We start from the raw sequence: 121,896 nt of genomic DNA, 5'->3' as shown, positions 1-121,896 counted from the left end.
TCAGGATGTGTTAAAGTAATCTCTATGACACTGAAGACTTGGGCTCTTAACAGATACATCTTTGGTTGGAGACTTATAATGCCTGTCCAAAACTGTCCTCTGTTAGATAACTCAGTGTGACAGATTCCAATGTAATTGTTGTCACAGTGATGTGGCCACCCAGCTCCCCTCTTTACTTCATGGCTGCATTTGTGTCTATCTGCAGCAGACCTTTAAACACCTCTGTTCAGGTGCATTCAAAGACTTCTGTGGACTCAAAGATAATTTTCATTTTGTGTAGCTAAATTGTCTCTATTTCTTGGGTTATTTTTAAAAACCAATAGTAATTTACTTAGAAATCTATTCAGCAAGTTCTTTGATTTTTTTCTAGTTTTTTGGAAACAAAAACTGACAGCTATCTTTCTTCATTTCCTATTATTTACAGAAGCTTTGATATTTTCTCATGGTGAACATGTTTTACAGTGATTAGAATACTTTAGTGCAAAGGAAAGTAAAAAAACACTTAAGACACTTGATTTCCTCACTTTTCCCCATCTAAGTGAATGGGGCAGGCCTTATCATCCCACAACTGTGGAGCAAAGACAATGCCTTTATTTCAGTTGAGCAGAAATGATCTAACAGTATAAACTGAAATGGCTCCTGAATGTCAAACTTCATTCTCAGTAAAGCTTCCCAGATAAATTTTGTTAGAAATGTCTTGCTGCAAACATGATTTGAATATGAGAGTGAAAAATCCATGGTTCATAACTGGGACTAGCTGGCACTGATTTCTACAGAAGTCTGATCTTTACTGTGACTGCTACAGGAAAAAGATGAGTGCTTATGGGGATTGCAATGAAGTGGGGATCCTGTGCTGAGACACCCAATTAAACTCAGTCTTAAATCCTTCTGAGAGCTTGTTGGAGGACTCACTCCAATAATTCACCTATCTGTTGAATTAGGTTGTTGAAAGCCATTGACCAAAACCACAGTGATATATTTTCTGCTGGATAAATATCCACAATAATAAACACAGGCCTGAAATACTTTAGATGTTTGCCAGTTATATTCCAGGCTCTGCATACTGATAAATGTGTTTCATGAAAAATGTCATTAAAATAATCAAATTTTCACAGAGTCATTTTTCAGACTTGCTAGAAAGAATAATAAAATTGTTTTGCTAGAATTTTGAAAGAACACGCATAAAGTAAGGGTGTTTTATTTTTTCCCCTTTCCAGATACTGAAAAGAAAATATCACAAGAGCTGTCTGGCTATAAATATGCCATTGCATAAGCACATTAATATGATACAGTCACAGTATTTTGTTTGCTATTCCCAAGAGGCAAATTACACAGGGATAGGCTGCTAAAACTTTAGCAGCAGTAGCTGAGAAGACAAGAAGCACAAATGTCAAAACAGGAAAAATATACCAGACACAGTTCTATTTTTCAGAGTCAAATTCTTACTCATTTACATTATGAAAATGTGTAACACCATAAATATTCCCAAATCAATCAAGTAATTCCAAATTTATATCACTGTAAATGGCAGCACAATTTGACCTCCAGAAATTCTGTATTTTACTGAAGGGAAAGGATTAAGTATTTATTATAAGCCGTCTTCTGATGTTTATAATAAGACACAGTTTGTCATTGCTGCAAGATGAAACTACATACTTTTCAAAGCTCAGTTTATAGCTCTGTAAGGGAATGGGATTTTTAGAATGTTCTTTCTAGAATATGCAAAATCTGAACAATTCTCTTATAACTATCTGCTCTCTCTACAAGAATAATACCTTGAGGCAGTAAGGAAAACTGAACTTTATTAAAAATTTCATCAAAGTGATGAATAGTAGCCTTGGAGAAAAAAAAAAAAGAGGGGCTTAAGACACAGTATGGCACTGCATTATGCTTTAGAACCTACAACAATATAAACCTGTAAAGGGTTTTGACTTCATAAGTGCTGTACACTTAAATGCAAAGTCAAATGCTGCTGAATGTCTTTGGAAGTATGATCATATTTTGTTCTTCAAATAGCATTTCATGGAACAGATCTAAGCTTATACTCTTGTTACTCCATCTACTTTTTTTGAAATATGTGTGAAGTGGGGGAACATGGAGGAAAACAAAAACACAGGTTGAAATATTGATCACTGAAAGACCTGAGATACCTGAATCGAATAGCTTAAAAAAGACTTGAAATGGGATCTGTTACCTAATCCTGAGGCTAAGAAGTGGCTGTTAATAATAGTTAAAAATAATTCCATTACTTAATCCCCAACTGTGAAATGAACGGGTATTTCTAGTGGAGTTGTTAGGGAGTGTAACTGAACCTCACAAGGAACTTCTATACCCAAAAGCATTCTTGTTTGTGTCTAGTCCTTTGCCCAAAGGGCTTTTGCTGAGGAACAGGGATTGGCCTACATAAGTGAACAAATTTCAGCTGATTTTGCCATATTCATGGTAAGGAAATAATTCTCATTCTCCAGATCTGTTAATTTTGACACAACATCCTTCATGATTTCATTAAACATCCTTCATGATTTCATTAAAAATCCTCTAAGTAAATGTTATTTGAAATATTAGCCTTTCTACTGTAAACAGTGTAGAAAGTTTCTCCTCACAAAAAACTCTTCCTTTCTTAGACGACATCTTTCCATTCTTCATCAGCATGTAGATTTGACTGAGAAATTGTAATGCTAATTTTGTTCTTCATAATTATGACTATTAGGTTTTAAATAATTCATTTTTCCTCCCTGCTGGATTACATACTTCAAAAAGTAAGCCTTGCTAAAATTACATGCTCTTGGATCTGGGAGCTTACAGAACTTGTTCATAATGCATATGAGACTATGGTCCACTTTCTTGAGAACCATTTTTAAAGTATTCTGTAGAATACATTGCTGTGATTCAGACCCTTGAGGGAGCAATAGGCATAATTGGTTCCAGTTTCAGCTTTTCACTTGCATAATTTAACTGACTCCTTTGTCCCTCAAGTAAAATGAAGGTGCTCTTCAAGCTGGGCTGGGGTATAGCTCAGCACTGGAAGCAAGTGCTAGGAAACTAATGCAGTAGGATGCAAATGAAAATGATACAGAGGGACAGTGGCAGCTCACAAATGGCACAAAATGAGGTCCACACATCAGATTTTGACATACTATCCTGTGGCATAGCAGCCCTGAACTCCATAACCATCCCTAATGTACCTGTGGAGGATATATCCCAGGTTACACTCAAAATCATGCTTGTCTGCCTTTTTTTCAGAGATCCCCTAAATGTATTCCTTCAGCAGCCACAACAGCACGCTTCTGTACAAGATTTTATGTGTCTCAACACTGCCAGGAGTGCCTCATATTCGTGATTCACAGGCTCTCCATAAGTAGTTTGTGAAAGACCAAGTGAAGCGGAGCATGAGGACTGCAAATCACTCAGACATGTCAAGTGTCACACATTGCACTTGCTGCCAAATCACACTGGTAGCAGAGCCAGCCACGGACTGTCCTCTCTCACATCTCAACTGATGGGCATCATTGGTTACTCCTTCTGTCACAGTTCCCAAAGTTTGGCTTCTCATACAAGAGCAAGTCATACTTACGATTACTTTGGAAACTGCTGTTGTGGAACAATGGAAACACTGCCCAGTTTAACACATATATCATAATGAGATTTTGCAAGAATGTAATATAATTGTGTTCCCTAAAGAATGGAGCCTAGGTTCTCCTTGAGATATAGCTGCAGATCCATTCCTGGCTGTTTGTGAGAGACGAGAGGGTCTCCTTGATTACCTGTATATTTAATTATTGTTAACTCTTCATAGAAGTCACAGCAGCAAGGATTCAAAATATACATAAAGACATCTATTAACAGTGCTAATTAGTATTAAATATGATCATTAAAATTAACTAGTAATTTGTGATACGTTCTCACAAAATGTTCCTTGGTGCTCAAAATTTGCCTCTCATTTACTGTTTCATGCTTGTGTCAGAGCATGATGATACTGATTATTTTGGGCTACTTCAGTTACCTCATTCTGGATCTGCAGATCTTACACCCTCACACATCTTCAGTTCAAAGAGGGCAGTTTCTGTTTCTGCACACAGCCATTAAATAGGTTGTCATTTGCATCTCTTCTAAAGCCTACTTCCAGTGAAAGTCTGGGAACATTCATTATAAAAATGCAGACTGTGTTTCTCTTAAATCAATTAAAAGGCAAACATCATTATAGTCTCGGATAAACAGAATTTACACATCAGCTGGCTTCACAAAAGGCTCCTAATTTTTGTATTACTTTTGAAATTAACTCCTTGCATGCTCAAAGAATACGGAGACCCATTTATCTTCAAAAAGCACTTCTCTTTGATCTGAGCTTCTGTCATTCCACGAAGGTAGCTTCATGGATAAAAAAGATGATAGGTCTTAGTATGAAGCTCGCAAGTAATTTAGAAATCTAGCACTCAAAATGAAAAATGCAGAGAAATTATTCTGTAACATTCAGGAGTGGAGCAGCGCTCATAACACAGGTTTCTCATTTGCCCAGTGTGGGGAATCCTATCTGAACACCTCTGGAAGTGTCAGCTTCTCTCCAGCACAGCTCTCCCCAGGCCAGCTGGCTGCTGACCTTGTAGAATGCACTAGCTCAGCAGAGCTAGGGCTGATCTGCTCTAATTCCCTCTCTCTGGAGCTTTTCTTTCCCACCAGAGGGCATACACTGTGAGCACACAACTGCCTTCAGAGGAATTTAAAATATATATTGTGTACTAGATAAATGAACTGACTGAAATGCCAAGTTTTTGGACTCAATTCCATTCAATGGGGCTGTTAATTCATCCTGTTGCTCACTGGGTAAATTATTCCATTTGCTACAAAAGCAGTTGGTTTAGCATACTTTTGTGTGACTTTGCAGAGTGCTGGATGCGCAGCGCTTTTGAATAAGGCCATTCATTTATTAGCTACCGAGCTAACTGGTAGTACTGTGCTGGTATTCACCCACATCTCTGGATACCATGGAAATAGTTGCTCTCTGGGTTCTAGGCATGCCAAAAATTTTAATGTAAATAAGAGTCATTAAAACGATCTCAAAAAATGTGTCTACAGTGGTAATTTAGGTGAATTGTGTGTGACTAGGTGCAGGTATGAGAACGGCTGTAAGGAGGGGAGGCAGCAGCACAGCGGGCTGTCAGGTGGTAGGTGTCCTGAAGATAACTGAGGTCCGTAAAGCGGGTGGAATATGGCAATGGCACGTTTTCAAATTTCCCCGTATTGCAGCAATAGAAGCAGAGGAGAGAGAGGGGAGGAAGAGGAAGGAGAGACAAAGAAACTACGTTTCCCGGCGTGCCCCCGCAGCCTCGGGGCGGTGCGGGAGGAGGGAAGGGCAGGGAGCCGCTGTGGGATACGTAACATGGGCGCCTGAGGCCGGGCCGGAGGTCGGGCTGGGCTGGGCTGAGCGCGGGGCCGGGCGGGGGTGCGGGGCGAGGCCGGTCCGAGGTGCTGGGCGGGCTGTGCCGGCCCCGCCGGAGGGGAGGGCGCGGGGGCCGGGGCCGAGGCCGGGAACGGGGTTGGTGGAGCTGGGGCTGGGTACGGCCCGGCTCCTCCCGGCACCGCTCCCGTGCAGGCGGCTGCGGCGGGGCCGCTGAGCTGGGCTGAGCCGAGCCTGCCCCGCCGGACGCGGCCCGGCAGCCGAGCAGGAGGCGGTGAGGGGCCGGGGCCATGGCCGAGACTGGCTCTCTGCACGCCACCAGGTTCGAGGCGGCCGTGAAGGTGATCCAGAGCCTGCCCAAAAATGGTGAGTGCGGCGGGAGGGTCCGGCGGCAGCGGCGCCATCGGTACCGGGCGGGCTCCGGGAGCGGGCAGGGCCCGGCGGGGCTCGGCAGCGGGGCCGCCCCGGCAGCGGCTGGAGAACCGCTGGAAAGCTCGGCATTAGTGCTGCTCCCCGCCTGTCGGGGGAGCGCCGGCTCGGGGGCCTTCTGAGCCCTGCCAGGAGCTCCTCAGTCAGGCGCCTGGACCAGGGGATCTGTCAGCTTCCCGCGATTTCAGCCTCCCTGAAATCATGAAGTTGCTTTAACCAAACTCTTACCGTGAGTTCCCCTCTGCTGAAAGAGTTAACAAAATGGAAAAGAAAAAAACCCGAAAACCCAGAACTTATCTTTTTGATAAGAGTTGTGATAAATTTAAAAACATTTATTACATACATCATTAATTCTGGTGTAAAGCAAAATCGGATGTTTTTGAGGTTAATGTCACTGTAAACTTCTAATGATTAGAATCCCACCTCAAGCTACTTGATTTAATGGATTGGTTATGAATCTTCCCTACTAGCTGTTAGAGTTTTATATTTACATTTTTTACCTCTACAAAAATGTGTTCCACAAAGGAAGAAGAGAAAACCAAATCGGGGTACGGTGAAACTTTTACTGAAAGTGTTGTCAAATACCTAAGGTAAACAAAAAAAAAATGCAGAAGGCTGTGTTTTGGGTTAATTGTGTTTGTTTGGATTGGTTTTTTGTTGTTTTGTTTTGGGTTTTTTTTGGGGTTTTTTTTTTTTTTTTTTTTTTTTTGTTAGTTCTGGAGACTCGCAGTAAGTTACCATTTGTTAACAGTAAAGTGACTTGCACGATACTTTGTTTCCTTAGAGGTAAACCTGTCCCTTTAAACTGAGTGAAAGGACATAGGCTTGATGTTACTTATTACCTTTTTTTATTCTAATTGTGGAATTTGACCTTAGCGGTAGGAAAGGTTATAGTCCTTTAAACTCCATCTGAAACTTGCTGTTTGTACAGTAAATATTTTCAGTGGTGCTGGTTCTTGGTATCTGAGGTGAAGATGTTCTCTGTTGGCTTGTATTGTACTGCTGTAACAGGCTCCAGGCTGTTTTCTCACAGAACTATTAGGCTTGTAAAATACTCACTAATATTCTTGATGATAATTTAATTGTATTTTAAAATGTTTTCACTAGGTTCATTCCAGCCAACGAATGAAATGATGCTCAAGTTCTATAGCTTTTATAAGCAAGCAACCCAAGGACCTTGTAACATTCCTCGACCTGGATTTTGGGATCCAATTGGTAGATACAAATGGTAACTTTTCATGAGTTGTTGTTTTGGGGATTTTTTTTAATGTTTGGAGTGGAGATGTTTAGAAGACTAGCGCTTGGAGAAGGAAACTCTCTAAATGCTTTTTTAAATAAAAAGAACATTTACAACCTTTGATGCTTTAATTAGTTTTCTGTTGTATTCTGACTAACTCAGATAATTGATCACACCTCAGAGTTGCAGGTGGAAATGTACCCTTGGATTATGCAGATGGGCAGGTTTTTCTTGGGCAACCACCATCATGGTACCTCTGCAGTGTTTATCCCATGTTATAAAATGAAGTCTTAGGTGCTCTGAAGAAAAAGTGATGTGGAGGAGTGTCTGGAGCTCTTCCTTCTTGAGTTTTCTTGTGTGATGTGAGCCTGAAGTAAAGAAATGCGCACTGGCAACCACTAATGCAGCTTTGAGCTCTTGGTGGGGAGGTTGGGTTTATGTCTTTCTGGTTTGTCTGCTCAGTGGCAGGTCTTCCCACTATCTGTGTTTGCCTTGGTCTGGGAAGACTTCTGATTCACCAGATTGCCAAGTTCTCTTTGAAAAGCCAATGTGAACGCTTTGCTTACAATATTTTAATGATGATTTGTCCTGAAGACCAAATATTATTGCTGTCTTTGTGGTCATGGTATTCTTGGGAATCTGTGAAATTATTCCTAGGACTTCTTTTTTTCCTCCTTCCTTCTTCCTCATCCTCCCCAAGCAGGGGATAGACTAGGGCTGGGAGCTTTCATCCACCTGGCTGGTTGTAGCTGGAATGTGAGCCACCAACTTTGGTGGTTTTCTATGAGTGGGACAAATACTCTGAAATGTCAAATAATGTGCAAGACTGAGGAACTGTTTTATTGCACTCTGTGGTCTGAGAGATGCCTTGTGCAACACTTATAAATCTGGTTAGAGTTTTCTGTCTTGCAGAGTTGGAGAGGAGAAGATTTTATTTAGGTCATAAGTAGCTGCTGTGGTAACTATTTGCCTTCTAGACTGATGTGTCTTTCCCCAGTTGCTAAACTCAAAAAGGACAGATTTTTCTTGTAGCTTATTCTACCTCAGTAACAGCTGTTTGTAACTGCTGGCTGAGGTATCTGGGCCTGTTTGTTTTATACAGCAGATGATCTTAAACTCAACTTAGTCAGAAGGGTAGTGTGTGTGTCTTTTATCTGGGCTTATTTACAACTTACTGGGTACATAATCATAGGTAGTCAGTGAGGAACTCTTCAGTCCCCAGTCTGTTCAGTTTGTTGCTTCTTCTTCCACCCACTGTGTGATTATCCTAGCAAATTATATATTTGTACTTAAAAAATAATGTGAATCATGCTTGCATTTTACTTGTATCAGAGAAACTTTGGACATTATATAACTGACCTACTTAACGCCAAGTTGAAAAAATACAGTATGCCTTGAAGATACTGACAGTGTATGTGACTTTCTTTCCTAGGGATGCTTGGAGTGCCTTGGGAAACATGTCCAAAGAAGAAGCCATGATAGCCTATGTTGATGAAATGAAAAAGGTATGTTTACTAAGGAAGAGATTTTCTAGAAAAAATGTTCCAGAAATAGAGGAATGTGAGGGGAGTCTTTCTGACTACTGCTGCCAAAGCTCCAAATGAGTTATCCCCTGTGTGAACTGTTACATTTCAGTACTATGCTGTTTGACCTGTGGGGAAAAGAAAATTACAAAGTTCCTTCAAAACACAGAATTGGTGTTGTTTTCAGAGAAACATGAGATCTCTAGCTGATATGAAGCTTAAATGACAGAGCTAAAGAAAGTGAAATACTGAAATAAAGGTAAAGGGGACATTAAGGAAAAAAACTTGTACCACACTGCCTCAGTTCTTAGAGCTGAGAGAGGTAAGTGATCCTTATTCTAGAAAAGAGACTAAAACAACTTTCCAGGACTTTAGGAGAAAAGGTCTCACTCTCATGAGTGGAGACTTGAATATTATCCAATATGTAAACTTAATAATTTTCTATTTTTCAGGAAGAACTCAGCAACCTGAATTTTCTGCACTTGTTACAAAAATATTCCATGAATATTATAGTTGCAGTGAAACTATTAGCATTGAGTAATGTGCTCTGTTTTCAAATAGATGTGTAACTTGTAAGCAGTCACAGTTACCATATTAAGCGGGAATTACAGCATTAACCAAAGTAAACAGAGTTAAAAGTTTCATGTAATTTCTTAACTAACCCTTTTCACTGCAGTCTTTTCTCTGAAATTTTTCCAGTTTAAAGATGATTTGCTGTCAATCTGAACAAAAGTATAATTGTAATCTGTTATTATTATGAGGTTTGAGTCAAAGGGAAAAAGTTCTACTCCAAATACACTTGCTTTTTTCTGAGGCCACTATCTTGACATCAAACTCTGTGTCTATTTAATGGGTGATAAAACAAAAATTTTAACTAGGCAAGGAGCTGGAGTCTGATTTACTGCTCTTTTTCCTGTCTGTAGTTCTGGTAATTTAGTTCCTGCTGCTATTACTGTATCTGCTCTAAACTGGAAAATAAGTAGCTCCAGAAAACACAGAAGGCCAAATACTGTTTGATTAAAAATCCCACTAAATTTTAACAATTCCTTTGAATGTGTGCCACAAGGTTTAGTGCTTCATTTCAAGTCTTGAATTCAATATGTGTAATATTTCAGTAGATTACCTTATGGGTTTTTTTCAGTGCAGTAACTGGTTTGGTCAGGACACTAAAACCAAGTGAAACTGCAATGTTTGTTCTAAAAAAACTCTAGCAAGCCTCCTGTGAGGAAGTCTGCTTCCTTGACCCTAATGAACCACAAATATTCTGCTTCTGTGTGGATTATGTGTAGGGATTGGAGAGCAGATGACTTCCTGCCTTGCTCAGCTTTGATAGTGGGGAATCTGTTTACCCTGCTTGGGTGCTGTTTCAGCTCTCACATTTGCAATCCTAGCTTCAGTTTTCCCATCCCAATTGATTCTACTTGCAATGTCAATGGAAGTGCATTTCAGATGGATCCACTGGGTTGTTCTATCAGCACATACTGCACTAATCCTCATGGACTTACTGTGGGCAGTCTGCTGTTGTCTGAGGGGGCAAAAACCCACTTGTCTGCTGATATCCCAGGACTGTGTTTAAGGGTGTATAAGCCTGCCATATTCCCCCAGCCCTGGGGCATTCCCTGGCATTTGCACAGTGTGTTTGGGCTATGCATGCATCAGATGACCCTGTCACAAAATCCCAAATTTGTTTTGGGGTTTTTCCCTCCTTAATGTGGAAACCTTGAAAATCACAGTTGAGGAATGTGTCTGGGTGAGCTTTTGATATGCTAATGAGAGATTAACACAAATGTATTATTTTTAGTTAAAATAAACAAAATGCACCCGAGCTCAGACTCAAGGTTAGTTTGTTCAGGTAACATTTCTGAAATTTATTTTGCAATGCTGTTTAAACTAATTTGTTTACATTTCAGATATGTTGTTTTTTATGTATCACAAATAAGTGATATCTTAGCATGAAGTGTTAACACCATGTGGTGTTTCCAATTTAAAACATGAGTATATATGAATTGTGTGACCTCCAAGGAAAACAGTAAATCAGGATACATAATAACTTATTTTTCACTTTGAATTTTTGAGATTGCTTATTAAGCCTAGTAACTATAATAAACAAGCTGTTACTTTTGCTGGTGAAAGTATTTTCTCTTTTTGTGCTCACCTAAAAGCTAGCAGTTAGAAAAAATTCTAAGCGCTATAAGTAGCACAGAATATATTGAAGTCTGTTTAGAATACATGAAGGGCAGTAATGTGCAGACATGACAGAAATGCATGTATGAAACAGTATACAAAGTTGATTAGAGAAATAAATACATAACAAATATCAGCCTTATTCTATAAAAGGCTTCTTGTTTCTCTCAATGTTATTGAAATGAAAAAATCGGCAATCACAAAACTGTTCAATCTCTGTTTCATATCTGGCTCTGTGTATCTGAGTATTGCTCCCTAACAAAGACAGAATGAATTACATATACTGAGCAGATCAGAGAAGTGGCAGTGAAACTGCAGGTCGATGGAATTGTTGTCTCTTGGTATCCTTGACTGGTTTGCAAGTGTTGACTTGCTAGGTGTTAGCCTGCCTGGAGCTCCTGCTCTGTGCAATAATGCTGCAGCTTTTGCTCCTACTGCTTGCTGGTGTGCTTGGTGCCTTTGAGCAGCCTGTTCTGTGGCAGCATGTACCTTCATCTGTTGCTTGCTTGGTGCCCTTCAGGAGGAGGAGGTGCACTGTAGCTGTTAGTTTGCTTCAGCCTGTGTTTTTACCTATAGCTATTGCCACTTTTAAAATATGATAACTAAAAATGTAGAGGATGAAGGAGGAACAAAGCTATTGGCAAAAAGGTTGTTTGAAAGGACTTAAACTAGAACGGGACAGTAATACCATGTGCTTTAAAGATAGTATCCAACTATTGAACCTCTTCTGTTTAATTTATTTTAGATTTAAGATTTTGCATTCCTATTATATGATCAAAGATATTGTGTTTGTAACTTAAAATGAAGAAATGCTCCAAATGACTTCAAGAGCAGAACTTGGTTGTAGTTTGTTTTTCTTCTAAGTGGGTCTTTGTGCTGTTTCAGTTTTGCTTTATTGTGCCCATTTTTTTGTTTGGGCTTAGAAGGACCTAGTAGAGCACTTTTGATCTGCTCCTTACGTTCCATTGAGGGTGGCAGGGTTTGACAATACATATAATCCTCTAAGACAAAAAAATTATTTCCATTTTGTTTTTTCTGCAGAAATAATTGTCTATAAAATAATTATATTGGCTAGCAGCAGCCTGTTGAACTTTGAGATGGTTTAGTTCAAAATTGAAGAAATAATGGATTCCAAGGTCTACTAATAAATACTGTGTCAAGGCTGTGTTTTTTAGTGTTGGCAAATGCATTTGCTCTCTCATCTTGTCTTCACCTGAAAAAAGTTAATATAATTATAAGACTCTTATTGAATAACTTAGTTTTATGTTCTTTCCCAGTAATTAAAAAAAGTAAACAAAAATCAGAATAACTAGTTTAATGACTTAGTGAAATGTTACTGAGTTTTGCAATAACCAGCAGTTTTAAAATCAGTTGAAATGAATGAATGATTGAAATGCTGTTTCATAAGATGCTTCATGTCTTGTGCAGATTCTTGAGAGTATGCCAATGACGGACAAAGTTGAAGAGTTACTCCAAGTAATAGGCCCATTCTATGAAATAGTAGAAGATAAAAAGAACAGAGGATCTGACCTAACATCAGGTTCGGAGAAATAACTTTCTTTGTACTACTAATAATCATAACTCAGTGGTTTTGGGGGCTTGTTTTCTGTAAATGATTTGAAAGCTAAATGTTGCATCTCTTTGTTCATTCTCTTTACTATATGGCAGTTCGAATGGAGAAAGTCTCTAAGTATTTGGAAGGTAGGAATAATAAATTACGTGTAAATCCATCATTTCCATTATTTTGGTACTGTAGGAACTTCCTGCTAACACTTGTGACTTCTGGGCTTGCCACCTCATTAGGCTGGGTTTTGTTTTATTTTACTTTTGAGGTGATTAGGTCCAGGAAGCTGCACGTTTAGTCCTTGTTGACAGGCTTTTTGAGCTCCTGAAGGAAGGAGAGTATTTAAAACAAAACAACTCTCCCAAGCAAAACTAGTTGGTGCCTTTCCACTAAGAAAATGAACAACTAATGTGTATTGATACATTCTGATGTAGATGTGGATTGTCAAAATGAATACAGTTCTGGTAATCCAGCTCTGTCATCTAATCTAAAGTTTAAAAAAAATTGCCAATCAAATCTCATGCTTTTTAAATCATGGCTTCTCAAGTTTTCTGAGGCTCAAGTTCATTAAGGGAATATTTAAATATTTTAAATTACTGAATTAAATTACAGGTGGCAAACCTAGTGGTATCACAGCTGCATAAAAGTCAGTGTGTTGATTTTTATTTAGCATTACCATTGTGAGAATGTTTTGATCATACCAATTATTATGTTACAGGTAATGTGTTCATAAGGCTGTTGTGTAAGTCTTACAGTTGTTTAAATCTGGCTTAAAATGGCATTTAAAAACTGAAATGTAACAGGGCAAAACTTGAAACTGTTTTTAAAAACTAAATCCATTGCACATATAAATTGGTTAATGTCTTTAAGAAGCATGAGTCAACTGGTTAAATTGCCTTTTGTATGTGGTTTTTTTCCCCCCTACCTTAAAGGAATGTGGTTTTATTATCAAGCCTCAGAGAAACAGAAATATTTTTTCATTGTTTTGGGGGAAAAGTAGTGGTAGAAGTTTTTACATGGCCATTTTGAAAGTGGGTGTGACTTTTTTCTCAACTGAAGTTGTGTATACTTCATGTGTGGGATGCAATAGGTTTGCCTGACAGCTGGATTGATGGGTGGGTAAGAGTATCAGTAGATTCAGGTCAGTGATCTGTATAATAAGGATTTACTTGGACTTGGTGTCTGTGGCACAGTGCCAGAAGCCACTTCTTTAAAAAATGACACAGAGAATCATGGAAGTTGAACTGTACCTGCTTCCATAACAAATCTGGCATACTTGTTTTTTAAAGAGACAGTTTAAACATAAGACAGTGTAAGTTAAACAGAACAGCAGATTTCAGCTTTACCTTGTTCTGTAATAATTACCTTGTTAATTACCTTGTTCTGCAATAATTCTAGTGATATGTCATCATTCATGCCACTTACAGGTGCAACATCTGATTATGCCATGATAAATTAGGACAGATTTTCACAAAGTTCCTTGTATGTTACAACTTTACCATTGCATTTAAGGTTTTGAAGCCTTTTCTTTGGTGCTCTTACCACTTCCCTGATTAAAAGTGAAGCTGGAAATAATTATTGTTGTTTACAGTTCAGATACCAAAATATTCCATAGAAGTATAGAAGCATGATTACCTTCAGTCTTTCAGATACATAATAAAGAACACAACCAAAGGGCCCAAGTCTGTCAGAGATGGTGTAAACACTGGTGACAATACTGTTAAAAATTGACACATAGTTATGTTTTGACTGTGTCAGTTTATCCAGTCTTGTTTCTTTCCTCACCCCCAAACCCCTACAGTCTGTAAGTTCTGCTGTGAAAGGTATGCTTTGCAAGTGTCTTCTGAAATCTGGGACCCTCCTCTTGACTACCTTGCTGCATATTGTACCCCCATCTTCTGGTCCATTCTGTTTGGAGTTTGCCTTCCATTCTTCAGTAAAACTTTGATCTGTATGCAGATCATTACCTAATTATTTAGGAATTGTATGCCACTGCCTCAAAATCAACAGTTTCTTGAATTAGTGGAAGAGAATTGTCTGTAAGCTCAGTGTACATCAGTTATGGCTTGTGTATTGTCTCTAGCAGATTGGGCTCAACAGAAAAGTATAGCCTTTTATAATTGCATTTCTAGTTTTTGTGGGTCTTTGAAAATGATAAATATAAACCATTGAAATACTGCCTTTTTGAATCAATAGAGCCTGTGGGTCCTTAATAAAGAACACAGAAGTCTGACATGCCAGCATTGAAATCAATGACTTGTAACATCTACTAGAAAACGAGGATGAACTTATTGGATCCATGGGTTCCAAATACCCAGACTTGAATGTGTTGGTAAAGAAAGAAAAAATAAAGAATTCACTCCAATAGGCTGAGCAAATCTAAGAGTTATTTTGAAAGCATAAAAACTGGGTAGTGTTTGGAAAGGTCACCCTGCAGCTGTGTGAGAAGCTTGACTTCTCTGGAAAGCTGTGTCAGTAATGTCTTTCTGACGGGTATGAAGTGCTTCTTTACAGACAAAGTCATTGACAAATTATTTTTGGGTACATGATATACTGGACATCAAAGAAGAAAGTGGGCTCTTAGCTGACATAGCAGTGCAGAAGGGAAGAAGTAACTTGCAGCATTATAGAAAAGACTCTTGTTTGTAGCTGCTGGAAGAGTAGAGTGACACGTGAGGTGGATAGGTGCTTTAGAAGAGTAGCACTTTAACTTTTTTGCACTTGCTAGTAAATGCACAAGAAATCTGATGTCTAAGTCAATGTTAAAAAGGCAAAGAAGCTTCAAAACACCACTGCTCAGTAAATGTGAATTTTTTAGAATGGGCACTCAAGTTTCCTTGTTTTATAATTGTTGAAGAACCAAAGGTGGGCTAGGATTGACACCTAGTGATCTGATATGGGGTGGAAAATATTGAGTTTCAGAACCAATTGATCCTTCAGAATGCTTCCCTGAGAATGTTTGTGGATATTTTCTTTTTTCGGAATGAGAATAAATCCAAAAAGGGGACAAGGACATCCCTATCTGACAGGCTCCTACACTAAGTTAAGGTATCTGAACAACTAAGCAAAGTATCTGGAATTTGTTTACAAGTTGTTCAATAGAATTTTTCTGTATAATCTTTCTGCTTTGTGAAAAGGCATATTATCTGTTCTAAAATCCTGACAAATAGAGATGACCCTTTGCCTGCATACTGAGCAGTAGTGGTGTCAATAAACCTTTGTGAAAACTAAATGTTGCCTCCAGTAACAAGAAGTTAGGTGCTGCATAGGCTGTAGGAAGTTTCAACACAATTATAGTTTTATATCTTGGGTTCCTAAGAACTGCTTTTCTCCCAGCTGTGTTGCAGTGGCATCAGAGGAAGGTCTGCTGAAGCAAGGTGCTGTGCAGTGCTGCATATGCTGGTTTGGGGCAGTGCTGATGGCAGCACAGGCTGTGAAGGAGGAACCCATGCAGGGCACTGCTTGTGTGAATGGCAGAAGCTGGCCCAGCTCACAGGCAGACACTGCTGTTTAACAATTTGCTTGGTGTCTTCTTGCATTCGATAGGGGAGCTAGGTTTAAAAGACAATACTCACTAAGATCTGTGTGCTTTTAGAACAAGCAAACACATGTAAACATTTGTGTTTCAAAGGCAGTAGTTAGTACAGGATCAGCTTTGAAAAAAGTGAGCCTGTTCCTAATTACTATTTTCCAGGTAGAAATACTTTTCTTACGCTTAAAATACAATATATTTTCCAACTGTGTTTCTTTAGATTGCGTATGAGTAGTTTATCTGTTCAAATAGTTTTGTATACTCGGAGACCTTCTCAGGTTGTTTTCGGTGTCTTTGCTTTCTAGTGGGGCATTTGGTGGCTCTTTCTGCTTGTGTGTGAGCCTTTGCTCTGAAACACCCTCTGTTTGTTTCATAAGCTCACTTTTTCATGGCTCTTTGGCTTCAAAGATACTTGCTTAGCAGATTTCCTTCCCTTTCCTTCCACCTTTCTTCACTAGGATTTTTACGGAACTCAATGTCAGTGAATCTTCTTAGTCATTCATAAGAAGGGGAGAAAGAGCTAAAATCCATGTTGGTCTGAACTGCAGGGCTTTATTAGGTTCTGTTAGTGGCTGCACCACAATGAGGAGTTGCATTGAGGCAAGAGGAGCTGCTGGGTGTGTGGGCGAGTGAGGTTTTTAAAATCCCATCCTTTAAACTTTTCTCCCATTCTAGTTTCCAGTTATAAATTAACAGATATAATCAAGGTTACAAATGATATTCAGATAGGCTACTGTGAAACTTACTATACAAATACTTTTTGTTAAAATTTCAGTAGTTTAGCCTTCAGAAGTGTCTAGAACATTCTCTTCAGCATTTGCTGCAGGATGGGATTATTATAGAAGATTAAGGGCTGGGCCAGCAAGTGCCAGTCAGTGGAGAGTCTCAGTGAGATGTGGAATCAGTGACTCAACAAGCCATGGCTTGTCCTGTTGCAATCTGTACCTGCTTCGTGCTTTACACACCAAATCTCAGCCTCCTTTGTGAACTCGACTTCAAGCTGATGGCTTTATGTCAGTGCTGTCTAACAGTGCTGGAAATGAGGGCAGAGCATCAGTGTAGCTCTAAGCCTGAGTATTTCAACAGCTCCCCTCTCATACAGAGTGATCAGAAAATATATTGCCACAGGGTGAGCGGCAAAGTATCCAAATGGTAAAATGTAAGATTAAAAGTTGTTTCTTTGTAAGTGGAGGGAGCTATGAGACATTTTCTTCCATAGAAAGAAAAGGCTGGCTGTATTGTGATTCATGCTGGGTTGAGTCAACAGTAACAGTTTTGGTGCATAATTGGTTGTTGAACTTGGATTTTTTCCTTCCAGCCAGACAAGATTTCCCTACAAAATGGAAAGTAAATGTCAAAAGCTCTTCAGGTTTCATAATTTAGAAGATATATCCACTTGCCAGATAATTCTGGTGTCTTATATTTTAGCTGTCTTATTGTAAAGATCTTGTGATGAAAGAACTAGAATCTGTATTTCTTTCTGTTCTACAAAGACAAGCTATAAAGAAGCAGTGGATAGGTGTGTGTGAGGCTGGGGAAGGTCAGATATTGGTAGTCCTATCTTGATTGCTGTCAGAAAAGTACCCAGTGGACACAGTCTGGTGTTTTGTATTTAACTTTGTGTAGCAAAACTAATTAATTCTAGCCTTTAAGATGCATAGAAAAGCCATTTGTTTTACCTCTGAGGCTGTGTTTGACATGGGCTTTGTAAAAGGCAGTTCAGATGGTAGGCTTGGTGCAGATGGCAGGAGACTATGACCTTAATGTTATTTCATTTTTGTTTTTTTCTGGTACAGGGCAAAACAATTTTTGATTGCTACAATTCAAGGCTACAATGTGTGACTCAGCTATGTGGCCTTGTGTTGTTTCCAAGCATAATTCAGTTTTCTTTATAGGGTTCTGAGTTCACTGTGCTCACATTTTGTATTTTCTGGGACAAAACTCAAGAGTGAATAATGCTCCTTCCTAGCTGCCATGCAAAGTGAAAATTCCGAATGATGACTTTATCTCTTCTGCACAGAAAAGAGCTTAGCAAGTTTTGCTCCTCCCGGGGGGAAGTAGTACCAGGCTTGGGGACATCCTGGATCCTGGAATGATGTTACTGTGCTTCCAAGTTCCAACATCTAAGAAGCAGCTGTTCTTCATGCTCATTGTCACCCGTTGGCTGAGGTGCTGGCAGAGCTGGCAAAGCCTGGATCATTGGTCCTGCAGCACGTGCGCCGTGTAACCGAGCTGTGTGTGCCTGCTGGCCCTGGACATCTGGGGCCTTTGTGGAGCTTCCTGCCAGTGCTGGGAATGCCTGTGCAGCAGCTGCTCTTCTGCTGGGCTTCTCTCTGCCAGGAAATCCCAGGCACGATGTCTCTACTGCAGAAGGCTGAGGAGCGTCAGGGAGGAGGGAAATGTATCCAAGTCAACCCCAAAACTCGATATCCTTATTTATATGGCATATATTCTGAAAATCCTTGGGAAAAGGTACTGGCAATATGGGTGGAGATGAGAAACTCCTTAGATACTGAAAAGTGTAAAGGTCTGGGATGACTAGTTAGTAATCCTAAATACTGTACTTGCAAGTTAATATGAATGTCTGAGAAGTTGCTGTTTTCTGTGTTTATTCTTTTCCACAGACTATTGTTTTAATGTTTATTAATGGTAAATAAAAATGTGAGTATTGTTGATTAAATTTTTTTATTAAATACAGAGTCATCTCTTGGAGTGTAACAGCTTGAAAAGCACATAAGCAGAGAGAGAAATGCTGACAAAACAAGGCTATAGTCTTTTGGAGTATATTAAAAGAAAAGTAAAAATGAGGAGAGGCTTTTTCTGTTATAGTAAAGTTTAGGAAGACTAAACCACCAAAAAAAGGAAAACTATATAGAGGAAGATGTGGTGATGTCCCAATATCTGTGCTTAGGGTGTACATTCATCAGAGAACTTGCACCTAACGCACTTAAATTTAAAAGAAATAAACCCATGGTAGTTAAATTAATGATTTTTAGATTTTTCAGACTGTATTTCTGACAGACTCTTCTAAAATCTCTTCTTATTTGTGTTGGCTGCTTGTTTGAGTAGTGAAAAACAGATGTTGCAGAGCAGGCTGGGCCCTCAGATATTTTCTTTGTAAAGAAGAAAATATCTTTTTAATATAGTGATATAGATATCTTTTTATATAGTGTCCTATATTAAAAAGAATGCAAGGAAATGAGGGAATAGAAACTCTTGGTCTAGTTGAAGAGCTTATTGCTCCCAGATGCTTTTATGTACCACTCGTGTCTCCTGCAGACACCGCTCCGTGCAGTATTTGGTACATCAGTTTCAAAATGAGGTGGGGATTTGTGTAACCAAGTGTATTGGAAACGGCAGAACGTGGTTGCACAAACTTGGAATTGAAGTCGGGAGCCTACTTGGATCAGTAACAAGCATGAAACCTCAAGGGCTGAGGGCTAGAAAGTAATTACAGTTACCTGATAATGAAAACAACTTTGTACAGCATGTAGACTCCCTGAGAATTAACATAAACCCAGGTGTGCAGGGAGATCCCTACACAAAGTGATACAGGTGTAAGTCATGGAAATAATCTTCTAGTGGTTAAGATTTTGCTGCTGTTGAGCAGATGTTATGGTATTTCATGAAAACATGTAATTTTTATTAAACAGTGAGGGTGTACACAGCTAGCTAAATGTTTTATCACATCTTTCATGTGCTGTTGCAGGCTGGCTCCTGATCATTGGTATTTTCAAAGCATGTGAGAGGCTGTGGAACTTGTGTGAGGATAATACTGTGGTGTACTGGGCTAACCATCAGTACAGCTCCAGCAGTGCATGTTAATTTTGTAGAAGAATTACATGCCTGTTCATAAAACAGAAATACAAGGCGTTTGAGAAAAACCTGCTAGGCAAGGTTCTCTTTGTCAAATGACCTTCAAGCTGGGGCAGATATACAGAGGCATTTAAATTCTGAACTCCCATCTGGGTAACAAAAACAGCCTCAAAATACGTGAAGAGTTAAAAATCACATACTTACTTTTGAGAAACTTAGCCCCATTATACAGGTCATTGAGGGGAATTGTAGTGATGCTTTTAAAGAAATATATTTAGTAATGGCTTGTAGGAAATCCCTTAATAGGGCTGATACTAGAAAATAAATATCTGGTGAAAGCTTGTAGAGAAACTGCATGTTTGTTCTTCATAGCCTTTCCATCTTGCCTTTTTTTTTTTTTTTTTTTTTTTTTTTTTTTTTTTTTTTTTTTTTTCTTTTTTTTTTTTTTTCTTTTTTTTTTTTTTTTTTTTTTTTTTTTCTTTTTTTTTTTTTTTTTTTTTTTTGTCAAATCTTTCTTTCTATTTTAAGTTGTTACTGTTACACAGCTCCTACTATTTAGTATTAAAAACCCCAAACCCACAGCCCAGGCTTTTACTGAATAGAATTCCTTCTCTGGTTAAAAAAAAGTACAGCTTTGATTTAAAAAATTGTCACAAATATCACAGTTTGATGTTGTATGTAGTGAGATGAAAATAATAAACCAAGAGGAGTTCTACAGTATCTAAAGTAGGGCAACAGAAAAAGCTTCTAACATTTTGCATGCAGTTGAAGTGAGTGGATGAAATAAAGGGTTGAGGGGTGGCTGGGTGGGATTAGCACAAACCAAGTAAGGTTTTAAAAGCTTGCTTAACTTGTGAATGTACATTCCTCAGGGAACAGCCATTAATCTACTGGCAGGGGATGTAGAAGTCATTGCTAAGTTGGCTCTGCTTAGTCTGTAAACCTGTCACCCCCAGGATTAAACTGATGATTGACCATCGTGTCTGGTTCCTTAGCAGATACTCAGAGCAAAGAGAATGGCAGCCAGCTGTGGGTTTACCATGTAGTTAAAGCAATTGGGGATGGAGCTGATGAGGATAGCAGGGTATGGGTTCTGAGGGAAAGCACACAATTAGGCCTGGCATTTCAGGTGGCCAAACTCTGTACAGGGTTGTGTTGTTACAGTCTGCATCAAAGCAATGCCTCTTTATGGTCTTTGGGAGCACTGTTGCTAAGAATGACTTAGTGGAAGAAATATGATCCTGATGGATTTCAGTTATTCAGGTGTCCTGTGATGTGATACCATAAATCTGTAACTGTTGATACATTCTCTCAGTTCCTCCTCTTAATTTAAATGTATGTGATAGATCACTTAGAAGTTTCCCCAAATGAATAATCGCCTTACTGCAAGTAAGTGAAGAAAGAACATGCTTTAATGTTCAAAAACATTCCTTTTCAAAAGAAAATAAGTAAATCTTAGGAAAAGCCTTATGGTGTAGCTGGGGCTTTTTGCAGTATCTTTGTTAGGGTGAGGAGCTTTACAGTTTTAATTCCCCTTCACAGCTCAATGTTCCTCCTAGTCTTGTCTTTCCTGTTTACTCCCACAGCTGGGTAGGACACATGGATGATTGTGTCCCCACCCCCATGTTGTTAAAGGGAAGGGTGATGTGTGCCTTACAGTGCCAAGGGGGCTGTGTCTGTGCCTAATGCTCATGCTGTGAGGACATAACTGCTGCCTTATCCTTCTTATGCTGCTGCTTCTCAGAAAAACATCTTGAGAACTGGGATTCGCAATCATGAAACACACTTGTGAGAAAAAAAATGGGAATATGTTGGAATTTCTCTTTTGTGAAGCAAATTTCTGTGCAAATAAGTAGTGACCACCTATGAGGAGAAGATGAGCAGGTGCTTATATTCTTGTAGTGTACAAGATAGACAATTGCTTTTCCAATTCTCATTTTACAATAAAGTAGGGGTTTTTTAATCTTCAGATAAAGAGATGGATTAAATCAATCCAAAGCAGTCATGCAGGGTGCCCACAGAAACATTACCTTGCAATAAAACTAAGGTGAACTTAATATTTAACATAATCATTGTTACTATACAATAAGTTATTTTACCTTTTTTTCTCTTTTTAAAGTGCTGTGGATAAGCTTGGAAACTAGAGAAATGTGGGAAGGCTCTTCATTGGAAGGTTAAAGTAGAAAAAAGCTTTAGCTTTAAATTACCATGCAGCGGAGAAAGTAGTGAAGCTGGTTTGGCAACTCCAGTGTAATTTGATATTATTTTCCAGTTTAATGTTAAACCTAAATGTGAGAATAACTCTTTCAAGGTTCTGACAAGGGAATGTAAAAATTATGCAAATGGAATGCTGTGGTGACAATTAAAACAGTCAGATTTCAGCCTTGGAGACAACATGTAATCTGTGCAAGTGTCTCACAGAAAGTGTCCCCTCTTTGTACCTTTGTACTCTGTCCTAACATAGGAGGCTTAAACGATCATCAGGATGTATTTGACTATAACCTTTTCTACAGGAGATGGTAGAATTGTTCTTTATATACTTAATCTTTTTAATGAAGCTTTACTTTTCAATTTTTTGTACAGTTACAGTAAATTGTGATCCTTGGAGTGATCAAAGATGTGGAAAACAGGGATTTGGTAGTTACTTTGTCTATTTCAATATTTGTTTCTTTAAATATTTATGAAAAAATGCTCAATGTATATATTAATTTCATCAACATTTTCACTGAAATCAGGGAATTTATTTCCATGTGTCATTTGTTAGGTAAAGATCTGTATAAACGTGAGTCATCTCACCATATTTTACATCTGCCTAAATTACAGCAGATATGTGGAATATTGTGTTTACCTTGTCCAGAATTCTGTTGTTCACATAATTGAATATAATGTTTCAAGATTTGCTCTGAACTGTGGCAGGTTTGAAGCATTTCAGCCCAAAAGGGAAATTCTGCTAAAACAGTGATTTTTGGGTTTAAAAGAACATGGCCACATCAGTCCCAGCTGCAGCTGTAACCCAAGTACAGTAACAGGCTTGGTCTGAGACTCCTTCTGCAAGCGGCTGCAGTCGCTTCCCTGGAGGCTGCCCAGAGTCATTGAGAATATCTGCACCAGCAGTCAGGCAGTCAGGGATGGGCCACAAAAGAAAAACATTAAACCAATTAATAAAGAGCTTACAGAAATAAGTTGCCATTATTTGGTAGATCTTCTAATATGGACATACTTTTGTAGAACTGTGACTGATAGTTTTGAGGGTGGTAGTGGTGGTGTGTGTTGGTTTCCTTTAAAATGCATCTTCTTTTGTTTGCTTTTTTTCTTAGACCTTAGTAATGTTATGAATTCCACTCCAACTATAAAAGCTGTAAATGGAAAAGCTGAAAGCAGCGATAGTGGAGCAGAATCAGAAGAAGAAGGGCTTCATGAAGAGGAAGAAAAAGAAGTGCAGATAAATGGAAAAGGTAAGTTTTCTGGACCACTGTGTGTCCCAGAGTTGTTCTTAGCCACCTAAGTGGCAGAAAATGCCAAAGTATCATGAATGCTTTTTCAAGGGAATTAGATGGAAATATATGTGAATGCTATGTGAAAGGTATCTGTTTCAACGTAGGCTGTAAGACTTAGTACAAATTTGCAAGCTATGCCGTATGATTTTTGACTTGCCTAGCAAGTTCTGTCAAAAGGTTATCTAAATATCTATACCCTGCATTGTTTTGGGTTTTGTTGCCAGTGCTTTTTTGTAAGAGCTATGAATGGTTACATGGCCTTTAAGAGTAGAATTGAAAATTACTATTTTTTCTTCAGAGACAATAAAACAGAACTTTCACTGAGATTAATTTAGAGGGTCCATAAAGAACTGGATGCTGAAATAACAGCATTTAGTGAAAACCAAATGCAATGACATATTTAGAATTCTATACAGATGTACTCCAAGGACATTCAGATTATTATTTAGTTTAGGAGAAACACATACTTCAGATTTACTTACTTATGTTTTGAGTATTTGCTCTTTTTGCTTTTTACAAGAACAGAACAATCCACTCAAATGGGAATATAGGGGCATTTAGATGTTTTGTTCTGCAGATACATTACACATACAGTCCGTTAGTAAGGGAGCTGCTTGAAGAGATATGGTTGGAGCTATTAGGTACAGAGCTTTCTCTTTGCAAAGTTTTCTTTTCTTTTACAGATTATAAGAATGTGAAACCTGAATCAGCAGCTGCTAAGGATTTGGAAGGCATTGTTAGTAATGGATGTTACAAGGACAGCTTTATCCCAGATATGCAGAATGGCATCCAGACCAAATCTGCTTTGAATGGCTTGAGCCCAGAGGAAGAAACAAATAAAATGGAGCCAAGCCTAGAAATAGCTCAGAACGCTGCTCACCAAGGTATTGTCCTTCCAATACCATGTTTTCATTTGCACATGTTTTTCATGAAAAATATTCTTTTTATGGAAGCTTAATCCTGGGATTCAGAGACTAGCAACGGTGTCTTTCAGTTGCAGAAATCTGAAGACAGAATACTAAAACGAATTAATTAATTCCAGTTAAAAAGAAAGCTTTCTTTTAGTGTCTCTTACAGAAAGAGAGGGGAATTCAGAGACAGAGGGGCCTAAACCCACAGAAATAGAAGTGTTTTCTTGTAATGTCATTATGCTACCTATACAAATACTATTTGCCTTTGAAAGTGAATTTGTAGTAAAAGAAAAGTCACATATATCTGGTTTATCGTTCTGAAAAACTGAACATTTTATAAATGCCAGTTTGTTGAAACTGGGGTCTGAATATGTATTTTTAGTAATAACATAACTTTAGGCAAAACTGCTTTTTACTGAGCTTAGGAAGGAGAGGGTAATAAAAAAGGCAGAATTAAAATTTATAACACAGAAATGTCAATATGAAGTATAGTTTTCCCACTAGCAAAAGTTTTCTATAATTCCTAAATTAATATAACATCTTTATTCAGAATCCATGTTTAGGATGACAGTTATAGATAGAAGAATAATGGATTGATGCTCACCTACACATTTTAACTCATTGCTCTAGTCTTTGCCAGGGTTGGCTCAACTGGCTCACATTTACAAACCATGTGTGCTATCCCTTTTTCCCTGCAGGTGCAAGTGAAGAGAATACTGAAGAGATCTCAGCAGCTCAGCACTTAACCAGTGATTCAGACAGTGAAATTTATTGTGACTCTATGGAGCAGCTTGGACTAGAAGAGGTAGGGGTTTAGTATTCCTGGGTGTATTTTGAAGCTGGTATGCTGCTTATTTTTTAATAGGTTCCTCTCAATCAAGTGAATATGGACATGCAGAGGTGGATGACGTGGCTCATGCATGCTGCCCTTCTGTTTGAACTAGAAGGGTTTGTTCCTTTCATTGCTAGCATTTTACAACTTGGTTACTGCTTATCTAAAAGCCTTGAAGCCTTCAGAGAATTTATGTGAGGAGAAGGCTTCAAAAACTACAGTACAAAGAAACAATTGTCAAAAAGGAAAATCAGTATAAAGAAACTAAGGTCTGTGTCCACAAATTAATGTAAGGTCTCATAACATGTAAGGACCAGAATTCAGCTATTTTTAACAAATGGGGGAAGTATCTTTTTAACAATTCACTTGCCTTTTTTCTGGCCTGATGACTTCTGCATTTGTTTCTTAGAATAAATAAAGAATAAGTGTTAGCAGGTGCCCTGTAGGCCAGTGCCTGCAAGTGGCACTGGCCTACAGGTCTAAAGAAGTGGGGATTACAAGGATTTCTGTGTTCTCTTATACTCTCTTCAGTCATAATGTACACCTCTGACTTCCATATAAAACGTGAGCACCACCTGTGCTGCCATAGTTTTGACTGGATTTTTGCTCCGGCTGATTACTACTCATAACTGTAATATTTGTTGGCTTTCTGGCCTAGACCTTCTTCAGAGGCCCAGGTTAAGTGTGGGCTTTGTAGGTTGCACTCAGAAACCTCATTTCCTGATTCTGGAGAGAAATGTGTGAATGTGCCTGGGATCAGAAAGGCCAGAAGTGCTCAAATATTGCATCATTCTCTTGTCTGGCTCTTTCCTGAGTATGTAGGGAATTCATTTTAACAAATCAAAATTCTGCCCAGTAATAAAGCATGTTGGGAAATGTAATTTGATAGAAGTGCTGCAAGCTGCCTTATCTAGCTGATTTCCCAACCTTGTGTATTGTTCAAGCTTGTTTGAGATTCTTTAATTGAAGTGGGTGGGTAATTTGTCAGAGTTTCCCAACCTGCATGAGGAAAGTTCCAGTTTTCCACAGAGTAACTAATGTTCAGGTATATGTAAAGAAATACACAGGTAGAACTACAGGTCAATCAGTTCAAACTAGAAGAGGTTCACTTAAGAAATAAATACAGCTTAAATAAATACAGCTGTTTCTTGGAAAAGATGTAGCCAGCACTCTGCCCTTCAGTTCTGATGATCCAGAACTGCTATTTTATTTGGGCAGCAGTTTCCATTTCACTGCCCTTCCTTTTGGTAATTTTGACTTCTCCATGAAGTTCTTTTTTTGGCTGACTGCGATCCGCAGTCTGCTTCAGTGTATCCTTGTGCAAGGGCCTGTCCTTGCCCTGTGCCAAGGGCTGCTTGAACCACCCACCAAGACAGCCCCAGTGCAGAACCTGAACAGCACCCGTGTCATCCTTTTTTACTGTCTTCCTGCAGTAGCACCAGTTTTGAGTGAGAAGTTGATAGAATACTCTGCCTTTCCTTTGTTTGCTGTGAGGTGCAGCTGCAGCCAAGCTGTTTGGAGCAGGCTGCTGATAAGCTGTGTGCTCTCTTTGCTGCGTGTGCAAACACTGCCTGCCCAGGGCTGCTGACAGCATGGGCCTTGTGACCGTGCCTCCCAAATTCAAGGGAAGAGGCCATTTCACTGTTTAGGAAGCAAAGCCACTTTTACAGGGGAAAATTGAATCGTTTTAGACATTAATGTTCTATTTTAGTAATTACTGAGTATTAGTGTATGTTGGAAATGTCTAAAGAAATTCCTGTGGTATCACTGTTGTGAGATTTCCCTGAAATGCCTTCTCAATAGTAAGTATATTCTAGAGGAAAACAATTGCTCCCCTTAAAAGAAATCTTAATTCTGGGCAAAGCATTTTCTTAATGTGAAAGTAAAGATGATATTTTTCCTTTTTAATGTTTAACTGTCATATTTTACAGAATTTAATTACTTGCTAATGTTAATTTGTAGCCCTTGGAGATCATCACATCAGCTAAAGGATCTTTAAAGCATTCATCCCATTTCTTGGATGTAGATCACAGTCCTCTGTTAGAAAATATGGATTTGCCAAGGCACACTTGCATGACTTATGGGAATCTCCAACCTGGAAATACTGGAGAGGGAGTAGTTGAAGAACAAGGTGAAGTCAAATGTGGAGGAGAAGATGGCAAAGCCGGTAATGGGGGTCCTCACAAGGAGAAAAAAAGTGGAGAAAAAGCAGATTTCTACAGTGTCAGAAGAGGGAGAGGTACTGTGACCCTGCATTTGTGTACCCCACTCTCCTCACTGCCATAAATTACTGGTGTCTGAGACTTGTCAGCACTGTCCAGTGGGACAGTCATGTGTATAGTGCTTCTTCTCTCCACAATAAAAATAGATAACAAAATGCCTACTTTGTTATATATATATATATGTATATATATATAATAGTGGGTAACTTATACTCCAACTGCTGCTTCTGGCACTTGGATTTTTGGAAATGTAATCCTCAAAACCGGTCTGTGCCTAAGAGAAGTTTCTTTAGAAGTTACATACTTACTGTTAAAATACATATGCATTTATATCTCTCTGGTGGTTTGTTTGAAACCATGGAATGCCGTGGATACTAGTGACATATTGTTCTGTATGTAATTGGAATGTTAGCCACACCTTTGAGTGATTCTGATACTATCCATTATGATTCTTAAAACTTAATGGTTCTTAATCACATAATAGCCCAGATGTTCAGTTTATGTTGGACCTCTGCACTTTTGAATTCCAAAATACTCCTAATAGTGTCACCTGTGAGCAGCACCATATTCCAGTGGTATGATCTGTAAAGTCAAGGATAAAATCAGTTTTTCTTGTAAAACCAAAAAAAAGGCAGAAAATATTTTATTTATATATAGCATGCCTTTTTGTATAGCAACTATAAGTAATCAGATGGAAAAGTTAAAAAGAAAATCCAAATAAAACATTTATGTTGAAAACTATTATAAAAACCATACTATTTATGTTAACTATTTCCTCTTTTCTCTCTTGTTGTTTTATTGAAGTTTGCTACTTACAGGCTGAAACATGACAGGCTAGTTAGTGGTAGTTGTATCGAGTTTAAGGGAGTATTGTAAATTTCAAATAATTATCTTTTCTCCTCACTGTATTCCAGTGATCTTTTTTTCCAACTGGAGACTTTGCCAAACTTAAAACATACTAAGACAGATCTTATTTTTTACTAGGGCAGAATTTGCTGCCGACCTCTTTAGCTTTTTTTTGTAAATGTTCTTGCAGTTCTAGGAATTTGAAGGATACTGTCACACTAAGGCTGTAGGGAAACATCTCAGATGGCATTTCAGTGACCTTGCAGTGCTGCTGAACTGTCTGAATATAGCCTGTGATGAGGAGTACCACACTCCTGGGTGAAAACTGAGGGAGAAAACTGAACTTACGTTAAACATTTTCAGTAGAGCTGTAGCTCATTCTGTGTTTTGTGTTTCTGTTTTTCCTCCCTCCCAACAGGGCTCAGACTTCAGCCTTTAGGAGACGGTTCCCAGGGTGGGCAGATGGGCAGTGGCGGGGATGGCGAGCGCTGGGGCTCCGACAGAGGCCCCCAGGGCAGCCTCAATGAGCAGATTGCAGTGGTGCTGATGCGGCTGCAGGAGGACATGCAGAATGTCCTGCAGAGGCTGCATATGCTGGAGGCTGTTGCAGCATCACAGGTACTATTCTTTGGAGGTATTTGATCACCTTTTATTAAATGTCCTTGGATATTTTTGTGCTTTTTCATTAAAATTTTTGACAATATTTTCTTAAACTGTAAAGACATTTCAGTCATGTTTTGTAGTTGAGTCCAGCTTAAAATGTCCTATTAGTACCTACTCTTAGGAGTACAATTCATAACTCTGGTATATATAAGCAAAACCATGCATTTTTTACCTAGAAATTAACCATATGTTATTTCACTGATTTCTGACCAGACTGATCTTAGCCATAGTTATTGATACACATTACACGGGCTCTATATGGACACTCCCCAGTTAATGTTGTTAGTGCATGATCCCACAGAATTCAAAGCGTTTTCAAAGAAAGTGAGAAATTATCTTAGTCTCTCAGATGGTAAATGTTCACAGGCAGAACTTCAGATTCCATTTTTCAGATGGCAAAAGACTTGATTTGTAGTTTTCTTTTCTCATGAAGTAATCCAGCTTTATTGGAATTGTACACCATGTCCTCATCCAGTCAATAGAACTCTTAAGCAAGTGTAGATGTTATTGAGATGTTATTTTTTCTTTCTGTTTCAATAGAACATGTTGTGAATATAGTTGAACCAGCAACCTGAAAATGTTTGGTTTTGTTTGACTTGCTGATATATTTTGATCTGCATGAGAATGAGCAAGCTGTACAACCAATATCCTATGGGATGCACATACTCCAAATCTAAGGCAGCCACAGCAAAGGATTAAATTATAGTTTATTAAAACTATAATTTTGCTGCATCACAGATATTTAAAAATCTAATATTTGGTTAAATACAGATTGGCTTTCTATCTTTGCCTGAGCAATATAAGTAGTAAAGATTCTTCCCCAGCAGTTCATGCTGTGCTTGCTGTCCTTACGTAAGGAGAAACAGAGGCTTCTGTTTAATGTTTACATAAATTAAGAAAGACCTAGAAAACCGGCAGCTTTGCTTTTGTGGAAGCACCACAATAGTGTATGGTATCTTGAAAAGATTTGGATACTTCCATTTCAGGATTGCCTGGAAGACATGGAACAGAGTATTCTCTTTCCTTTATGGTGTTAGACATGCCTGTAGCTGTAGCCCAGGCAAACTAAAACAGTGCTTTTGACTTTAGTATAGACTGGTGTTGAGACATGCAAACAAGCAAATTAAGCTGCTGCGATTTCTGCTCTGGGCTGGAACTGGGACTAGACCAGAGCTGAGAAAGTTGCAATGACAAGTTGAGCAGGGGAGCCTTCAAAAACTGTAAAGAGGTCCAGTAAGTGACACTGCTTCATTTTCTAAGACACAGAGAAGTGATAAAATTACTATAAAGAGTAGTGGAAACATGAGAGGCAAGTTAGCAGCTATGTGGGATGACATGGGGGTGGTTCTGTGAATTAAACTGTCATATATACAGATTGCAAAGCCATCACAAGATGAAAAAACTCATGTTCTTGTTTTGTGAAGAAGAAAAATTTTAATTGCAGTTTCATTTTATACTTAAAAGTCTTTGTTTGTATTTAAAGGCAAAATCTGCAACACTACAGTCAAATTACCAGCCTGCCTCCTCTGTCAAGGTAAAATACTGTTTTTATGATGTGTAAAAAGTGTGAACTGTGAAAAAAGATTAATTTGAATATTTCATCTCTAGTTCTTGGGATGTGCTTTTTGTATTGTCTCTTCCTTGACTAGGAGATAAAAAATAATCAGTCTGAGGAAATTACTTTATAGATTAATCTTTTCTTACGGTCTTACTATTATTTTCTTTTGAAGTGATGAGAAGTATACAGGTGGTATTCAATATGTGCACACATATTGCTCACTGGAATTTTTATCTGTTTTTCTTAGAAACCATCATGGTGGCCCTTTGAAATTTCTCCTGGTGTTCTAGCTTTTGCTATTGTTTGGCCATTTATTGCCCAGTGGTTGGTACATGTGTATCACCAAAGAAAGCGAAGGTAAAGATGTGCATTCAATTGAACACATACACTGTGTTAAACCAGTAAGTAATATTATCATGTTATTTAGACAGGACAGAAAATTCTTTGCCTTGAATGTTTCTCAGTATGAGAAAGTATTGGTTAATTTGACTTTATATGTAGTATGCTTTCTATGTGGCTATTTATGTTAAATCTATGAAATTTGATGCAGGATAAATAATTTTGAGCATACACAAGTGGGTGAGGCTGGATAGCTTGGAAGCATCTCCATAACATTCTTTGATCCTCCCACTCCTCATATTTACTTGAGCCATTTCACTGCTTTTAGACTTCCTAGTCCCGTTCTGCCATGAGAACTTTTTTTCCTATCACGTCCTTTATAGATGTGCCTATAATTTCCTTTATAGAGTGCTATCTGTCACCTATATTTAACATTTACTAGCACCTTACTATGATATTTTTGTAACATCTACCTTGACTTCCTTCAGCTGAAGGGCAGTTGTACTCTGATTTTGCCTTTTCTCAACTCTCTAAGCATCAGATCAAGTGAGTGTTCTCTAGTTACTGTCTGCTTACTTCAGCCTCACACTTGGTTCTGTTAGCTTAGTATGCTCTTGGCTTTTACATCTTTTTCCTCTGTCAGACTGCAGAGAGTTTGCACGTGTGTGGATCTTAGGAGAATTAGCTGAATTTGCTTTAGCTTTTTAATGTTTGCTAGTTTTCATGGTACAGTTTTCTCTCCTGTGGTAAATCACAGAAACACAGGGTGGCTGAGGTTGAAGGAAGGCTCTGCAGGTTATCTGGTCCAACATCCTTGCTCAGCCAGGGACACTTCAAAGCTGGCTGCCCAGGACTGTGTACAGGGAGCTTTTGATTGTCTCCAAGGAGGGAAATTCCACCACCTCCCTGGGCAGCCTGTGCCAGTGTTTCCTCAGAAATGCTCCAGATCTTTGATCATCTTCGTGGCCCTTTGTTGGACTCTCTCCAGTTTGTCCGTGTCTCTCATGTAGCCTGAAGCAGAGCACTCCTGGCGTGGCCTCTCCAGTGCTGAACAGAGAGGAAGGATCACCTCCCTCACTCTAAAGGGATAATGCAGGAAGGGATAATGTTGCAAGGGAAGCTTGTAACACCACTGGCCTTTGTTGCAAGGGCACGTTGCTGGCTCATGTTCAACGTGGTGTCCACCAGGATGCCCAGATCCTTTTCTGCCAAGCTGCCTCCCAGCTGGCACATACTGATGCCTGGAGTAGTTTCTCCAGTGCTGGACTAAGCACTTCCCCCTGTTGTATTTCATAAGGTTCCTGTCAGCCCATTTTTCCAGCCGGCTGTAGTCCCTCTGGATGGCAGCACCACCCTCTGGCATATCAGCCACTCCCAGTTTTGTGAAATTTGCAGCTTTGGTGAGGGTGCGCTCTGCACTCTGCCTGTCATCCAGGCCATTGCTAAGGGTGTTAAACAGGATTGGCCTCAGTATTGACCCCTGGCATTCACCACTAATTACTGGCCTCCAAGTACACTCCTGTCAGTGATCATTGCTCTTTGGGCCCAGCCCATGGCTTTGTAAACAGTACAGCACCACAAAGGCTGCAAATCTGCCAGGGAGCTCCCCTGGCTCAGAGCTGTCAGCAGCAGCATCGGTGTTGCTGCACTGTCTGATGAAACCAGAGATTACAGTACTGAGGCTTTCAGGCAGTTATGCACATTTTGCTCATTCTTTGCACCAGCAAAGGGAAACTTCCCCTTGTCAGCAAGGACAAAGTTGGAGTGTTTTAAATCTATTTCTTTTAAGTATTTTACTTGAAGCTTCTATGAACTTCAGTGTTCTGCTAATTGCTCTTGCATGGCTGTGTTTTCTCCCTCACTGAACAGTGTGCTGTTCTTGAAAATCTTCTTTGATCATTTATTCTGACCTCTGTAGCACCCTCAATCCAACCACAGATTCAGACAGAAATCAGTTTTTAGAAAAGCACCCTTCCCAGCAATTTTTCTAGTATATTGTTCTAGTAATTCAGTGCTTTGATGAATGAACACATTCATTGCTTTTAGTTTGGATTTGACTAGCTTCAGTTTGCATCCATTGGATTTTCCTCTATCTTTATGCAGCTGACAAAGAGCCTGTAATGTGTTTTCCATGGTTACATTTTGCTATCACCAGGTCATCTCATAATCTCTTGCTTAAACAAAACAAATGGAGCAACTGGAATCTCATTTTAAAATTGTTTTCCAGTCTTAGAATGATTCTTGTGGTTCATTGTCAAATGCTTCAGTTTTTCAACATTCTTTTTGAGTTTTGGACACCAGGATTTGTACCAGTGGTAATACCAGTGTCAGTGTGAAACACAGAGATTGCATAGCCCCATGTTTTGTTTACTCCTTCATGTATTGTTTTGAGATGAACTTCAATAACAGAAACAACTCAAGAACTGTCTGTGCTCTTGAGCTTTTCTCTCTGTTTCTGAAGTCAGAATTTAAGGACTATGTGCTTCTGCAGCACATTTCTATCTGGAGTTCTATCTCCTTTAACAATGTGTAGGAAGCTGATCAAGTACACTCAGTGAGAAAACAGAATTACAAAATGAGTCCTTCTCTCCTGTCCCGTGGCCAATTTCAGCTTGTGCTCTTAGGCAAGGTGTGTGAGCTCTTAGGCAATAACTGTTCTCAGTGCCTGCATTGACCCTATCTGTGTACTTTTAGCTTTAAATTACGTGAAGTGTCCCTGCATCAGAAACCACAAGTCTCTGCTACCATGCAAAGTTCTTTTGTTCTGCAGCTGTGGAGCCTTGACTTCTAAACTCCTCTGCACAGTGCAGCAAATCCCTGTACCTGGTGGAGGGACAGCCTTCTGTAAGCAAGAGCTTTGTGTTTAGCTCTTGTCCCTGGGCAGGGGTAGCTCAGCTCCATCCCAGCACCTCTTAACCTGTCCCCTGTTCCTTTATGGGGAACTTAATGCTGAAAATCTGGGTACTTGTACTGGAGCCTTCACCAAGAAAGCTTGAAAACCTGAATCCTAACGTTTCTATCCTAAGATAGAAATATATTTTCATAATAGTAAAAGTTGTCTAGGTTCAGCTCATGATTTTAGAACCCTCTAATTTTAAGTTTTATGGAGTCATGGGGAAAACAGCTCTTAAGTGTTGCTCTGCTGAGCCAGCACACCACTGACCAAGGGTCAGGGATTCTTCTGTGGAATTCCATCTGCAGTTCCAAATCCTTTGTGAATTTTCTACTCCTTGGTGTAAGAGGGTAAATTTTCAGGTGTCTTGAAGCCCTGTTGTGTTTTATTGGAATGGAAACCTTTCACACGTAACCTTAATTGATTTGTTTGTTTAGACAAATGAAAAATCATCTCATATATGAAGGTACATTAAACTAATTTATTTGTTTTCTCTTCTAGAAAACTGAACTGAGAATTCATGACTGTTTAACGACTTCTAGGAGAAGATGGCCCTGGAAAGCAAAGGAAGTCTGAATTCTTATAGAATCTCAGAATTTGGGATGATCTTCCTTATGTTACAGTAATATTTTCTACTACCTTTGAGCTAAATGTTTAAGGACTAATATTATTGAAACTTGAATGATTCACAGCTCCTAGGTAACAAATAAATTGAATAATTCCATCCTCAACACCATATGAACAATAATTATTTTGGAATGTGCTTGTGGATGGGCCTTCAGTAATTACTGGCCTGCTGATGTCAGTTGATAAAGAGAATAACATCTCTGTAAAAGAATAAATGAAAAATATGTTAAACTGTCACTTTAACATTGAAATAATTTTACAATCTCAAGATCCCTGCCTGTTTTTCCACAGCATTACGTATTACCAGGTGAAAGCTCTAAAAAAGTATAAATTCAATACGTTGTAAGCTGTTGGAAAAATACAATAGAGCTCTGAGGAATTCAACTTGTTATTTTTGCTGCTAAACTAGTGTGGGGCAATTTCCATATAAATTGGTCAGAAATGAAGTTGAATCCTTCACTTATTCTGTAAAATTGTAAAGAAGATTTTGGAATTTGTATATATCCTGAAAGTTAGAGCCATTAATAACAGGGAGACTGTCAAATATGAGTTTGGAAACAGCATGTGGTACAAGGGATCCATGTAAAGAGGCTGCACCTTATCTTTTTAACTTTCATAACTGTTGTTGAGAACAGCTTATTTTAACTGAAATGCATAGTTTAGGCACGAGGTGCTTTAAAATGAAATGAAAACTAGCTCACTAAGTCTAGCTTTAAGCTTTTAAAAAGCTCAGTGCACTGTAAGTTTTCTGTTGGTAGTTAAATTAAAGTAAGATTTAATGTATTGTGGATTTTCCCCAAGTTACATCATGAAACATATCACTTCTGGTATGTCTTTCTTATCCTTCTACTTCTTCTCAGAAAAAAACCTTTTCAGCTAATTTTGGAGCTGATCTTTTTCTTTTCCCCACAGAATATTTATTAACCCATATACAGATAGAGGTACAACCTTGTGAAGTTTGTTTGACAAAAGCATGCTTTACACTTAATTTTAAAAGAAATTAATATATAAGTTGTATAAATATCTGGAAAATGCAAATGCACTAAAATTAGATTTGACAGAAAACTTACAGTTTGCTATGAAGAATTATAACACAACATAATCCATGGTCAAGCTCTAAATCTTCAAAAATTTCACCATTATTGATGTGCTTTCATTTTCCACCAGGACTACATCCTACAAATAATTTTTAAGGAAAGTTTTTTTGGTCCTTCCTGAAAATATTTTATAGTTTGGAAAACATTTTTCATATAAGCTATACTGTATAAAAATGTAATCACAGAATTTAATGTTGGTTTTACCAGAGAAATTTTAATCTTGTTTTTTAGTTATGTGAAAACTTTTTTAGTTACTTTTCCCCTCTTCTGATTTTCTTACTGTAAAGCTGAATTAAAAAAATAAAATGGCTGTAACCTCTTTGAAGACTGTTGTAAAAAGCAGATGGTTTCATGTGCCAGAGATGAGTTTTGGCATGAGATGTACTGAAAACTCAGGTTTGAACAAAGCTTATCCTGGAAGTTCTGCTGGGACCTGAAGCCATTGTGCCTGAGCTTAAAATTCCTAAAGTGACTGATTTCTCACTATAAGGGATAGAAATCATACAGGAAGGACACTCGAGCTTGAAGGTCACATGAATCCCCAGCCTCCTGAAGCAGCATGTCTTCTGCCAGGACAAACCACCCTGGAGTGCCTCCCACAGCTTGTGTCACCTGTAGGGCTCGAGCTCTTAGAGATGGGACAGACATTCCCAAAAGTACGTAATTGTTAACCTCTCCCTGAAATAAATGTAGGCTTTTACTATCCTTGTTATTTATTCATATTTCAATAAATCAATCCCTTAATATTTTGTATTTTATCTTGGACTTAATATTTCCTAAATGCTGTACACTAGATGCTGTGTTTACAAGAGCCTGCTGGCTGTATCATGGAGAATCAGTCACAACCTGAAAGTTGTAATACAAAACAACATCACTCGAGTAACAATTCACTTATAACTCACAACTGGGCCCATCTTAAACTCACCATAATTTGAACAGGTTCCTAGTTGGCAGGTATTTCAGCTTAAAGGTAAGGAAAACTGGTGGTTTTGGTTTTTTATCATTTGCCCAGGTGCAAAGAGACACAGCTTTGATGTGGAGGCAGTAGCATAAGCAGATGGCTGGAGCTCAGAGCTGGGATACACAGCTTCAGCCTGTGCTCTCTGCAGGAGGGCTGGGAGCCTAAAAAATTCTGCACAGCACTGGAAGGGCCAGACCCAGCCCCAAACTGCACTTGTGAAGCAAACATCAGTCTGGTTTCCTGCAGCAAACCAGGCTTCACCTGAAGCTTGCTCTGTATCAAAGCAGATTAGACACTCCATCCCCTCAGAGCTGCTCAGCTGAGAGCACAGAAGCAGAGCCAGATCTAAGTGTGTGCCTGCTCAGCAGAGAGCACAGAAGGTCTAAGTGTGTGCCTGCTCAGCTGAGAGCACAGAAGCAGAGCCAGGTCTAAGTGTGTGCCTGGTGCAGCTGTTCCATCCTCAGGGCTCTGCTGCTTCTGTGCTGGGGCTGTGGCAACACAGCAGGTGCTGAGGAGATGGAGCCACCATCCTTTCTTGACTCATGTGAGTTATGCAGAGGAGGAGACTCACACCCTGCAGGCGTTACCACTCAGGCCTCTGCTCTCCTGCCATTTCAGTACACAAATGTAGCTGCTACTAAAGCTTCCAGGCAGGGCCTAGCACGTTATGAGCAAACTGAAGGGCATACAGACCTGTACTGAAAGTAATAGATATTTCCTTACTTAAAATCACTGCCTTTGCTGAGGTAGTGGGAAGCACTCAGGGTTTGTGTAAAAATCCATCTGCCACACTCCCAGCAGAGGTAAAAGTAACACAGTAAAAGAAAAACAAGACACAGAAGCAGCAGCAGCACAACTGCACTATTTTATTTTATATATTTACACAAAAGTAAAGTGAATTTTTGAAGCATGAATTTTGAAGTAAGTGCAAAGTGAACTCTTGGAGAATGAAGTAGAGAGGAAAATCATGCATTTTATTGCCAGAGTAAGCATGTGGTAAACCTAATCATGCTGAAACTGGAATCTCTGAGCTCAACAACAAATGGCAGCACTTCAGCACCTTGGTCCCCAGACACTGCCCCATGTGTAGGTGTGCCGAACAGCACATAAGGGCTGGGAATAACCATCCAAAACTGCTGCTTCTGTGTAACCAAGTACAACACTGATCTTGCCAGTAGTTTTCAGATTTAATGGCTGATAAACTGTCTCCCAAGATAACCTGGAAGCTGCAGAGTTTATGGGTAGGTTGTGCACATGAAGTTTAGGCCTTCAGGGAGCACCATGTAACAGCTGCAGGACTTGCCAAGTGGTACTCTACAGCTTCAAAGGATCAGAAACTTTTGCCAGCCTACACTGTTATTTGTAGATCTTTACTAATAAGAACCACTAGATCTATTCCAGCTACTACATTATACCTTTTGAACTTTTACCTGTAGTATTTCAAGTCAAGCAACAAGTGGGATAAAACCAGTGGGATTGAGTTAACAAGGAATTCCATGTTGAACAATAAAGCTAGGATTCACCTTTTTACAAAAGATAAAAGCCCCACCAATCAAAACACCCCACAACATCACAAATCTCAACAATCAACGTCTGACATTTAACTCCATGTTTGCTATAACCTGGATAAATGCAAGATAATTAAGAGAACAGGATATTGCAATATTTTCAGGGCTAATTGTGTGAAATTTAAATTTTGGATAGCAGTGTAGTGATAACTTTATATTAAACATTCAGATTTGTCAATTGGCCAATTTACTGTTTTTGTATTAATCAATTGGTTTTGTATTAATTCTATGTTTTTGCATTAATCAACTGGTAGAAACATCACAATTTTCTTTTAGGATAAGATTTTTATAGAAGCTTTACAAGAAGCCCTTGTAGATAAGAACTATTTCAAGGGGTTAAAGAAGACTATACCAGTGCAACAAGTTTCTTCCACCTTGATGGGAATGTGTTATACTGACAAATGGGAACAGGTATAACCATTTGTAAAGCACTGAAGACACAGAGTTGTTGTGGTGTTCAGTTTCTTATTTCTTTGACATGTAATCATAGTTAATTCTTTTAAGATTTATTTTTTAAACTAGATTACTAGAAATGGAAGAATAAATTGCATAAAAACCCAGTGATTAAGGTACCCTCCTACCCCAGCTTATACATTCTAACACTACACAGGAAAACCACCGAAGAACTTCTCATCACTTTCAGAGAATGTTGTCTATGAATACTGCTTCAGTACTGCATTCATTTGCACCTTTTCCATCATGCAACAATTGCAGTGTGACTGAACAATTTAGAAGTTCTCTGAAACTGCAGTCCTTAGCAAAGGGAGTGAAATTCACTGTGTTTTACAACTTGCCAAGACTCTGTTTCACAAAATTGAGTTTTCACAACAAGAACTGGGATTAGTCATTCTGAGCTATTAAAAATCAGCTCTCTTTAGGTCTTTCTAGGAAACTTCCTTTTTCTTCACCATTCCCATTCCTTTCCCAGCAACCTGAGGGGACAGCAGAAAGCCTGGCAGACTCTGTTTGCTCAGAATTCCATCAATAAATATTGTCTTGTAGGAAGCAGGGTAATGAAGGGACAACTCACTACTGCTACAAAAAGAGTCAGTTCATGAAACCAAAAGGCACTTGGCAAAAATCACTGGCAAAATGCTTGGCTTCTGGCACATGGCCCTTGGCTGGTAACACCATCTAGCACAAATGATCTTTATCTAACATGTATTAACCTGAAAAATTAAAATCTTCTTTAAGTTAGAGATACATATACAAGAAAAATACCGAAGACTGTTTAAACAGAATTATCTACAAATAAATCTCTAAAACCTAGCAGACACAAGATTTGTATTGCATTTAAAGATAAATTTAAATATACTTCCCCCTAATTTAGGTTTATACAGAACATACACTTCTATTTTATATTCTAGTCAAAATCCAAGCTCTGGCTGTGAGTTTACAAAACAGTCTGTTAGCCTACAATATATTACAGCCTTTAATACTTGGCAGCTTCAGTATGAATTCTGCTTGCTAGAAAACAAAAAATCATCTGTCACTTGTCATCTGACACAAGGGAGCACACACACACACTGGGCATTTTCTACATAAAACCAGTAACTGCTAAAATGTGTGTTCAGTCCAGCTTCCTACAACTCAAGTGGCTACAACACAACAACTTAAGCAAAGCATTTATTCAACAGACTTGCCCCAAGTATCCTCTCCCTGCCCCATTTCTCTAGGACAGGATAGTCTCCTGCCAGTCTCATGTGTCACTTGTAGCCAAATTAACTTGGGATTAACTGTTGTATTTTCCCAGTCCTTCTAGGGAATAGGACAAACAGAAGACAAGACATTGCAATGCTGCATTAAGATTTCAATTTTCCATCTTGAATAGGAATGACCAGTTTTGCACAGTGGATATATATTCACACTGTTCAGACAGGACTGCTCCCAAACCAGCTTGCCACCACACTGAAACACCAATAGTTAAGTTATTAATTAGATACAATTCCAATTCCTTTATATCCTTTCTCTATTATGTTTAGCTGGGAAATAACACCACATTTTCTAACTGGAATAATTAATTACTATTAAAAAGCCCCATTATTGCCAAGAGTTATTAGGTCCAAGAAACACAATGCTCTGGCCTCTCAGTAAGGTGCAGGACATAACAAGTAGCACAAAGGCACTTGATACCAGTTTCATACAGTAGTTTCACTAAAGAATAAAAATAGGCTGGTAACTTGAAACACTAAATTCAGCGAGGAAACTTAGTCAAGACCAAACTAGGGTTACAAGACAACCTGTAAGTGTGCAAAACCATGGAGAATGTCCACTTCTCTTGATGCTATAAGCTAAATCCAGACACAGTCAGGTGCTGAGCATTGTTTCTAGCATCAAAGTAAGAGGTGTCAGTCTCATCATCAGGCTGAGGTATAAATGGCATCGTCTGGTTCTGGAGATTATCCCAGTCCACCCCATGAAAGAGGGGGTGATGCTTCAGTTCTGAAACAGAAGTTCACATCAGCATTAGAAACTTCCTTATGTCCAAGCCCCACAGTCACTTTGTTCCCTCATCTGTAACTGTCAGTAGATTTGCTCTATATTCCTTCTCTAGAAGTTCACAGAAGTGCAAATTGCAACTGGGCTTTGATTACCCCCAACTTTAGTAGGACCAAACTGTTGGCAGGACAAGTAGCTGTCACCCTCATCCAGGGAACCTGTTCCATACAGTTCCACTGAGCCAAAAGCAGCTTGAAAGCTGCTCTTACCCAGAAAGACTGAATTTAGAGACAGCACTACAACAACATAACTGGGATTTCCCAGTACTAAAGGCTTCATGCTGTAGGGAGAGCACAAATTTGGGAGAGGGGAGAGAAGATGACAGTGATGGAAACTTAGGTGCAACAAGAAAAACTTAATGGTTGTCCTGAAAACTACTCATCCAACTTCACTTCAGTGGACACACAGGTCAGATACAGTTGTAAATCTTGACAAAGAATGAATTTCAAAGAAGTTCAGATAGGAAGAAACCATTATGTCACCTATTTTAAAATTCTGCCCTTGACAGGCAATTTAGATTTCACTCTAAAATCCAGAAACAAAGACAATAACTTGTGCTTAACTAAAACACCTTCAAATTGCTTTTTGGGAACTATCAAAGCCACAGAATTGTCTGCTGACATATTAATCTTCATTAATAATCTTGTACCTTTGCTATTTTAATTTGGCTTGATTTCAGCTTCTAGCATTTAGTCTCTTTATGTGTAAGCCTCTCCATAGTAATTTCCTTCTCTAGTGAATTCCTGAATAGTTCTCATAAGATTTCTTTCTCTATTTCCAAAATATCTCACACTAAATTTCTTTCCATTATCAACTTTCTTTTTAAAAAAACCATAGTCACTGTTAACAATAGGAAATGTTTAAGCCCTCCTACAAGGGAAAAAAAAAGTTGACTTTGTACAGTATATATTTGTCCAACTTTGTATTCTCCTATGCATTCAGCAAAGACAGGCTGATTCCTAAGAAAAAACTACCCTCTCTGAATTAACTGTTTCTTGTAGGAGGCTTCTCTCCCAAAATATCATCTTTTAATCAAGATTCCCAATGTCATTTAGGTTAAAAATTCCAAATACCCATTTGATAAGAGAGAACTTTGGTACATCAGATGTCTAACACTAAAAATGCATAGCAGAACAGCAGTAAAGGAAAACAGAAGTTCAATTAAAAGAATTAAATACCAACAAAACAATCCAGCCCCAGAATTACTTTGTTCAGAAAGGAAAAACCCCACAAGAAATACAGAAAATATCAAAACTTTTTAAGTGCTGTGGTGCTATACATGGAACCTAGTTAAGCACTGAAGTTTATTAGCCTAAGTTTCAGGAGGAGGAGATCACCACTTAAAAACCTGCAATTGGTTGCAAAGAACAATTTTAATACCAACCCTTCAGTCCAGCTCTCTTAGTAGTGTCAATTGTTAGAAGAAGACCTATTGCATTCTGGGCATTATCAGACAGCTTTTCTTCACCCTCAGGCCAGGGAATATCTAGAGACAAAGACATAGTTGAGTTGGTAACTCAAACTATAAAACAAATATTGGAAATACATACTTGCCCTGATTACTGAAACAGATTACCTCTTTTCAAAATATTTTGGAAGACCTGTGTTGGTGTTTCATCGTTAAAAGGTGGAATTCCAGTTAGAAACTCAAACAGACAAACTCCAAGAGCCCACCAGTCTACAGCAGAACCTGGTAAAATAAATCCACATAATTACACTACAGAAATAATACTTGCAAAGACTTTGAGATTAGCAGAAGCTGAAGAGTGTTTAAGTTCTGCAAATTTCTTGAAAATTATGAAGAGACAAGTTATATTTAATATTCATGCAGATTAAAAATATATTAAAAGGTTTTTTAAAGCCACTCTGCTCCTTACCTCATTATAGGTAACATGTCACCTTGGTTTTTTAAGATTTTCTAGGCCTTCCGATATAGACATTCTTGTGGTGAACTTTCTCAGACACTTTCTGTAAACAACTGATTGTTTTGACTTCTTTTATGGAAGAGGAGAAAGTTGATAGACTGATAGTTTAACCAGTGTCATTGGAGAGGTGTCACTGTCACCCTCCAATCCGCCATCACTTTTGGAAAACTATAAATTTTCGAGTCAGAGAATAAACTTCCTCTTTCTTCCTTCACCTGGAGAACCGTAGTGTGCTTGCATTCTTGTGTGTCCGGTAGTGACCGGTAGCACTGGGGTTTACTGATAAAACCAAGAGGGCTCTTAGTAACAATCTAATTATCAACTCCCAGGAACAGAATCCAGGAGCTAACTCCTCCAGGAGATTGTTTTGTGATAAGAAATAGATGCCTCATGACTAGAGCCTGGATGAGTGCTCCATGTTACCTTCTGTGCCCTTCTCTCAGTTATTTAAAAATGCTCCAAAACTTCAGGCCATTGAACTTCATTTTTGTTTGTCTAAATTATGATGAACATCATGAAGACAGCTTGCAGAAACAAGCCAGCACACATGAAGCTGGCATTACTTTCCATTACACTGAACTGACTGGGGCAATGTGTAGTTACTAGCTATCTCTGCTTTGTTATTAGATAGTTCTGGTTTTCCACAATCCAAGGTTTTGTCTTTTTGCCAATCTATCCTATTAATGTACATTGAAACCAGCAGGCAAAGCAATCCCAGACAGCGCTGCATGCATCCTAAGCTTCCTGCATCTTCAAGCCATGCCCACTCCACCATATAAAGAATAGATGCCACAGTTGCTGTTAAAAAAAAACCCCCAAACTTGGAAAGATAATAAATCTAATTGTTCTTGGCTTTTTTGGCATAGAAAAAAAACCTAAGACGCCTCCAAGCAAATGAATGTTTGAGCCATTTCACAAAGACTGCTGTGAAGTTTAGAAATGCTGAAAACCAGTGTTAACCAGAAATTTAATACACTTTTAGCATGTCCTAACAGCAGTAAGAGTGCCCACCAAGCTAAGCACATCAAAGCAGTGAGTTCACATCCTCTGTTGTTAAGAGTTCCTGGATGTTCAGTAAAATACTCCCAGCTCCAGTCAAAGTCTAATAAGATCACAACCTGAACAGTGTAATAACCAGGTTTCAGCAGCAATTTTTCCCACACAAAGTCTAACTAAAATTAGATTAACTCCTACCATAAACCTGCAATACAGGACCAAAGGACAGCATGAAGCTGTGCTGGGGAGGTTAAGGTGGGATATTAAGAAAAGTTTTTCCACCCAGAGGGTGGCTAGGCACTGGAACAGGCTCCCCAGGGAAGTGGTCACAGCACCAAGCCTGGCAAGGGCTCAAGAAGTGTTTGCAGGGACATGCTGTGCTCTCAGGGACATGCTGTGACTCTGGGACTGTCCTGGACAGGGACATAAGATGGACTCAATGATCCTTGTGGGTCTCTTCCACTTGGGATATTCTACAATTCTGTGATTTGAAGCAAGAAGCAGTAACACCAGGTCTTGAGCACCTGAACCTTCTTCACCCATAGGCAAAGTAAATCAGACTGACTGCAATGAAGTAAAAAGCAGCAATCAAAAAGTGGCTCTGGGTTTACCTCGTGTTAAACAATTTAAGAATGCTGACTTTCCTTCTGAAGTACATGTTTATATGTGTGATTTCTGATAGCTTAGTCACACTGATATGATGTTTCCTGATTCTGTGAGCATCACACATGTTCATGTGGAGGCATATTGGACATGTCTTTCTATACAGAAACATTGTTCACTCAAACAATGTTCTCAGAAACTGTGATCTGGTTATACTTTGACTGTTCAGTTATGCTGAACACTTCAGTTCTGCACAGAATATAGAAAACTCACCAGATACCAGAGTCCCTGCATATGAAAAGACAATGAAGTAAAAATATTACAATTATTGCCCAAAAAAACCCATAACAAATACAAACATTGAATATCAAGTATGATTCTCCAAACACATAGAAATGAAGATTTTTTCCCCCAAGGTAGTATTCCACAATAAGGAAAGATGGCAATGTTAAATCTAAGTTAGAAACAAAAATAAAATAGTTTTGTAACATGGTTAATTTAGGATTAAAACTACATTTACAAGCAGCTCAACATGTGAAATATTTAGTGAGGGAAAATTTGGAGTTCCAAAAACCCTGGCTTCAATGAAGGTAATGGGAGACTTGTAATTTCCTGACACAAACCCCAGACTCTGCAAGTTTTCACTGAAGTCCTGAAAACCCAGTAACCACAGAGAAATCAGCCTGTGATCAAGTTTTACATTGTCTAAGTAGCACTGATTACATTTCCAAAATATTATCCAGTTTTAACATCTGCCATATATCCAGGAATCCTAAATGGAAGTGCAAAACAACAACTACATATGTTTAGCATTTTCAGTTTTTACTGTTAAATCTCTTCAGAGAGTTTTAGTTAATCTATATTAGCAGAATTTTATTGCTCCACAGGATAGTAATAACTACCTCTCAATTAAGGTCTCTCTCTCATGTAATTTTCCCAAGATTTGCAGTTCTACAAAATAGTAGTATACCTTTGGGGTGGAAATAAAATGGAATTGTACATCAACAACTGTATTAGAGATAGATGCATTGCATTTAATTTTTGTTAACGCTTCTTGCAATTTAGTGGAAAACTATTTCAGACATTTTGTTAACCTCGGTGGATCTCAGAATCTGAGACAAAGAAATTTATGCCCTTCAAAGTTGTGCTATTTTAGTATAGTAATTTGAAAACAAACAAACAAACCCAAAAAACCAACCTCCAAAAATTTGAGGTTGGCATGGCTATTACTGCACCTTTATACAGAAGATCCTGTCAGATATCTGGAGTGTTTAATGAGGTCACTCAACTCAATAACTGATTTTAAGGCAACTTCATACAATTGTCTGGCTTCACATAACACTTTAATATCAATAAACAGAAGACATTCTAAAAATAATTGAAGGCTTAAGCCTTTCACGCTAAAATTTCCCCTTTCCCATCCCAAAGAATCTTTAAGGGCACTCAGGATAATCAAGTTGTTACTCCCAAGCCACATACGAGTCTCAGGCTGCCAAAGCAGCTTCCAATACTGATTGGCAGCAAGCCTGCTGGTGAACAAGCAAAATCTTTGGTTATGAGAAAACAGTAAAGGAATGGAAGGAGCAGCTGAAGCAAACACAGCCACCCATGATGGCAAAAGCTAAGCACTAGCTATTTTTTAAGAATTCCCAATCTTATTACTTGAAGGGTTTACAGTTCTACAGACATTTAGAAATGTCAAGTGCCACCTTTCAAGTACTGACAGATGCTGGTCTGCCTTACCATGAGGCTGTGTCAAAAGCAGCTCAGGTGCCAGGTAGTCTGGGGTCCCCAGGATGCGTTCACCTTCTACGGGGGCAGCTCCCCTTCGAACACTCTTTGGAGTCCTGTACGGCGTGCCAGCATCCCCCCGATAAGGGGTCTGAAAAATGGGACAAGGGACTCAGATGTCAAACAAAACCAGCTCAGAAACTCCCAGCTCCAGGTTTAGTCACAGATGTAATAATTGATACTTAAGTTCAAGCCAAGAACAAGTCACAAAACAGTCCCTGAAAAGCATATGTGAAATGTGCTTCCATTGCTTTATCTCAACAGTCTTGAAGCATAAAGATGCCTACTCTTTGAGAAACTTTTCCTTAAGTTCTTCCTCCAGTGTCACATCAGCAGCTATCACTGTTCACATCAATCTTTGTAATAGGCTTGTAACTGGCACTTGACAGAATACATTACACCATCACTTTTAACAGGATTTAAAAAAAAAGTAGCAGGTACAATGGCAGTTACCAGCAGCTGAACAGCATTCACACAGTCTTGGGAAGAGTGCAGGATAACAAAAAAAAAAAACAAAAAACCAACAACAAAGACTTTCCATTACATTAGGAAACCTATAACTGCTCACAGAAAATACAACACTGCAAGACAAAACAGCACAGGCTTTTAAAAATCAGTTCATTGTAACAGCAAAGATTTCTCAGAGATGGACAGTCAATGCATGTTGAGCCAAAGGCAAACCAGTGAACATAAAGCTACTGCTAAATTCTTACAGATATTATAATTTTGGCCATACAAGTGCAGCAAGTTAAACCCTGACAACAGAGGTCATTCTGACAAACTACCTCAAACTACTTGAGTTTTCCCTAAACTTACCACTGAAATAATTTCAGGTCCCTAATGTCCAATGCATGTACAAAGTCTCTATCTGTGTCCTTACCTACCTGATATGATCTTCCTTTCTGTAATGGAGTGATAGCTGTTGGGTAAGAGCCACTGCAGGCAGGTGAAAGATCCATTATATCTAAGGAAGCCATGCTGCACGGCTCAGATATATTGGATAGATTGATTGGACTATTATAACTCCGAAAAACAACAGCATTTTTTTTAAGAGACTCAGTGCTTCCTTCATCTTTTCTGAAGGAGAAGATACTGTGTCAAGGCAAGCGTCTTCCATGTGTTTCTGGTCATTATCCTTTTCCTGATGTACTAGCTTGTAGTCCTGGATTGTATGTGCCTCCTCTCCACACTGTGAGGCATCTCGGGACTCTGGTGATGTTATTAGCACACCTTCAGGTTTTGGTTCCTCAAAGGAGAGGTCTTTAACACTTCTGTCCAAATGTAAAAGCTGCTTTTCTAGATGGCTTTCTGTTACAGACACTTCAGGAAGTAAGTCAGAATCTGCACTGAAGACATCTAAAGGTTTTTCATCATCAGTGACTAAAAAACTTGAGTTCATGTACTCCTTTTCATCATCCTTTCCGCAGTCTGCATCCAGATCACACATAAGATTTTTAGCTACAGTTGGAGTAAGCAATCTTTCTACTGTTTCCTGGTTACTAATAAAACTCTTAACTTCTTCCTTGCTTTCAGAGGTGTCACATAGGCATCCATCATTACAAAGCATTAAGGATTGAATTTCTGTTGTCAAACCTGTCCCTTTGTTTGCAGGAAATTCTGAGATCTGACAGCCACGTTTATATTCTGCATTGCTTTTTTTAACATAGTTAAGTTCCTGACAAGGGACTAGTGTCAACTGATTCAAAGCTTCTTTTTACACCTGGCTTTTCAAACATTTCTTCCTCTTTGACAGGCTCATTCTGTCTTGAAAGTGACTGTTGTAATCTGGAAGTCTCCACTGTTTCATAAGTCATGTCTCTTTTATTTACAAAGACTTTTTCTTTCCAAATCTTGTTTTCAGAAATACACTTTCTTACTACTTTCACATCCAGAGTGCTCATAGGAGTATCTGTTATATCCAAACGTTCACTTCCCAGCTTCTGCCTGCTGCCAGACTCATTGCTGGCAATGGGAGAAATGGCAGACTCGAGTTCTTTCCTCTTTAAAACTTCTTTGCTATTTGGCAACATAGCATTTGAAAGGAGAGCTGACCCACTGTTACTGGTTTTGGATGTTGTAGAACAAGGTTCATCTTCACTTTGCTGCAAAAAAGCACATTCAGTTTTGAGTATCAAGAAAAATATGATTACAGCATTACAGAAATATTTAATTTGAAATACTTTATTACAGCCTCCATAATGAAATGCAGATTTGCAAGCATTACTCATTCTAACGACTACTAGTGAAAAACCATACTTCAAAATATAAAAAAATCCAAAACCAGATAAGGCATAAAAGAAGTCAAATTACCAAGTTAAGAACATAAAATAAGCTTACTATAACACAATATAAAATGATATATTTTTAAATGCCAAGGGATGAAAAAATAGAGCAACTGATGTTGTATTTGTGATTTTATTTTAAGATGTTAAGCTACAGAAGTTTTCAGTTTCCAAGAAAGTTCAAAGGAAAGAACCCCATTATAGTACCCTGTGGTATATTACACTTCAGAGATGACAAAAGAAAAATCTGATATTCCTAATGTTTTGACACAATACTAAAACCAAGGCCTAAGAAACAGATAAATACAGAATAATAAATTGTGTTAAATGTTAGTTGTTCTGTATGCTTTAAATAGGAATCAAGGGAAGGAACTACATAGCACAGCAGCATTTTCTTTTAGGTTTGTGTTTGTGCAGAATTTCATTAACACATTAAAATAGGATAAAATATTTTAGGATAAAATATTACCAGCTATAATTGTTGGTGTTAGGTTAGTTGATACAAAACCCTTCAGTAATAAAAGACTTAAACGTTTCAGTTTAATAGCTACTTGAAGTGGATTTTATTGTTTTTCTAAGTTCTGTCTTTTAAAAAAATTCTTTCACCCAAAATGCTGAGCAAATAAAGCTATAGGGCCAAGGTCAGCTTCCAAAAAGCCACTGCTCCCAGCAGTGCCCACCTTGTGCAGGATAGGGCTAAACCAGTGATGGTCAGTGAAGCCTTCTCTTTCACTCCTTTGCTGCAGGCTCAGTAGCATTTGCTTCTCCTGTTATATTGCAAAGGACTAATATTTGCTTGAAGGAACAGGTTATATCTGTTTGACCCAAAATCCTACTTAACACAAATTACAACCCCTGCTCCTTCTACTGTAGGAACGTTTCTCAACACTTGAAATAACTGAGGCAAGCAGAGTAAATAGCAGACATTTGCATACACAAGTACAAACTAATTTTAATTTAGAGTGGGAGGATGGAACAGTCCTGACCTCTACGCCTTTCCCGCACCTGGGGCTGCTCCAGTTTTCTGATTCCACACTGGACAGGTGTGTGTGAGACTGACTACTGACACTGGAGGTACCAAACCTGTTTCTTGACTGAAGAAGAGTAGGAGTTAAACTCCTCGCTGGCATCACAGGTGTTAATTGAGAATTATCCAGATCTTAAGAGAAAAAGAAATTCAAATGTTGATACAAACAGGCAACATATACTGACTGACTTCACAGTATGTTAAGCTTTCACATCAAAGGAAGCTAAGGAAAGCTGTGTTGACAACAATTTCTCTTGTCATCTTTCCTGCATAGTCAATTTACACATTTTTTGAATTAGGAACTTGCCAAGAATGTAAAAGCAGTACAAACATTAGCAGCATAGTTGCCTTCTTTTTCATTTCAGGTTAGAAATGAGAAAGCAGCAAGAGAAGACAATTTAAATGAAAGCATACATTGCTATACTTAACAATTTCCACTGAAAGTATGTCAAGAACTGACACTATTTCCATAAAATGTTAAAGGATGATTTTGAATTCAGGGGTCATGATTTGAAAAAACCCAATCAAACAAAACCACTTTAGAAGATGACATAAGTAGTGTAGGTGAAAACAGGTCATATGTAAAGCTCTGGAGGAACGGTGGAGAGCAAGACACCTATAGAATCACACCTTTTATGAAGTGGGTCCAAACTACTCATATAAAATTAAAAGACCACAACCTTACAACCAGAGTATTCCTCAGCACAAGGCCTGGTGTACTCACGTGTTTTGAACAATTTAGTTGAAAGAGGGGTATTTTCCTTTTGGGCCATAGGTACAGGAGAAACCACTCCCTGCGGACTGTCGGATGTTGGACTCGATTTGTGCCCTGGCACTTTCATTCCTACAGGAGGAGTATACTAACATGCAGAAAGAGAAAGTTAAAAGTTAATGGAATCTGAACAAATTCTCAATCCAGGATTGAGAGTGCAACTTCACCCATTCTTTAAGTTTGCATTGGAGCTTGGCCATGATCATTAAAAAGTCAGCAATTCAAAAGTCCAAGATAATCACATCAGAATTTCAAAGTACACTAAACATATCACAAGTCATTCTACCAGCTGGCAGAAGAGATGCAAGAATAGTCTTATCGTGCCAACTATTGAATTTAAGATAGTAAATAAACTAAAATGAAATACTTCAAAGACAGCGAAAATTTACTTACAAAGCCCAGAGAACTGATAAGAGACAACAATTGTCCTGGAGTACGTGAATAGTCCTGTTTTGGCTTTGCCATTGATGGGGTAGTAAGGATATCTATCATATTTATCTCTACAGAAGAAAAAAACCCAAAAGTCGAATAGATCAGGTTTTCATTTTGATATTAAACAAAGGCAAAGTTGCAGACATTTACTTAAGTTTCATGAAGCCGAAAAAAAAATTGAGTCACATACTCAAAAAATATACAAATGAAGCCACCAAGACCAACTGAAGACTTACCTGTACATTCTTACATAACACAAGGTTTTTTCTTATACATTCATACATTTATACACACAGAAGTTGCAGAAGCCAAATTTCTTTTCCAACACACTATGCAAAAAGCACTACATTTTCTAATTTGATATCAGCTCTGGTTTTTAGGCAGCAGTTCCAGCTTATGGCTTGTGGAATAGGGTACTATATTGGATTCCAAACCTGCCATCACTCCAAAAGACATCTCAAAAAAGCTACACAACAATTTTTCATATGTGAATATTCAAACTTGGATACCTTTTTTTTTCTCACTAGTAGTAAGTAGCTTTAAAGCTTTCATATAATGTTCAACTAGACACAACAATAACCTGTCCCATTAGAATATCATTTAAAGCAGTATATCATAAAAAATACAGAATACCTAGGATTTTCCTTTATATTCTTAAAGCCATGAATCAAACTCTATAGACATCTCTGAATTTCAACATTCCTTTAACTATATAAAAAGGACGTACCCTCCAGCAGCTGTTTCAAAAAAACTGGTGCTGTGCAGTGTAAGTTTGGATGATCTGGCTAAGGAGGTACAAACCAGCTCAGAAATTGGTTATTCACCTTAAGATCTGCAGCCTGTGCCAGACAGTCATGACTATTCAGCTATATTTTCTGCTTGAAAAGAGAACATTTACATGCCAAAGCACTGAGCTGATCTTCCCCTTATCCCTCAAACTATTGTCTGGAATGTTCCAGTTAATTTATTTGAAATTAATTTATACAGGACCGAGAGACATGAACTGAAGGCCAGAGTAGTCAGAGAAACAGGAACAAGCCAGAATTATTTATTCACCCATTGAAATCTCCTAGCAGACCTCAAAAAACTTTGAAATCCATATCCCTCCAAAGAAAGGGCTCTAGATCATATTTTATACACCCTTGTCCCAAAGAACAAATATTTTACCTTCTGAAGTGCAATGCTAAGAGCAGACCCCCTACTAGCATGTAGCTAATCAGTACTTACCTATTAGAAATCAGGTATTACTGCAACATTTGCACTTATTTAATTGAAAGGTGCCCTTGACAGGGATGTGAAGTATTCAAGAATATGGAAACATGATGCAGAAATGCATCTTAATACAACCAAAGGAATAGAAACAACTCTTACCTCTGTTCAGAGTAACTCTGGAAAGCCCAAAGTCTGTCAACTTTATATGTCCCTGATTAGAAATGAGCATATTGTCTGGCTTCAAATCCCTGAAAATATGAATACAGCTGAAGTCAGCAAAAAGAGCACTGAGCAACACTAAGGAAGCTCACTGGCCAGAAACACTCAATACAAAGCATTGGTCAGAGGTGTTTAATAGTAACATCTCCTAGCCAGCAGAAGATTTCAGTTTAAGGAACACATCAAATGAATCAAAGCATTCAATATGGCACAAACATCTCATGCTTTGTAAAAATCAGCATGCATGTCAAGAGTTGCACATTTTGTGCTTCAGCAGGCTTGACAAGCATCCTTCACAAGTAGCACCATCATAACATTCATTAATGTGCATCTCCTACAGGTGACAAGCAAACCTCGAGCAGGAGTTTTCATGTGTGCTGTCTGCAGCATTGCTGAATGCAAAAAGAGCCCTCCCTCTGGGGGAGCATCAGGGTAGTCAGTGTCCCTTTGTCCTACAGGCCCATGTGTGCAGTACCCAGAGGGTTCCTGAACCGCCACAGCTGCTAATCCAGCGCTGGGAAAGAGCTGGCAGGGGAAAGTTGTGTGGGTTTGTGTGCTCAGCACACAGGCACAGATTTGATTTTAGCCATTGTTTCACAGCATTGCTGCAGCGCACACATACAGAAAGAACTTCCAGGAGCCTGGAAATCTGCAAATGAAGTGCCTGAGAATCTGCCACAATGAAAGTGATGGTTATATGTTGGAGTGAAAAAATAGAAACCCCAACCTATCAAATACTTATTTGTAAGAAAAAAAATAATTCACCTGTGGATTATTCCATGCCTATGAAGATAGTCAAGAGCCAATGCTGCTTCAGAAATATACTTAACAGCCATTTCTTCATCAAAATATCCATAAATATGGAGAAGAGATTTGACATCTCCACCAATAAGATACTCCATCACCTGTCAGTCAAGCATTTTAAACTTAAAACACATTTCAAAATTGCAAGTAAAATACAGAATAACTTTCACCCCTAGAAAAAATATTATTTCAAGGAGCAGAAGCAGAGAGAAGTACCTTTGTGCAAACCTAATTTCCCACACAATACTTTTCACTTGGATAAAATAATCAAAGTTTCATGTAACAGCAGACATTAAACATTTTCTTTCTGTAGACCACTTGCTTATTTCATTTGCCTAAATTATTTTTAGAAGCTAACTAAAAAGCTGACTACAGCTTTTGAGAGCTAACTACAGAAAATTTTCTATAAATATTATATATTTCTATGTTGAATATTATGTATTTTAACCTATATTTATATTCCTATATTAATCTATATTTAGCTTAATATTCCATAGTATAGAAAATTAAGTGCAAAGCATTCCTGTTAAACTCCACACCTGAAGCCAAAGACCACCTGTTCTATACAAATTAAGGTATCTCAATACTTTATCTTGCCACCATTTATACAAAGTATTAAATTAAGACCTGAGCTTTGTGAAATAAGTACAAGCTATCAAAAATGCAGTGAGAGTTACTGTGCATTTAAGGCACATGAAAAAGAGTGAAAAAAAAATACACACAACCAGTAGACCATTATGCAGACACATTATGATGGCTCATGTCATACTCAAAACAGAAGTCAGCAGGGCTTCTGAAACTCACTCTTTGATGTCAAGAATGCATTTAAGGGGTTTTGGTCAGGAAATCTCATCAGTACTTACAGTCCAATACACAATATTCTTCCACATATATATATAAAAAACCATATATACATATATATATATACACACACATATGCAGACATGATTCTAGCATCTCCTTTACAAATCCTACACCCTGAAATCCTCTACTCCATGCATCAGTTCAGAGACTCCAGAAAAAGAAGCCTTTGCTTACACTCAAAATGCATTGTAGGAGTGCACAGCAACCTTGTCTCAGAATTTCATCAAGCTGTTCCCTGTGTGTCCTTACAGCAACCCACACAAATTGTGCCAGACCCTTTGCAGACAGTCTGAATTCTTATGTGGAAGCAGCACATAAACCCATGCACAAGTCCTGCTGTGCTCCACAGCGCTCTGTGTGGACCAGCATTTAGTTTTGCCACTCAGTTATCATCTTGTCATGTAGGCCAACAACTGTAACAAAATTTGAGCACTAGCAATAAGTAAAATAGATTTCCTTTAAGTCAACCATGGAGTATCTTCCAGTCACTTGGCTTCTGCTTGAATAGAATGACTTCTTGTTTTCTCTAAGATTTCTACATATTTCTAAGACAGAGCAGCTGTTAGAATTTCTAAGTTTCTCCTGTAACAGATGGGAACATGAGCAGAAAGAGCCCAAAGGCACCAGAGGAAGAGAAATATTTTACTTGTTCAAGCATTCTGAGAAAGATGTAAAAGTGACTAAGGAACACCATTACAAAAATGTTTTGAGATATCAGTATAGTTCACGCTCAATTTTCAAGACTACCATAAAATGCCACAGCCATTTTTTACTCACTAAATAGATGTTGTTTGCTGACTGAAGTGAGTAGTATAAGTGCACAATGAAAGGACTTTTACTCAGAGCCAGTGCATCTCTCTCTGCCTGCACCTGGTGAACCATATTTTTGTTGATCATGTCTGCTTTTTTCATCACCTGAAAAACAAAACAGAGCACACAAATGATTCAACCTCAAAACACTCATAATAAAACTGCATAGAGATATATAGCTCTGCAGAGCGATGCCTATTTTGTGTGACTGTTTTTATGTTTCCTATTCTTTGTGTACTATATAGATTGTTATTATCCTTTTAATCACAAAGTCAAGTTTGCACAAATAATTGGTAAGCTTCTTACTAACAATCAGCCTAGATTTTAGCTCTTTGTGCAACGACATAGAAAACACAACAGGTTTTTGTTGAATTTTCTTAAAATACTAACTCAGCAAGAAGGGTTTTTATAATTTATTCTCGTATTATCTCTCAGAGGCGGTGCTTTACCCGCCGGCAGGCGCAGCAGCTGAGGGGGCTCAGCTACGGCAGCTGTTTACAGGCGAGAGGCCAGCAGCGCTCTGGCGCTTGGCAAGGTTTCTGCCGTTATTTCCCTTTATTTAAAGTACTTATAAAAGCAGCTGTCGTTATCAGAGGTCCCCTGACCAAACCCTCCAGGCTTCAGGGAGGTGAGAGCGGGGTGTGCCCGAGCAGCGGCCGCTCCCCGAGGACGGCCCGGGGCTCATACCGGGGACGCCGCTCTCCCGCATAGAGCTGCTCGGCAGCAGCGCTGCCACCCCGGCGACGCCTCACCTTCACGGCATAGAGCCGGCCCGCCTTGCGGCCCAGGTACACCTTCCCGAAAGCGCCGCGGCTGATAGGCTTCACGATGGTGAACTCCTCAATGGAGGGGGGCCGGGGGACCTCGACGCGCGTCGAGCCAGCGGCTGTGGCGGGGCTGGGGCTGGGGCTGGGGCTGGGGCTGGGGCTGGGGCTGGCAGCATCGCCCCGCTCCCCCCCGGGCCGCTCGGGTGCCATGGCGCGCCCGGCCCCGGGCCCGCCGCGATTCAAAACGGCCCCGCCCCGTCCCGCCCGCGCCGTCACCAACGGCAACGCGAGCTCTCGCGAGAGCCCGCGGGGCGGCCGCGGGAGGTGCCCTCAGAACATACCCGTGACAAATGACCGCCCGTCTGGGCTGGCTGATCGCCAGGGTGGGAATCTAGGTTTTCCTACTCGGCTGTAGGTTGTAACTTGCTGTGAGCAGGTTCTGTCCTCCCATTCCTATGGGAGGCTTGAAGGTGTCTTTTGCAGGGACAGGAGTTGGACTCGATGGTCTTGATGGGTCCCTTCCAACTCAAGCATATTCTGGTTTTGTATAATTTTCTCACACTTGCATACTTGATAGCTCCAAGACCTGCGTCCAAAATGGCACAGTCCGGAGGGCTTGTCTGCCAGAGAACACGTCCAGTTCTGCCGTTCATGCCTCGCCTGTCTCTTTGTATTTTCTGGGCCAGCGATGGCAAACTGCTCCCTGGGCGTGTCTGTGCTGATCAGCAGTTAGATTAATGTCGTCGGTTGCTTCCCACCCATCCTTGATTACTTCATCTGCTATTTATCTTAGACGGTTGTTCCACAATTTGTCTCCTTATTTTGGGTATCTCCATGGCTACATTCTGCCTCCCTCTTGTGACAGCAGGGGCAGGGATGGCATTTACAGTGTACTCTGACCTGGCTGCCATCCTCCTGTTCCCAGAGCACAGGCCTTCTGCTCTGTTTACACTGCACAGCCCTCAGTGTTTACCAATTTTACAGCTCTCAGCTGTGTTCTAGGTCACTTTTTTAACCCTTGCCTTACTGATTTTATGTTGGTCTCACATGTACGTGATTGTTCATGTTTTATTCACGCTGATCATAATTGTTCTGTTGCAGTCTGTGCTGTCGCTGCAGAGGTCAGTGCACAACAGCAGGTCTCCTTTCACACAGCAGATTAGTTATTAGGCCCTTGTTTTGCTCCAAGATACATCACTTACAATCTGACCCTGCTCAGAGAGACCTTGCTTGTGACTTGTGAAGGCAAAATGCTATCCCACAGCTCCCAGCAATACCTGCGATTTAATAAGTAAATGCAGAAAACGTGTTTTAAATTAGGTTTTTGTAATTATATTAAAATACAATTTATCCCTGTCTGTGTGTCATTTAACTCTGCGACATTCGTTTAGGTGTGTCTCATGGGCTGCAATGCCAGTGGAAAAATCTAGCTGAGAGAAAGGGGGAGTGCTTCTTGTGCTGGCACCCTGGGCAGACATCAGGGTATGCCAGCAATGGTAGTGCATCAGGAGCGTGTATTCCACTACAGCCTGAGCTCAAGGAGAGAGGGCAGCACCTTCTCTCTCTTCCCTCGAGGCAGCATGAGCCATTGTATAGCTAAGTGGAAAGCTGCTTCATGGAGTGGTTCTAGGTAAATGTTTATCACCTTTTCGATTTTTTTTTGCTGTTGTCAGGTGAGGTGTCTGCCAGGAGAGTGCTAGTGGGAAACAGAAGAGATGTATGCACACAAAGGCAGGGGGGAGGCAGCGGTGGGGCTGTGCTCATCCAGAGCAGTGTAAGTTGGTGTGGAGGAGCACTTTCAGTTAAGAGCTGTGGTCAGGTAAAGGAAAGAAAACTCTAATAAACCCCTGGAAAAATTGGTCTTATGGAAGTCCAGATAAATGACATCCGTAGCCCTTCCCTTATCTACTGATACAGTTACTCCATCGTAGAAGGCCACTAGGTTGGTCGGAGAAGATTTTCCCTTGGTGGAATTGTGCTGGCTGTCTCAAATCACCTCCATACCCTCCATTGCTTTAGAAACATCATACACTTGGCTAATGTTTTGTTTTAAGGAAAAGGAAAGACAATCCCAAGACAAATGGGCCGTCTGGACAAGAGCCACCAGGATTGAAGTCAGGACTGAGCAGTAACTGGGGAAGGGTAATTCTGGTAGTGGGAGACCCTGACCATCTACTCAAAACGGACCGCAGACTCAAATGGAAGGAAGAACTGCACCTACACACTGATTATCATGAGAAGGGAGCTCTATAGCTAACAAATACAGGGTTGAAGTCTAATTAACAAAAGATTTATGTAATTTGTAAGCAAGGAATGCTGATGTTGTTAAAATGTATAGTGTCAAGTTTTCTGATCGGTAAGCCAGCCTTTCGTGGGTCACCATCTATGTCCCTACGTTGTGCAAACTAGAATAAAAATTAGAAATATCTCGCTGCGGGCCGGTTAACGACCCGCGTTCCGGACAGCACCCGGGGGCGATGACAGCGAGCAGGGACAGAGCCCTCTGGCAGTTGCACGGCCACCGGCTGAGAGCAGGTCCCCCGCGGGACCCTGCCCGGGCACCCGCGGCCCCGGCTGTGCCCGTTCTCTTCTTCCGCCTCCGCCCCGAGGCGGCGGCTGCGCGGGGCGGCGGCGGCCCGGAAGCTCTTTGCGCTACCGCCGCTTCCGGGGCGGCTCGGCCCGGTCGGCGCGGCCGCGGGGCGGACATTTCCCGGAGCGGAGCCGCGGCGCCTCCTCACCGCCGGCGGCCACAGCGGGCGGGCTCCTGCGGCTGGGCTGCGAGGCGGAAGAGGCGCCTGCCGCCGCCGCCGGCCCCGCCGGCAGGATGTTTTCCTTCTCCACCGTGCAGCCCCAGGTGAGCGGCTGGCGGGGCGCTCCGGCCCGGTGCCGTGCGCGGCTTGCCGCGCCCCGGGCCCGCTCCCGGCGGGGGCTCGCTCCGTGTCCGGGCGGAGGCGCTCGGAAGGCCCGGCGGCTGCGGGCAGCGGCGGGAGGAGCCCGTTCCTGCCTGCCACGTTCCCGGGGCTTTGGGCGTCAGCGGGGCCGCAGCTGGGAGAGGAGCGGGTAGGGGCTACGGCGGTGTGCGGTCCGCATCGAGGAAAAAGATACATAAATGGGGAAGAGAGGGACGTACAGTCAAAGCTTGTAAAGAGTAAAAGCGTTCTGAAACGACGAAATAACCTTGCGTGGCGCTTTTTAGTGTCTGTTTTTGTAACAGAAGCAAGGGGTGGTGACGTGTTACTACGGTTAAACTGTGCTTTTAATTTTAACGGGTTCTTGTGAAAGCCAAGAGGAAATGACTTAGAGGAGTTAGTGGAGGGAAAACCGTCGGTAATTTGTTACACAGGACAGTCCGAACGCAATCAGGAAGGCACATTTAATTAGGCAGTGAGTCTGATGGGACTGGTGAGTTTTATGGACTTTGATCTGAACCAGTGGTTTCAGTTTTATTTTTAAGTTTTTATTAGTGTGTGATAGACTATAGGATTTTGTTGTTCTTTCCACACGTGGAGAACGTGTTTAAAGCTTTCATTAGAGTAGTGAAATGGAAGAATTTATATGTTTCTAGGGAGGTGTCATTTCACCAGAGTGGGAAATGCAGACGGGAAAGTTTGGTTAGTGGTTGGAATGTTGGCTTTGACCTCTAGAGGCTTTATGGTATTACCACAAACTCTGAGTCAAATTACAGTTTTGTATTATTAATTATGAAGCAGTTTTCATGTCTCACAGCATTGTCTCTTTTGATCTGCTGTCTAGTCAACACACAGATGGTAGTCCTTGCAGGAGGACGTTCATAGACATCCCAGTTGTGCTTCAATTGCTGAGGCCAGGGTTGTGTCCCTGCTCCTGGGACGTGTACAGCGTTTGAGGAGGTTTGGAACTGCTGGGGTTGTTTGTCCCATGTGTTCGCAAGAGATGGAGTTGTGTCAAGAGGAGGAGCCCTGATACGTGGTGCACCTGGACTTCTGTACTGATTCCTGAGGTGGAGTTGGCTGAATGCTGCTGAGCTGCAGATTTGACTGTGTGCTTTGTGGAGTTTCATTTTGATCCTTAAGCTGAAAGTGTGATCCTAAGGAAGAAAACATAAAGGCAACATTTGGGAATGGCTAATAATAATGCAAGAAAAAGTACAGATAATTCAAGTTATAAAAGTATTGCTTTAGAGATGAAAATACGAGTTTCTAATCTGTCATACATGCTTAAACTTTCTCTTTTTTTCTCTTTGGAAAGAGGTATCGACTAACACTGTGGTGTTGAAGATAATGTGGTTTATAATTAAGTCCTCGTTTAAAAGGCAGTGTACAAGATACACTGTTATAAGTTAGAATTTGGAACAGAAATATATTTAAATAGTTTAAACAAGTTTAAGTCCTTATCTATTGTTTTCCAGGCTACTGTTCCTCTGAGTCACCTTATCAATGCCTTTCATTCACCAAAAAACTCCACAACTTCTGCCAGCAAAGCATCCATACAGCCTGTCCAGAGGGACACCTCCCCAGAGCATGATCCTCAGAAGAGTGAGGTACAAAAAACCTTTTGGAAAAGTGATGGTTTTACTGGCATTAAATCTGAATAATGTAATTCAATTGAATGTAATATTTGACTGGTCTGTAGAATAATATAATATGAGTAAACAAAACAGGATGTTAACATGTTGAATGTATCCTTTTGGCAGAACTGCAGTCAGTCAGTGTTTTGCCAGTAAAGATCTTACAAAAATACAGTATTTCATTTTTAAAAAGAGCTGGTGCTTGTCTCAGTAATACTTTGCAAATGAGGAAGGGATTTGTTTTCATTTCCAGTTTAATAGTTCTTTCTGTAAAGTAGCAATAAGTTTTCTGTTAATAAACCCTATATTACCTTTTTATTCTGAGTTCTAGCAAGTCTGTGTCATTATCGCTTGTGAGAAAATGGGGACTGTAACTTAAGATGTGTTGAAGGTTTTTGAGAGATTAAGTGGCATGGTTTCATGTTTGGTTTTATTTTTCTGTTAAAATATCTTTCATTATCATTGGGTATTTCTTGCTTTTGACATTGAAAATTAAAACAGTGCCAAGTACTATTCGATATTGCCACTTCTCTTTCAACTCACTTCTTATGAGTTTTGTAGCTAAGCACTTTTTTGTGAGAAAAGCATGGAGTCTCTCAGTAACTGCAGAACTGTGGAAATTAGCATGGGTTGTACTGCTCACCACTGTGTTGTAATTCAGTTGTTGGGTTTTTGTGGGGTTTTTTTGTTTGTTTGGCTTGGTTTTTTCAGTCTGTATTTGCTTCTGGGGCTACTGGGAAATTTTTTCTTGAGGGTAATCTTACATAAATTTTTAACATTTATTTCTATTTTTCAGTCTGTATTTAAAAATTTGAGAGATCTGGGATTGTCTGATTTGAAAGCTAACCAGTTCAGAGAGTTGGTGAACAGGCTGCTTCCTGGCTACTGTACAGAAAGCAAAGTCTCCTCGCAGTGGCACACGTCATATGTCTCTGCTCAGTCCTTCTTTGAAAATAAGCATGGTATGTTTGAGTGAAGTGTTTGTGAGAGTTAAATTATAAAGGTGAATACAGTTATTCTTCAGTTTAATCTCTTGTGCTGTAGATAATTTGTAGTTAAATGTGTTCAATAAAGAGTATTGATGTATTCTTTCCTGTATATAGCTTGTCTCTGTAAACTTGAGAAATTTAGAAAATTCAACTAATTGTTTCTTTGGATTTGAGTTTGGTTGCTGTTAAACTTTTCTGAACTCAGCTCTATCTCTTAATGATGAGCCTGAGCTGTGAATATACCACCAGTTTATTTCATCAAGACATTAGATTTTGCTAATCTACTTACATTGTAGACATTCCCAGATTACATTTTTATCAATTTTTTACTTGAAGGAATGTGACACAAAGATGCTAATTAGAAAGGTATTCAAGTTAGCAAGCTGTTAATACTCCATGTAGAGTATTTCATTGCTGAAATAAACAAGAGTAGTTCCTTGCAGGTGAAGGTGTTTTGTTGGAATTAGTCTAAAATGAAGGAATACCATTGCAGATGCTTAAAAATCTATTAGAAAAAGAAGTATATAGCTGACATTTGAGATACTGTCTATATAGTACTGCATTAGAAAGAAGGAGTGTAAGGAATAATATTGCAGGGCTGCTATTAGAGAAAAGATTTTAAATTGCATGGTGTTGTGAGATACAAAAAAAATTAGCTCACTGACAATTGCCTGAAAGCAAATAAATACTTGGAAATGCTTCAAAGCTTTGATAGATGTTCTGGTAATTTGTTTAATTAAAGATGCCTGGAGTACTATAGTAAAATAGAATTAATATTTTAAAAACTAAAAAAACAAACTATGCAAGAAGTAATGTTGAGTTGCCATTTAAGACAGGGTGCATTTACACTTTGTTGTATCTTTTTGCAGGTTTTGTGGATGTTTTCAGTGCTTTACGCTCATCTTGTTTGTATGGACAACATCCTCATCCCCTCCAAAATTTCTGTTCAGATGTTCGGTGTTGGCCAGGTATAAAGCATTAAACTACACTGGTTTTAATCTCTACAGAATTTGTCTGTTCTGGAAAAGTATTTTTGGATTTGTTGTAGAGGCATCACTCAGGAAATACCAGTAAGCTTCCAGGAGAAACTTAGGTCGATATTAACACTTTAAATCATGAAGTTATTTTTTGCACTTGAGTAGTGTATTTCTGGACTTTAGTAATCACCATGTTGTTCCAAGATGTCAGTATTTGTGGATCGTAATCTCAAAAGACCACAGATAAACTGACTATTTTTGAATCAATAAATATGTTGAATCCAGTACTCATTCAGCTGAATTTTCTGAGGGATTTGGTGACTGGTGGCATTAGTGAAAACATAATGAACAGTTCAGGAAGTTCAGGTATTGTCCTAAATTCAGTTCTTCTGATGCCGCCTGTAGGTATATCTATGTTTATATCCTGTGGCAAAGAGAAATGCTGACAGTATGGAGATAGCCCACTAATGAGTCACAAGGAAGGGGCAGATTTTAAAGCATTTTATACAGGGGGGAAGCTGAAGGATCTGAGGTTTTAGCTAGCAGAATAAAAGGCAAGGAGTGATCCAATTGCTGTTGGAGCCATATCAGTTACCCTTCTCACATACACCTCAAAGAAGAGGCAACAATCCCAAGTAGGAGCAAATTAAATAAAACCTGTTTGAAAATTTTCACATTGAGAATGGTTAAGTTCTGAAACAGATCATGTGGAGAAGTTTGGTTATCTTAATCCTTGGAGATTTTCAAAACTGAGCTGGACAAGGTCCAGCACTACCTGATCAAATGTTAGACCTTTTTTGAGCAGGGCTCAAGGGTCAGCTGCAGAAGTTCTTTTTATCTGGTGCCGTTCTAGAACAACAAATAGCTTAGTGAAACCAATCTAATTGACTGGTGTTGCTGTTTATTTTAAAATATAGTAGTAAAAGACTAAAAACTTTCTCTTGTGGTAAAATGTCCCTCACAAGGTTTTTGATGTGGTAGGAGAGAACTTAGGGTATCATTAGCTCACTGTGATTAAAGGGTCTCATTTCTTTTGTCACTAAGGAAGTTAGCAGTACCCTGAAACCATTCCAGTTCTCCTCAGGGCATTTTACCAGCAGAGCTCACAAAGCATTATTCCCATCCTTCTCCATTTGCTTCTAAATGTTTCATTTTTTGTCAGCCTGCCTGGATTTAACTGTCTGAATGTCTCCTCTTCCCTGAGTTGGCCAATTAGCTGTAATTTACAACATGAACCTAGTTTATTTTAACTTGAAAATTGATGTGAAACAGAAGTTTACTTGCCAGGTCAGATGACAAATAGAGTTCATGATTACATAACTATCCATTTACAGTACAGTGGATATGTTGAGAAGATTATATTCCATATTCTTTCACATAATAGTTTCAGAAATTTCTTAAGACTTTTTTTTTTGTAGTGGTAGTAATGATTTGGTTTTAACTTCTATTTATTCTTACTACATAAAGTCTACATACAGACACGGAACTTTAAGACTCTGAGATCAAGATCAAGACGTCTGCAGTCAACATCTGATCAATTCACAGAACCAAAAAGTTCACTTTCTTCAATTTTGAAGGTAAATATAAGTAACATTAAGTTGTTTTGGGCTTACTCAAACCAACTCTTTCTCTTGACTAAACCTTCAAAATTTACCACGGTTATTTTCTGGTAATAAAATAACCAGAATGAAAGTATTTCTTAATTCTAAAACTTGAGCTAATGGTAGTGTATTGTTTTTTTCTTATTAATGCATATATTTGTTCCATATAACACCAATTATTTGAATTTTTAGGAGATCAGTTTCAGCATATAACTATGGTTTTAACTCTAAAAATTAAATTCTTTATTTTCTGTTTTATAAAACAGAATATAAACTAAAAATAGCTTCAAGTTAAAGGAATTATTTCTTTAAGCAGAAATACAGCTAGTTCAACATACAACATGTGTGTTTTCAAGTCATCAGATAATTATCCAAAGCAGTAACGAAACCAAGTTAACCTGGGTACTCTTTGCTTCTAATTGTTGATTGTACAGAAGTCAGGCTAACTAAGGCTTTTCATTTAGCTGGGTGTGTAAATCATCTTTGAACTCTTCCCTTCTTCTAGGCATATGTGGTTTATTTCATCTGGGGACTAGGTGTACTGTAGATGAAGATAAAACCAGAGCTAGCTCCATGCAGTGCTGCTCTGAAATTTGACAGGGCATATGAGATGTATTTGCTTCAGCTCCATCAAAACAATACTTGCAAAGATATTTTGCAATTGGAAATAAAGCAAGAAGCTTAAGCTAACAAGTCCCACTGAATACAGTGAACAAAGCTGGCTGTGTGCAGATCTGTCTTAGGTTGTGTTTTCAGTTTGGAGCTGGGATCCAGGAGGGCTCCAAAACTGATTTGCTCAGCAAGAATGGGAATACCTGTGCTCAAACCATGGGGATTACACACTCGAGCTACTGGCCTGTACCCTCTAACTAACCCAGTAGCACATGAATTATATGCTGTTGTAATTTTATTTTTTTCCTATCACCCATGTTGGCCAGGTGGTAAGTTAACTGTTTATGAAAACTTGGTGTATACTAATACTGCTTTGGAAAACATTGCAGGGTTTTATCCTGAGAAAGCTACGAATTGATGTTGAAAACTTAGACACACTCATGAAAACAAAAAACATCCCAGAGGCACACCAGGATGCTTTTAAAACTGGTTTTGCAGAAGGCTTTTTGAAAGCACAGGTATTCCTGCAAAAAACACTTGGTAAGTTGTGTTAATTCACATATCTTGTCTTTGAAATCAGAAAGTAGTTTATTTTAGCCCATGTTAAATATGTTTTTATTTTCTTTTACAGATTCCTTAAGAAGATCACGTTTGCTTTCTTTCTTTCTCTTCGTTCTTTGTTTTTATCTTGCTATATATTCATCATTTTTACCTGGGAAAGGTTCCTTTTCTGATGCTGGTTAGTTCATGTTTTTTCCACACTGTTTCACTTGTGTTGTTTCTTCCAGCAGGTTTAGCATAAATTACATATGTTTTGACATTGTGATTGGTTTTTATTAGTACACTGAAAAGTTATCCTAAGAGTTATTTACTGCTTCTGGCTACAGCCTTTCAGATGACAGTGCGACAAAACGTTTATGAAAACAAAAATGTTCTGTGTCAGTATAATTACTGTATTTCTTTTGGTGAAGCAGTTACATGGAACCAGAGAAGTCAGACTGGTCACCAGTTAGGTATTTGACTTTCAGTTTAGATGATGTGTTACCTAGATCAGCTGTAAGCAAGATAGTTTGAATTTTCAATCTGTAATCACAGCCTAGTTTATAGCAACTAGGAACTTGCATTGCTAAATTGCCATCTTGAGAAATCTCTTGGAAATAGTGGAACAATCAAAAGGCTGAGGTAACGTAACCGGAGATGTTCAACTTGATGCTAAGTTATCACCTGGGTCTCAAGAAAGTTAGGATATGTATAGAAACATTGAGGGAGAAGTTCTGGTTTTGTGTACATGCTTCTGGATCAGGAGCTTTCTGTACTACATGTGACTAAAAAGCATATCACTGAATTAATTGCAAATATTTTATAGATTTTTTGAAACATAAATCTTATTCCTGCTGGACAGTTGTAAATGAACACATGCCCTGTCAAAAGGGCAGGTGTAAGGTCAGTGTCTTACTGGCATGTGTTCAGGTACAGCACTCAGTCTTGCAATGCAATGACTTTGTGTGTAAATTTGTTGTTCGTCATCTGCTGTTTGCTCTTAGTACGCTTTCGAACATCAAGTATCTTTGATGCAGCAGTTGATCCAATCCAGCTGAAAAATGTCACCTTCGAACATGTTAAAGGGGTAAGATCAAAACTAAAATGTGTGCAAGTTCTTGTTTTAAGTAATCCTTGTGAGTCTGATGTTTAGCTTATCATTATGGATGTCTTAGTCTGTTCAAGAAATTTCTTTGTATGAAGTGAAGCTTTATATGCATTGACCACTCCAAGGTGAAGGAAGGCTTTAACCACTCTTTTTCTACTTTGTTTTTGTGGAATTCAATACCTCATAAAAGATGTACTCTACTTGTTGAATAACATTTTTAAAGACTATAATAGCAAATGGCAGACCATAAATATCAATATTAATCTACCTTTTGCAGAAGTTAATTGGCATATGAAGATGATAATGCCATTTGGTCGTTTGTCTCTTAGTACCATCTCTTTCAGGCAGTGTTATTGGGACAGGAGATAGGGAGATTCCCAGAAAGAAATGGGCATGTCACTGCTGATAGGATACCTCTGTTTTTTCTGTGCAATTTTTCTTTTACTATTAGTGGCAAAATGAGGACCTCCCTCTTTCCTTCCCCTTGGACAAATAGATATAGTCTCCTTTTAATTAAAAAGACTAATATTTTGATTTGGAATTTTTGATTTTGTGTTTATTTCTTTGTTCATACCTGGTCTTGAACTGTTTGGTTGTTCCTTCAGTGTTACTGAGTTTAATGTTTACTTAGTCCTGCAAACAGTTTTAGGATAGGTTGAATTAAATATTGGTATCCACACAAATTCTGTGGTACACTTTAATCTTTTTCTGTTTGTATTTTTTTTCAATACACAATTAGGGACTTAATCTCTAATAGAAAACTTACATACAAAAACATGCAGTGTTTTTTAAATGCTTATTTTGTGGCATGTTTTTCATGTATAGGTTGAAGAAGCTAAGCAGGAATTGCAAGAAGTTGTGGAATTTCTGAAAAACCCCCACAAATTTACTGTATTAGGAGGTAAACTTCCAAAAGGTAAGAATAATTGCTCAGCAGAAGTTAAAAACTTACGTAGCCATAGCTGTGAGGTGTGTTCTGTACTGACTACTTTACAGCCTAGTTTCTTACTATTTCTTCATGTATTATGAAAACTAAAATTTTGAGGTTAGACAAAATTTACTGTGCCTTCTTCAGTTATTGAACTAATAAACAGTAGTATTTTGTCCTGTAAAGCAGGAGGGTTTATTAACTGAACTCTTAAAAGGTCTTTCTTTCTTCCTTATGGCTTTTAGCACCTTTAGTGCCTAACTGCTTTAGATAGGTCAGAAACAAATGTTTTTATGTAAAAGGATGATTAAGATCATAGTGGAAATCCACATAAATCTGAAATGCATAGACCTGAGAAATCTGTTTCCTGTTAGTGCTCTACACTGTTTAAAGACAGTTACTTGGAAGGATTTAATTAATAAAAAAAAATCCACAGAAACAGCCAGGAAAATGTCAGTTTGAAGCAAACACTATTAGGGATTCAGCTGCTAAACTCAACATTAAATCTGCAGAATATTTCAGGCTTCTGTTTTGATGGTCTTACAAGTCCTTGTTGTTGTTTAAATATGGATCAAATTGTATCTAGATCGGTTCCAGGAAGCTCCTTCAGACTGGCAGTAATGAGCACTTCCTGAAATGGGATCTTAACACCTTTTGGGAGCCAAGTGTACATTATTTCCTCTAATGCATGGAAGAAACTACTCGTATAAGAAGACTGTGTGGATGTGATGGTTTTGTTGGGTTTTTTGTTTGTCTTCTAGGCATTTTGTTAGTTGGACCACCTGGTACTGGCAAGACGCTCCTTGCGCGGGCTGTGGCGGGGGAAGCCGATGTTCCGTTCTATTACGCGTCCGGCTCTGAGTTTGATGAGATGTTTGTTGGGGTGGGAGCCAGTCGCATCCGGAGCCTCTTCAGTAAGTTAAATATTCCTGGGTTTGAAATCTTTTCACGTGTAAGATTAATAAGTATTCAGTGTTGTTTACAAGGCTTGATTAGTTACAATTCTGGTTACTGGAAAGTAGTCATGTATGAGACAAATAAAGCTTTAATTGTGTAGGTAAATGTCCCAAATCTGTGAGCATCAGTTAACTGTAACTTCTTCCTACCCATCGCATGAAATGATAGCTAAACTTATAACTGATTTTACAATGGTCCCAGAGAGAAGTAGTAATTTAATTAGAAATATAATGTTCTATGCACTAAATTGAATTGTAATTTACTTAGTCATATATAAATTTTAGAAAATTTTAATTGTAAATGTAAGATGAAAAAATTGAGTTAACCTTCTCAATTACTGCCCTCATATTTAGATTTTTTTTACTCTGAATTAAAGCTTTATGGCATCATGGCATGGTAATAAGCTGACATTTCCTTTCGCAGACCCATCGGCAGGATCACAAAACTTTCAAAACTAATGTTTAGATTTATGCTTTCACAGAAGAGACTTCCAATTTTAAGTGTGAAAATATTATTGGGGAAGAGAAAATCCAGCTTCCCTCTTAAATGGAAGATTGATAGGGTCAAATATATACAATTTACAAAGTAGTTTGCATTTGTAGAAAAAATGTGAATTTACATGGATAGGGTGCAAAATATAGTACATGTAGTACCTTAAAAATGCATTTCCTACTGTTGACTACAGAAGTGTGGATGCCTGACTGGTATATCAATATTAATGTTACAGATATGTCTAGGTGGTAAAATTAATTGCATCCTGGTATGCATCTACCAATCGATGGTCTTCATGCTTATTACAGCATTTTTATTTTGTGTTTTAATACCTGTAAACTTGAGTGTGAGCCCTTCATTGTAAAATAACAAGCAAGTTCTATTAAAGTAAGTTAGTGTTGAGACCCATCAAGTTTTATATTGTTTTTATTTAATAGGCAAATATTCTCTACCCAAGACTATAAAATAAATTCCTGTAAGAAGTTCATACAAAATAGGACAATTTCATAGTTTATTTTACTAGTGATTTCTTGTGGCCTGATAAGAATAAGCTGATGAGGAAATATATTTTGAAATGGCAAGATACAGAGAGTGAAAGTTCTCTTTCGTTTTTTTTAGGCTAAAAGCAAGACAGTTTTTGTGATGTCTAATAGAACACTCTATAATTCAGGAATAACAGAAACAGTAGAATCCTGAACTACCTGATAGACTGTCTGTTCCTTTGTATGGTTCAAGGTTCCTTCTGCTATTTTCCTTTTGTCAGGGGAAGCAAAAGCAAATGCACCTTGTGTTATTTTCATTGATGAATTGGACTCTGTTGGTGGGAAGAGAATTGAATCTCCAATGCACCCCTATTCAAGACAGACCATTAATCAACTCCTTGCTGAAATGGATGGGTAAATATATGAATTCTGAGGGCACAAAAGGTGCTTGACTGACTGGTATTTTGGATATGTGGATGAGCTTTTTGTTAGCAGCTTTGAAGTTTTGTGTAATTTTTTGTAATGCTTTTAAGGATATATATTTAATATGCTTTTATGACTGTTTTCTAGTACTGCCAACAATAGCATCAATGGACTTACTGTAAAGAATATAGAAGCTTTTGGGTTGTATTTGCACAACAGCTGCAGTTTATTTTAAATAATTTGTAAGTTTTTTAGCCTGATTATATATCTAAAGGAAGAAGTTCAACACAGAGATTGGACCATGTTTTTAACCAGTTGCTGAATTTAACATTGTCATTCTTAGATCACATGTTTTAGTGTGAAAGCATGTTTTTGACTGGCCAGTAAGGTCAGTAACAGTAGTTATTGACAAAATTGTAAATTCCGTGTCCAGAAAAAAAATAAATCACAATTTGTTTTCCACACAGCTTTAAACCAAATGAAGGTGTTGTTATTATTGGTGCCACAAACTTCCCTGAAGCATTAGACAAGTGAGTATAATTCATTGCTTGTTTTACAGACCATATAGTAAAAAACCCCTGCAACAAAACCAAAGTTGCTTGTGAAAATCTTCAAGTAATGCAGTGTCATAGCTGGAGTTCTCCCTCTTAAAAAGGATGTATGTTGACTGGTTTTTGGCATTTAATAGGTTGCAGAGTTAAATAATGCAGAGAAATAATTAATATGTTTCTAAACATTTGAAATTTCTGCAAACTTTTTGCAAAATTTTCAAATGCAAAAAATACCCTTTAAAATTAGTTGTCAATAAATACCTTTAATCTGTCTTTTTACAAGCAGATAAGAAAAACATATTCTTTTCATATGTGTAGATATCTTTAGAACCAGAGTGAATTTTTGTTCCTTGATATACATTAGTAAGTTTGCTGCCCTATTTTTGAGTCAATGTACTAAATTGTCATTTCCCTTAGTGCTCTAATACGTCCTGGTCGCTTTGATATGCAAGTTACTGTTCCCAAGCCTGATGTAAGAGGTCGCACGGAAATTCTGAAGTGGTACCTTAACAAAATCAAGTATGACCCATGTAAGTAAATATTTTACTGTAGTCTCTTTTTACGTAACAGATTTTATACTGGATCTGCCCCCTCAGGTTAGTCCTTTTTCCATTAGCAATTGTGGCTTTACTGCATCAATAAAGAACACAAAAATTGTCTCCTATGTTGTGTTTCTCTCTGGTCCTTAAGAGTTCAAAGTGTCTTGAGAATTAGGCTTAATTTCTTTTAAAACTGATTTGTTTGTTTGTTATTTTTGTTTGTTTAATGCATCATTTTTTAATAGAATATGATTCTTGCTTAAAATTTCAGGAGCAATATGGACTCTAATAAACAAAATGGTTTTGCTTTGGTTTTTTTTCTTCCCCTACAGCTGTTGATCCAGAAATAATTGCACGAGGCACAGTAGGATTTTCTGGAGCAGAGCTTGAAAATCTTGTCAATCAAGCTGCCTTAAAGGCAGCTGTTGATGGAAAAGATATGGTAACCATGAAAGAACTAGAATTCTCCAAGGACAAAATTCTAATGGGTAGGATTTTATATGAAAGACATTAATGTATTACAATACACAGAGCTTTTCTTACATGATAAGGACTTTTATAGGGGAATAGAGAATTTTTTATGGTGTTGTTTTTCAGATTGTTGCACTGTGGCTTTTTTTTTTTGGTTGGGTTTTTTTTTTGTTCGTTTGGTTTTTGGTTTTTTGTTTTTTTTGTTTTGTTTGATTTGGGTTTTTTTTATAGTGGGGTTGGGGGGGGATTTCTTTGTTTGTTTGGATTTTTTTAACAAATAAAGTTTCCTATTAGTTATTCCTGAATAGAACCTTCTGAGACCAGACAGTAATATGTAAAATCTAGTGTAGAATACATTCTTTAAAATTTCATACCATTCTTAAAATTAAAAATGCTGCATGTCATACTTCAGCCTGGAGGGAAACACAGGCTTGATTTCTTATCCTTCCCTTACGGATGACCAGAAATCTGGAGCTTCTGTTTAACTTCTCACGTGGTAGCACAAATCTTAAACATCTTAGACATAACCATTATAAATCTGGTCTATTCATGCTTGAGAAAGGAAATGGAGTTTTTTCAGATACTTAGACTGCATTTTAAATCTACTACTTTAAAAGCAGCTTGTCTGTAGAATATGTTTGGGTCCATTTTTTAGACATTAAAATCTGACTCGTAAACATTTTGCGCTTAAGTGTTGGTTCCCTTTGATCACATGCTGTTCCTTGGCTGCTTTGTGTCCTGTTTGAGTTTATGTAGGGTGTGGATTGTGGTGGCCAGCTGTACAAAAAAGGTGTATTTAATGTTCCTCTGTTTAAGGACCTGAACGTAGAAGTGTAGAAATTGATGAGAAGAACAAAACCATCACTGCTTACCATGAGTCTGGACATGCTATCATTGCCTATTACACCAAGGATGCCATGCCGATCAACAAGGCCACAATCATGACACGAGGGACAACACTGGGACATGTGAGTGTTTGTTCATCCATTTTTTAGTATTTTTAAATTTTATTTAGTTTATTAATGCTTCTTTATTTAGTTTTATTTTTGTGTTGGTTTGGTGGTGCAGAAGAATTTGTAACGATGCTATGTGCTGTTATTTGTTAATGAATATTGTAGTCTGTAGAAATAGTCAGTTATGAGCAGTCTCTTGGAAAACCCAAGGTCATCTTTTCTGTGTGATAAAAAGCTTTCTTTCTTAATTTTTTAATAAATTACTGTACACTGGTATAACAGTTCACATGTACAAGGAAAGAGAAATATAACTAAGTTTCATTCTGCTGCAGTTGAAATAGCACCCAACAGCAAAATTTTGAAGAACACCTAAAGGACTGGGAGGTAGAAACTCAACTGTACTTTTAATCCTTTTTTAGGTTGTTCTTTGTCCAGTTTGGCTTTCTTAAGCTTCATTGGTTACCTGCCTTGTTTTTTCCATAGATATCCATAAGTTTTTCTATTTTACTTGTATCTACCAAGCATTTGAACAGAAAAATAATAATTCTATTATGTCTCTTCCTGTTGAACTTTTTCAAGTTGATGTGCTCAGTTAATGAAAACCACTGGTCTGAATCATCTGGGCAAGTTGATTTGTTCTGTTTCTCCTGGCAGTAGTTGCTCACATTGATGGGGTGCTCAGGGTCTGAGGAGGCTGTTTCAGTGGTTCCACTCAGTACCTCCAAGCAGTCCTGATAAATGCATATACTAGAGGCATGCCAGAGCATGCAAAGTGTTACATAAAATCTTTATCTGCTTCAGATATAAACAAGAATATTTTTGAGATTACTTCAGTACTTCTTCAGTTTTTGTTAGCTGACCACAGTTCTGTACCTTACAGGTATCTTTGCTCCCAGAAAATGACAGATGGAGTGAAACTAGATCCCAGTTGCTCGCACAGATGGATGTCTGTATGGGAGGAAGAGTAGCAGAAGAGCTCATATTTGGAAGTGATCACATCACAACAGGTCAGCTAATTGGTAGTTAAAAGAGGTTTTGATCAAGGGTGTGGGCTGGCACGTTTAATGTGGTTTCAGTAATGTAACTTAGATCTGTTTGCTCTCAGGTGCTTCCAGTGATTTTGACAATGCTACCAAAATTGCAAGACTGATGGTGACTCGATTTGGAATGAGTGAGAAGGTAGTATCATCAAGCCTTTTATATTTATATGGAGTAAAACCAAGTTCTGTTCTCTAGCTAAAGCCTCTTTGTCTGTCAGTGATCTTTGAGATTAGGGTAAGTAGTTATCACAAAAGGAGTAAGCTTTACGACCTGGTCTGATATAGAGAGCTCAACTAGAAATCTGTATATTGACAGTTAAAAAAAATACCTCGCAGGATTTTTACTTTAGAATTGCCTTGAAAATCTCAAATATCTTCAGGAAATAGTTACACTAAAGCCAGACATTTTGGAATTGAGGATAATTCTGAGTCTGGGAGGGCAAAGGAGGTAACAAAAGTGAGTTTTCTAGACTTTAGAAGCTTCTTTAGTCATGTTGATTGCTTATCAAGTATTAATAGTCTAGGCATTTTGTTTTGGTTTTTAAGTCAGAAAGCACCTAATTAGGATCTGTACTGTGACCTATTGAAACACAGTTGATGGATAGACTTGTTTTGCTTCTACTTAGAGCACTACAGCAGGCATTTGACTCATGATTTTATTTGCATGCAGAAGCAGTAGGTGCTGAAACTCCTAGAGAATTTTATGTGTATGACTGCAACAGTAGCAAGATAAAGATATTTTTGTTGTTTTTTAGCTGGGTGTTATGACCTACACTGATCCGGGGAAAGTCAGCCCGGAAACCCAGTCTGCAATTGAACAGGAAGTGAGGACACTTCTACGGGTAAGAGCCTCTCCCCCTCCACTCTCATATTCTGAGATCAGTTGAACACCTGCTTGATTGATTACTTCATTTAAGTCGTGTATACTGGTGAAAATACACCAGTGGATGGAAGTATTCCCAAGTATTTAATGTAGCTGCAACTTTGAATCTCTGCATATCAAAACTTGTTGGTGATTGTCATGCACAAGTAGTGTTAATTAAGATGGTGGTGTTGGGCTCTTTAATATACTCTTTAACATTTGTATTTGGTCAGGATTTGTATTTTTCCTATTCAATTCACAGAGAAAGTCTGGCTACAAATTGTTTTAGAACAGATGTGGATGTTTTATGTTGCTTTCACATTTCATAACTCCCAAGATAAGTAATTTTGTATAAAATCACAGGAATGGCCATAGCAGATCAGCATGTTGCTTCCAGTATCCTGTTCCTCACAGTGATCAGTGTCAGATGCTTGGGGAAATTTGTAACATTTGATAATCACTGAACTTCCTGATCACTGTTCTGGTAAACTGACTTAGTTTGGTACGGGCAGGAGGATTACTTGTAACATTTAAATGAGTAACACTTTTGCTGTAGTTGTTTTTGAACTGATTTGGCCTTGTGAGAACTACCAGGGTAGAACTGAAAGTTGAAGCTGGTAATGCTGGCAGTGCACATCAACGTGCAGCAACTGGTGACTTAGTGTAGCTGGTAGCTTTCAGTTTTCTAAAACTACATAGTGTTTTGAGTTTTATAAATATTTAAAGATGATTGTCTTTGAGGAAAAATCTGTGAATGCTGTAACTTTGCTCATAATGCAAAAAAAATTGTTATAAAAATCAGGAAAATTTCAAATCTATTAAGTCTTTTCTAAGTCATATGTAACAATACTAAGATTTATCTCAGGACTTTGTTTTTAGCCCTACTTGTGCAAAATGCACAGGTGGCATAAAGTGTTTGGTTGCTTTTCATTAGTTATGCCGGCTGTATTTTAAGGCTTTGTGAATCGGGAGCTGTGCTAGCTTTGAAATGTAAGGCACAACTTTAAATGTTTGTCTCAAGCTGTATTTACCTGGAAACAATTTTTAAAGTGAGATCTTGCTGTTGTTCTTGTTGTAAAGTCTTAAAATCTCCTTCTACATGTTCTTCAAATTAGGACTCCTATGAGCGAGCGAAGAACATCCTGAAGACTCATGCAAAAGAACACAAGAATTTAGCAGAAGCTTTATTGAAATATGAGACTTTGGATGCCAAAGAAATCCAAATTGTTCTAGAGGGGAAAAAACTAGAAGTAAGATGATAACTTCTGGGATATGTAACTGATAATTTGAAGAATGTACATCTAGCAATGCAGTAGTCTTACGCAGCATAGCCTTTTTTTCTCTTCCTGATGTGTGTATGGCATTAGTGTCACTTTAATATTAGTCTGTCTCTTGTGAGCTTCTGTTACTCATCTATTTGTTGTGTCTCATCAGAATAAGACACAAAATAAAGCAAGTTCCTCATCCTCTGCTCCTTATACTCTTCGCACAAGAAGTTATTCAGAAGGATAAATCTCAGGGTTGAATTCAGCATTTTGATTCAATCAAATGTGTTGAAGCTGAGCAGAAAAACATGCAGATCCACTGGTGTGTGTTGGCACAGCTTCCTGGGCCGTGCTGCTACATGTGTGAAGTGATACCTCACAATGTGTGCTCTGGGATGTTATGGAGAGCGACAGACTGAGATGTAAAGCAATAGTATGTTGTGTAGCTATTGCTCATACTCTGTTTGAGGTTAGAGATCACTGTTAAAGACTTCTTATTTAGAAATGTAACAAAACATCTCAAAGAATGAACAAGCTGCATGGTAGGAGCACCGTGCTAGACAAAAATGTTAGTGGTCATGTTTCCAGTACTCTTGGAGTTAAAATACACATATGTATGGCTGGGAGAGAAATTGCAAAAACAACAGGCTAAATGTGTCTAAGCCTCTTTGGACCATGTTTTGGGTGAAACTATAGCAGGGATAAGAGAAATACCTGTGACCTCTGATGTGCTGCTGACAAGTTTCTTAAAATTTTTATTACTGCAGTAGACAGATGACAGTGCTTTGATGACAGTGCTTTTACACTGTTGGAAATTCTACAGAACTAGTTTCTATTAATACTGTGTATGGCGTTTGATAATCCAGCAGATAATCTCTTCGAAGAGGACAACGTCACTCATGGAAAAGTAATTCAGAAAATGTTTGAAGCATGTGTTGTTTCAAATAACATTCCTAGTTCTGTTCTATGGTAGAAGTAGGGAAATAAAACCTTTTCTTTCAACCCTTACAGAAACCTTGGGAAATTCTAAGAAAATACAAAAAAGGTTTTGAAAACAAGACTAGTTTCCAATCAAGTGGAAGAGATGACTAGCAATTATATGCCAGTATTCCTCTGTTCTCATGGAACTGGATTTTAGGAATAACACATCTTGATCACAATCCTTCTGCACAATCAGTTGTAGTGTTGTGGGATTACAAGCTTCTATTGCAGAGAGAGCATGTATTAGCATATTAATGTTGAGGATTACCATATTTGGACATTAAAATAGTTGGGCTGGTGCCAAGAAATGTGAATGGAAACTGGTAGCTACACCTAAAAGTAGAAGTAACATAGTATTTTAGAATTTTCTGAGTGTAATGCTTGATTATAACCTTGTTTTTTAGTAAGAGCACATGCTTTTTTTTTTCCCTCTCAAAAGAAGATCAACTTTCTTTTTTGCCTCTTTTTGTCAACTTACTATAGTGGCATCCTGCTCAGCGTGGGAGAACTTCCAAATATTATAAAACGGTATAGGAAATATCTAGGCTGACTAGTTACAGTTGTACATGTGTTTTGGAAATATGCCAATAGAAACAGAAGTATACTGCATATTTGACATCTGGTTTTGGAGTAATAAAGGTTAATTTTAATTATGCACATTGGTTTTCTTCTTATTCACTGTAAATTGCTATAAAATGTAATACCAAGTTCCCTAGTATGTAAATTGAGGTGTATGCAACATTTAAAATTGTAAATAAATTTAAGAATTATGGCAAAATTGCACTCTCTAAGTGAGATTTCTAGGGAATGTTCTCCCTAGAAATTCACACCTTTTTTCAATTGCTGCTTCAGTAGTGGGACTTGGAAGGGATCTTTTCCAGCTAAATAATGTGAATTTGCATTTAAGAGAAGCAAAAAATATTTTTCTTGTTTGAAGTTACTAAAATCTGTATTGAATGATCTTGTTTATGGGGGTAAGTTCTTGAAGTCCAACTTTTCTTATTCAAAAGCTTCTTGCTATATGCATAGGGATAGTATCAAAAAGAAAAAAAAAGTGACATATCATTGGGTCATGAAAGATTATTACAAGATTAGCCATAAAGTGTAAAGGGTGTCCTTGTTTTCTGGCCAACTTAACAGCACAAGTATTACTGAAGAGCTTACTGTCATTCCTAGTTGGTTTTGTGCGTGTAACGTGTAACATATTCCAAAGAACTTGTCTGTTGAGGCATTGGATTTGATGGCTCATGCTCTTGGGGAGCACCTGGGAGCTGGAGTTTCTCCTTTCATATTATTGGGCAGAGATAGGAGAGCACTGGGTTGGGTTTGTGTGGCAGGGTTTTTGTAGTGAGGAGGCTACATGGGTGGCATCTGGGAGAAGATGCCAGAAGTTTCCCTGTGTCCAGTAGAGCACTGCCAGTCCGCTCTAGGAGGACCTGCTCCTGTCCAAGGCTGAGCCCATCAGCCCCGGTGGTAAAGCCTCTGGGACCATATGCTTAAAGAAGAGGAAGAAGCTCTGCCCAAGAGCAATTGCAGCCAGAGAGAGAGGAGTAAGTAGGTGAGAGAAACAGCTCTGCAGACACCAAGGTCAGTGAAGGAGAGGTAACAGGCTTAGAGTGAGAGTCTTCCTCACCCTGAGGAGGGAGGAGCAGCAGAGGCCACCTGTGATGCACTGACTGCAACCCCAGTTCCTGTCCTGCCCCCACCCTGCTCTTACCGCTTGAGGGGGGGAGGTAGAGAAAAGTGGAAGTGAAAATGAAAACAGGAAAGAAGAGGGGTAGGAGAAGAGGTGGTGTTAAAAATTTGGTTTTATTTCTGATTTGGTTGGCAACTAAACTCCTTTTACCGACTCAAAACTGTTTTGTCCATGATGGTAGACGGTGAGTGATCTCTCCCTGCCTTCATCTCAACCCACAGGCCTTTTGCTGTGTTTTCCCTGTCCAGCTAAGGAGGGGAGTGAGAGTGGCTTTGCTGGGCTCCTGCTGTCCAGCCAGGGTCAACACATCACAACCACAGAAGCAGCTTCTAGAAATCAGTCAGGGAGGTGTACTTTTAAGTAGGAACAGCCTCCTGCTGTTGAAAATGAGGCAGAGCTTAGATACACTGATTGCTTTTTAAATACCTCCAAAGTGGTCACAAGCAGAGTGGCACATAAAAATAAGAAATTCAAACTTGGACATAATTCTGAATTTTCTGTATTCCTGAGGCTGGCATGACAGAATTCTACCAGCAAGCTTAACACAAAATGCAAAGTTCCACTGAAAGTTGTGGCCTTCTCCTTCTGGTGGCTTCTTCCTCTGTGATGACCTGAGTCAGCTGAAATGTCAGAATAGTGTTCTTAATCCTTTAAACTGGCTGTGAAGATAGAGCAATCAAGCCATTCCTAACTTTCTGCTCTATTGATCTGCTTGGAAACTTGAGCTAGAAGCAGTGAAAGCTATTTTTGCTTCTAAAACATGGCCAAACAACACGATGAGAGGTGAGAGTACACACTTTAAATAGGTTGCTCTCTCTACTTCCCTGAGAAGTAGATTTCCCTTTTTCCAAACCCATCACTCACACGTTTATTAAGAGGCCTTCCTCTGGCGTTGGTCAACATGAGAGCATCATCTGCTCCTTCCACAGCATCATCGGTGCATAAATGGCTGCAATATTTGCCATTGTAGCACTAGTATGGACTGTGAAACATTTAATGGGAGAAATGGGCACTCTAGTGCATTTGTTTTTTCCCAAATCTAGCTTTGTGTTTAGTGCCCTGTCCTGGAAACTTGATGCTGCTAGCTGTAATTCTGAGATTCAGCATGGAGTTTTGACTTTGAGTTCAGGAGCAGATTTCTTCTAAGATTAATACGAGTTTCAGTCTTTCACTACTCTTTCAAAAACTGTTCTGGAGGAAAGAGAAGGATCCTGCCCTGTCTACTGGGTCTCATGAAATGGGCCAGAAATCACAGGAAACAAAGGCAGACCCTGTCACACTTGCTCAGTCAGAAGAAATCCTCCACGGCAGCAGATTTGGACTGAATTGTTTAGTAAGTTCTACACCAATTTTTCCAGAATTACATCAGTTACCATCATTCACTTTATTTCCAAAGGGTCATTCATGGTATTGGCAACAAATTATGAATTGACTTTTCTCTTCCGTCTTGTCCCTACAAGTCAGACGGCCATTTCTCGTATATTCTTAGCTCTTATTCAGTGAAAGCTCCTCAGGATGAACAGAATGGAATTCATGGGTTTACAGTTTTAGGACTGATCTGCTTAAACCTGAGTTGCCTTTTCACTTTGTCTCGAATCAGGCTGTGATTCTCTCTAGAGAATCCTTGCCCTGTCATAACTCAGGAGGTCCATGCAAGTTCAATAACCTGCAGCATATCCTTTGCAAAATTCAGCCAACAGAAGCTACACACAAACTTCTTAATGGTACCAGATGTTCAGCCTTAGCTAGAAAACAGGACACCAAGAAAAAGCTTTGAATAGAAAATGGGAGTCAGCTTGGGGTGAGTCTTCCCCAAGGTTTTTTGTACTGCATTAGGAACCTAAGAACATTTTGTCTCCTGAAGGCTTATGAGTTATTGCAGTCTAAGACAGTTCCGACCTCTTGTAATTTTGCTGTAAAACATCCAAATTTGAGCCTCTTGGGCAAAAAATTGTCTTCCAGCTCAGTGTTGGGATGAGTTACAGCATCAAGGCAAACAGGTAGAAAATGCAGACCAGTGAAAGTTACTCTTCCCCACTGTGCATGTCCTGACAAACATGTAATGTAGTCCATTAAGCTGACATAGTGGTCAGTGTTTATAATAACTTTAATACATTCAGTAGACACAAAAAAATACTTAACAACATTAACATGTTGACACAAAAATTAAAAATGCAAATGCATCTCTAGAGTATATTTTTTAATTTATTATTTTATCTTGCCTTGGAACTATAAATTTGACATTAAAAGCTCTTTGCTTGCCCTGTTGTGTTTTATTTTTTTGTCTTTACATAATTAATAAATAAAAATTTTTCTTCATGTCTTACATTCCCTGACAGTCATTACAATCTACATATTATTATTATATTTTATGATATCCTACACTATAATAAGCCTCAAATTATAACATATTAAACTTAGTCACAAACAAACTTTATAATTTCTCAAGCTCAAGTTTTTTAGATATGGTATTGGGTGATCTGCCAAAGTTTCCAAAAAATGTTAAAAACACTGGAATAAAAACAAGACCATGAAGAGCCCCAAACAAAATAACAAGGAACATGATCTTGAAGAACGTCCTGAAGATGTAGGTGCTCGCTGCAGCCAGGACAACTACGCCCAGTATTGTAGAAACTGCACCTTGTAGAACTGGGTAACCCAGCAGGGACAGAGCTTCAATTGCCCTTTTATTGGCCGATGACTCTCCACTCGTAACAAAGGCATAGGAAATATGAGCAGAAAAATCTACTGAAAACCCAATGCAAATGACCAGGTTGATCATGGATATGGAATCGAGGTTGACGTTCCAGAATGTCATGAAACCAGCAACGCCAACTATAACAGAGGCTATAGCAAAGGTCACCCACAAGCAGCACAGCGGGTTGGGAATGAGCAGGAGGGAGACAACGAGCATGGCCCCAGCAGCAACCACAACGTTCTGAACAGTGTTCTGCACTATTACCAGGTACTGGTCGTAGTAGATGAAGGCTGGGTGATACACCTTCAGTGGAATGCTGCACTGCTCGGCTGCCTCTCTTAACTCATTGAGGAGATTCTTCTCATCCACGGCTGATGTCACGTTCACTGTCTGGATGAAGAAACGTGAAGCCTCTATTTCATCCTGAGTCTTGTTTATGTCCCACTCAAAACTGGGACGAGCTCTGAACAGTACAGTTAAGTTATTTAAGAAGTCAGTCTTACTGTTTATATTTATCAAACCCCTTTTGCCAAGTTCTATGTATACTCTCAGCCATGACTCTGTGAGGTTCCTATCTACATAGGAAATGTTCTCTAAATTCTGTGCGCAGCTCTCAATGACAAGACGCACCGACTCGTTCCAATAATCTACACTCTCAGTAATGACAACCATGACCCTGGGTCCGTATGTGGAGAAGTATTTGTCATCATCATCATAGTATGGAATAACGTAGGAGGCATCATTTGCCAGATTTCGGAGATCGATGCCTTCCCTGATCTGAGTACACCCATAAATGCTGCCAGCCAAATATGCTCCGTAGAGCAACACCATGAGCACCTTGACCCATTTATTTGTAACAAAAGGGCCATAATACTTTTTAAAGAATACGTTCATTGGATGCTCACCTTCTGGCTGAGATGGCTGCCTAGAACAGCTGCCGATACAGCAAGCATTGTACAAGCAGGAGTTCTCAGCCTGATCTTTACCTACATCCACACGCATACAAGTCAGCCAGTGCCGGTTCCCTTGCTCTCTTTTGTGATTTAATACCAGAACTGCCCCAAAGAAGGTCATGGTATATACATAGCAGAAGACAAAAGCTGTCCCTGTATAGAGGCAGAAAGACCTCACGGACGGAAAAGCAGTCCAGGTGCCAATGAAGAAGGCCAAAACATCCGTCAGAGTGGTGATGGTCACAGAAAGTGCTGCCTCTGCGTAAGTCTCAGCCAGCAGAGATTTAACACTGGATTTTTCTTTTTTCCTTAAACTTTGTTCCCAGGAAGCAATCATGATGAACATGTCATCAACGCCAACCCCTGCAAGAGGAGAGACTGTTAACGCTGCACTGCAAGTGGCAGCTTCCAACAACACCCAACAAAACTCCAACATTAATCACGTTTCATTCTGCATAAACTCTGGAAAAGGAAGGTGGGCGACTAACACTGCTCGAGCACTGATGCAAGTTACAAGAGAATCTGGAAAACAGATCCTTTGTGTGTGGCTGAATGTATTACCTTTCAGCACCTCCTGGTGACCTGATGGGCTGTTGATCCCTCAGTGACTCTGCTGAAGGACTGAGCACACCTACTGCATCTCTGACAAGTGTCTTGTAGCTGATGTCCATGATGCAGATGACACAGATTTCAAAGCATCACATATTCTGATGCTCAACTATTCTTACCACTGGAAGCATTCCCCATTATCTCTGGAATCTCTTCTTCAGCACTGCAGCAACTTAGAGCAATAATGTCTTGTTCTGCCTTCAGAAGGCAGGAAGAGCAGTTGCTACCACATGGGAGAAGAGTGATTCCAGTTTTCCACTGGCTTACTTTTTTTATGCTCTTCGCCCTCCACTTCTCTCCAGTTTATTTTCCAGCACTTATTCACAATTTATTACTCATTTTTGTTCACCTCTATACCGATGTGCTCACAAATATTACCTGTCGGGTCCCTGGGAAAACCTGCTAGGAAGACTGGATCCTGGGTTTGGGTTTTTGCTAAGATGCCAGAGTAAGTGAGCTGAAGTTCAAAAATGAAGAGCCAATGGGCTTCTCTCACCTCTGCTAACTCTCAAGATTATTATCTCACACCTTTCAGTATTTTGCCCTGTTGCCAAGGGCTCTTCTATTCACTGAAAATTAATCACACAGAAGGGAAAGCGAGGCTGCACAAATAGTGGAGTGAGATTTAGCCAAGCACAGAAAAGAGATGAAATCATTACCTGCTACCTGAGCAGGCAATTGCCAGTAAACATGCAAAGATGGATTAAGCAGCACATCAAAAGGTACTACTGGGTGGCAGCGAGCCAGGCTGCTTCAGAAAGCAAGCAGCCCTCAAAGAAAATCCTCTGATGTACTGAGAATTTGTTTGCTTTAACACAAGGAAGACAAAACTCTGTGTGTTGTATCTGAAGATCTGAAGAGACTGACTTAAACCCTTTCCTAGGTATACAAAAGGGGCTTTTTGGTAATCAGAGCCCTGCAATTGATGAGCAAGCAAAAGTAAATTTAAAAAATGCATTAAAATTACACAGGAAATAAAGAAACAATGCCTGCCCAAAGGAGCATTTGCATTGGACATCTTAGGATGATGCACAGCCTCCGTCAGCCTGGGAGCTCCATGTCTTTTCCTCAGCATGAAAGCAAGCCCAAGAAAACATCAGATGAATGTATGATACAGGAGACCAGTAAGGATTTTAAAAGCAGTAATTTGTTTGCAGCAACATTATGTGGTTGGAAACATTATCTAATTGCAGCAACGCTATCAGTACTTGGAAAGTTCAGCGCTGGCTGTTAAGCAGTCTGTGTAACAAGGATGCAATGATACCAACTTTCTTTGGGTTTTGGGGGGAGCTGCTTGCACAAATGGTGCATCACTTCAGTTATGCAGCTAAATGAGACTGGTTCATAGATGTTATACTGCAGAGGATTAATCATCCTGGCTACACTTCCAGGGACACTAGAACAATGCCAGAAGTGCTAACCTTACCACTCTCCCATTTGCAGTCTTCCTGCTGTAGCAGTGGATCTAGATCAGGCCTTGTCTTCTGGGGAAAGCTGCCCTTGCACCAGAACCCATCTCCAGTCCCACTGTGGGCACACTGAGCTGAGCTGAGGGGCTTGCCCACCTCTGTAGGTGCTCTGAGGGGGCTGCACCTCTAGGTATCTCCTACACTCACTTCAGGAGCAAATGTTGTATCATCTGACATTCACATCATAAAAGACTGGCACCATTAGGTTGTTTTAACTTCCCTCTGGTCATTTTATCGGAATACAACTCACTTTTTCTACTTACCCAGAATGAGGAATGGTGCATTTGCTACAGTGACCACAAACGGCGCTCCACAGAAGAGCATCAATCCAAAGCTGCTTAATACAGCTAAGCCAGAAGAAAGCACTCCACAGCTTGCAAGCCAGATATTATTTCTTATACAGCTCAGTCTGAAAATATTTCAAGGAATATCTTAGTTATGTGTCATATATTTCACCAAGTTGGCACAAATACCACATACCTGATACCCCACACAATGATGAATGATGCTTAGGAGAGTTCCTAGGTGTCAGCAGTACACAAATTAATTTTTCTAGGAGGTGTTATACACATTATTACCACTTCCCAACCATACTCAGAAGAGTAAGGATTATGACTTCATCAAAAAATAGATGGCAAAATAAGGATACATAAGTCTCTAGTGAGGCGACTGAAAAAATTTGTTCAGAGGTCTTTATTTTACATGAGCTTCTGTACATATCATAGAACCCCATCTAACCAGGTTGCTATACAGGCTTGCCCAAGGGCTGCCAGCATTCCACAAGAAATGGTCTAATAGGTATGATCTTTGATGCAAGCACTAAACATGCGCACTCACCCTATTTTGGGGTCCAATTTTTGGAAGTACAGGACATAGACACCGCTGTACAGCTGTTGAGTGTGCAAGAGTTCACTTTCCATCAGCATAAAGAAAGGGCCATTGTTATGTACTTGTTAAATATTAGAACTATGAAATTACTGCTCATCCACCTGAACCTTAACTAAGTACTGAACACTTGTTCAAGTTTTCATGTATCATCTAAGCAGCTGGGAGATACACATATGTAGACAATAAAAGGCAAAGAAATACATTTTGCCTATAAAATGTCACAGAAATTATGCAGCTTCAATAATGCCTTCACTGGACAAGAGCAGAAACCAACTGAGGGAGGGAAAGGACAGCAGAGATCACTGCTCATTGAGCCATAGCTTAGAGACATTTTACCTTAGGCAAGAGATGATTGCAAAGGTTATTGTCAGGAAATATGTTACGGAGAAGAGCGGGATCACACTCTTGGTATTTCCTTCAAACTCTTGTTGTCTTGACAGTGAGGTAAAGTAAGTCACCTGCCGTTAAAACAACAAGAAACGTTGAAGCACTTTTCCTCTTCTTGGGCTTTCTGTACAAACGCACAAGTAAGGCCAAACACCACGCTAGCAGAGGAGCATTGCCGTGGCCCCGCAGCCCACCTGCCTTCTCCCGCCATCGTCCCTTTCCCTTTCCCTGTCCCTTTCTTCCCTCTCCCTTTCCATTCCGCGCCGGGGCTGCTCGGACGTTTCGGGCTCGGCGGCTCCGCACGGCCGTACCCGGCCCCTGCGTTACCTGAATGGAGCCGAGGCGCAACTCCGCCACTTTGGACGAGATGTTCTGCAGGAAGCCCTCCAGCCACTGCCGGCTGTCCTGCGCCTCGGGGCCGTCCTCCCGCAGGTAATAGAGCAGCTTCAGGGCCCGCGCCCTGAGCACCCGCCCGCCGTCCGTCTCCACGCCGCCCAGCGCGGCTCCCAGGAAGACGCTGTCGTTGACGGGGAAGCGGAGGCTCCCCGGCTCGGGCGGTCCCGCATCGCCCCGCCGCGACAGCAGCTCGTTGGGGCTGGCACAGCGGCCGGCGGCGCGGGCGCAGAGCCGCTCGTACTCGGCGTCGTGCACGGTCGCGTTCAGCCGCAGCACCTCTGCCCACGGCGCCGCGTCCAGGACCGAGGTCCCGTTCGTCGCCACGGCGATGAGGGCGGCGTAGGCGCCCTCGGTAGGCAGCCGCGCGGCGGAGAAGCGCTCCGAGTCGTTGGTGGGGAAGTGCCGCAGCACGAAGTCGCGCTCGGCCTTGGCGGGCCCCCACGTGGGCGTGAACTGCCCCTCGATGTCGTTCGCCTGCCGCTGCGGTAGGAAGACGAAGCCGGCGCCCAGCCCGCCCGACAGCAGCAGCGGCACCAGCACGAAGGGCCAGGGGCAGGCGGCCACGCCGCCCGCCAGCCCTTCGAAGAGCCGGCGCAGCGGCCGCTCCACGCAGTTGGTGTTGCGGCGGGAGCAGCGCTCCGCGGGGTCCCGCGGCCCCGCCATGGGCGAGGCGGGCACGGCTGCCGGCCGCAGCTCCTCGCCGCGGGCGCGTCCCACGCCGGGGCCCGACGGTGCGGTCTGTGCGGGCGGCGGAGGAGAGGAGAGAGAGAGGAGAGAAAGAGGGAGAGCAGTTCAAAGCCGCCCTCTGCCCATCGGGACCGTGGAAGTAACGCGGAGCTTTCGGAGGTGGGCGCGGCCGGGGCCCTCCCTCGCCGTGACTCTCGGGCTCCCCGGGACGGGCAGGAGGGCAGACCCGGCTCCTCCTTCCGCCCTCCCCCGCGGTCTGCCCCTGAGCCCTGTGCTCCCGTTTCTCGGCCGCTCGTTTACCGTAGCCCGCAAAAAAAGACTTTTTCTGTGTATAGTGAGCTGAACAAACTCACTGGGGAGTCAGATGAGTGCTGGGCCTGTTACAGGGAGGAGGGTACAGGAGATGGGGAGGAGTCAGGTACAGCAGGACGAAAGAGCATCTGGAATAAAGACTGTGTCATGCACAGTTGTCTCATGAAAGCTCACATGTAGTGGATAGCAGGGATTTCAAGTAAATTTGGGGCTGCCTCTTGGTATCTAGCGCCTTGAACTCCTGTAGTAGACAGGATTTAATGTGATCCTTGCGTATATGAACAGAGAACAAGCCGAGGGAAGGGACTTCCACGATGTCTAACAGAATCAATGAAGCCAGTGTTACAATATTAAGTACAGAACTAGCTTCCATGTTGTAAGAAGAAGAGAGCAGAATTAAAAGATGGGAGGTGAGGTATAGTGATCCTAAGCAGGAGACCATTGCCTATTGAGGAGTTAAGAAGATCACATGGCAATGAGCCTGTGCTGTATGCCCAGCATGGCCCTTGCACCAGTCTGTGCCTGCAGGACAGCCTCAGCCAGCCCATGGAACCAGAGGAGCCTGCAAAGCATCTCCCACTTAGTACCAGTGATCAGAAAAGCTAGACTTCTGTTTCTTTTATCCAAATCTGCTGCAGCTGTTACTTCACCACTAAAGACTATTCTCCTATCTGGGAGCAAAACACAGACAGTGGTGATACGCATCTTGCAGTGTTTGCTCTTTCAGTATACAGGTTTACAAAGCAGAGGAGTGACAGCAGAAGAAATAACAGACTTTGAAACAAGGGTTAGTGATTCCTGTTGGCAAGTCACAAGAATATCACTAGTGTGATATGCCACAGCTTTATGTGCAGCGATCATAGAAAGGATCTTTCCAAGTCCAAAACCTCTTGACACCGGTGACAGTGCTTTGAGTGGCTTCTGGCTGAGAAGAACATTAAGCTCAGATATGTAAGTGTGTCATATCAGGTGTCCAGATAATTAGCTAATACCTAACAGACATGCACTTCTTCTCCTTGCCTTTGAAAGAAGCAACTCTCTTCTCTCCTCTCCTGCCAGTACTTGCAGAAAAGTTGTAGGTATTTCTTCTCTCCCATCTAGAGAAGATAGGCTTGGCACCTCTGAGTATAAAAGAGCCAGCCAGGCTCTGAACAAGGTTATATATCTCCTGCTGCACTCAGCACTTAGGGCAAGTTGGATCCTGGTGATTCCTTTTCCATGCACAGTTGTTCTGGGACGGGTATGTCAGCTCTGAATTTCTCTCTGGGAGACAGACACTTCGAAGCTATTTCCTGTAGCACCTAACTTGTTGAAATCTAAGTGTTAATTAGCATGACTCCAGTGATAGCTTCTCCCATGTTCAGTTCTCAATTTCCTTGAATGGATCGACACTATGATAGAGTAAGAGCTGTTTACATAGAAGGAATTTGTCAACAGAAAAAGGGGTAGCTACTTGCTGTCTTGTAGACATTTAGGTCTTAGTGTTAATTAAACAGTTACCTAGCTAAAAAATACAGCCTTTCTTACATAGAGATAACTAGGAAGAAGAATAGATGTCAATAAATCACAAAGACACACCTATCTATAGACAGACACCAAGAAGATTTGTAGGAAAATCTGGCCGTAGACCATGTTGTGGAGGATTCACTGACATTTCAACAGACATGAAGAGATGGTGTCTAGTTGTAAGAAACAGCCATGAAGTGTTAGTGACTTTTTTAAGCTCAACAAGGCAGAAAAAATTTAACCACTTGTTGTAGCCAGTTTCTTTCTGTCTCCTCAGGAGTTTGAGACAAACTCTGGTAATGGTCAAGAGGCAGGAACTGGCCTAGTGGCAGGAGCTATCCAGTCAGGATACCCAGTACACTGGGCTCAGGTGGTGCCCTTATGTTAGCTCTAAGACTTGGGAATCTCACCTCTGGCATGGGAAGATTGCTCCACCAACTCTCAATTCAGAATGAACTTGAAGAAAGAAGTATATGCCAGTCTTCTCCCAGAACCTGGATTCTTGTCCTTGTTCCCTGCCTATTCATGCTCTGGTATTAATTTCTAATAGGGTAAAATCTGAAATGCTTCTTGGGGCAGAGCTAGGAGCTGATCTACAGGACTTCCGCCAGCCAGCTTTCTGGTATTTTTTGGATGAAGGCACAAGCTCTCCTGATTGTTGTGTTGCATTTGCTGAAATTTTCAAAGTGAAATCCCAGTGAATCGCTGTTTAGATGTATTGCCCCATAGGTAGTTACTTACAGCAAAATTTCTTTGTGTTTCCCAATGCTAAAGAAATGGTGAAAAGGAAAGCTGATATATATCTATATACAATCTATATATCTATATCTATCTATCTATCTCTATATATATTAGACGTGCCTAGAAGACAGCTGAGATGGATAACTGGTGCCTCACATTTAAGCAGATTGTACTTGCATCTTTGCAAGGTTTGTGGGGACTCAGCAATACAATAAATTAATTTCTAATATCCCAATGGCCTCATCTCTAGGTGATCTTAGACTGTACCTAACACAGGTGCATTTTCCACTTCAAGACCACATAAACCAGTGAGGGTGGTAAACACCAAGCAAAAGGAGAAACAAGGCCAGGGTGAGAGGAGAAGAAGGGCAGAGGTCCTCACTGGAGTAGAAGGAGGGAAGAGGATACCTGGGCAGGGGCTGGAGCCAAGGCACCAGGAGCTGAGACATGCAGCTCTGAGGAGCTGTGTCCTGGTGTGTGCTGGCCTCAGTCTCCTGCACTGGCTACTGCCTCAGCAAAGGGGCTGAGCGTGGCCTGGGGTGAGGAGCAAAAAGGGTAGCAGGAGGAAGAGGTGTCTAAAGGGAAGCAGGGTTTTTTTTTCCTCAGGGTTGGTTGGGATTTTTTTCAGTTTCCCTTGATACCAGAATCTGTATTTAATAGATTTTAAATTGGCAAATAAATTAATTAATGGAAATTCCCTAAAGGAGTAAACTGTTTTTGCCTGTAACAGTATCTTGCTGGAATTTTTCATGATACAATTTGTGACACTTGGTCTCTGTCTTTTCCCAGGACAAGGAGACTTGCATTATCAAATTCTCAGGTGGCTTATTTCTGCCTTGCTTCTGAAATGCCAGAACAGAGGGACATTTCCTAATGCACCCAGGCTGCCATTGGAAAGTATTTTGCCAATTGTGTGAGATGCACTGGACACCGGAATAAAAAAAAAAATTGCTATCATCAAGAAGACTGTTATCCCATTTCTTCCATCATAATGCAGCATCAGGCATGACTGTGCCATTTATGAAGGAAATTTCACTAACTGAATTTTTACAGTGCTCACCATAGCACCTGACAAAGACACAGAAGTTGTCTCCTATCCTATCCTATCCTATCCTATCCTATCCTATCCTATCCTATCCTATCCTATCCTATCCACCTAACCTATCCTTTCCATGCATTTTGATGACACAGGAGTACTCTGAGGGCTGCTTAGCTACTGCTGTGTTTGCATGCATGGCTGAAAAAATAGGACTTTGGTACCTGTGCTAGGCAGTGACAGCCTGTGCCTCTGAGGTTGCCTGACCACAGATGATGTGGGAAATGCAGTGCCTCAAAGCCCTGTGTCCAAAGGGAGCAGTTTCATTGTCAAACTGGGGGCTGTCAGTGGAAAATGTGTGCCCTCTGTGCCTTCACCAGCCAGTGTGCAAGAAAGGGTCACATTTTCCTTGGCCTTCAGGAAAATGCCCACAAAGGAATGATGGGGGTGGCTGGGTTATGGGGCAGCAGAATGGGAGGTGAATTCCTGGTTTCCTCTAGGGTGGCTCTAGAATATAAGATTCCAAAGAAACCCCAGAAGTTCTTCTGGCACCAGGACCCAGAACTAATAGATGTTTATTCGTGTTGAGGAGCTGCTTTTCCTTTGCTTTGGGAGCACACAGTGACACTGTGAAGTTGCCACGTGCTGGGTGCTGGCAGGATGAATGGCTCCTCTGCTGCATGATGAGATTGCATTAATTTGATTTTTCATTTTTGTTTTTGGGAAGAGTGAAGGTGCCTAAGTGTTTTAACTCTCTGGGTGATACTGTGGATAGAAACTGTCTGTTTCAATAGAACATTATCATGATGAACAGAATTTCAGCTTATCAGTGTAGGATACCAGAAAGGCAAAGTATGCTGCCATATTTTATTACTTTAATTCTGAGGAATATTTCTTTCCAAGATGACTTAAAAAAAATTCCTGTTTCCACAGTGATTTCGTAATCGTGAGGTTTCCCAAGAAGACTGCATAAAACCCTGGAAGATGATGATATGATGTAACATGAACACTAACATTCTACCAAAGAACCTAATCAGCTTTTGTACTTGTACATGCTTAAAAAGGGTCCATAACATTTCACTTTCCTTAATGTACATGAATGATTTCCCAACTTACTTCCATGAGAACTGCAAATTGTTTGCCTCTTTGACCAATTGTTTTTACTAGGGAGTATGTTATCTTTGTAGTCTGCTTCTTATTTGGGTATATGTTTGCATATATGTTCATAAAATGGTCAGTCAGGTCTCAGAGATCTTCAGGAACTGTATGCACATTATTTATGGAGAAAAACCACAGAGTAAAACTACAGTGTCTCTCTTTTAGTCCTGCTTTGATCAGACAATGTCTATTTGAAATTTTTGGTGGTAGCTTTTATTTTGAACACTATCTTATAATTTTGTCTATTTATATATCAGAGAATACTGATACTGAATATGAACTGAACTCTGATTTATTAGAGTGCAGAAACACAACAAAGATATTACAGGGGCTAATGTGAGCATTTATTCTGTTATTTGTGGAGGGGATGACCTTTCAAATCCCTCTCCATTTCATTTACTGGAAGCAAATTTCACGCTTCCGTGACAAGGAAATTTTTTTTCCAAACACACAACTAATGTAACCACTGCCCTTCTGCTCCATAGTGTTTCTGTTCCAACAGGATATTAGAGAAGGTATCTCCTTGTCAGGTTAATCCAGTCTCTTCTGTCATCTATCTATTTATTACGGGTGTGCATGTCAGGGTAATATCTTTTTCTATTGCTGGTGCAAACATGGAAGTCTGCTTGTCTGGCTCTATCTGTGCCTGTATTTTTTTATCAACATGTGGTTTTAAACTTCATTTTGTTAGCCAGAATATTTGCAGGGATGTCGGGACCTGCTTTACATACAATATATCAGAACCCTCTAGAGAATTTCAGCTTCTTGAATTCCTGTCAGCTTGGCAGTGTGTTTCTTAGACTGTTGACATGTCACATGGAGACTTCATCTTCATATCCTTAGGAAAAAAACCACCTTTTTGATCCCTGAGTATTGACAGCCACATTAAATATTACTTTTCATAAATGAATGAGAGTGCATCCTGATCCCACCTTGGTGTTCCCCTGGTACCTTCATCTTTCTTCACTCCTTTCTTTTTCCTCACTGATCAGCTACTGGAATATGGTCAGGGAAATCACTCCTGTTCAGTTAGCAATGCTCTCAGATTACTAATTGTAAAACACAAATGTAACATTAGCTGCCTTCCTTTCCCTTTTCTTGGATAGGAATTATCCTCTAACTGAAAGAGTCTTTTTCCTTCCTTTCCCAGCCATTCCTCATGTTTATTATATCCACTTGGGGTGGGAGTGCAATGACCACTTGCACTGGTCCAACAGCCAGCTCTCTTCAGTGCTCCATTGCCTTAATTGACCAGATGTCGTGGTTTAACTTCAGCCAGCAACCACGCACCAGCAGTTGTTTGCTTCCTCTGAACTTCAGCTCAGGTTCAGAGCAATATTCCAGCCAATCCAGTGCAGCAGCACAAAACCAGCAGGAGCACCCTGGCCACCTGCCAGCCCAAGCTGCAAACATCACCATAGCTGTTATCAAGATGTTCCCAGGCACAATTCAATAAGGTGAGAAGTAGCAGAGCACTACAGCAAGCAGCAAAAGCAAAAAACAGTCACTAAGTAGCACTAGGCTCAGACATGCAGTCAGGAAAGCGAGCCCCGTGGCAAGAATAGGTGCCCACTCATTACCAGCTAAACAGCACTAACAGATATAAATTCAGTCTAGCACATCCCAATGAGATCTGTCATTATCTCAAACCCTTCAAGTACCATGCTGGGCACCAAACAAGGATGGTGGTGGTTTAACCTCACTCAGCAGCCAAGCCCCAGGCAGACGCTCACTCACTCCCTCCCTCACCTGCAGGATTAAGAAAGAGGATTAGAAGGATAAAAGATAGAAAACTCATGGGCTGAGATAAAGACAGTTTAATAGGGAAAACAAAAGCTGTGCAAACAAGCAGAGCAAATGAGGGAATTAATTCACTGCTTTCCATTGGCAGGTAGGTGTGTTCAACCATCTCCAGGACAGCAGGGCTCCATCATGTGCAATGTGCAGTTACTTGGGAAGACAAAGGCCATCACTTCAAATGTGTTGTGTCTCTCCATCCCTTCCTCCTTTTTCTCCCCAGCTTGATATACTGAGCATGATGTCATATCATATGGAAACTCCCTTTGGTCAGTTTGGGTCATCTGTCCCAGCTTGTCTACTCCCAAACTCCCATGCACCCCCAGTATCCTTGCCAGAGTGGTGGTACAAAAAGTGGAAAAGGCCTTGATTCTGTGTAAGCCCTATTCAGCACAGATGCAAAACACAGCTCCATGTCAGCCACTGTGAGGATGGTTAATCATCCCAGCCCAAATCAGCACACCAGATCACCATAAACTGTTAAAGGCTTTTACTTGGACACTCATCTCCCATGAAAGTAGATCCTTACACAGCCACCATCTAGTGTGTGTGGGCAGTTCTAGGTAAAGAGGCTTCAATTTATGTGTGCCAGATTAATATGCAGATCTGCAGTTCACATGCCTGTCTGCCATTTCCATGAGGTCCGTTTAGAAGAATAATGTCTTAAGAACTTTTCTGTCAGTAAAGCAAAAGATCAGCTCTTCAGTTTCTTTTGGCTCATTCTAAAGCTACAGGGTTACCAAAACAAATTTTTAGGAAGAGCCAGATTTCCACAACCAGAGACTAGTGCTGAATGGTTCAATATCCAATTGGAGATTAGTGATCAGTGGTGTCATCAGGCTTCCAAATTGGGATCAGTAGTATTGAATACCTTTATCAATGGCATAGACAGTGGGGTTGAGTGCACTCTCAGCAAATTTGTAGATTACACCAAGCTCAGTGGTGTGGTTGACAGCCTGGAGGGAGAGGATGCCATCCAGAGCAAGCTGGACAAGATTGAGAAGCTGTCCCATGGGAATCTCATGAGGGTCAACAAGGCCAAGTACAAGGTTCTCTACCTGGGTTAGGATAGTCTCTGATACCAATGCAGGCTGGGGGATGAAGGGAATGAGAGCAGCCCTGCTGAGACAACTTGGGGATTGACTGGTGGATGAGCAGCTGGACTTAGCCAGCAATGCAGTTGCAGCCCAGAAAGACAACGGCATCCTGGGCTGCATCAAAAGATGTGTGGCCAGTAGACTGAGGAAGGTGTTTCTGCCCCTCTGCTTTTCTCCTGTGGGACACCATTGTGACACTGTGGTTCCCACCCTGCCTTTTTCTGCTTAAGTAATAGCCACCAGTAGTGGTTGTGATTGCTGTGTCTGACTTACAGATATCAATCCAATAGCTAAGGGCCCTAAATCTTGCTCAACAACTAAGGGCAATTAGTTTTGCCAACAGCTCAGGGCTAGTTGAGCATGCAACAACCCAAAATACATCTGGTATGTAAGTATGACTCTAAGTCAATCTTCTTATTCCACGAATAATGGACAGCCTGGGCCCATTGAGCGGTCCTGCATGGGAGCGAATTGCATGCCAGGATCTCCCCTTGAGCAAGAACATTTTCCTGAACCTCATGACTCAACAAGAGGGTGTCCCTTACAGTTTTGTCTGACTCTGACCTTTATGCAACAAAAATTAACTGTACCTTGCATTAAATCTTGTTAAACCACTGTCACATTTACTATCAGACTTTAAGTTTCTTGTTTATATCAATAAACATATTGCTACTTCTCTCTTATAGGTGAAGTGAGAAGTATCACTTAACCTGTGATACTGTCCTGGAGAACTGCATTCATCTCTGGAGTCCTCAGCACAGGAGAGACATGGAGGGGATACAGAGGAAGGCCATGAAAAAGGTCAAAGCAATGAAATAGCTCTGAGAGAGCTGGGGTTGTTCAGCCGGGAGAAGAAAAGGCTCCAGCAAGTCCTTTTAATACTTAAAGGAGGCTTAAAAACAAGACTGGGACAGACTTTTTAATAGGCTTTGTAGTAATAGGACAAGGTCTCATTGTTTTAAAATAAAAGAGGGTAGATTCAGAGTAGATTTAAGGAAGAATTTTTTTACAATGAGAGTGGTGAAACACAGGAACAGGTTGCCCAGTGGGGTGTTAGGTGCTCCATCCCTGGAAACATTCAATATCAGCCTGGACAAGGTTCTCAGCAACCTGGTCTAATTGAAGAGATCTCATTGCAGAGGGCTTTGACTAGATGACCTTGGATTCCTTCCAACCCAAACTATTATATTTCAAATTACTTTGAGACCTCTTGCTTAATGGGAATGGCTTGAGTTAAAAAAATTCAATAAACAGAAGACCAAGAAACCATTATTGGGAGGACTGGTAGTTGATGTAGAACAGAACCTCTTGCAGAGAGGCAGACCAAATGAGCAATTATTTTTGGCACAGCAGAATACTTGTCTCTGATTGGGATCTTCCTTTCCGTTCATCACTTGTTTTGGTGGGTTTTTTGTTTGTTTGTTTTGGTTTGGGGTTTTTTTTTTGTAATTTAAGAAAACGTGGAAGATGAAGATTAGTTCATGAGTCTTTTTAGGCTAATTTTCTATGACATAGGTTGTGGTCAACCTTGTTGTCAAGAAATGTAATCTCACTTGACACTTTGAAGCTTTTCTACAACCTTCAGAAGAAATCAACTGTGGATTTATAAGGAAGACTGTAGCCAGAAAGGATAAACTCATTTGGTGGGTAAGACGTTAGGACTTCGATGGTGGACACTCACTTAGCTGACAGGCTTACAAATTTTACAGTGAATCCAGAAGCCAAAGGTAGGTGGCTGTAATCTCCCAGTGGGATGAGGAAATGGGAGACTCAGGAGGTGGAACAATAAGAAATGCAGTGGTTAAGGAGTGGGAAGAAGCTCTACTACCAGTAAAAAAGGAAATGACCATTCTGGGTGACATTGATCATGCCATGTTTTACAGGCTGCAGATGGGTAATTTTGTGTACCTGGAGTTAAAAATAAGCGAATAGCAACCAGGTAAAGAGGTGCCAACTTCTTCAATAGCCTCGTATTGCCTGCAGCCACTGTCCAGGAGGGGTTGATGTGGGTTGAGTGTCTTGGTTTGGAAAGACAGGAGTCTGCTAAGGAAGGCAGGAGCCTCCCCTGAAATTGAGAATGTAAACCCTCCCCACCCCTCCGAATTGCTACAATTTTAAATTAAGGGGCTCTCAGGCAAAGATATGGGAGCAGGCAATAACAGTTCTTTAATAGGGAAGAAATAAAAAGGATAAAATAAACAATACAGTCCACTGGAACAACACTGACAGAGTCAGAACCCAACCTGACACCCTGTGGGTCCGGGTGTTGGTGGCAGTCCGATTGAAAATGTGGCTGCAGTCCTCTGAAGTATCAGGCGTGATTCTGTTGGAGCAAGGGGAATCTGTAGAGAAGGATGTAGTCTTCCTCTGAAGATCCAGGAGGAAAAGGCAGCTGCTGTTCCTCTGGGGAATCTCGTGGAGAACAAAACTGAACTGCAATTTCAGAATCTCAGAGTATATGGGGTAGTAGTGCTTGGCTCCTCCCTCTGGGCGGAGCATCTCACAATGGGATGTTACAGTTCTTATCAGTCATGCACCGATATTCAATAGTCTGTTATCAGCGGAGGTCCCCTCCCGAGGAAGGTGTGAATGTGGTCATTCAAAGAGAGAGATAAGGCAAACTGCTCACTTGACAAGGTAATCAGCCATACAGATGGTAATGGAAAACATCTTGCATGCAATCTTCAACATTATCCACCCCTTTTCCTATTTCCATCTGTATCACAAACAAAAACCAAAACCCAAACCTTACACACAGTCCTCACTTAAAACTAGGTTTCCCTGTGGCACACAACGGCTTTCTCCATCTTTCTGCATTACCCACCAAGTGCAACCAGGTCCTTGAGCAAAAACAATTCCACGGATGGGTTTATCTTTGCCTGAGGTGGGAGTAATCCAAACAGTCTTTCCTAAAATACCTTTCATGTGTACAACAGGGACTTTATCTCCATCCACTGTGTGCAGTGGTTCAGACTGGGCAGGACCAGCTCGATTTATGGACCCTCTGGTGTTGACCATCCAGGTGGCTTTTGCTAGGTTCATTTCCCAATTTCTAAAAGTCCCCCCCCCGAGTGCTTTCAGGGTAGTTTTAAGTAGTCCATTGCACCGTTCAACTTTCCCGGCAGCTGGTGCATGATAGGGGATATGATATATCCATTCAATGCCATGTTCCCTGGCCCAGGTGTTGATAAGGCCATTCCTGAAATGAGTCCCATTATCTGACTCAATTCTCTCAGGGGTGCCATGTCTCCACAGGATTTGCTTTTCCAGGCCAAGGATGGTGTTCCTGGCAGTGGCATGAGGCACAGGGTGGGTCTCCAACCATCCAGTGGTGGCTTCCACCATGGTCAGCATGTAGCGCTTGCCCTGGCGTGTCTGGGGCAGTGTGATGTAGTCAATCTGCCAGGCCTCCCCATACTTGTACTTGGACCACCGCCCACCATACCAGAGGGGCTTCACTCGCTTGGCCTGCTTGATGGCAGCACACGTCTCACAGTCATGGATAACCTGTGAAATACTGTCCATGGTTAGATCCACCCCTCGGTCTCGTGCCCACTTATAGGTGGCATCTCTACCCTGATGACCTGAGGCATCATGGGCCCATCGAGCTAAGAACAACTCCCCCTTATGTTGCCAATCCAAGTCTATCTTTGACACCTCTATTTTTGCTGCCAGATCTACCTGCTCATTGTTTCGGTGTTCCTCATTAGCCCGACCCTTGGGGACATGGGCATCAACATGACGGACTTTCACAGGTAGTTTCTCTAACCGAGCGGCAATGTCTTTCCATTCATCAGCAGCCCAGATCGGTTTTCCCTACGCTGCCAGTTGGCCTTTTTCCACCTCTCTAGCCATCCCCACAGTGCGTTGGCTACCATCCATGAATCAGTGTAAAGGTAGAGCTTTGGCCACTTCTCTCTCTCAGCAATGTCCAGGGCCAGCTGAACAGCTTTGAGTTCAGCAAGTTGGCTTGATCCACCTTCTCCATCGGTAGCTTGTGCAACTTGTCGTGTGGGGCTCCATACAGCTGCTTTCCACTTCCGGTTCATCCCTACGATGCGACAGGAACCGTCAGTGAAAAGAGCGTGGCGCATTTCCTCTGGGGGCAGCTGGTTATATGGAGGAGCTTCTTCAGCACGTGTTACTGGTTCTTGTTCCTCTTCGTCAGTCAGACCAAAGTTCTCACCTTCCGGCCAGTTTGTAATTATTTCCAGAATCCCAGGGCGATTTGGGTTTCCAATACGGGCGCGCTGTGTGATGAGAGCAATCCACTTGCTCCATGTAGCGTCAGTGGCGTGGTGGGTGGTGGGAACCTTCCCTTTAAACATCCACCCCAGCACCGGTAGTCGGGGTGCCAGGAGGAGTTGTGCTTCCGTGCCAATCACCTCTGAGGCAGCCTGGACTCCTTCATAGGCAGCCAAGATTTCCTTCTCTGTGGGAGTGTAGTTGGCTTCGGACCCTCTGTAGCTTCAACTCCAAAATCCCAGGGGTCGGCCTCGAGTCTCCCCAGGCGCCTTCTGCCAAAGGCTCCAGGACAAGCCATGGTTCCCGGCTGCAGAGTAGAGCACGTTCTTCACCTCTGATCCTGTCCTGACTGGGCCAAGGGCAACCGCATGAGCGATCTCCTGCTTGATCTGGGCAAAGGCTTGTTGCTGCTCTGGGCCCCAGTGGAACTCGTTCTTCTTGCGGGTGACCAGGTAAAGAGGGCTCACAATCTGACTGTATTCAGGAATGTGCATCCTCCAAAAACCTATGGCACCCAGGAAAGCTTGCGTTTCCTTCTTGCTAGTTGGTGGAGACATAGCGGTGATTTTGTTGATGACCTCAGTGGGAATCTGACGCCGTCCGTCTTGCCACTTCACTCCCAGGAACTGGATCTCTCGGGCAGGTCCCTTGACTTTGCTCTTCTTGATAGCGAGCCGGCTTCCAGCAGAATCCTGATGATCTTCTCTCCTTTCTCAAATACTTCCATTGCCGTGTTTCCCCACACAATGATGTCATCGATGTACTGCAAGTGCTCTGGAGCCTCACCCTTTTCCAGTGCAGTCTGGATCAGTCCATGGCAGATGGTGGGACTGTGTTTCCACCCCTGGGGCAGTCGGTTCCAGGTGTACTGCACGCCCCTCCAGGTGAAAGCAAACTGGGGCCTGCATTCTGCTGCCAGAGGAATGGAGAAAAATGCGTTAGCAATGTCTATAGTGGCATACCACTTTGCTGCCTTGGACTCCAGCTCGTACTGGAGTTCCAGCATGTCCGCACAGCAGCGCCAGCGGTGGAGTCACTTCATTCAAGCCACGATAGTCCACAGTCAATCTCCATTCTTTGTCAGACTTGCGCACAGGCCAGATGGGACTGTTGAAGGGTGAGTGAGTCTTGCTGACCACCCCTTGGCTCTCCAGCTCACGGATCATTTTGTGGATGGGGATCACAGCATCTCGATTCGTCCCGATACTGCCGGGCGGTGCACTGTTGAGGTGGCAATTGGCACTCGTTGCTCTTCCACTTTCAGGAGACCTACTGCGGATGGACTTTCTGATAGTCCAGGCAAAGTGTTCAACTGCTTGATGTTTTCTGCCTCCACAGCAGCTATGCCAAAAGCCCATCTGAGTCCCTTTGGGTCTTTGTAATAGCCGTTCCGGAGGAAATCTATGCCCAGAATACACGGGGCCTCTGGGCCAGTCACAATAGGATGTTTTTTCCACTCTTTCCCAGTCAGGCTCACCTCGGCTTCTAACAGGGTCAATTGCTGTGATCCCCCGTCACCCCGGCAATGGAAATGGGTTCTGCCCCCACATGTCCCGATGGTATTAGGGTACACTGCGCACCAGTATCAACTAAGGCATTGTACTTTCGTGGTTCTGATGTGCCAGGCCATCGGATCCACACCGTCCAGAAAATCCGGTTTTCCCGTACCTCTCCCTGGCTAGAGGCAGGGCCCCTCTAACCCTGGGTATACATGGTAGAGGTACCTTCCAGGGGATCTGACAGATCATACTCAGCAGCTCGGTCATGGGAGGTTGAGGCTACCTTCATTTTACTGGAGTTCCCTCGATTAGTGTTTCCCTCCTTGAGTTGACGCACTCGTGCTGCCAGGACAGAAGTGGGTTTTCTATCCCACCTTCCCATGTCTTCCCCATGATCACGCAGGAAAAACCACAGGTCAGCTCGTGGGGTGTACCTCTCTCTGTAGTTGGGGAACGTTGGACTCTGACTCTGGGGCCTGTGACTCGCACTGGTGCCATATGGGAACTGTTCCTCCTCACCTCCTCCCTCATCTCCCTCATCTCCTCTCTGAGTTCTTGGACTACGGCAGAGACATGAGCCTGCATCGGGCCATTAATCATACTTTCATAATTCCTAAGCTTGTTGGCCACAGAACCCACTGTCTCTCGGTTGGTGTCAGCATTAATTGTTGCAATAAAGGTGGTGTATTGGGATGGCCCTAGATTTGCCAGGCTCCACAACATTTGCCCCGTGCACCTGACTTTGTCGGGGTCATTATCATGCTGTCCATCCCTCCCAAAAGTACCTCCAACACTGCCACTTCTCTCAGCTGTTGGATCCCTTCCTCAAGAGTCTTCCAGCGCATTCTATGGTGGTGCTCCTGCATTCTTTCCCTGTGAACAAACCTCTCTCTGACACTTATTAAAAGCCGCTCCCAGAGGGAAAGGGACCCTGGCTCCCCTTACAAAAATCTGATTGATACCTGAGTCCTGGGTCAAGGGTGCCAAATTCCTTGCCTCACCACCATCCAGCTGGACACCTGTACCCATAAGATCCCAGACCCGAAGTAGCCAGGTTGTATAAGCCTCACGCCCCCGTCGCATACAATGTCTTTGTGCAGATTACGGAGACTTTCGCACGTCAGGGACTCGGTGATGATCGCAACCTCTGGTTCCCCTGTGGCTTGTGAGGGCCCTCCCCTATCTGGGTGCTCTGCTTTCATCTTAGATCTCCTTGTTTCTACAGGGGCAACTGCTGCTGGCTGTGATTGCCTTTGCAATTCAGCTGGAGCCTGGACAGTTGTAACATCTGTGGGTTCTGCTGCTGCTGCACTGTTAGACTCTCCCTCTTCAGGGTGGGGGAAGGCCTCTCACCAGCTGGGGAAGTGTATTCCTTCAGCATCTGGCCTATCTCCTTCACCAAACCCCCACCCAATCTGGGTAGTTCACATCTGGAGTGGGTTGTGGGGCAGGGTCAGGCTCTGGGGCAGCAGCATCCCTAGCTGGGGTGGGCTGTGGGGCAGGGTCAGGCTCTGGGGCAGCAGCATCCCTAGACTCTGGTGGCGCATTAGGTTCTGGGGTAGGTGTCATGGTAGTTATCCAGGTAAGTCTCCCCTTCTCTCTGAATGCTAAATAGAGCAGGCCTATCAGCAACACCAGCCACTGTATGATATCATTAATATTTAGAGTGGATCTGAATCCTTCAAAAACTGGTGGGGCAGACCCAAAGAAATGGCTAAAGGGTTGGGAGAAGATTTTCGCCTGGGGTCATTTCCCTTACAGCAGGTGCCATTATTAAAGTAACCCCAAAAACACACACTTAATGTGTGATAGCTGTGAATCCATGTGCCTGCTTTCCAGAGGAAGTTAAAAATCCATGAATTCCTCACCTTATTCACCCATAACACAAACCGGATAACAGACACAGTAGCCTTGGTTATAGGACCCATGTTTAGATAAGGGCCTATAAATGGGAGAAATACAGCCACAATCACGTGCCACCCAAACCGGGGCAAGTTGGACCACATGGTGTCGCTTAATGAGGTTTCTATAGCCACACACAAAAGTTAGATTACTCAAGAACTGTTATTCCCTTTTGGTTTCTGTGCCCTCGAGCCTCACGTTGGGCGCCAAAATCTGTCTTGGTTTGGAAAGACAGGAGTCTGCTAAGGAAGGCAGGAGCCTCCCCTGAAATTGAGAATGTAAACCCTCCCCACCCCTCCGAATTGCTACAATTTTAAATTAAGGGGCTCTCAGGCAAAGATATGGGAGCAGGCATAACAGTTCTTTAATAGGGAAGAAATAAAAAGGATAAAATAAACAATACAGTCCACTGGAACAACACTGACAGAGTCAGAACCCAACCTGACACCCTGTGGGTCCGGGTGTTGGTGGCAGTCCGATTGAAAATGTGGCTGCAGTCCTCTGAAGTATCAGGCGTGATTCTGTTGGAGCAAGGGGAATCTGTAGAGAAGGATGTAGTCTTCCTCTGAAGATCCAGGAGGAAAAGGCAGCTGCTGTTCCTCTGGGGAATCTCGTGGAGAACAAAACTGAACTGCAATTTCAGAATCTCAGAGTATATGGGGTAGCAGTGCTTGGCTCCTCCCTCTGGGCGGAGCATCTCACAATGGGATGTTACAGTTCTTATCAGTCATGCACCGATATTCAATAGTCTGTTATCAGCGGAGGTCCCTCCCGAGGAAGGTGTGAATGTGGTCATTCAAAAAAAAAAAAAAAAAAAAAAGCTCTCTTGACAAGGTAATCAGCCATACAGATGGTAATGGAAAACATCTTGCATGCAATCTTCAACAGTTGAGCCTTCAGCTGAGCGGCTGCATGAAGAGGTTAAAGAGGGTGCCAAGAGGGCAAGCACAATGGAGCTTGGCTTTGCAACCTAATAGATAGGGTGCTCATTTGGGACGTGAAAATGACTGATTCTGCTTCTGAATCAAGACTAAGGGTTTTATCTGAAACAGCTACTGCCTCCACTAGCAAAATAATTCAGTGTAGATGGTTCAAAGTCTTCCTGGTGATTCTCTAGTGATTAGGTGTGTAGATGACAGAGAACCTCATTATGGTGAGCAATTTATTAGCTCCGGCTAAAGGCTGAAAATGTGTCACCATTTTCAGTGTCCACAAAGCTGAATGAAATGAATGTCATCAGTGCTATGTTTTGAAATAATCTACATGATTTGTTTGTGCTCTGGGCCTGTTAGACCAGATTGAATTCATAGGAGTGCCTAGTGTGTCTCTGGAATCTCATAGGCTTGAACAGGATGCTTACTTTTTCAGTGCACAGAACTATTGGGTGTGAACAGGATGGCAACAACAGGAGTTCAGGGCTCTTCTAAGTTGAAGATAGAGGTATCATCAGTTCACATTCTGGTCTTCTGGGTGAGCAAGTTTGGGGGTCTTTTTTGCTGGTTTGGTTTTATTTTAAATTAAATTTGTCTGTTAAGTCCCAAACACTCACTGAAATCCTGAGGTAGTTCCTGAAATCTTTATTTGGATATAGTCCATATTGCCTTCCTGTTGACAGTGGTAGATGAACATGTTTTGTAAGATGTTTTTAATCAGAGAACAAAAATAATTTTTGTTGGAGTGCAGCATGGAGTACAGAAAATAAAAGATACCATTGCATGCTGGCATCTATACCACAGTTTCTCTTATTTAGTAATTTTTTTCTACTTCCATTACTAATGTGGTTTGGAGCCTCACTTCAACTTTCCAGTTTTCACAGAACTCTGTTTTAAGTTCCTTCTTGAACAGGGGAGTTGAATCACATGATCTCTGTAGGTCCCTTCCAACACAAACCATTCCATGATTCTATGAAAACTTGCATTTCCCACAAGTTTTGTTGGCATGCCAATTGGTCGTGCCTGCAGGGAAGCAAGCACACAGGTGGACAGAAGAGTCACCAATAGTCTTTCTCCTGGGCTGTTTTTCACCTGTTGTTCCCTGTGCTGGTGATTGTCCTGTAAAAAATTATTAATAAATACTGGAACAGTACTCTGAACTGCAAAGCTCTGAGGTGGATCTAAGATTACTTTGCTAGGAGCCTACAACACATATTACATCTTAGGAATACTTTTGTTAGTGAGAAGCTCTGTTTCTTAGTCTGCCCACTTAGTCCCAGAGGTATCTCTACAGTGCAGTGCTTATCTGCATGACCAGTTGTATGTTGACTGCTTTTCTTCATTCTTGAGTATGAATGTGTTTAATTTCTATATCTGAGATCCTGCAAGGATTTTTAAATTCCTTTGTCTTTAGCAAGGATTATTTGATTCCTTTGATTTTACTTCTCTCTCTGTTGGCTAACTTTAGCCATTTGCACTTTGTGACCCGGTATATGTTAGGGAGGTGTGCATGTCTTGTGTGTCAATGTATGTGAAGCTTATTAAAATAGTTAAAGATGTTATTGCTGCCTACAAGAGTGACAAAGCAACCTGTACATTTGGCCAGCTAGAGTCTCCCTTTAGTAATTCCTATGTATATTTAAACAGAGTTGTTTCACCCCTTGCATAAGACCCTTGTGAATTGCTAGAAGATGCAATTTCTGTGAAAATGTGTTTGCTGTCTGTAATTCTGTAACAGCCTGCCAATCTGCAAAGACTGATACATGCTCTCTAGTCGAGGGCTGCTAACAGGTTTATGGGGACCAGGAAGAAAAACAGCTTTTCTTAAAGGAACAGTTTTGAGTTGATTGAGCTGTTATTTGAGGCCTCAGGCTGCAATTTATCAGCTGTCAAATAGAGAGCTTCTGCTTTACTTATAATTGTTTTGGCTGCAGGCTAGATTAAAACGTACACCATTTATTTTTCCATTAAAATTCTTAATTGTTCAATAATTTAATACTGGAGAAAAGTAGAAATTATCTGCTCTTAAATATTAAGGGAAGTCAGTGAGGCATGCAGGGGTGGCAATGGTAAGGTGCAGGGGTGGCAATGATAAGGTGTATGGCTGAGCTTAGATCAAAGGGTCCAGGGGATTCCTGGTGTCAGGGACACCCAAGGCAGGGCAGGGAGCTCCTGCCTGCAGCCAGCAGCTCTCCTGAGAGAGGCTTCTGCAGTTCAGGCCTTGCCAGGAGCAACTGTGGGAGACTGACATGGCCCTGGGGAGCAATGTGACCAGGATGGGCAGATGGGGATCAAGGGGGCAAACAGGGCTTGAGAGAGTGCAGCTCTTTGCACAAAGGGCATGTGAGAAGGGCTGTGCACCCTGCCTGTGGGCCCACAGCCCAGGGAAGTGCTCTAAGTCTCTGCCATGATGGTGGGCACATGCCTCAGATATAAACCCACTGATTCTACAGAGAAAGCCTCTGAGGTGTTTGAGACTTCCTTGCAGATGGGACTGTTCAGGAAGGAGATTTCAGTAGAACCAGTAGATTGCAATGAGTGCCCACACTCTTCTGGAGAAAAGGTAAATGTCTGCAGAAGATATGGACAGGGTGTTGAATCAGCTGGCTGAGTTACAGGAAACAAAAGCCTGTGCAGTACTAGAGAGGCTGAGATGGAAATAGATAAGTGGTTTCAGAACCATACACCCGTAGCAGACAACACAGAGAATGTGACATCTTTGACCCTTGTGACCCACAAAAAGCCTGGCCCTGCTTCATTCCCCACCCTCCAGCACTGCAACCAAAACCAGATATGAAGCTTTAACTGCTGTAGACACCCATGAACAAGGTGTGTGAGAGAAACTATACCAGCAGCAGGCAGTGGATGCCACAGAAGGAAATAACAAATGCTTTTAGTGGGTGACACACTGTTAAGGGGTATTGAGGCACCCATCTGCTGGCCAGAGAATAGGATATTCTTTGATGACAGCAGCTTATTTGGGAGGGATGGAATCCACCTCTCTGGAAGTGGAAGGGTGATCTTCAGTAGCATGCTGAAAAACTTAGTGAGCTTGGCTTTAAACAGGAGGACTCTGGGGGTGGGGTCCAAAGTGGCAGCGCTTACACCATTGCAACCAACAGTGGAATATGTCCAGCCAACAGAGTAGTGACAAATTTTCCTTATTTGCCTGGCCAGAAGGCAGCCACCTGACACATCAAGTGTGTATTGATCAATGCATGCTGTCTGAGGAACAAACAGCAGGAACTGGAACTTCATGCATCAGTCAGAAAGTTATGATATCACAGGAACAACTGAACCATGGTGGGACAGCTCACATTAGGATGGATGGCAATAGACTGTTTTGTAAAGACAGGCAGGGATGAAGAGGAAAATGAGTCATGCTGTATGATAAGGAAAACCAGAATAAGTAGAGGTCAACTACAGCAATTGAGATTCTAGCTGGACAGAAGATGAACATTTTTCACAACAGGAACAAGAAGTCATTGGAATAATCTCACCAGGGAGGAGGAATTCCCCAGTTTTGACACTTTGAAGATTCAGCTGGAGAAGGTGCTGGCCATCTGGTGCTTTTTCTAAAAAAGATTGCAGCGGGTGATCCTTGAGGTCCCTTCCAACCTGGTATTCTATGATACTATGAAAATGCTTGTTTGTATTTACTATAAAGGCTACACATGGCTCAAGGCTAGTTCTACCCTTTTTTTTTGGGGAGGGGGGTACCTATTTCTGAGCAGCTACATTCCATATTTTATAAAAAATAACATCTTAAACATCTAAATGTAAGCCCTGATACCAGACGCAGTTACTCAATAGTAGAATGTCCAGGGGAACTTTCTGAGATAGCTGAATGCAATGTCATGCATCAAGAATAGAGGGAGTGGGGATTTTACTGGATGTGGTATTTCCTTCTGAGAAGCTGCAGTTCTGAAAAGGAAACTGGTGAGTCCTGTTAGACAATAATCTTATTTCACATCTCAGATTAAGTGTATAGAAAAAAGAATTAATGTCATACACAAAAAGGAATATTGAATAGATATAGGGAAATTATTGTTTTACTGCATTTGCCAGTGAAAGTGGTTTTATATAACTTTAACTCTCTCAATTGATCTGATTTTCCCACTGCAGGTCTTTCTCTGTTATCTTTGGAGAAGAAAGCTAGATGGTTACCATAGACTATGTGCATAAAATTTGCATAGCTCAGGTTAAATGGGGCGAACCCTATCCCTGTCCCAGCAATGTTCAGAGTTTACACAAGGCATGCAGATTCCAGATTCCACCTCTAGGAAGTTAAGAGAAATCCTCTTGTGCTCCATCCTTTCCTTATCATTCAAATTTTAGTAAAATTTTGCAAACATCTTCATACTGTGATGTCATGTCTTCTACTTGTTGATCACCAGGAAAGTAGTTGCTTCTGTCCATGCTCAAACTATTAGCAATGGCACCAGAATATCCATGGCTGGTCTGAATGAGGCAGGGCCTGGATATTTTTTCAGGCTTTCAGCAAATGCATGCAGACAGTTTTGCATCATTTACTGTCATATAAAACCTTGTTTTTGGAATCATACATGAGATTACTATTAAAGTGGGGAAAAATGCAAGAAAAATAATTTAGAGGCCAGAAGCTGCTCTTCCTTTTACTTCTGTTCCTCCTGAGTAGCCCCATAGTGCAGAGCATAAAAAGAACTAGGGGTTGTCACACACATTACTCTTTGTGGTGGGGTCTTTTTCACCCTATGGATTAGTTTAGCTCCTGGCATAGCAGAACCCTGCTGTGTTTGGTGTTATTAAAACTTCTATAACAATAACAACAACAGTGATAATAAGTGTACTGGAAAACTTCATACATGTAGAATTAAAAAAGTAAAAACTGCTCCCTTATTCAATGACACATTAATTAATTATTATTAATTATAATTATATATAAAGCTAATTTTTGATATTTGACTGATTGGAAATTATTTTGCCCAAGAGTCAGTGCCTTTTCTTACTAGGTTTTCATGACAATGCAGAATGACATATTTGTGTCACAACCTCCTATCTTGTCAGAGCACTGCTTCAGTGAAGAAATAATATCTAGTGATTTGTGTAGTAATCCTTCTTGTGTCCTGATGGAAACAGGGAACCCACCTGTGTTTTAGTCTTAATATCTACTTGGAATTAAAAAGCATTCAAATTTTTTTTTGTCTGTGTTGTTTTTGAAAGACATGCAGTCCCACAGATACTTCACTCGTGCATGTTTTCCCACCAGAAGACAGTACAAAACTTGATTGAAATAATAAAGACTAGGAAAATAAATAGCTGTTTTCCTGTATTTGAATGCCAGCTGGATGTAATTGTTTGGGGAAATACACATATATCTTATTTTTCTTTTTGGAATTATCAGACCTAGGTCTGGATAGAAGAAACCAAAGGTTTCATTTGGAGGTGAACACTGTAATGGCATGGGAAAAAAAACCAAGTGTAGTGCCTCCCATTTGACAGGTCTTTGTTTCCCTTTTCAACTTTTGACTTTTAAATTTAGATGAAATGCATGACAAATCAACATGCACATTGATGACAAACCAACAGGCAATTCAGTTATAAATAGGCTGCCTACGTTAGTAACAGATTCAATCCATTATTGCTACATTTGCTTCCATACTTAGTTCCTACTTCTGTTTCTGTCATTGCTCAAAAGGATTGGGCAAGCACTTGGGTTTATTAATACATTCTAACTATGATGAGACTAGTGCAAGTCATTAGCACTCAGGCAACACACTGCTAAACTGTAAACAAAAATGTTCAGAACCAGTAATACGAACAGCTCTTTCTTAGCCCTTCACTGGTGTTCACATTGTTCATATTGTGTTTGGATAACTGGGATTCAGATTGGTTTAACTTGCATTGAAATTAATGACCACAGGTGTGCAGGATTCATTTCAATATTCTACCAATACCTAAGCAATACCTCGAAATATGGCTTAGCAACCATTTCTTTCAGGTGCTGATTGTGAAACTGTAACAGAGGTTCCACAGTGAATTCCTAGTTCACTTGATGAATCCACATTCTGTTCTGCCAGGGAATGTTAGTGGTACCAGCACTAACAAGAGTGCTCTTTAGACATGTGTAAACTATGGAGATTCCCAAGTCACTTTCAGACTAGCCATTTTGATAATAAGCCTAGTAATGATATCGAGGAAGTATGTTAATTAAGTTAAAAAATCATTAAATAACTCCCCAAAACCTCAGAATTGAGAAAGGTGAGTGACTGAAATATTCAGCTATGAAATGGAGAGCAGAATTTAAAACTTTTCAGAGCAGGTTATGAAGCTTCTTGGTGGCAAAATAAAACAGAATAAATTGTTTATTCCGTCTATAAACAGAATGAACTCTTTATTCACAGCACAACGTTTTTTGCTTTCTTTGTGGAAAGACTTGAGTCCCACCATCAAGGAAAACTTAAATCATAAGGGAATGTAACCCTGTGTTTCCATTACAAAGTCAGAAGAGGAGAAAGATGAGTTTAAGTGGTTGGGATGAACTCAGATGAGGGAGAGTGAAAAAGGGATCTAGCAGTGACTACTAGACTTGATCCCTTCAGATGTTATTTCTGGATCTTCCAGTGTTTTTTGTCTTTTAAGCAGATGGCAGTTTTCATAAAGAAAGTTCAATACTGCCTTTAATGTTGTGGTAGACTGAGAAATACTTTGGGACTTTTTGTTTTTTGGCAAGGCTTTTGTGCTTCTACATGTAAATGGTTGTGCTCAGTAAAAGAAAGTTGCTGTGGAATAAAACATGAGACTCAGGTTTTCAATTTGTATTCACAGATGATGCCTCCAACAAAAAGATAGGGCTTTAAAACTAGTTCATATTTATTGATATTAAGAGTAAACCAAATTGAGTTGTTACTTTAAAGACAGAGTATTTTAAATCATAGTCTTAGGATCATAAAGACTTTATGAGCTATTTCATGGCAAGATATCTCAAATTAACTGTTTTGCTAACTGTAAAAAGTTAGATAAGACAGGTTTTACTACTGTTTGGTGTGAAAGCTTGTGACATCAAGAATTTACTACTTCAGGGACTTAGTTTTGAACTTTAGTCGGGTTTACTGAGTAATCACATGACTCATTTTCATTTTTCCTTTGAAAGGCGTGAACATTTTAGCATGCCCATTTCAAAAAGAAACCACACAGAATCTTATATAAACGACTTCCACAGATCCAGGCTATTGCTCCACCCTACTGGGATGATATAAGGTAAGAGTTACATAGATACATAGTTCTAGAGATGCAAAGATATGTTTTATGTTGTACTTGGAAGGTTCTTAATTTTCTATTACTTGCTATTTAAGTAATAACTTAGAAAAAATACTTAAAAGGTACTTTTGTTATAAAGTATTTTGTTGGGATTTGCAGCTTTAGTTTAGCAGTTACATTAAAATAAGAAATCATAGAATCATAGAAATCATAGACAATTTGGAAAGAATGTAAAGGAAACAATTCTTGTGTCAATTTTGAATTTACATTATTAGTAAAAAATAATTTACTCCTAGAAAGCCAGATTCTCGTCTACTATGTTTTTGCTAGGCGGTTTTTAAACTTTTTCTGCCTTTTCTGTTCTTAATCGAACCTAGAAGTAAATTTTTCAAAGTAGGAATCTGAGCAGTTATTCCTAATTTCACCTTTCAAAGCAAACCTCCAAGAAATATTAACTCTGAGTCACGTGTGGAGCTGTGAAACAGCCTCATCTCTGCTTCACTACTGTCAGTCAGTGACTGAGAAAGGCTCTTTGGGACCTGCTGTGCTATCCCTGGGATGGAAAGCTCTCCCCACTGCCAAGATTCCCCCACAAAATATTTCTAGAGGAGTCTTCTCCTCTTTGTGGGTGGAAGGAAGTCCAAGAGGACTGTAGGGCTTAGAGCTGGGCTTCCTAGTGAGTTCTAATTAGTTCAGTTGAATTGATTCTCACCTGACAAGTTCCTTTCTCAGAATCAAGGAAAAAGAAATCATCAGTCAATTCTATCCTGGGGTATTTAATTTGACCCTAAAGAGAATTCTTGTCTTTGCCGTTAATTTGTTGAAAAGATTCACCTTTTGTTAGCAGAGGTTAAACAGTAAAAAGGAAGTATGTGTGCATGAGAGTTTGGGGAATTAAGTGGGGAATTCCCTCTGGAATAGAAACAAGAGGAAGAATGTAGTACAGAGCTCTTGTGGGCAGTGTCATTTGTCATCACAACCAGCAGTAGATCATTCCAGATTAGGTAAGTTTTGAACAAGTTTGTTTGTTTGTGGGAAGTTCACATTTTAACCCAATATTTATTCAATGGTAAATGCATAATTGTTGGACTGGACTGATAGTGCTTCTGTCTTGTGCAGCCCGGGAGATGGAGATCGAGACTGCAGATGAAGTTGCTATTGTTGGAATAGGATGCAACTTTCCTGGAGGTAACTTTGGGGTAAAAGCAAAGCAGGCTGTGAGTGAACACTGAAAAGCAGAGACTTTTATTAATGTTGAAATGGAGGAAACCAACAGTTGTTGGCTTGTCCCTTAGTTGGATTGTTGCTTTGCTGCTTGTGGGATCTTTTTGAAAGGTGGTGCTGTGGTGGAAACGGATTAGTTTAAATTTGTCTGCTGACAGAAAGACAGACAAAAGAAGCTGCAGTGCTGGCTGTGGGCAGGGCATTGAGCTGCACATGAAACTCATACAAATGATCAGGATGGGTCTGGGATGACTTGAACTTTCTCTGTGTTCACTGGCTGGGTGATTGTGTAGTGTTACAGGACTCTGCATCCATAGGAACAGGGCAGATGAAGGGTTGGACATTCTTATCAGCCATGCCTGTAATATGAACAGATTGGGTTTTCCTAAAAGAAAGCTTCTTGCTTTATTACAGTAGGTGGAGTAGATGCAATGAGATGGTAGCGAAATGGGGAGAGAAGGTGGTTAAGGATTTTGTGTGATCCTTTGCTTTTAGACAAGCAGTGAGAGGATCAGTCATGCTTTTTCATTTTCCTCTCACCAAAGAATGATCACTTCTTTCTGTGGCAAGTCTGCTTGAGCAGCCTAGATTTACAGGCGGGAGGTCCTTGTTGCTAATTGTGCATTTCTGAGTCTGCGTGGGGAGGGGGAGCACACAATTTAATCTGTTTTTAAAACTTTGTACAACAGGAGATGGAATTGACAATTTCTGGAAAGTCCTGGAGGAAGGCAAAAACTGCACTGTAGAAATCCCCCCTGAGAGGTTTAATACCAAGGAGTGGTATGATGCAGATGGTAACAAGCCAGGAAAAATATGTACAACACGAGCTGCTCTTCTGGATGAGTGAGTCTGTTACCCTGCTGCACTTTTGTAGTACTTAGACTATGGGTACAGCTGCACAGGGGCTGTGATGGGGAAGAATAGCAAATTACAGTAAGGTCAAAATAAGTGTCTTTTGTTTGAATTCCACATTCACCTAAAATCCTCAGGCTGTAGAGCTTCATTCAAAGGAGAAGTTGACATGCACAGAAGAAATCTTATTGTCTCCTGAAATTTATACTTGGCAGGGTTGAACCATAGGACCCAGAATTACTTTAGTGCTTAGTCCCATGTTAGAGATTGAATCCTGCTCTGAAATCAAGAAATGATAGAAGGCCATATAAATCTGATCTTGGGATACAAGATTAAAGTTGGATTTGGTCTTTTGTAAGCATGGGCCTATTTTGAAGATGCTTTCAAATATAAATATACACAAAGTAGCTATGAATGTATTGTTAGAGAAGCATGGGTATCTGTTGAAAACAGATCTGAGCTGATCCTCTGCTTTTTGGTTTTAAATTAAGAATATTGGTCTGTATTTGCTGAAAATAATCTGAAAAAAACCCCAAGAAAACAAACCTAGAAAGCAAGGTTTTGTGGGGAATTCTTTGCAGTGAGAAGAGATTCTCATTTTGTTTATAACTTGTTGAAGCTATGACCAGATTACTGCAGAGGGAGTCTCATTCTGCACATTTCATAGTTTGAGGAATCCAGTTGGTAGTAGTGCGATAACCACGAGAATAAAAATGGGGAGGAGTGGGCTCTTAACTCTGAAATGCAGAAGCATTGATAAAATGATAAAATGAAGCATCTTTGGCTTATAAACATTTTCTTCTGAATTTCATAAATGGGATCTGTGGCCTAAACACCAGTTACTGCTCAGCTTTTCATGAAGTTGCAAAAGATGTTTACGGTGAGTCTAGAAGTAAATGGATCTTATATACATCTGTCATATTTTATTCTGGTCTGTGTATTTCAGGTTTAATTCATTTGACAACCACCTGTTTGGGATTAATAATATGGAAGCAGAACGCATGGATCCACAACAGAAATTACTGATGGAGTGCACATACAAAGCCCTGGAGGATGCAGGAGTCCCTGTGGAATCTATCAGTGGTTCCAAAACAGGTGTTTTTATTGGTAAGATGAAAATTTCATGTCAAAGAAAGTGTGTTTGAAGCTCACAAAGATTGGAGCAATCCCTCATAACCTTTCAATATGTTATCTAGCACTGGATCTAGACTGGAGATCTAAGGCTACTGTGCTATGGCACTAGTGGTTACTTTTGGTAAGAATTACCGGGCTACTCTAGAAGTTCATGGTACAATTCCTGTATCTCTTTTTGGTGCTCTTCTTCCTGTGTTCAGGCACTGAAGGGAAGCAGGAAACTGCATCTGCAACCCAAGCCTTCTTAGGAAAGATACTCCCAAGCAAGGCTGTGATGTTCCACCCTTAAGGGGAAGGGAACACCCAAGATGAGTAATTGCTTGGGTCTGCAAAAAATCACAAAGTTTTAACAGTAAATTACACACTTGGCATGGAAATTGGAATGTTAGTCCCTGACCTGCTACATCAGCATATGGCAGTGGGATGTGGAGAAAGAGGTGGGGTGGAAGGAAAAGACAAGGGAAGAGATGAATTAAAGAAGCGGAGAGAGAAAGAGGGAAAGAAAGAGAGAAAAAGAGAGAATGAAAGTGGGGAAAAGAGAGAAAAAGAGAGAGAGAAAATGAGAGAGAAAAAAAGAGAGAGAAAAAAAGAGAGAGAAAAAGAGAAAAAGAGAAAAAGAGAGAAAAAAAAAGAGAGAAAAGGAGATCACCAGTCATTCTTCCAGTGTTGGTCTGGGAGAAATGAGATGTCCAGGGTCTTGGAGGACCCCCCAGATTTGTTGGGGGTACTTTTTTAAAGAGATGCTTCCGTGCCCTGAAGATAGGTTGCTCTCTTTCTATGCAAATTATCATGTCCAGTTCCTTCTTTCAGAACTTTTTGGAAATGCATCAGAGGATTTGGGGTTCTTGGGTGTCTCAGTGCCCTCCCACCCCAGATGGACCTTGGGTCAATATTTCATTCCTGCTTCTGTCCTGGTGCTGCCCATTGTTTGTTGATGGGGGTAGAGTGGTCTGAAAGTGCCCAGCAGAAAAGGACCTGGTGGTGCTGGTGGTCAGCAGCTGAACATGAGCCAGTGTGTGTGCCCAGGTGGCCAAGAAGGCCAGTGGCATCCTGGCCTGTGTCAGCCATAGTGTCACCACAGGAGCAGGGCAGTGATTCTTCCAGCTGTGTATGGCACTGGTGAGGCCACATGGTTGAGTCCTGTGTCCACTTCTGGGCCCCTCAATTCAGGAAGGAGATTGAGGTGCTGGAGTAAGTCCAGAGAAAGGCATCAGAGCTGGGGAAGGGTGTGGAGCACAAATCCTGTGAGGAACAGCTGAGGGAGCTGGGGGTGTATAGCCTGAGAAGAGGAGGCTCAGGGGTGATTTTATTGCTCTCTACAACTGCTTGAAAGGAGGGTGTAGTGATGTGGGGATGAACCTCTTTCACAGGCAACTGGAGACAGGGTGAGAGGATATGGCCTCAGACTGTGCCAGACGAGGTTTAGAGTGGACATTATGGAGAAATTCTTCACATAAGGGGTGATTTGATATAGCAATCAGCTGCCCAGAGAGCTGATGGAGTTACCATCCCTGGAAGTGTTTGAGGAAAGATTGGATGTAGCACTGCATGCCATTATCTAGTCAACAATGTGTTATTTGTGCAGAGGGTGGACTCAATGACATCAGTGGTCTTTTCCAACGTAGTTGATTCTGTGATTCTGTGTCTCTGTGGAGCAGAACAAGGATGTTTATCCCAGAGAAATGCTGCCCTACCTCCTCATGGTCCCGTCTCATTTTGGTTTTTTTAACAATTCTTGGTTATTGCTGACCAATTCTTGGTTATTGTCTTGGTTGGCTCCCTGACTATCCGGCAATCAGTGTTTGACACATACACATTAGCTCCTTATCTTCTGGGCTTCTACACAGGCCTACAATTTCCCTCCAATATGCTGTTTTCCAGTATAATTTTGGTTGAGGTGTTCTGGGGATTAATATCCTTTTAAAGCAGCAGAAATCCTGCTGTGGACATTACAATGGTACCAAGGTGTACTTGTCCAACTGCCTTTGCCAGTACCCAAAAAGTTATGGACAAGATGATACCAGATGCTGTTGAAAGATATTTAAAGGACAATAGTAGAGTATCAGCACATTATTGCTGGTGTAATCTGTGTCTCTTTGAAAAGGAGTTTTCTGGGGGAGTTTGCTTGATGCACCTATAGGGGAAATGTTTTAGATTATTTTAGTCTGAGAGATACTCTTCTTCCATTGAGGGCACTATACCTTGCTCTCTGAATAGAGCTACTGCAATTTCCACACATGCTCATGGACTTGGGATCCACCATATTTCAAACATTGCATTCCCAGAAATAGGACACAACTGGTCTCACAGGCCCTGCTCTTCTTACTATTTCCTACTGCTTGCAAGTGTGAAAAAAGTAAGGAATACAAAATATTAGGTGTAGTTTCGTGACCTTTAACTCGGTACATCTGAGGAACTGAGGTTAACATCTTGTACATTTATGTCCAAACTACCCTCTTTGTAACTTGTTCATCTTAAATGTTCTTATAGCTAAACTAAAACAACCTGAGTCTCAAAAGTGTATCTCAGTCTCAAAGTGATATCTAAACAGACTCCAGAGATCGTAGCTGCATCATACAGTGAGCTGAGCCATCAGAAAGGGCATTTCCTGGACAGGTAGGAATTTCCTGTCATTTCTTGGGCAGGTAGGAATTTCCAGTGTTAGGTATGTGTGTGTAAGTTGGTCCAGGGGAAATTGCTGCAACTTCTCCCTTTGACTTGTGTTGGAGCAAAGCTTCATGACAGGAGCCCTGATGCCATATGGTTTCATCTTAACACTGAAAATCAAACCACACCACCAGGTTTTGAGCTGTGCATGCCTATTGTTGGCTTGGGTTAACTTGACCCAATACAACAACTTGACCCATCATATATCTGATGTTTTCTAGGTCTCATGAATCGAGACTATGAAGTCATGGCCAGCAGAGCTGTGAATGAAATAAATCATTATGATGGTACTGGAACAGCAATGAGCATTGCTGCCAACAGGGTCTCTTTCACATTTAATCTGACGGGACCATCTCTGACTGTCGACACTGCGTGTTCATCTTTTCTTTTTGCTCTGCACTACGCCTTGCGAGCCATTAAATCAGGTAATGGGACTGAAGAGGTGCTGGATGATGAAATCAGAATTCCTACTGTTTCTGTCTATCACCAGGGCCATCTCAACATGCATATGTTTCTGTTTGACTCCAGGAGACTGTGAGGCAGCAATCTGTGGTGGGGTGAACTGCATCATCGACCCCCGCACCTTTGTATCTCTCACTAAAGCCAAAATGATCTCTCCAGAGGGCATAAGCAAACCCTTCTCCAAAAAAGCAGATGGCTATGGAAGGGGAGAAGGCTGTGGTGTTGTTTTCCTCAAACCACTGAAAAAGGTAAGATTGCTTGTGAAGCAGCCTGAAGTAAGACTGGTTGCTTGTCTGAATTTTGTGTCTTCAGCTCTAATAATGACTATTCCAGAGAAGTTTTTCCAATTCAAGTTTAAGATTAATGAAGCATTTCTTTAGAATTTATCAACTTTCCCTAACATAGGGAAAGGAACTCACATTTAAAAGTTATCATAATATTCTGGTTGTTCTTGGGTTTGTTGTGTTGTCTTGTTCTCTTCGCTACAGAAAAAGCATGAGCTTATTAAAGACAATTTAACTTTTCATGGAACAGGCAAAGGAAGACTACAGCAAAATCTGGGGTGTGATAAACATCAGTGCAGTCAATCAGAATGGCAGGTCCATAACTCCAATCACGAGGCCGTCTCAAATAGAGCAAGAGAAGTTACTGCGCAGCATTTATGGAAGTCGTGTTGATCCCTCAGTTGTGCAGTACATTGAAGCCCATGGCACAGGAACTGCTGCTGGAGATCCTACAGAAGCTGAGAGCCTGGGTAGTGTCATTAGCAAAAACAGGTCTTCCCGAGTTTCCATTCTGAAAATCGGTTCAGTGAAAGGAAATATTGGACACACTGAATCAGCTGCTGGAGCAGCTGGGTTAATCAAAGTGCTCCTGATGATGCATCATGGAAAGATTGTTCCATCCTTGCATTACTCAAAGGAGATGAGCAGCATCGATACAGAGAAATTAAACCTTGCTGTTGCCACAGCTGTAGAGCCCTGGGAAGAATCCAGTGAGTATGGAAGAGTAGCTGGCATCAACTGCTTTGGATTTGGAGGAACCAATGCTCATGTTGTAGTCAGGCAGGTGAGGCAGCCAGAGCCTCTTCCTGCCTTTAAGAAGCCCCTGGAATTAGTGCTGCTGTCAGCAGCATCCCCTAAGTCCCTTCAGATGACAATGGCTGACACAGCTGAGCAGCTGAGCGCAAGGAACTCCGTAACTCTCCCGAGCCTGGCCTATACCTCTGCCTGCAGAAGAAGCCACGCCAGCTACAGGTACCGAAAAGCATTTGTCACAAATTCCCTCCAACACTTGCAGCAAGAGCTGAGGCTGGCAGCGAGCACGGAACCTGCCATATCCAAAGCAGAACCACAGCTGGTGTTTGTGTTCTGCGGCAACGGCGTAACGCTGAAGGAGTTCAGTGAGGCACTGCTGAGCTCAGAGCCGGTGTTCAGAGACAAGTGTAAGGAAATAGAAGACCTTTTTCAGCAGCACGCTGCCATCAGCCTCCTGCCAGCAAGAAATCATAGCCCAAAGGACTTGTTGAATCCAGAGTTTTCTCAGCCCTTGCTGTTTGCCCTGCAGGTTGCTGTAGCTTCCCTCCTGAAGCACTGGGGCATTAAGCCTGTTGCTGTTGTTGGCCACTCAGTGGGGGAAGTTGCTGCTGCACACATTGCTGGGTACCTGTCCCTGGCAGATGCTGTCAAAGTGATTTATCACCGGAGCAGGCTGCAGGCAAAGACTCCCAGCGGCAGAATGCTGGTGGTTGGAAACATCCCTGTTGAAGAGATTGCTGAACGCCTGCATCCCTACTCAGGAAAGGTGTGCATTGCCGCTTTCAACAGCCCCATTTCCTGCACCTTGTCTGGGAGTGTAGAGGCTGTGGAAGCTGTTCAGAGAGAGTTAGCTGAAGCTTTCAGACAGAGAAACATCTTTCTTCATGTTTTAAATGTTCCAGCTGCGTACCACAGTCCCAGCATGGATATGATACTCAGGGAGCTGGAGGAGCAGATAGAGCCTTTAGAAAAGCAGAAGGGGGAAATAGAAGTGATTTCAACACTGACTGGGGCAGCTGCATCTGAAAATGACTTTTCTCAGGGCAAATTCTGGGCGCAGCATACTCGTGAGCCTGTTGCTTTCACACGAGCCATCCAAACTGCAGCCAGAGGCAGGGAAAACGTGGTGTTTGTGGAAATAAGTCCTCACCGAGCACTGCAGCGAAGCATAAAAGAAACGCTAGGGAAAGGCACAAAGGTCTTGTCCTCTTTGCAAACAGATGCAGAATATCAGACGCTCTTCACCCTGGTAGGAAATCTGTTTGAACTGGGATTTAATCCCAACTGGCAGCACTTTTATGACGGGTATCAAAGTGTTCCTGTGGCCATTCCACGATATCGATTTGATCGCCAAAAAGCTCATGAACTGTCTGGATACCCATCAACAAGCAAGCCGAAGAGGTGTCAGCGCCAGTCATTCTTTGATTTACAGTATAAACAGTGACAACTTGGAGTTTGGCTGCCTGGTGTCCCAGGAAACGACACCGTACTTATATGAGCACAAGAACAATGGAGTGGCCTTAGTCCCTGGTGCTTTCTATGTGGAGCTTGGTCTGGCCTCTGTGATGAGCAGCTCAGAACCCAAAGTGCCTCTGAGCACTTACCAGCTGAGTATCAGTTTTTCTGCACCGTGTGTTCTTGCACAGAATTCCCAAGTGCTGAGTATCAAGCTGAGTCCACAACAAGCCATGACAACCTTTGAGGTTCTCTCTTCCTCCAACGCAGTTTATGCTGCTGGCCAAGTGGCCAAGGGCCTTGAAGGTGTGGTGGAAGAAAGCAGCATCTCTTGCCAAGCCATCTATCGAAGATGCAAGTCAGTGATTAGCAGAGAGGAACTTTATGAAGCACTGTCTCAGGTTGGCTTTCAGTATGGCTCCATATTCAGGCAGCTCAGTGATGTGCATTATTGCCAGGAGCTAAAGGAAGCTATAACAAGCATAAAGGTGAATGAGGAGACCGCCAGAGACATGTACAGCTACTGTATCCACCCAGTGCTGCTCGACTGCTTTCTGCAGATGACCGCTGTCCTGACCTCAAGGACAGTCCACTCCAGAGCAGGTTTTCCTTCTGGGATAGGCAGCCTGGTGGTGCTCCGCCCACTGCAGGAGGAAATGATGATATACATGAGAATGAGCAAATCCATGGGGAACTGCCTTGAGGTCTGTGGGTGCTTTGTGGACAAGCACGGCTCTGTTTTGGCTGAGCTCAAGCGCGTTGCCATCACTTTCATGAAGGAATCGTCTTCCAGAGACAATGAGTTTCTGTTTCAAAACAAATGGAAAGAAGTCTCTCTTTCACAGACAATTGGACATCTGGGGTTTAAGCCCAGAGTCCTTGTGTTTGCAGACAAATTTGGGATAGCTGAGCAGCTCAAAAAATACTTACATCCTGCTTCGAGATATGTTATGTTTGAAGGCTGGGATTGCCTCGTGGAAGGTGATGCACAGAACAAAATGAGAGAAGAGGTTAAGGGTTATGATGAAATTCTCTTCCTGTGGGGAATTCAAAGGTTAAATGAAGATTCCCCAAGGAAAGCAGTAGATCAGTTGGCAAAGTGCTGCGAAGCCTATCGCCAGGTAGTGGTGGCACTAAGAGAGAAGAGGACTTGCTGCTCCGTCAGAGTGATCACCTACAGAACAACAGAGAGATATGTGGACCACATTAACTGTGGGTTTGCATTGTATGGCATGACCAGAGCCTGTATTGTTGAATTTCCAGAAATCACATTTCAGTTGATTGACCTCAGCTCCTCCACTTCCCTGGACATCTCAGTGTTAGCAGATGTTCTTATCAAGTACAAAGGTGGGGACTATCCAGAAGTCTGCATCAGCCAGGGAAGAATTTACGTTTCCGAAATCAGACGCACACCTTTTGTAGATGCAGATTATATCCAACCCATAAGATCACTCCAGAAATCACAATCATTCACTTTGCACACTTCTGATCCATACACAGCAAAAGACTTGTCTGGGGAATTATCCACTGGCACTGCAACTCAGCTTGACAAACAAAGTGTAGAAATTCAAGTGGATAAAATTTGTTTGCACTCAGAAGATTATTTTCCCATTAGTGTTTCTAGCTGCAACTTTGGTAATACACTGTATTGGAACTCCCAGGCAGGGGACAAACACAGGCTTCTAGCTCTTGATTTCAGTGGCACAGTCACTGCAACAGGCAGTGATGTGAAAAAAGTGAAAGTGGGAGATCACGTGGTTTCATGTTATCCCACTGCTGCATCATCCAGAGTTCAGATTCCAGGAACAGTTTGTTTCAATGCAAGGAAATTCCGATTCCTCCAGAATGTCCCTTGTGTGTCATACTTCATCATTGCATGGGAAATCTTCACTCAGAAGTTACCCAAAGGAAAACATGGCAGAACATTGGGTATTATTACTACAGAGCCATCCTCAGTTCTGTGCCACGTCCTTTCTGCAGCAGCAGAAGAGACGGGTTGGAGAACAGTCCTTGCAAAGCCCACTCCTAACGTGTTGCAGTATATCAACCTGTGCAGTGCCCTTGTTATTCTTCCTCCAGTCAACAGACTGTCTCAGGAGGACCTGGCCCACATGTCCTTTCTTAAAGATGTGGTGATCGTGTGTGGCAGTCAACAGTCAGATTGCATCCAGAATGTCAGTGAAATTGATCATGAAAACGTCAGCTTTCATATCCTTGCCATTGCCCGCCTTTTCCGGAAAGCACCTCTAAAGGAAGTGCAGAAGACCCTACATGCCTGGATCAGTTCCATGGATATGAAATGGTTTAGAAATCTCTCAGGTTCTGTTTTTCAGCAGACTGAGAACTTTGAAGGGCTAAATTCTGTGATGTCCTATTTCACCTGCACTTCTGTCCCCCTTGCTGTCCTGAGAAGGCAAAAGGACATCAGTGTGCTTTCAGATATCCCATTGTACGAGCCCCAGAAGCAGCTGTTCAAGCAGAATGCTGTTTATGTAGTAGCTGGGGGGCTCACTGGACTTGGCTTTGAAACAGTGAAATTCATAGCTGAGAACGGGGGCGGGTGTATTGCAATTCTGTCCAGGAGAATTCCCAGCAGTGAGAAGCGAGAAGAGTTAAGGGCTTTGCAGCAGCAGTACAAAGGGAGCAAAGTAGTGTCTGTGCAGTGTGATGTGACCTCGAGCAGTGATGTTGAGAAAGCTTTTCAGTCCATTGCCACCACCTTTATGGGGCGTCCGATCAAAGGGGTGTTCCAAAGTGCTGTTGCTTTACACGACGGCCACCTTGAAGTGCTGAAGCTGGCTGACTTCCACAAAGTGCTGAGCCCAAAAGTAGCAGGGACCCTAAATCTACACTGGGCTACCAGAGACCAGGAGCTTGACTACTTTGTGTGCTACTCCTCTGTTGCTTCCTTTCTGGGCAATGCCACCCAGACAAACTATGCAGCTGCAAACTCTTTCCTGGATCTCTTCTGCCTCTACAGGAGGAACTGTGGGCTCTCAGGCCAGGCCATTAACTGGGGTGCTTTGAACCTCGGCATTCTGCTCAACCAAGACCACATTCAGAACATTCTGGAATCCAAGGGCGTAGACATTCTGCAAGTGCATGAAATTCATGACTATCTCAGGAAGACCTTACTTATAAACAATCCGCAGCAAACTGTTGCCAAATTGAACTTTCACACTTTGTATCATCATGTTTTTCGTCAGATTATTTCCCTCAAAAGTCGCTTCATGACACTTATGTCAGAAGATTTCATGAACAAGATTGAAACGTCTGAGGAAGCTGAAGTCCCAGAGACTGCCTTTCTCAAATCTGAGGATTACATCACCTCACTGATGAGTGACCTCACAGGAGTGAACGCAGATGAACTAACCATGAATACGGCACTTTCGTCTTTGGGCATGGACTCTATGTTAGCCATGACAATTCAGAACCGTGTCTTTCGGGAGAGAAAGGTGGACATACCTGTAGTGAAACTGCTTGATCCTCACACAACTCTGTCAAGTTTAGTGGCGGTGTTCGAAGAAACAAGCGATGCAGACGGAACAGTCGAAAAGAAGAATGCTGTGGTTGAAAGTGCAGAAAATGGGAGCAGGCTATAGGAATCTCCCCAGTCAGGAATTGTGTAACTTTGACAATACTCAGACCCTTTGCAGCATGTCAGAATGTGTAATTGCAGAACGTCTGATGATGCTGAATGTACTCATCTGCACTGAATTTTTTTTTTTTGTCCCCTCTATAATTTTTTTTTTTTTTTTTTTTTTTTTTTTTTTTTTTTTTTTTTTTTTTTTTTCCATGCAGAACACTGTTTCTGGTAATCCCAAACAAGCAGTTTTAGGAAAGTAAAGCCAGAATTGTTCAGAGACTATTTGAAGGAGATGCATAATCTGGAATAGAGACATGTTTTCCTCTTAAACCAAGGATTCTTATCAATTCCCTGTGAGTCAAACTTCCAGTTTAGGACAAAGTGCAGTGGAAGACAAATGTTGATCTGAGTATAAGTAAATCAACCATATAAATATGTCTAAGTTACACTCCTTATGCATGACTGACACTCCAAGCCCTGCAGCTGCACTGTGAGAGTTTCATGTACAGAGTGACAACTAGTGGCTTCAGGGGTTTCAGCTGTAAGAGAACTGTGCCTTGCTCAGGGTAGTATGTGTTTCAGAAAAGCAAGTATCTTGGAATCACATGAGGCCAAAAGAGTCAATTTTCTGGTAGAGAAGGATTTGGAGCTGGCCAACACAGAGAGGGTCTAATGTGAAAACAATGGAGAAATGGGTTTGTGTAGTGCCACTACCAAAACAAACATCTCAAACTGGCAATAGAAAACACAGCTGAGCAACTGAATGCAAGAAATCAATTGCTCTCTCTAGACTTGCCAAGTTACCTGCTCATAGAAATGTCAGGTTTTTTGGTGATTTTGGTTTTAGCGCTCAGCAGAAGAAATCTCTGTCTTCATCTTTTAAATGTGTGAGATGTGTTCCATAGCTTGACTCCACTACTAGAAACTATGGGAAAACCTCCTGAATTTAAACAAATAGAAATGGCTTCTTCACTGGCTGGGGTTACTGCTTCTGCAGAGGAGGTCACTGAGCAATGCATAAAAAAATGAGGCTGTGTTGGTTTTAGGCAAGCAATAACACAGAAATAGGAGGAAAAAAGGGAGTAAACACATCCTCAAAGTTATGTGATATGTAATAGACACTCTGCAGAAAATAAGGATTACTACTCCTTGTGCACTGACACTGGATATCACAAACCTGTTTGATCTGGTGTGTAATCCAGACTGGCAGCCCATCTG

At 40.8% G+C, this 121,896-nt stretch overlaps 5 protein-coding genes across 8 annotated transcripts; 3 read left to right on the top strand and 2 right to left on the bottom strand.

Moving 5' to 3' along the window:
• The first annotated feature begins 5,469 nt into the window (after window positions 1-5,469).
• On the top strand, window positions 5,470-35,909 carry ACBD5 (acyl-CoA binding domain containing 5). Of its 4 annotated transcripts, none has more exons than XM_030971703.1 (13): window positions 5,470-5,761; window positions 6,932-7,052; window positions 8,494-8,566; window positions 12,197-12,308; window positions 12,437-12,469; window positions 22,998-23,135; window positions 23,861-24,061; window positions 24,787-24,893; window positions 26,883-27,159; window positions 28,407-28,606; window positions 30,135-30,185; window positions 30,457-30,566; window positions 33,943-35,909. In XM_030971703.1, exons 1-13 carry the CDS (start codon window positions 5,686-5,688, stop codon window positions 33,953-33,955), a joined length of 1,512 nt encoding a protein of 503 aa, XP_030827563.1. In that variant the 5' UTR covers window positions 5,470-5,685; the 3' UTR covers window positions 33,956-35,909. The 4 variants fall into 4 exon arrangements, with proteins under 4 accessions (XP_030827563.1, XP_030827564.1, XP_030827565.1 ...); XM_030971704.1 differs by having other exon boundaries at window positions 30,457-30,610; window positions 33,943-34,411; XM_030971705.1 differs by lacking the exon at window positions 12,437-12,469.
• A 1,106-nt stretch (window positions 35,910-37,015) lies between these two features.
• Window positions 37,016-54,843, bottom strand: MASTL (microtubule associated serine/threonine kinase like). Its single transcript, XM_030943995.1, is given in 14 exon segments — window positions 37,016-40,136; window positions 41,578-41,679; window positions 41,770-41,883; window positions 45,461-45,599; window positions 46,393-46,559; window positions 46,562-47,192; window positions 47,194-47,610; window positions 48,777-48,949; window positions 49,542-49,677; window positions 49,983-50,089; window positions 51,393-51,481; window positions 52,218-52,357; window positions 53,898-54,035; window positions 54,683-54,843. Coding segments are annotated over 13 exon segments (2,508 nt in total). The 5' UTR covers window positions 54,033-54,035; window positions 54,683-54,843; the 3' UTR covers window positions 37,016-39,978.
• A 2,498-nt stretch (window positions 54,844-57,341) lies between these two features.
• On the top strand, window positions 57,342-75,673 carry YME1L1 (YME1 like 1 ATPase). Its single transcript, XM_030971697.1, has 19 exons — window positions 57,342-57,551; window positions 59,085-59,216; window positions 60,040-60,205; window positions 61,102-61,200; window positions 62,677-62,786; window positions 63,812-63,962; window positions 64,054-64,161; window positions 64,967-65,049; window positions 65,896-65,986; window positions 66,760-66,912; window positions 68,211-68,343; window positions 68,820-68,882; window positions 69,321-69,433; window positions 69,775-69,930; window positions 70,730-70,881; window positions 71,747-71,873; window positions 71,972-72,045; window positions 72,662-72,748; window positions 73,884-75,673. The coding sequence occupies exons 1-19, from the start codon at window positions 57,522-57,524 to the stop codon at window positions 74,025-74,027; spliced, it is 2,172 nt and encodes a 723-aa protein (XP_030827557.1). The 5' UTR covers window positions 57,342-57,521; the 3' UTR covers window positions 74,028-75,673.
• A 3,471-nt stretch (window positions 75,674-79,144) lies between these two features.
• Window positions 79,145-84,956, bottom strand: PTCHD3 (patched domain containing 3). Its single transcript, XM_030943094.1, has 4 exons — window positions 84,042-84,956; window positions 83,664-83,785; window positions 82,703-82,848; window positions 79,145-80,724 (listed from the first exon to the last, which is right to left on the bottom strand). The coding sequence occupies exons 1-4, from the start codon at window positions 84,771-84,773 to the stop codon at window positions 79,145-79,147; spliced, it is 2,580 nt and encodes an 859-aa protein (XP_030798954.1). The 5' UTR covers window positions 84,774-84,956.
• Window positions 84,957-109,388: 24,432 nt separating this feature from the next.
• Window positions 109,389-120,694, top strand: LOC115901343 (highly reducing polyketide synthase PKS6-like). Its single transcript, XM_030943938.1, is given in 7 exon segments — window positions 109,389-109,449; window positions 110,175-110,328; window positions 111,284-111,444; window positions 114,360-114,563; window positions 114,667-114,848; window positions 115,135-116,991; window positions 116,993-120,694. Coding segments are annotated over 7 exon segments (6,321 nt in total).
• The last annotated feature ends 1,202 nt before the right edge of the window (window positions 120,695-121,896 follow it).

Source organism: Camarhynchus parvulus, chromosome 2 (assembly GCF_901933205.1).
Source record: "Camarhynchus parvulus chromosome 2, STF_HiC, whole genome shotgun sequence".
Taxonomy (NCBI): Eukaryota; Metazoa; Chordata; class Aves; order Passeriformes; family Thraupidae; genus Camarhynchus; species Camarhynchus parvulus.
Note: the sequence above shows the minus strand (reverse complement) of the source record. Positions and strands in the feature narration are given on the sequence as shown.

Excerpts from the sequence above, each read along its gene's own strand:
- ACBD5 (XM_030971703.1), top strand. The coding sequence starts at position 5,686 with ATGGCCGAGACTGGCTCTCTGCACGCCACCAGGTTCGAGGCGGCCGTG. Across the intron at positions 5,762-6,931 it reads CCAGAGCCTGCCCAAAAATG|GTTCATTCCAGCCAACGAAT; the intron begins GTGAGTGCGGCG and ends TGTTTTCACTAG. Across the intron at positions 24,062-24,786 it reads TCAGAACGCTGCTCACCAAG|GTGCAAGTGAAGAGAATACT; the intron begins GTATTGTCCTTC and ends TTTTCCCTGCAG.
- YME1L1 (XM_030971697.1), top strand. The coding sequence starts at position 57,522 with ATGTTTTCCTTCTCCACCGTGCAGCCCCAG. Across the intron at positions 68,883-69,320 it reads TTCCCTGAAGCATTAGACAA|TGCTCTAATACGTCCTGGTC; the intron begins GTGAGTATAATT and ends CATTTCCCTTAG. Across the intron at positions 71,874-71,971 it reads AAGTGATCACATCACAACAG|GTGCTTCCAGTGATTTTGAC; the intron begins GTCAGCTAATTG and ends GTTTGCTCTCAG.
- PTCHD3 (XM_030943094.1), bottom strand. The coding sequence starts at position 84,773 with ATGGCGGGGCCGCGGGACCCCGCGGAGCGCTGCTCCCGCCGCAACACC. Across the intron at positions 83,786-84,041 it reads TGCGCCTCGGCTCCATTCAG|GTGACTTACTTTACCTCACT; the intron begins GTAACGCAGGGG and ends TTTTAACGGCAG. Across the intron at positions 80,725-82,702 it reads TGCACCATTCCTCATTCTGG|GGGTTGGCGTTGATGACATG; the intron begins GTAAGTAGAAAA and ends CTCCTCTTGCAG.